Here is a 144179-nt window from a genome sequence, read left to right as displayed (position 1 = left end):
GCAGTACTCAGAAAGTCATAAATCACGTAGGTGATTGTAAATTTGTCATTCTAAATAGCACACTATACTCAAAGTAAAAGAATTGTTAACCTTTTACATACATAAAGAGTATGTCTATATTGCTTTTCCCTTGTGAAAGTAGCTTTCTTAGATTTCAAAGTATCTGATTATGCAAAAATTTCAAGAAAAACATTCATATTTACCTTCAACAACTATATCTTTGTAACAAGACTCATTCTTGGAGACTGAATAAGTTATTTGGATTGTGACTTGTGTTTGTTTGTTTGTTTGTTTTAAAGGGAAAACAAATTTACAGTCTTTATTTCTAGAGTCAAAGCTGGAAGCACCCTAAAAAGATCATCTAGAACAGCTCTATCTTCCAAAGTGGTGACAAGATGGTCTTCAGAACTGAACTGTGCCAATAGCATTAGACTATTTTCCCCAAAAACCTTTCAGTAAAAAACTACAAAGAATATTAGTATAAAGGAAAATACCTAATTTCTACTCTCTGACGTAATCTCAATCTTCACATAAAGAGCACAAAGATGACTCTTGGTATCACCTCAAGAGAGTTCTCATCTCATCTCTCATGGGAAGATAAATGTCAGTTGTACTCACCCCTGAATTATATTATTTTCGGCTCCCTTCATTAATCAACACTGAAATACTTATTGATGTGGTATTATAGAAGAAAATGGTTAAACTAGGGAAAATATTAGCAAATTGGAAGTTCCCAACATATTGCAATATGTTTAAATGCCTCACCAGAGACTTATCTGAAATTCACGTTATTATGACTTGCTTTTATGTTCTTGTTTTCTACTCCTTCCCACTGACCAATTGACATTTCTTAGTAGTTGAAAGGCCTTGCTCCTACTCACACTCAAAGCACAAGAAGAAAGCAAACAGCAATTCACCACTCTTTTTGCCTTTTCTACCAACATAAGCTACTCCCTTTTTTTTAGAGAACTGGTTTCATGGCTAACTTTCTACCTAAATGCCATGTGGTCTTTGATCTCTGGATTGCAAGGCTTATGTCAGGGTTTACATTCAGTAGGATAAAGAATTGAATGCTCACTATTGACTTCTAAGGACATGAACTCAGGAATACTATTGATGTTGTTAGATTTGCCGTATCACCAATTTCTTTGTCCCTTGTACAAGTCTTTGCCTATCTTCAATGACCTATAAAATCTGTTCTAATACTGCACTTTCATTACCTGTGTATTCTAATACATTTGATTGGTTTTATGGCTATTGAAATGCTGCATGTTGATAAATTCTATGACAGTCAAATGTGTGATTTTTCTTATCATCTAACATTAGTGAAACAAGTAACTATAAAATTTTAGTTGTTTATTGTTACAAATTGCACATTCTACATTCTACTTAGGCAGTTAACACTTGTCAAGAAATATTAAAGTTCCTATCATAATAAATTCTTAATTTTTAATATATATGAATAAAAAGAAACTATTCAGTGGAAACACAGACAAGAACAACTCTTGGCTATTTTTCTGCACTGTTCACATCTTCCTATAGCACCTAAGAAAGTGAGGTAATTTATCAGAACTTAGTTCCTCCTTGATAATGCATGGAGAAAAGTTCTGTATCAGTCTCAAAAAGATGAAACTAAGATTGAGAGAATATATATAAAAGTTTCTCCAATATCTAGAAGTAATTGAGCAAGATTTTCTTACTTTTATTCTTTAGTTCAGATTTGTTTGAAAGAGGAGTTGATCAAACTAGGAATTATATAGTGAAAAACAATTATGTGAAACATTTTCTTCCTTATGATGTTAGCTGCTGTTAATTCATCCTGTGTTACTTCTGGTATGTACGTATCATCATTGCACTGACATTCCCACCAGATGGCAATGTTAAGACTTATGCTGCTATTTGATCAATTATAGATATGCATATATACTGTAGAAATGATTCCTGAACAAACTTGAGATGTTTGTTAAAAATTCATTTATATCTCCTTTCTCTTTGTTGAATTCACACATGTTTATACCGTTTTTTAAATTAAGTTTGGCATTAACTTCAAAGCAAATGATGGTAGTCATACTAAGGAAATCATCTAATGTCATTGTTACTGGTGGTTAGGAAAGCCTCTTTTGAACTAACTCACTCTTGAAAGCATTACAAAGTGTTGAATATTGAAAAGATTTACCTACTGTCTTATAATACTTAATAAGATCAAAATACAGGACCTAATTAGAGATTGCTTATTAAAAATACCAGAAGCAGGGAAATATGAAAAAATTCTGGGTGAGATTTTTACTCACAAGGCTTGAATATTATCGAGGAAGTGGAATGTAACGAAAAAGAGTTATTTATATTACATAAAACAGACGTGAAGAAAAAACAAAAAGCAGAGCAGAGAGAATCAGCTGTTCAAGTTTTTGCACTGGCATGCCACCCAAAATCTGTTTCTCTGGCCAGCAGAAGAGATCTCCCCCCAAAATAAAGACATTTTTGTTTCTTTATTCTTTGAGTTTTTTTCTTGATATATTAGTAAGTGCTTGTTCTTTGGATAGGATTAAGGTCATCCCAGTCTTCTCCCATGTGGGTCTGCAGACTAGGGTTGGTCCTCAGACTATATGCTACTAGTCAGTGACCAGGTCAGTTAGAAATTCAGAGTATGCATTCATGGTAATTTGGCAAGGTAATTTTGTCTATTGAATTTCAGAGTAAAAGAAAATGATTGGGGCCAGCCTGGTGGTGTGGTGGTTAAGTTCACACACTCTGCTTCGGTGGCCTGGGGTTCATGGGTTAGGATCCTGGGTGCAGACCTAAACACCACTCATCAAGCCATGCTGTGGCAGCACTCCACATACAAAATAGAGGAAGATGGGTACAGATGTTAGCTCAGGGGCAGTTTTCCTTACACAGACAAAAACTAAGTAACCTAATCAGGGCACTTTTTGAAACGTTAATAGATTTCATAGAGGCAAAAAAAGAAAAATTCTGTATGAAAGATTCTGCATTTGTAAATGTTCCTTACTGCTACTGTGAGTGCAGAAGAACAGACAAGAACAAAACTGAGCATAAAGATAGAGTTCCATAGATGACATTTTGTTTACTGTGGTCTGTAATCTCTGGTACTTAATACCATACTCACAACCACCTCTGTGATCAGTTACTGTATGCACCAGTGCAGATCTCAATGTTCCCTGGTCTTTGTAACGCAAACCTTTAGCTTGTGACATAAAATAAGATCAGGCAATGATTCTCATTCTCCCTGAATAAAAAAGGGTAATGATGTTTTTTTCAAAAATAAAACTACTGATGTAAGTGATGACACAAGTAACCTAATCACTTGTTTCCTTCCAGTTAATTTAACCAAAGTGGAAACTATGAAAGGGAGCACGAAGAGTATTCATTATTTCCTGTTCAGCCTTTCCCCAGCCTTCTGCCTGTAAGTCAGCAAAGTTCTAAGCCTCTCTAAACTTTCATCTTTTTCCTCGCTTTGTAACTCGAGCTTGATTGCTCCCTCTCTACTGTGGAAGAAAACCAAATTCTGTCATCTTTAAAAGAGAAGTTATAGGAGTCTCATTTTATTTAAAAACGATTTGAGTTAAAAAAACATCACGAGGTCTAGTTTATTTCCATTTCTCCTTCCGTTTCATTTTCTCTCTGGTAGAAAGCCCGTCTTTGTACCTGGGTTTATTTCTCACAGGTAATCAGCCAGGCCTTGGTTCCATAGAAGAAAGTTTCCTTTAAACACCGTCAGGAGTTTCCCTGACAAATAGATGCTTGTAATTGGATCTCTCTGCTTTAGAAATAGTGATTCCAGATGGCTGCTTCTAGAGGAAGCAAGAATTTCCGGCTCCAAAATGATGCGGCCACAGCACCCTCCGCCAACTGCTCTTAAGTGGGAGAGCTGTATGCTTTGAACTTCCTGACTGATGAGGTATTAGGAGAGGACTTCTGGCGCTCAGCAGGTTCCTTGGCCGAAGGACTGTATTTGGGGCTCCTGCTGCTGCAGAGACCTCCCTGAGGAAAACACCAACTGTACTTTTCCCTCAGCACCATGGGGACGGTTAACTCTCAGTGTTTGTGCATCCATAGTTGAATGTAAATAACGCTCATGAAGTTTACGTCCTGAAGGTCAGCACATGGAACTCTGAAGAATGTTAGGTTATCAAATATAGAAACACATTAAGAGCAAAGAAGCGTGAGGTGGAGATCCAAGCTCTGGCATAAATTCGATACCAGTTCTTGTTATCTCCTAAACTATAGAAAACACTGTCCCCAAAAGAATCTGGTTTAAGGCTTGCAAAAATCTGTGAGGTTGGAAAAGCAGACATTTCACCTGTATTTTACAGATGAAGAAACTGAGATTCTGAGAACTTAGGTGACTGACTGGTGGTGGAGCCAGGGCATGAATGAACGTCTGCGTATGTCTTCTCTGAGGCTCTTTCCTGAATCCCAGGCTGCCTCACCACCTCAGAACCAGAGGAGGGATGAACAGGGAACTAAAGCCTGGTAAAACTATGGTGACAAAACAAAACCAATAGTAAAGCCACACATGGTTTTCTTTTTGTACTAAATTCATTGGTCTAAAACTTCCAATTCTCTTCTGAAGACCTATTCTAAAAACTTATCATCTTTTATTGTTTGTGACCACAATAATTTGGTTCCTGCAAAAGCAGACTCTTAGACAAGATTTTGAGTGCAAGTGGTTTATTTGAGAAAGAAATACAGTGAGAGGGTGCAGAAATGAGACAGAGAAGGGAAGAAGACCAATAAAGAGTGCATTCGTGAGTGGGGTTATCCCTTGTCCACATGGGGAATCCTCATGGGGGAACTCTCAGAAAGAGTATACAGAACAAAACAGAATTGTCTCACTAAGGGAAAGGAAGCTGGGATGGTACACGCCAGCTCTTGTCTGGTTGTCTGAGAGTTTCTCGTGAGGTGTTAACCCCATTGGCATTTCTGGATCTCTCCACTTGGTATGGACCAAGCAGGCTCAGGAGAGAGAGGAAGACCTTATACAGAGAGAGAGAGAGACATAGAAAGCCGTAGTAGATAGGAAAGCTCCAGAGAGATAAGGGACCATAGACAGGGTACCAACAGCATCTGTTAAAATGACCTGGAAGGGAGTCGACAAAAGGGTATTTTGATGACTGTAACATAGCACAATATTGAGGCAAAGATGCCCATTCCCTGAATATTGGTCATTAGAAGACATACGTATACAATGCATGTGTGTGTGTGTGTTTGTGTTTGTCTGGGTGTGTGTATTACTTCCTTCAGTGAGATTTCATCCTCCCATATCCTTTTGATGCAGAATTTATTCTCTTATGGCCCAATATTTGGTGTATGAGAGGTCAAATTTTATTTTGTGATCTAAAACTAAAAAATTCTTAAAAAATTATTGATGACTGCAGTAGAAAACTGGACAAATTGCATGAATAAACAATTCTCACACAAAGAAATATAAATGACTAATAAACACGAATAAAGATGAATTTCACCAAAAATCAAAAACATGAAATTTATCAAAAACTGACACTCTGTTGAAATAGGGAGTGATTAAAAATATATTCACAAGATGTTTTTGATGACATAGAGAAATTCCTATCGTCTAAAGCTGAATTTTTAAACAAGTTCAAAATTGTAGATGCAAAGTTACATATATATATGTATAGACAGACCAGATTGGCTTTGCACTACGTTTTATTTGGTAGTTACACTAAACTTTTTGGATATAATTAGCCTGGAAGTGATTACACCTGAGAGTAGGTTATTTTCTTTTCGTCTCTATTCATTTCCCATGTTTTCTACATCTCTTGTGGCAATATGTTATTTTTATACTTAGAAAAAGAAGTGTTTAAAAGCAAAATTAGTAATACACTATTAATATCTCAAAACTTCTGACATCATCTCCAACCATGTTACCTTCCGGAAATTACCAGAACCTTGCTTAGACTTACATACTTTTCTATCCTGTATCTCCTATTTCAGTAACATCATTTAAAGAAGTTCTACTGCTGGGATTTGACAAATAATTCTACATTCATTATGTTTGTCCTGCTCTATTCTTATGAATTTACTTTTTCAGGCAAAAACAAAAGTTTGTAGTGGTCAGTATTTCTCCTGTAGAAGCTTGTTTTCTTTGCTTTTGGACTTTTCTAAAACTTTTAAGTCTTTTTGCAGATTTATAAATATAAAATTGTAAGTATGGACTCGCTAAATCTTTATAAAATAATTGTTTTGTTTATATGTTCACTTGTTTATTGTTTCCCTCAAAGTAAGAGTGAACTAACCCCAACGTAACTTACTGTTATCTTTTCCACACACCACAAAAAGTTTTACTTATTAATTCCATCCTTAAATAAAATGGTAAATGCAATGTACTATGATGTCAAGTGCAATGAACTTGACAGTCGGGAACTCAGTTTCCAGTGACAGCTGCCTTAACTAAAATGAATGGGACCATAGATACCTCCCACATGCTTACCTCCCAGCGTAACTATGCGCAATGCACTCAAAGCAAGTGTTTTCCTAAGCGCTTCCAACTTCGAGGATATCTAGAAGATAAAGCAGAATCTTCCATAGATTATGTAGGTTACACAGCATGGTCATATCAACTTGTAAAGTGTTCAGAATTCATGAAATGTATAAATGCTGTTATATTACACAGGCCATGAGCAGGAATGCTCACACACCCTCAGATTCACTCTGGGAAATCATCTGCAGACCATTCTTCACACACAGATTCCCATGTCTTATACTAGGTGAACTGTCTCCACGGTCTCCACTCGGCAGAGTGGAGACCAGTGCCTGAGCTGTAGGCAGCTATTTTTAGGTGCTGGTGCAAGTCCTACCAAGACGACGATTCATTGATCAAAACATTTCTTCTCTTACAATTTTTGAATTATAGATACATACACAGGCACAGGTGGAGACTTATGGATATCACACTAACTGAAAAATACACAAGAAGATGCTATGAGGCAGTAAAAGCCATGATTAAACAGAAGCCACAAAATGGAAGGAAGATGGATACAGAGAGAGAAGCAGAGACACAGAAAAGCTAAGTGTCCAAAATGACAGGATTCTATAATGACCACTAAAGCTGGTGCAGTGTCCAGAACAAGATTCAAGTTTTCCCTGAGACCTGATGACTTAAGTGCTGAAATAAGTGTCCCGGAGTAATTGATAAATCAACCGAGATCACCACAGCTAAGCTGAGAGGGCAGCTGTTCGTGCCATCAAAGAGCAAACTAAGTTAACCATCAACTCATACAACTATGAAGGATAATAAAGGGACAGAAAACAAGCCACGGGAGTTTCATAATATGGGTGAAAGAACACATGCATTCATTGGATTTCATTTTATTTACTATGAAAACAAATCTATGCTAAAATTCAATGGAAATCCATTTCCCACTGATGTTTAAATGGAAGACCGCACTTATTTATGGACTTGCAGTTGGAAATTGGAGAAGCTTTAAGGTGGATTTGACTCTTGATTAAATTCTATTTGGCTATCAGAACAAACAGCTACAGAAGAAAGTATGCCACTACTCACAGCATTATAACTTAAATATATGCATTATGTTTTGAAAGTTTACAGGATCTAATTGTCTCTAGTTAGATACAAAGATCTATTCCCAAATGTTTTTCTAATGAATGTTCTTTTCTCAGCATACAGGCCCAGCTTCTGCGCTACTTTTGGTGTGTCTTCTGGTTTCCATACGCACCTCTCTTGAGGTTTGGTTTCTCTCTATATCTATGATCTTTCGTTCACATTAGAGCCATATCAAATTCTATATATCTCAATCTCTAGTTTAACTTATTCTTCATTCTTTCTTTTATTTCTCCTTTTCCTTTTTCTTTATCTCTTGAATGGCCTGTTTTTTACAGATAAAACACTGAGCATCATAGAGAGACACTAAACAGAATGTTATGTTTCATTCTTAACTTCGAAGTCCACATAGTAAAACATAATGGTATTGGTATTGACTTATACTGAGAGAGGTTTAGAACTCACTCTCATACGTACAGAATGGTGCACATATATAAAGTCAATCTGAGGCCTTAAAGCAAAGGGTAACACAAGATTTAATGTAACAATGATTTCTTTGCATTTGAAATGTGATACGCAGCAAAAAGAATGTAATGAAGGCCTTTTTTTATTTCCAGGACACTTTCGTACAGTAGAAATCATTTTATTTTTCCTTTTTCCTCTCACAAATGTTATGAAATACAGGATATCACTGGCTTAAAACTAGGAAATGAGTGCTGTGAGGTCACTATGAAAACCAAGTGGATGAGCTAGGAATCAAATTGCCTAATGCTTCTTATCTCTTTCCCTCCTTTCTTCCTTCCTTCCTTTATGCCTACTGATATAATTTTTTCTTTATTTCTAGAAGAACCACTGCTTTTGCTTCAAGAAAAATGAATCCATACAGAGAGATGATTGCTCTGATTGTAGCTCTTTACTATGTTATATAAAAAATAGCATTTTTCTTTGTGCAACTGGAATTAATCGATTACAGTGATAACACTATTTTGTGTGTATTAATCTGGAAAAGGTCTTTTGGTTGACCTCCAGGAAGTGTTGCTTCTAGCTTTGACTCATAATCGTCCATAGAAGAACCTGTGATCCAACCCACATTCTAACACAATCCTCTTTCAGAGACTAATACTGAGAAAAAAAGGAAAGAAACTAATATTTATTGAATTCCTAATACATGCCAGATATTTTTTCAAATTACTTTTTATTTAAACTGCTCATTCATGCTATGATAAATGTACTCTTTTCTCGTTCTCCAAGCTCACAAGTTGGAGATTAAGTGGGTCTCCCCAGTCTGTGGGATCAGCCTGGCCGCTGCCCACAGAAGTGTCAGCTACAATACAGTATCTTCCTACAGAAGACAGAATGTGTGAATGAATTCTAATTGATAAGTATTCCAGACCTGTTCTGTCAACTTACAATCATAAAAAGTGATTTAGAACTGAGGCTTCAACAGTTGCACTGTTTGGGACACAAAGGAGGCATGAATTAGAATATTTTTCATATTTTCCAAAACCATCTGAAGAACATTTAAAAGACATCTCAAAAAGAAAAGAGGTTTTTTGTTTGTTTGTTTGTTCTTGTAAATTAAAGCAATTTATTCCTTTTTTTTTCCTCTTTGACTACAATTTATTTATAAATTGTTTTAAATCACTGGCTAGGTAGTCTAAGCCTAGATGAACATCTCTGCCCCAGTCTATTAAACTTATGCCAATCCACTTGACATGGCTTCCCTTGCCATTCACTCAAGTCAGAGCTCGTGAATTGATAACATTTGTGGCATTTGATAGCAAATGTAAGAAAAAAGAGAATGGTCATAAATTTTATTTTAAATCGAAGTGGGTAGTTTTATGTTCTCAGACCAAAATAAATCTCACATGTTTTTGTAAGAACTTTGTAGAGTTTTAGTCAAATTTTTGTAAATTTTTTTCTTTAACCATCTTAGCTTGGATAACCAAGCACTACGCATCCAAATATTTACTTTTTATTTTCATTTATTTTTTGTTGCTTGTTATGATTTTACGCAACTATTTATAGAATAAGGAATAATCAAATCAAAGCCAGAGATGAAGCTTCATGTGTCTTTAATTTCCCCCTGCTTCCCAATCGAAACATGATGTTCTGAGGAAGTACCAAAATAGGCACATGTGCTTTTGAGTAGCTGACTTGGAAACTGGTTCTTTCAACCTTGAAACTGTTATTGAGCATCTCCTATGTGCTACGCACTGTCAAAAAGACGCTGGGATGCAAGGATGTCTTTGTCTGTTCAGGCTGCTACAACAAAATACCATAGTCTGGATGGAATATAAACAGCAGAAATTTATTTCTCACAGTTCTAAAGGCTGGAAAGTCCATGATTCTGGTGCTGGCAGATTCTCTGCCTAGTGAAGACCCTCCCAGGTTGCAGACTGCCGACTTCGCTCTGTGCCCTCTATGTGGAAGAGATGAGCTAGCCCTCTGGAGCCTTTTTTATAAGGGAATTAATTTCATTCCTGAGGGTTCTGCCCTCATGATCTAGTCACCTCTCAAAGGCCTCACCTCCTAATACTATCACGCTGGGTATTAGGATTTCAACATATGAATTTGGGTGGCACACAAACATTCAGACCATAGCAAAGGGTGAGTAAAAACAAAGAGTGTCTCTCTTTCACAGATGTTAAAACCTAGAAGAGATGGCAAACATAAAATAATCATACAAATAAATATAAAAATTCAAATGGAGCAAGTGAAACAGAGGAGGCGTGTGTGGTATTATGAATTTCTATAAGAAGATCAAGGAAGGCTACCATGAAGAAAGGGGTATTGTGTTGAAATTGAAGAAGGAGAAGAATTAAATAGATAAAGAAGAGAAATTCTTTCTACAGTGAAGGAAAAATATATCCCATGGTGAGAGAGAGCAAAATAAAGAAAAAGTACAGAAAGAAGGCCTACATGCCTGGAGAAGGAAGACTGAGAGTGTGGCGTGAGACGACACTAGAGAAGTGGACAGGCCAACACCACGCAGGGCCCTGTAGGCTCTGAGGACTAGTTTTGTCTTTATCCTCAGAGCATAAAAAGCTCTGTTTATTCAGAAATGTGACATGATTAAATATGCTGTAAAAAAAAAACAAAGGTCACTCTGATAAAATATTGAGACTAAATTAAAGAGCATCTAGAGTAGTAAAAGGTATACTAATTAAGAAGTGATTGTAATTGAGCAAGGAACTGGTTATGGTAGCTTGAGCTGTGGGAGGTGGTGGTAGAGATGGAGAGAATGTGTTGTAACAAGAAGCATGGTGAAGCCAATCACTGAGGGAAGTGACTCTGGAAGATAATGGCTAATAGAAGATGGTTAGTTCAGTTTGGGATACATTGAGTTTGGCATGCCTTAAAGAGACAGTCAAGAGAAGATTTCAATAGGCATTAGATATATGAATCTAGAGTTTAGAGGAGCAGCCTTTGATGGAAATATCAATTTATAAGTTGTCTGAATAGAGATGTTCATTGAACCTATAGGTGTGAGAGAAACTACTCAGTAAAGAGTGAGAAGAGCGAACATAGGCTTAGAAGGTAAACAGACATTCAAACTTACTATAGCACCTAAAATAGTGAGAACTTGGGCAAGTCTCTTTCTTTCTTTTCCTGTCCTTTTTTTCTTAGTTCTCTTCTCTTTTTTTAAGTTCCAAAGAAAGAACTGCCTTCATTTCTGGCCCATGGTAGCTCCTAGAAGATGTTTCTTTTTTTGCAGGTAAAGATGCACCCTGAGCTAACATCTGTTGCCAATCTCCCCTTTTTTATCCTTCTCCTCAAACCCCCAGTGCATGATTGTATATCATAGTTGTAAGTTCTTCTATTTCTTCTATGTGAGCCACCACCACAGCATAGCAACTGACACATGGGTAGCGTGGTTCCACGACCAGGAAACAAATCTTGGCTGCTGAAGCAGTGAGAGTGCTGAACTTTAATCACTAGACAATCAGGGCTGGCTTGGTACTCTCCTGTTTTTAAACTTATTTTCCTTACCTGCAAATGAATATAATAATATCTTCCTAGGGTTGTTGTTGGATTAAGTGAACAAGTGAAGTAACTCCACCATGCCTTGCAAATAGAAGTTTAATAAGTAGTAGAAATAGTGATGTTGATGATGATGGTTGGTGGTGGTGGTGCTGATGGTAGTAATTTTATTTTATAGATAGTTACACGTTAAAGCAATGAGAACTTTTGTTAAAATGTTAGTCCTTTGGACTAAAATCTTTCTGAAATCTTTTTAGACACTGCATCATTTTTATTAAACAAAGGAAACTGAAAATAATTTAACCTTTCTTTGATGACTCAGGATCATCATTTGAACACCAGCTATTTTTAAGGGGCTCTCATATTTTTAAAAGTTATTTAGGAGTATAAACTTTAATATTAATTAGAGTCACTTCCTATACTGGTTGACATGTTGCATCTGCTGGTTATAGTATCCTGTCATGACCACCCCTAAGATTTTGCTTTTAATCTGCTTCAAATCAGATAACCAAGTTTATTAGAATTGTGACTAAAATAAATGCAGATAAAGTACAACTTAACGGACTCTGAATAAAGTGCATGGATTTTATGACATTTATTGGGATAGATGAGGAATCCTAATTGTTTCCTTCCTAATTGTTTGCTATCTTTCAGATGGTTGAGATTGCCAGATGCTGTATATGTGAGTTGGCCTGTGTAGTAATTCACATAGATATATTGACCAATTCCTCTTAACCACAATTCTCTTTACCTGGAATTATGTATAGATACATACTTCTATATAGTCATACATTTACTTTAATTCACTTCTTTAGTTAAGTTTTCTTACCCATAAGAGAAATTCATATCAATTATCTGCATGTGTTATCTTAGTTACAAAATCAAGAAGACATGAAACATTTAATAGAGAGACACAACATGTCTATGTATGTCTATGCCTACTTTTCTCAACAAGGTTAAATAAAAATGCAAGCAGAGATGGAAATATGGAACGTGAAGGAGTATCCTTTCCACTATTAAAAGCAATTTTATGATACTCTTTTTCAAATGTTAAGATTATGTGAGGGAGGGGCATGAGTGTGTGTGTTTTAAGTGTGAAAGAGAAGCAAAAAAATATTCATCAAAATGCCAATGGTAGTTATCCCAGGGTGGCAGAATTTCAGATACTCTATTAGCTACAGTGTTTTTATATTTATTTAAATTATTTAAGATGGACATGTATTACCTATATCCTCGGAAACATTGAACAATAAAGCAAAACAAAATTTTAGAAATAAGTGGAAAATCCTGAAGTTTTTAGTGAGCCAGAGTTGATATTTAGAAATTAATAATAAAATACTCATTATTTCTAGTTTATTAAAGAATGTCACTCATATACTATGTATTTATTTTTATTATAATATCTTTTCAAAGTAAAACATACACAAGTTTTTTAATTAAATGATTCAGAAAGAAAATGAAAATCAACATTCCGTTGCTTCACGCTCTCACAGCAAGAGGCAACCACTTTCAGCTCTTTTATTGTTTCTACTGTTAACTACCTCCAGATCTCTAAATAATGTGTTTCTAATATATTGCTTTACTTATCATGTAGACTGCTTCCCACGATAGATGGGAATTTGATTCACTCAAAGTATCCCACGTTTTCTCTTTCATTTAGCCAATACAGTTATAGTAATAGTTTTATTTCACCATTTGTTCCCTCTGTAGATTAAAGTAATATACTTACACCCTTATTCCTTGTTGTATAAGGACTTCTCCCATAATAAGATGAAGCTATGAACACTCTTACCTACCTTTTCTCCTCTCTTTCCCACATCTACGTTCACATCCCAATTTCTTACTTTTACAATGTCAAGTTTGAGAAGATTTAAATATTGTTATATATCAACATCCATTCCTTTTTTTTTGTCTATAGGCTGATTCTTGAAGACAGAAATCAATGAAAAATGTTTATATTATTATGGCTATGGATTAGTTATCTATTGATTCATAATTACCACAAACTTAGTGGCTTAAAATAACACACATTGTTATCTCACAGTTTCTGGGGGTCAGGAGTCTGGGCACAGATGACCTGGGTTCTCTGCTCCAGAGCCTGTCACATGGCTGCAATCAAGGCATTGGCCAGGGCTGAAGTCTTCTCTCAAGACTCAGACGGAGAAGAATCAGTTTCCAAGCTCACATGGTTTTGGTAGAATTCAATTCCTTGCAGGTTGTAGGACTGAAAGTCTCAGTTTCTTGCTAGAGGTTGGCCAAAGACTGCCCTTAGTTCCATAATGCCCTTTCCATAGAGCAGCTCGCGTCATGGCAGCTTACTTCATCCAAGCCAGGAAAGGAGAGTCAGTTAGCATCACAGACATTGCAATTTTATGTAACGTAATCATGGAAATGGCACATTGTTATTTTTGTCATTTTTTATTGGTTAAAAGTATGTCTCACTTCACATGGACAGGATTACCCAAGACCATGAGTACCAAGATGCAAGAATACTTGTGGGCTCTCTTACAGTCTTTCCTCCACAAGCTATATAATGATTGTTCTTTGCAGAAGCGCTAATATGTTTTGATTCTGTCCCCTTTCTTTTGCAATTTTTCCAAAAGTTTCTAATTCTTTTCTATTTTCTTTCTTTTTTTTTGCACTATCTTTATTGTAGACTCATTCTTCCCCTGCCAATATGATATTCAATCAGATATGCATTGAATTTTGTTCTCCAGAGATCTTCTTCCTTGGCTCCTCTTCCTCCTGCTCATATTTGGACTTGTCAATCTCTAAATTTGCTACAACATATGAGGACTTAGGTTCTTTCTTTTCCCATGTTAGTTCCATCTTCAATTTTTGCTGCAGAACCTCTTCAATCTGGATACATTCAGTCAATAAGTATTTATTGGGTGGCTACCATGTGGCAGGCACTGTCCTAGGCTCTGGGTACCCAGTAATGGAAAGAAAAGTGAAATCTCTGTACTTGTGGAACTTACATTCTAGTAGAGGGAGATAGACAACATAAAAGGAAATGAGAAGATGATAGTTTTTCTGATGTTAATAGACATTTAGAAAGAAAATACAGAACTAGAAGAAGGAAAGAGGGATAGGAATTGCCTGCGCTTGGGGAAGTGTTAGAAAGGTAGACAGTTAAATTCTAAAGATGGCAGGCAGGAAAGATCTCACTGAGGAAAGGATATTTCAGCAAAGGCCTGAAGGAGGAGAGGGAGGAAGCCATGAGGATATCTTGGAAAAAGATCTCTAGGTAAAGTGAATCGCGATGCAAAGGGCTCTTTACATTAAGGTAAATGTGCTTTGTACTATGTCACGCTGCCATCTCAGCCCAAACTGATGGGCGATGGCATCAGGAATTATTGGACACTCAACTGACCAATGAGCGTCTTTGGAGGGAAACTGCAGAATGGAATGTTCTGTCCTGGGATGGGACTGACCCACCCAGTCAAAGCTTCTCCGGGGGAGTCTGACCATGGCACATGCCAGGAAGATTGAAGAGAGTAGGACAGCTGAGAGGGAGCCAGCAGAGGCCGTGGGGCAACAGCACTAATGACAAATCAGAAGCCAAGTGGTAGAGAGATGTAAAGTTGAAAAAAGACAGAACAGAAGGGAAGCAGAGGCAGCAGAAATTTGAAACCAGAAAATGCTGAACTTCGAAGTTACTGATGGTAGAGTGACTAGAGCGGCATGAACAGCGTCCACATCTCCCCAGCTTCAGATGGATGTGTTTCCTCTATTCCTTGTGGTTTTTTAATCATAAAATCTGATCCCTAAGGTAACTGAAGCTGTGTCTATGCCTTACAAACTAAAAGAACCACTAACAGTGAAGCAATCATTTCCATTTTCCTTAATTAGCTTGGTTCTTTATTGAATTATTACTTTTTCCTTAATACAACTTAAAGAAAAAACAAAAGATACGTTTGCAGTACGTGCGTTTTCAGCGGCATCTAAAGTCAGCCCACCTGCTAACCATCCTCTGGCTGTGTCCATATTGGGGATATCTAAGAGATGTTTCCCCTACCCCACCAAAGGATTTCAGGAATCCCTATGTCAAAGTGAATTCTAGAGTTTTCAGACTGATTGCTCAGGGTCTTGTCTACTCCTGCGCCTGGGCTTGTGATTGAGGTTGTAGACAGATGGTCTCTGTAGGTTTCTGCTAGACTATTAGCAAACATGGTCCCTACCCTCTTTTACGTAATGACTGCCTTGAATCTCAATCCCTTAGAGCAACCGTGGGAGGTAACAGCACCCTCACCTCCCGGAGATTGTCACCACATCCTCTCTCTCTCCAATAGAATCTCAAGGCATGTGGATTGTGAACTTCCTAGTCTAGGAAACTAATGTATTTATAATATCTTGCCATACAAATTAGACCGGTAAGCACATGACTGTTGCACTTTAAATAGTCCATTACTTAAAGACAGGAGCAATTACTGATAACTGGCTCTGAAGCAATGCTTTACATTCCTACATTTAAATTGCTCTCTGTTCCAGTGGGATAAGTAAAATAAAACATCATTTCTTTTTCTGTTTTCTTTCTGGGAAATTTCTACCTTTCACATTACAATAGTTGGGGAATAAGTGCCCCTAATAAAATGTGCATAAGTGTGGTAATTCTGCAGGAGCGTGCTCATTAGTCACTGGAGTCGACTTTTAGTAGTCCCCATTTTTCCTCTTGGAAAGAACAGAGTAAAATTATGATAACAGCATGTAACTCATACCACAATTATTTTGCTAAGCTCAGTCTCTGAAGTGCAAAAAAGTATATGGAATTTTTTAAATCCTGCTTAAGCATTTTTTGCACTCATAAATTCCTTGATCTGTTAGTATTGTATTGTTAAACTTTTACTGCTCCTACCTTAGTCTAAATAGCACAAGGGAGAAAAAATAGGCAATGAATTTTTAGTTATAATAAAATGACTTTACTATTTATTAATCTAACATATCAAATTCTCCAGAGTATTGCCTTAATTACCATTTCCATATTTGTAGAATTTCAATTGTTTTAGACAATGTCCTTGCCATCACATCAACTCACTATGAGAGCATTACTGCTTCACAAGGGAGAAATTCTGTGAAAGGCAAAGCCAAGATCCCAAGGGATGTCAACCCTGTTTTCACGTAAATATATTTATGAGAATAGGCAGAGGAAAAAGAGAATAGGAAAGAGATCTGTCTAAATGAGGCTTAGTGCCTCAGATTGATGGAGAGATTCATATGTGGAAATATCTGTGCTAGTTGAATCAGTCGATTAGGTCCCCAGGGTGACGCATCAAACGATTCTGTTTTGATATTTTGCATGGGTCACTAACTCGTGCATGATGGGTGAAGACCGATTCCAAGACACTTCTCCAACTTCAACAAACCATCTTGTAAGCACGAAAGCAGGAGGTGATGGGGCAAAAATGTTTGATGCCCTCACACAATCAGTTAATCCCAACCACTGAATGTGACAACCCAGAGTGCTGGTCCCAGTGAGAGTAGACAGTAGCCTTTTGTTGGTGTGGAAACACATAATATTGTTGGAATATCCAAGTTCTGCTGACTACTTACCCACAGGAGGCACTTAACCATTTGTTAAATAAGGAAATTCCTTATTTGTTAAATAAGGAATTTTCTGATTCTGGGGACTCATATGAAGCAGTCATTGTGTAATTACACAGATACCTGCAGAAATTGAGAAGGTCGGCATGAGGGACAGAAACAGAGAGGGGACTGGAGGTAGAAGGAGAAGTGTGAGAAGGCTTTCTAGAATTCTGCCAGATTAGCCTTCTGCTTGTTCTATATAAGCGATGTCAAGGGAGAAGTGAGACGAAGCATTCTGGACGGAGAGACAGGGTGAGCAAAGGCACAGGGTAAAAATTCCCTAATAGCCAGCACTGTAAAGTCTTGTTATTAAGGACGGTGAAAACTTCCCTCTTGATTGCACCGCCACGGGATCTTTAAGTAACTCAAATCATCACTAGGGAATCAGGAAACACAGAGAAAAATATATCTATTTGAAACTAAAATTACAGGCAGTTCTGCCTCAAAAAATCCTTTGATCCAAATCTGGAGAGAGATTTGTGGTCTGAAAAAGTGTACTTCTTGATCACTGCCCCCCTCACCACAACCAGGCGCACCCTCCGTGCATACACCCATCTTGTGGATCTACATTTGTGGTAACACGTTAAACGTTAGAGTCATTTTTCTCCTGAAGGGTTTACCAACCCTTGCCAACACTGATACACATTGAGGACAAGCATATCTTTCTAGATTTACTAGAGCTCATAAAAAGATCACTCCAGGGGCCAGCCTGGTGGCATAGTCGTCAAGTTTGAGTGCTCTGCTTCTGCAGCCGGGAGTTCACGGCTTCAGATCCCAGGCACAGACCTACACATTGCTCATCAAACCATGCTGTGGCTGCACCCCACAGACAAAATAGAGGCAGATTAGAACAGATATTATCTCAGGGTGAATGTTCCTCAAGCAAAAAAAGGAAGATTGGCAACAGATGTTAGGTCAGGGCCAATCTTTCTCACCAAAAAAAATAAGTAAATAAAAATAATCACTCCACCTAAGTGAATTCATGATTTGCAGGGAAAATGTCTGAGTAACTGGGCAAAATTTTAACAGTGCCTGGAGGAAATAGAACTTTGTTTTATTGAAATAAGAAAAAACAACAAAGAAATAGTAAGTAATTAGAACTGCTAAATGATTTGAAAGGTGCTTGGTAGTTAGCAAGGTAAGAATTTTGTTTTTCAGTGAGAAAATGGCTGGTTAAAAGAAAGGAGAAAAGAAAATCCTATATTTTATAATGTTAATACTTAGAATTTATATAATATCTCTGATTTTTACCACCATCTCCCTAGTCAACACAACTTCTAGAGATGTTATAAAGTAACATTGAATAATAATCAGTATTATCCTAACTTATAAGGTAAACATTTAGCAACACAAATTATGCAAGATCAATCCTAGTTGTGAGATGAAAATGGAAACCAGAACTGCATACTCAAATTTACTGTGGATTTTCTTATATTGACCTCTTTCCCAATACCTCCCTTTTAAATCAGCACCCACATAATAAATTAGAATGGTAGTTTGTTAAGAATGAGTGCATGAATGAATGAGTACATAATTATGAGTACATAATTAGAATGGTAGTTTGTTAAGAATGAGTGCATGAATGAATGAGTACATAATTATGAGTATATAATTAGAATGCTAGTTTGTTAAGAATGAGTACTGTTCCCCCTTCTTCAACTAATTATATTGGGTTTTTTTTTTCCAGTTTTGTTGAGATAAATTGACATATACTGTAGTAGTTATAAGTATACAATGGAATGATTTATTATACGTATAGGCAAATGATTACCACAATAAGGTAGATAATACATATCACCTGACATAGTTACAAATTTTGTGTGTGAATGAGAACTTTTAAGATTTACTCTCTTAGCAACTTTCAAATATAAATACAGTACTTTTAACTATCGTCACCATGCTGTACATTACATCCCCAGGAGTTACTTCTCTTATAACTGGAAGGTTGTAGCTTTTGACCCCCATACCGATTTTCCTCACCCCCCACCCCCACCTTTGGCAAACATCAATCAGTTTTCTGCTTCTATGAGTTCAGTATTTTTAGATTCCACACACAGGTGAGATCATACGGTATTTATGTTTCTGTCTCTGATTTATTTTGCTTAGCCTAATGCCCTCAAGTTCCATCTGTGTTGTTGCAAATGGTAGAATTTCCTTCTTTTTTATGGCTGAATAACATTTCACTGTATATAAATATCATATTTTCTCTTTTTTTTCTTGTGGTAACATTGGTTTATATTATATAACTTTCAGGTGTACATCATTATATTTTGATGTCTGTATAGATTACATCCTATTCACCACCCAAAGACTAATTAGAATCGTCAGCACACACATGTGCCTCATCACCCTTTCCACCATCCTCCTTCCCCCCTTCCCCTCTGGTAACCACTAATCCAATCTCTGCCTCTGTGTGATTGTTTGTGGTTCTTTTTATCTTCTATTTATGAGTGAGATCATACAGAATTTGACTTTCTCCCGCTGACTTATTTCACTTAGCATAATACCCTCAAGGTCCATTGGTGTTGTCACAAATAGCCAGATTTCATCATTTCTTATGGCTGAGTAGTATTCCATTGAGTATATATACCACATCTTCTTTAGCCATTCGTCCCTTGATGGGCACCCAGGTTGTTTCCAAGTCTTGGCTATTGTGAATAATGCCGTGATGAACAGAGGGGTGCATATATCTTTATGCATTCGTGTTTTCATGTTCTTTGGATAAATACCCAGCAGTGGAATAGCTGGATTGTATGTTAGTCCTAGTCTTAATTTTTTGAAGAATCTCCATACTGTTTTCCATAGTGGCTGCACTAGTTTGCACTCCCACCAGCAGTGTAGGAGTGTTCCCTTTTCTCTACCTCTTCTCCAACACTTATTATATCCTCGCTTGTTAATTATAGCCTTTCAGATGGGCGTGACACCTCATCGTGATTTTGATTTGCATTTCCCTGATAGTCAGTGATGTTGAACATCTTTTCATGTCCCTGTCAGCCATCTGTATATCTTCTGTGGAGAAATGTCTGTTCAGATCGTTTGCCCATTTTTTAATTGGGTTGTTAGTTTTTTTGTTGTTGAGATGTATGAGGTCTTTATGGGTTTTGGATATTAACCCTTTATCAGATATATGGTTTGCAAATATGTTCTCCTAATTGTTAGATTGTCTTTTTTTTTTTTTTTTTATTAATGTTATGATGGATTACAAGCTTGTGAAATTTCAGTTGTACATTTTTGTTAGTCATGTTGTGGGTACACCACTTCCCCCTCCGTGCCCTCCCCCCACCCCCCCTTTTCCCTGGTAACCACCGATCAGATCTCCTTCTCAATATACTAATTTCCACCTATGAGTGGAGTCATATAGAGTTCGTCTTTCTCTGACTGACTTATTTCGCTTAACATAATGCCCTCGAGGTCCATCCACATTGTTGTGAATGGGCCAATTTCGTCTTTTTTTATGGCTGAGTAGTATTCCATTGTGTATATATACCACATCTTCTTTATCCAATCATCAGTTTCTGGGCATGTAGGCTGGTTCCACGTCTTGGCTATTGTAAATAATGCTGCGATGAACATAGGGGTGCAACGGACTCTTGAGATATCTGATATCAGGTTCTTAGGATAGATACCCAGTAATGGGATGGCTGGGTCATAGGGTATTTCTATTTTTAACTTTTTGAGAAATCTCCATACTGTTTTCCATAGTGGCTGTACCAGTTTGCATTCCCACCAACAGTGTATGAGGGTTCCTCTTTCTCCACAACCTCTCCAACATTTGTCGTTCTTGGTTTTGGATGTTTTTGCCAATCTAACGGGGGTAAGGTGATATCTTAGTGTAGTTTTGATTTGCATTTCCCTGATGATTAGCGATGATGAACATCTTTTCATGTGTCTATTGGCCATATTCATATCTTCTTTTGAGAAATGTCTGTTCATGTCCTCTGCCCATTTTTTGATCGGGTTGTTTGTTTTTTTGTTGTTAAGCAGTGTGAGTTCTTTGTATATTATGGAGATTAACCCTTTGTCGGATAAGTGGCTTGTAAATATTTTTTCCCAATTAGTGAGCTGTTTTTTTGTTTCAATTCTGTTTTCCCTTGCCTTGAAGAAGCTCTTTAGTCTGATGAAGTCCCATTTGTTTATTCTTTCTATTGTTTCCCTCAACTGAGGAGTTACAGTGTCCGAAAAGATTCTTTTGAAACTGATGTCAAAGAGTGTACTGCCTATATTCTCTTCCAAAAGACTTATTGTCTCAGGCCTAATCTTTAGGTCTTTGATCCATTTTGAGTTTATTTTGGTGTGTGGTGAAAAAGAATGGTCGATTTTCAATCTTTTGCATGTGGCTGTCCAGTTTTCCCAGCACCATTTGTTGAAGAGACTTTCTTTTCTCCATTGTAGGCCCTCTGCTCCTTTGTCGAAGATTAGCTGTCCATAGATGTGTGGTTTTATCTCTGGGCTTTCAATTCTGTTCCATTGATCTGTGCACCTGTTTTTGTACCAGTACCATGCTGTTTTGATCACTGTAGCTTTGTAGTATGTTTTGAAATCAGGGATTGTGATTCCGCCGGCTTTGTTTTTCTTGCTCAAGATTGCTTTAGCAATTCGTGGTCTTTTGTTCCCCCATATGAATTTTAGGATTGTTTGTTGAATTTCTGTGAAGAATGTTCTTGGGATTCTGATTGGGATAGCATTGAATCTGTATATTGCTTTGGGTAGTATGGACATTTTAACTATGTTTATTCTTCCAATTCATGTGCAAGGAATGTCTTTCCATCTCTTTATGTCATCGTCAATTTCTTTCAAGAAAGTCTTGTAGTTTTCATTGTATAGATCCTTCACTTCCTTGGTTAAGTTTATCCCAAGGTATTTTATTCTTTTCGTTGCGATTGTGAATGGGATAGAGTTCTTGAGTTCTTTTTGTTAGATTGTCTTTTCATTTTCTTTATGGTTTCCTTTGCTGTGCAGAAGCTTTTTAGTTTGATGTAGTCCCATTTGCTTATTTTTTCTATTGTTTCCCTTGCCCAGTCAGTCAGACACAGTACTTGAAAATATGTGACTAAGACCAATGTCAAAGAGCATACTGCCTAAATTTTCTTCTAGAAGTTTCGTTGTTTCAGGTCTTACATTCAAGTCTATAATCCATTTTGAGTTGATTTTTTGTGTGGCGTAAGTTAATGGTCTACTTTCATTCTTTTGCATGTGGCTATCCAGTTTTCCCAACACCATTTATTGAAGAGACTTTCCTTTCTCCATTGTGTAGTCTTGACTCCTTTGTTGAAAATTAGCTGTCTGTAGGTCTGTGGGTTTATTTCTAGGTTCTCCATTCTGTTCCATTGATCCATGTGTCCGTTTTTGTGCCAGTACCATGCTGTTTTGCTTACTATAGCTCTGTAGTATACTTTGAAATCAGGGACTGTGATTTCTCCAGCTTTGTTTTTTTCTCAGGATTATTTTGGCTTTTCATGTTCTTTTGTTGTTCCATATAAATTTTAGCGTTCTTTGTTCTATTTCTGTGAAAGATGTCTGAACTTTGATAGGCATTGCATTGAATCTGTAGATTGGTTTAGGCAGTATGGACATGTTAACTGTGTTAATTCTTCCAATCCAAGAGCACAGAATAACTTTCCACTTCTTTGTGTCTTCTTCGATTTCTTTCAACAATGTTTTATAATTTTCAGTGTACAGATCTTTCACCTCTTTGTTTAAGTTTATTCCTAGGTATTTTCTTCTTTTTCTTGCAATTGTAAATGGGATTGTATTCTTAATTCCTCTTTCTGCTACTTCGTTGTTAGTGTATAGAAACACAACTGATTTTTGTATGTTGATTTTGTACCCTGCAATGTTACCATATTCACTTATTATTTCTAAAAGTTTTTTGGTGAATTCTCTAGGGTTTTCTATGTATAAAGTCATGTCATCTGCCAAACAGATCCACAGATCAGAATTGAAAGCCCAGAAATAAAACCACACATCTATGGACAGTTGATCTCTGACAAAGGAGGCAAGAACATACAATGGAGAAAGGAAAGTCTCTTCAATAAATGGTGTTGGGAAAACTGGACAGCCACACGCAAAAGAATGAAAGGAGATCATTATCTTGCACCATACACAAAAATTAACTCTAAATGGATTAAAGATTTGAATGTAAGAACTGAAACCATAAAAATCCTAGAAGAAAGTACAGGCAGTACACTCTTTAACATTGGTCTTAGCAACATCTTTTCAAATACCCTGTCTACTCAGCTTTCTTTATATTGGCATTTGTATGGAGTATCTTTTCCATCCCTTCACATTCAGTTTGTGAGCGTCTTTGAGTTTGAAGTGTGTCTCTTCTATGCAGCATATGCATGTGTCTTGTTTTTCATCTAGTCAGTCACCCTATGTCTTTTGATTGGAGCATTTAGTCAATTGACATTTAAAGTAGCTATTGATAAGAACATACTTACTGCATTTTGTTACTTTTTTATGGATGTTTTAGAAGTTCTTCTCTGTTCCTTTCTTCTTCTCTTGCTCTCTTCCCTTGTGGTTTGATGGCTTTCTTTAGTATTATGTTTAGGTTCCTTTCTCTTAATTATTTGTGTATTCATTATAGGTTTCTGGTTTGTGATTACCATGAGGTTCATACATAATCACCTACGTGTATAGCAATCTGTATTAAGTTGATGGCCTCTTTAGTTTGACCTCTTGCTAAAAGCTCCTCTTTTTCACTCCCCTCCTCCCACATTTTATGTTTTTGATATCATATATAACCACTATTTTTCTGTGTGTGTATCCATTACCTTCTTATCATGGAAATAGATAATTTTAGTACTTTTGTTTTTTGAACCTTCGTATTAGCTTCATAGGTGCTTGATCTGCTACCTTTACTCTATATTTGCCTTTACCAGTGATTTTATTGCTTTTTTGTTGATAATTTTTTTATTCCTATTTGTGGTCGTCTCTTTCCAACTTAAATAAGTCCCTGTAGCATTTCTTCTAAGTCTGGTTTCTAGGTGATAAACTTTTTTTAGTTTTTGCTTGTCTGGGAAACTCTTTATTTCTCCTTCCATTCTGAATGATAACCTTGCTGAGTAGAGTATTTTTGACTGTACATTTTCTCCTTTTGGCACTTTAAATATATCACGCCACTCCCTTCTAGCCTGTATGGTTTCTGCCAAATACACACATAATTTTAATTACTATAGCTTTGTAATATAGTTTGGAATCAGGAAGTGTGATGCTTCCAGCTTTGTTCTTCTTTCTCATAATTATATTGTTATATTGTGTAATTAATTATATAGTAGAATTAGTAAATTTCACTTTGTGACTTTTCCTTTTAATAGTACTTAGTATATGCTTCCTGAGATCATCAATTTTCCCTTCAGGAAGGAATAACCTGGTTGAAGCAGAGGCTCTTGGATTTGCCAGCACATCTTATGTAGCCAATTTAATGGAAAAGCAAATTAATACTTGGGATATTCTTGGGCAAATGACTGCTGTAGTCCTCTATCACAATGACTCTAATTTTTAATATTTGATTCTTGAGTTTGTCTATTTTAAAATATTATAATTTATATTAAATCATACTGCATTTTAGAAGATGAAAGGTCATATTCTTCTCATCTTTGAAACTGCCTGATAAATTTGATTTTATTATATATTGCACACATTATCGTATTTAATTACAATAATCCTAGGAGTTAAGACCTTACATTAGATTTCTTTTCTTTTTAAATCAGAAAGAGATTAAAAAACTTGTTAAAGGACACCCAACAGGCTAGTGATGTACCCAAGATTCACAACCAACTTTACTTGGAAAAAGATCCAATTCTTATTCACTACATTATAACATATATAAAGAAATGAAAAGTATGATATGTGTATATTTGGGAATCATACTATCTTAATGGGACTTTAAAGAATCTACTTAAAATTTTAGTCTTGGGAGACAAAAAGTTTTTCCTTACTCAGATTAACAAAAAAGAGTAGATGAAAAATAAAGCAAGAAAAGGAAAGTGCAGACAACCAAGAGACTAGAAGTTTCAATATTTCATAAAATCAATGTGTTTTGTGGCCTTCATCTTGCAGCAATTGCTCCTTGCCCTCAGCTCTCACATTGCAATAGTGAAAGACATTTTTTGTAGATATTGTCTTTGATTCTGCTATATCTTGTGTATTACTTATAAGTATATGTAGGTAGGGCAGGAAAAACTTTTCCTCTACTCTCTTGAGTTCTTTGATTGAAGACTGCAAATTAAACTGACAGAAGACAGATTAACAGGAGAAAAGAAATAAAAATTTTAGTTTTAATGTTTTGTGCTCAGGGGGTCCACAGAAAATATATGAAAGCCCAAAGAGGCAATCAGATTTGAGGGCTTATATACCATTTTAACAAAGGGTAATCGATTGTGGAGAAGTGACCACACAAAGGAAAAAGGATTTGGGGCTCCTAGGGGCAGTAAATTGTGGGCAGGTAAATATATGGGGGAAACTAATGGTAGATAAGGGTTATTCGGTAAAGTTTTTTTATGCACACTCATCTTGGTACCGTCTTCATCTCCAGTGATAAAGGTTGTCCTCTTTCTGGTACAGTTGAGAGGAGGGAAATGACATCTTTACAAGGGGAATTTATGCCCTGCTTTTAGGCAGATGGGGGAGGAAGGAGAGCTCTTCTGTTTTGTTTTCTTTGCCTTTAGCTCAAACTAATCTTTATGACAAAGTGGCGTACTTTAGGGTGGCATATTCTGATCTTTATACACAAGCTTCTACGTGAAGTTCAGAAACAGTAATACATCCTCATAATTGACTCAGTCTCCAAATATTAAACTCAGGTGACATTCTATTTCTAGCTTGATTCTGCAAGATTCACTTTCAGGAACTTTATCATGTTGTTTAGTTTAAAAGTCTTTTTAATCCTGGATAAAAGGGAAAGATTTGGATGTGATAACATATATATATATTCTAAAAGTAAAAGAATTATTCTAGAAGGCAAGATTCAGAAATTGTGTTTTAATCTGTGACCTGGTGCAATTTAGTTCTTGACTTTCTTATACGAAATCATTTGTTGGTGCTGCCACATTACATGTTCTCTCTGTGTCTGCTTTCCACTCTTTTTTCCATTTTCTTTTTCTGGTTTTTTTTCCCAAGGTCATCATTGATTTTCTGTAGAAATATCATCTCCCTTAGTAGACTAACTTTGTTTCACTGCTCTGTCATTCTTCTCTAGGTTGTTGATGTAGGGCCTGTAAGCTGAGAATGGTTAAAGATGAATGTTTGCAATCAGTTTGATGATAAGCAACACCAATTTGAACTCCAATTTCACAAGATGTTACCTCTTCATAAAAGAATTCAATTTTTCTCAATAATTGACCTGCATTACAGAAAGTTGTTCTCTTATTATTATTATATTTTAATTTGGCCAACAAAAATTGTGAAAATTGGTTTTCTCTCTTGTTATAAAGTACCTACATACTATCCTTGATTTTTGTTTCTTGGATTGCAAAGCCTGAACTATTTATATTCGCTCCTTTATATGAAAAGTTTGCCAATCCCTTGTCTAAAGTTTAGATTCACTCAATAGATGTCTTCTGTTTGAACTTCAGAATGTAATTCAGAACGTTTAAAAACAATAACCACAAAAACGTATATTAATCTCTCTCTTTCCTGAACTCAAGTAGCAATTTACAACTTGGCGTGCTTTTTAGCATTAGGATGTTTGTGTGTGGTACTGTGTGTGCATGTGTGTACATGTCTACAGAATTGGACCTCATCTCAGCTCTTCACCACATTTCAGGTTTAGAAAAGGCAGGGGATTTTTTCATAATCTTGTTTCGTTTACCGTGAAGGATAACAATGTGATATTAACCAAAATGTTTCCTAACGAACACTATATAAATAAATGGTTAAGTGAAACGGAGATTTTTGAGTCTCAACATCAAATCTTATGCAAACTACACATATTTAATGATCATACATAGGTTACTTTAAAATGCAGGTCCTCATCTTCAGCTCCCTAGAGACTCAGGAATTCTCAGTGAAATGAAAGAACTAAAAGTGAACAGAATAGAGCTACAGTTAACCCTTTGACAAGAACTAGGGAAAATCAGAAGGCAAAGAGACTATCAAAAGAAAGAAGCTGTCCTGACAGAGCTAGATGGGCACCCAGCAAAGATAATAGTATATCCAAGGTACTAGTTGGTTAATACGGAATGTTAATAACCAAGGTAAAGCAAAGAAATTTACCTTTGTTATTATGTTGCCTAAAACTGACCTTTCTTCCTGTCTTAGTCTGTTCAAGCTGCTATAAGAAAATACCATAGACCAGGCAACTTAGACAACAAGTATTGATTTCTCACAGTTCTGGAGGCTGAGAAGTCCAAGATCAAGGAGCTGGCAGCTGTGGTGTCTGGTGATGCTCTCTTTTTAGTTTGCAGGTGGCTGTCTTCGCATGATGTCCTCACACGCACTGGAGAGAGACAGAGAGACTTCCTGTCTCTTACTCTTTTTGTAAGGGCATTAATCCCATAATGAGGGCCCCACCTGCATGACTTAATCTAATCCTAATTATCTCCCTAAGGCCCCTCCTCCAAACACTATCACATTGGGCCTTAGGGCTTCAACATATGAATATTCTAGGGGCATAAACATCCAGTCCAAAGCATTTCAAATTATAATTTTACTAAAACATCTTTACCAAGAGTTCATTTATTCCATGCCCTTTGGAAAGAACACTCTACCTTAACAATCAAGAAGTTTAGGGCTGAACTAGAAACTGTGGCTTGAAATCCCATCAAAACATGGGGTTCGCTGACTGCCCCCAGGTCCTATCCTCAGTGACCGTCTTACTGCAAATGGCTATTAGTCTTTTTTTTCTTCTTTTTAGATGAAATCAAACTATGTAGTTTATATACTTGATGACATCCTACTATCTAGCTTCCTCCAAAATAAATCAAAGAATATATATATGTGTTTACATATATCTTTGAATTACATTTTTAAATTTCTCCCAGTTCATTTATCTCAGTTATCTCATGAAACTGAAATCATTTTGATTTAGTTTGTTTTGGGGTTCCCAATGAAGTGATACAAGCAAGTGTTTTTAGTGTGTGTAGGAGGAGGATAGAGATAGGAGATGGGAGGGAGGCCAGACCCAATGTGATGAATACTTTTAGCAATCCAACGAAACAGCTTGCAATGAGGCCTCTGTACCACAAAAATGCATATATGGATTTATTTTTATGTAAATGTAGCTGTCAGTTTACATACTATAACGTACTTGGCAAAAAAATAGGTCAATGAAAAAATATCCTCTTCTAAAATTTTACCTGGTAGGTCATCATGCAAACCAAGAAAAACTTTGTTTTTCTTAGAGCCTTTGGTTTAATGATACACAACCAGTTACAGTGATCTTGCTGTTTTTGTCCTCTCCACTGAGTGCAGTTTACTTGATGCCTCATCCAAGGCAGGGTTTGCCACGACAATTGAGTAAGCCTAGTGTAGAGAACTTTAATGTGGTTGGAACATATCCAGCACTGAACAGGGGTCTGTGTCAGTCTCTAAGACCAGCCATATTTTCTTTCTCAGATTTCTTTCTTCCCGGAGTCAGTGAATCTTTGCTTCCTTGAGTCCTCAGGTTGTCAAGAACGTTCAGAAAAGATAAATAGTTTCCCTGGTTAGGTAACTCACCTCGGTGCTAATAATCCTCAGCCCTTCTTAAATTCAAATGTGTCCTAGGGCAAGACTTTTCACTGGCGTACCTGCTTCTTCATTTGAAACTTGTGGGGTTTCTAATTCTGTGCCAGCTCACAAGTTTGGCTGATAATTGGTGAGATCAATTATCCTTGTGGAAAGGGAGCTGTACAAATGCCAAATTGTACTAAATTGTTGAATAATGTAAAATCGCTAAGTCAAGAGTTAAGAAAACAGTCAAACCTGCCTACTACATTTGTTACATATTTTCAGAGCCTGAATCAACTCATGGAACCAGAAGTCAGATAAATTACGTAATAGTAATAGTAATTGAATACTTATAATTTTCCAAACACTATGCTAAAGTGCTTTATACAGATTAGTTTACTAAACCTCACACCACCCTATGAGGTAAGGTATTACTATTATCTTCAGTTAACAAATGAGGTAATGCTCAAGGACATTGATTGATAAATGAAGGCACAAGAAATAGAACCCAGGACTGTTTCATTCTAAAACAATTACATTATATTGCTCATAATGTAGTCATTCTCTCTAACTTCCAATGATAACAGAATTTCTTGCCAAGATCATTTAGAGGCTCAGAGTGAGCTCTGAGGTAAAACTGCCTGGATAGCTCTGTGAACCACTAGCTGTGTCCCGCTGGGCAAGTTAGATCCCCTCGCATGCAAAATGGAGTCAAAAATGTCCCTTCCTGTGGGGTGGTTGTGAGGCAATGCGTGTGGAGTGTGTAAACCAGTGCTCAGTACTTAGTGAGCATTCAAAATATTTTAGGCATTATTATCACTTACTTAAGGACAGTATCATTTCTAATAATCACAACATTACCACTTTCAGCTAGAAAGCGTGTGTACCAATAAACACTAATTCACAGGTCTTGTTTAACGTATTGCTTCCCACTTGCTGATACAATCAAAATAAGACAGTAATAAGGCAGTATGGCCTCTTACACAGATAATTGTCTGGCTTGGTTGTAAGATTGAAACATCAGTTGCTATTTCTATCCCAAGCCATTTTGAATGAGCTAATAGTTTATTTGTGTGCATTTTAGGAGAAATTATAAAGTAGAGTGAAGGAATGGCTCCATCCCGCACATGAAGGATTTGGATTCTGCACCGTCAGCGGGTAGGAAAAACCTGGAGTTATTTCAAACCATCCTTGTAATTGTATATCACCGCCTTCTGTGTAAGCAGATAGCAACCACCGAAACCTCTAATTAACCAAAGAATAGACACAAGAAACCATGTGTTTTCACATTGTTTCCAAATAACCTATAGAAGCCACAGGCAGTTATGTAACCTTAGAGAGAAGACTGGAAATTTCCTGGGCTGGTGTGTTTAATGCTTAACTCCTATAAATTCAGGCCCTTTGGGGGTCCCAGGTTCAGATTAACTTTGAGTTTGAGTTCCAGCCCTGCCATTTTGACTAGATGGGTGACTCTGCCCAAGTCCCTCTACGCTTGGTTTCCTCATGCAAATGTGGAAATGATAGTTGTACTGACCTCTTGAGTGGTCAAGGTCTTTAAGGGAATCCATGTAATTAGATGAATCACGTACTAAGGCATACTATGTTCTCAATAAGTTCTAGCAATTGTGATTTTATGAGTATTCTTATTGCTTATTCCACTTGGAATTGAACGTGACTGTAATTTTAGCCTGTCTTCAGATTCTACATGGTTTAAAAAAGGTTAAAAGAGAAAATAAATCATGTTCTATGAAGTTTTAAAACACTTAAAGAGAGTAAGGAGCTATGCCTTTTATTTGCAAAATCCTATATCCCCCTAAATTCAAGGTAATGAAAGCCAACTATTTGTGCTAAGTTTTTTAATCATACAAAGTCATCAAACCATCAAGTACCCTTTATGAAGTGCCAGCGTGGGCACGGTCTCATGCTGGGTGCTATGATACAACAATTCATGATAATATAATGCATAAGCAGCATGTTTTAAGGTTTTAAATGTGTTTTTAAGGTTTTAAATGAACTGATTAGTCTCAATTGTTGAAACTTTTTATAAGAATAAGGGGTTGAGGTGGAGTTTAATGGATACGATTCAAATCACAAGCCAGAGGGCAGCTGAATTCTTCTGATAGTCAAGTCCAATTCCTGTCCGGACTTTAGTCCAAGTGAGGGAATATCAGGTATTTTGTGTGCCTCCTATTTAGGTTGATGAGTTTAGATGTTGAATAATAAAACCCACATGGAAGAGGCCTCCAAATCCAGCTCTTCTTCAAGTTTCTGGTAAATGTGCTTTCCTTCTGTGAAGACTATCCTTTGGCTTCATAGAAGAAAATTGCAGTCGCCCTCTCTTCCTTGACAATTACAAAGGAAAATTGCTTTGAAAATGTGAAACACTGTTATACCCTGCATATGTCGTAGTATCAACAATCCTCCCAATCTTCTATTTTCTCTTGATTTTTCTTTCTTTTTCTCTAGAAGAGTGCTGTCATTGTGAGACAAGGATAATGTTTCAAGACACACTGGCAAGGAGCAGCCAGCACAAACTCACAGGAAAGGCTGCAGGCCTGATCATCAGCAATGGGGAGATTGGGTTCGAATCCTAATCTTCGAGGTGGGTGACTGGAAATTAGACAGGCTCTTTGCCTTATCTCAATCCTCTATTCCTTGCCTATTATCTCTAAAACAGGGATGACGCTAATACCAGTGTCATAGGTTTCTTTTTTAAGGTTAATATATTAGCAAAACTTAAAAAAAAACTTTTTGTCAAATCTGCTTTCATCAGAAGAATCTGTACAGCCCCAGTGTATCCAGGAAGCTTTAGCAACAGACTGAGAGCCATACACAGCATATGTGATTCATCTTATACATCGTTTATAGACAGTATAACTATCTCTGAAACACGGGATTCTCAAACTAGACTACACATCAGAATCACCTGGAAGCTTTAAAAATACTGACTCCCAGACCCTGTCCATAAATAATCAAACCATGATCTCCAGGGATGGGAACCCTGGCAGTCATTGGCATTTTGTTAAAAGTAGAAAATCCATCTTTGGGTTGACCCAGTGACGTAGGTGGTTAAGTTTGCACACCCCACTTCTGTGGCCCGGGGTTTGCTAGTTTGGATCCCAGGCTCAAACCTACACACTGCTCATCAAGCCATGCTGTGGCAGAGTCCCACATACAAAATAGACAAAGATTGGCACAGATGTTAGCTCAGGGACAATCTTTCTCACCAAAAAAAGAGAAACTCCATCTTCCATGTTATCATCTCAATTCTATAGTCTTTTCTTCTCTTATTGATCACACCATTTTCAGGCTTAAGGTGTTGCTTTTATTTATTACATTACTAATAATAGTTTAAAAGCTGGATACATTTGCATACATTATAAAGAAATGTAAATTTCACTACATTTGCAGATATCAAGGAAATTCAAACATGACACTTAACAGGAAGTCTTCACAAAAATTCAAATTTGATCTCCACCAAAAACTCAAACTTTCCTCTAGAACATAAAAGACTATTTTTTCTCTTTTCTTTCAACCTTTGGATAAATAGTGATTTTATTTTATCCTTCCATTTGCAACCGAAATATTTCTCATTCCTACACTTTATTTTTCCTTCTGCAAAGTAGAATATTTTGCAATATCTGCAGAATTGCTTAAGTGCAGTTAAATATTACTGGGTTAATCTCAACAAACATATTAATTTTGTTTTGCACAGTGGTTTTTGATTACTTGAGATTTCCCACAGATATTTGTCCAGCTAAATTATCATTCATTCTTATGTCTGGATTTGTCTACCATTGTTCATGATAAAAGAGCCGAGATAGTTCACTGATACACCTCCAGACACAGGGGAATGAAACACCAACTATGGGGCTTAAATTCAGGGCAGGCAGATGCACACAGGCACTAAGACTCAGAAAAAATGAAGCTTCTTGTAACTATTCAGGATAAAAGAAGGAGAGATGATTAAGTCTTCCTGACCCCACCATATCCACAGGCAAGTGACTGCTCATTTAAGAGAGTTCACAATGACAGAATTCATTCTACTTGGAATAGTTGCCTTTACTTAAGGGAAAGAAGCAAAACCTACAGAAGTAAAAATGCCAGAGAGCTGTGTTGTGATTTTGTTATTTTTCTACAAAAGATACATAGAGGAGAAATACTAAGGGAAAGAGAAGCATGAATTTAAGGTAACTTCTGCTCATCAGAATACAGCCACATCCTAATTTAAGGGAATATGTGGTTTGCCTCCTAAATAACATGCCAAAGTTTCATAGTTTTGAGAGCTCTGGTCAGGTTGCATTATATCTGTCATCTGCAATCCATGTTTCTTAATAATGAAATTTACTCATTTTCTTTTTTTTATTTCTTTTTTTATTTATATTTATTTATTCATTTATTTTGAGGAGGATTAGCCCTTGGCTAACTACTGCCAGTCCTCCTATTTTTTGCTGAGGGAGCCTGGCCCTGAGCTAGCATCCGTATCCATCTTCCTCTACTTTATGCATGGGACGCCTACCCCAGCATGGCGTGCCAAGCAGTGCCATGTCTGCACCCGGCTCTGAACCAGCGAACCCTGAGCCGCCGATAAGTGGAACGTGCAAACTTAACCACTGCACCACCGGGCCAGCCCCTGAAATTTACTCATTTTCTTAAGTTAAATTGTTTTTTGGGGAAGTATTTAAGGAGCAGTACCTTCAACTGATAAGTACAAGTTTTAAGCCACCCAAACGAAAGATATAGCTGTTTTTTTGCTAAGTTAATTAGGAATATATAAGTATTTGACAAAACACAAATTCAATTACAGAAAAACAGCTTACACAAACCATACCTGAGACTGCAGGCACAAGGACTGGTGTTAAAAGTATTTGGGACATGATTATTTAAATGTCTCTAAGGTGCCTCAGTCTCAGTATGTACAAAACTGGACTTGAGCATCTCAAGTCCTTCCTCTCACTCTCAGCCCAGTTTGGTCTATTTTGAATAGATGGGGAGACAGAGAGTGAGAAACCTGAGTCACCCTATACAAGTCCTCCTCTTCGCCTCCCATCCTTCTGTATCTAACTCACTGCCAATGTCTGTTCCTAGATAACTGAGACACAATTCTCCAATCTGTCCTCTGTCTTTTCCTCCATCCTATATCACCCTAGTCAGGCTACAAAACCCCTAGCCTGGACTGCTACAAACACCTCTTATGGGATCAGCTGACATCCGTTCTTATCGTCTCTCATGCATTTTTCCCACTACATCTAGAGAGATCTAGCCAACCATTTTCAACACAAATCTGATTTTGTCACTCCTTCCTGAATTCCCGCTCCTCCCAGCCTTGAGACCTTTTCATATCCCACCTAACCTCTCATAATCACTCTTTCCCCCACCCCACCTTGCTTACTAGCCCCAGTTCACTGTGATACCCTCACACTACCACACCCCAAGCAGGATCAAAGAATAGAACCCCCTTTCCTCCTCCCAGTCTTAGTTTACTCTATGCCTCCTTCAGATTTCAGATTAATCATCACTCCCCTGGGGAAGCGTTTCCCAATCTTTCTGCACAGGTTGATTTCCCTTCCACTCCAGCTCAGAGCACCACATATCTTTGCACTTATCACAGATGTAATTTTACAATTACTACTGATTAGTTCATTACTATCTCCCCCCCTAGACTGCGTTTGTTCACCATTGTATCTTTAGTGCCTTGTATAAGTCTAGCTCTCGATAAAGCAGTCAATGAAGTAAATATTAATTGAATGAATTAAAGAATCAAAAGAATCAATTCCCATATATGTGAAACATTAAAAAGAAATTCCACAATTAGGGCATACCTAAGCCTTGTGTATTGCAGTAAATGCTAATGAAAAAATACTGACAGACAACAACTATATGGATTACTGTAATCTGCCACTTCCTGTCTAATAAGAAACTGTGGTTCTTAGGAAGAAAAAAACAATTATGAAACATGTATAATGCCAAATGGGTTACAATCCAAAAGGCTCTGGAGGTAATATAATACCTGAGTTCCAGGGCCAGCTAAACTAATTTCCAAGCATATGTCTTATATTTGAAACAAAATGCTTAGCACTTAACCCTAAATATGTGTGAAATTCTTCAGGAATCTCATGTAGCAAAGGTCAGTGACGTACTTTTCCAGCTAAATTTGTCTTTTATGGATGCCAAACTGCTATGGGAACATTAACATTGAAAACATTTTTAGAAATTGTTTTTTTTAATTTCAATTTTCTAGAGGTTTGAGGGGGTCTCCATTTCATTATCCATTTTCAGAACGTTTAGCACTCAACCCTATGCTAAATTCCTAAGAGTGGTACAGTGGAAACATCACAGATCCTGAGCTTTTATTTTAATTTCGAATCCTGGTACCTGTACTTATATTACATGCATAATTTGGGGAAAGTTATTTTCCTAGCTCCACACTTCAGATGCCTCACCAATAAAATGGAGTAGCATTAAATTCAATACTGTGTGCAAATACCTACCACAGTGTGAGAGGTGCACTGGGTTCCCAAAGAATGCTAGTTCTTGCTCTCTTATTTTTCTTTCTTATTTGTCTCATCACATTGACCCTTTAAGACCTTGGAAAAGTGTGAAATCCATATGCCAGTTTGTATATATTCAGTTTCAAATCACATTTCATTTCATCTTTCCAGGAGATGGATGTGAAAGATCTCTCAGTTGAGGAATGGAATGCCTTTTTCATTCTGATAAGTACATTTACCTATAGAAAGAAACCAATCAAGAGAGCACATAAAAGCTGAAAGACAAAAAGTCCTTTCAAAAAAGCAGAGGCAGAAGCACATGTAACTTGTGTCCTTTTCAGATTGAGGTTCTCTGACATGTGGTTTGCCTGAAGGAAATAATAAGTGATACCAAAGAATCGAACATAACCTTTTCTACATCTAAAGTCTTCTCTCGTGGACCACCTTGGTGTGGAAATCTGAGTCACACACCCTACTTCTCTGGAAAGAGTGATTTTGAAACCAACAGCTAACTTCCTTCCCCCGGTTAGGGGAGGTGCCCCTTTGGCCATGTAACGTACAATAGAAAGAGCAATTGTTGCCTCTTTATTTTTAGTAGCATAGTATTTTTCAAAACAGCTAAAAATTACTTGAAACTTCTCACTCAATAACTTCTCTTTTGCAAATTGGATTGAGAATTTGAGGATTTGCATCTATAAAGAAGGCTTTTTTTTTAATCTCAGCCTTCTAAATTGTTTCTATGTTTAGTCTTAGATAAGATTTTAACATTGAAGTGCCCACTATGTTGGTCCCTTTGTACAAAAAGCAGAAACAAACAAACAAAATCATTAAATAGCTTACGAGTCAAAGAAGTACAGCTTTGAAAACAAATCTAAAATAATGACTGAATGAAACCTCTGTTGGAATATAAATTGACTCACTGACATTTGGCAGAGGCAACCAGCTGACTCTTAGCCTGAAGTGATGAATAGTGTCTCTCAAAATGAAATTCTCTGGCTTAAGTCCCATTATAAATAAAGATACAACTCTGTATATAATGGCTTCATTCCATGGAAGTGATACTTGCACAAGGAAATGGTTTATTATTATCATGTATTACTCCAATATTACCCAGCAACATTGATTAGGAATTAAGAATATGGACTCTCAACGCAGTTTGCCCAAGTTGAAACCCTGGCTCCATCAATTACTAACTGTGCAATGCTGGACAAGTTATATAACCTCTCTCTGCTTCAGTTTTCTCATCTGCAAAATGGAGATAATAATATCTTGTAGGATTGATATAAATTGAAATGACAAAGCACATATATGTGTATTTGTAATAAGTGTCAGCTACAATTTGATCATAATGTCTAGAAATATACATAAATTTTTACCATACAGAACCCACTTATTAAGTGATCAATTAATGCCTGCACTTGACAAGCTAAGGGAAAGTCTCTCAGAGGGGCTCCCATAGGATGGGGTAGCACCCCATTACACTGAGTGGTGAGGGACTAATTGGATGATCACTTCCAAACCTGCTGTGGCCAATGTCGCCATGTGGAATGGATTACACATTTACCAGATTTGAACTCCCTCCATTACTTTTTTTGAATTTGTTAAAGGTACAGATTTGTTTAGGATAAATCTGAGAAACAAATCATCATGACAATGCATCATAGGTACGACAGTGGAAATGCTATGTGGAAGCAATGCCTTTGTTACAATTTCACGCAGCTTGTAGATCTACGCATTGTTAATGAGGAACAACCTATGGAACATACCAGGCAAAATCACTGACCATGTCATAAACAAATGTTATTACATAAATTTACTACCTGTTTCAAATTCTGGCTCCCCAGGCCTAATATAAATTGTAGGCATGTTAGTGCTAGTGGTAGTTTATTGAGCTTTTGCCCATCACCATCAAGCTCCTGGGGAATTTCCCTTGCCCACACATTGAGAGAAAGGCAGCTGTTGGGGAGAGGACACTTCCCCTGGGTGTCTTCATCCAGGGAAATTGGTGGCGTAGATAACAAACTACGGAAAAGGTACGAATGGAAAGTCCTTCCTTTCTAGGGGTTTAGGTGGAGGGCTCTTAGAGTCTTCTGTCATGATGTGAATGTGCTCACTTCCAAAGCCAGAACCTGTTGGGAAGACAGTAATATTGATGGTGAAGAGAAAGAGATTCATACCACAGGACACTGTCTTGAGAAGGTCAGACTCAGATCTTAGGATAATCTTGTCCAAAATAAAATTCCAGTAGAAGCAGAATTTGAATCCAGATCTATCTGCAAAAGTCTTTGCTCTTTCTGCCACAACTTTCTCCTTCCCGAGATATTTTGCAGCTTCCGTGATATACCAGGGATCATGATAAGTAGAGAGTTGACAGATTTAGCAAATAAAAACACAAGATGGACGGTTAAATTTGAATGTCAGATAAACAGTGAATAATTGTTTAGTATAAGTATGTCTAATGCAATATTTGGGACATATTTATATAAAATAAATTATTTGTTGTTTTTCATCATTAATCTGAAATTAAAATTTAATGAGGTATACTGTATTTCATCTGGCAACTCCATGCTCATATATATGTATAATCTGACAACTTTATGCTAGGAAATTGTATGTGTATAATCCTTTAGTCCAAACTTACAGAATTTAGGAGAATTTGTAATTTGTTCAAATTCAAGTAGCTAATAAGCCATCAACTTTGAATTCAAACACTGGGCTTATTTCACCTCAGAGTTTGCTCTCGTGGGTTGTTAGATTTAGACTGCCCAATAAGGTGGCTGAGGGGTACAGAAAGAGAAGGGGAGTCAGTTTCAGGACTAAATCCAGACTAATTAAGACTCTGGTCCTGAACTCCGAGCTTTCTCCTTCCTCAATGAATATCACTCTTTGCTCTGCCCATTCCAAAGTTTGGTTAAATGGAAAAGAATGAGCAAGCCCTCCTACTCTTGTGACCCCACAAACATCATGCCAATTTTCTTCAATCAAAATTGAAAAGAAAACTGAAAATAATCTGATAAGTGGGCAAAATATTGAAAAATGATGTTCAGGAAAATCTGAGGTCACCAAATGCATAACTCCAATTCCTTTGTGAGCACACAGTAAAGTATGTTCCTTCATTTGGTCATATGGTACTACTTTCCTTATATTAATACCACTTGCTCTCATTAATATAATTTCTCATTTATGTTTACTGGTTTGCATCTTCCATCTATCAGACAGGATCCCTATATTAGATTAAAAGCTCTCTAAAGAGAGCTTTACAAAATATGTCAGAATCCTTGATAATAATAAAATACTCTCAATTTTAATTCATTTCAAATGTATTTCTATTAGTTACCACAAACTAAATCAGATAATTGACAAAGAGCCCTGGAGTTAAGAGAACTCTAAACTGGAGCCTGTGTGATGGGCACTCTTTTTGTCAAACTAAAGTACACAGGCTTTGAGGGTTTTTGGGTTTTTGACTTTTGGTTTTTTCTAAGCGGAGAAAATCTTTTGCACATATCCGTCACTCTCTCCCCTGACACCTTTCATAACAAATGACCTACCTTTATCAGATGTTGAATCTGAGTTGCTCTAGGAAATATCACACTAACTGATGCAATCCAGCCTCAGTAAGAAATTTATATCTAATTATATAACTTAAATAGAATAGATACTGTTTCATCTAAAATGGATCCTGATTATCTATTTATTAGTAGATTAAACAACCAGTGTTCATTTCTGATATCCTTGTACTTATTGTTGATATGTAAAAGGAACTACTAAATAAGTTAGGGTTTTTGTTGTGTTTTTTTTGAAAGTACAGATCATGACTCATTAGCACGTTGAAAAAGCCATTTAGAATAGAAAATATCAGCATGGATTGCATATAAAATGTCTAAGTGTTATTTTATGCTCTTTAAACACATGAATCAGAATCAAAAATGTTTGAACCTCATTGAGGTTTTTTGCTCAGCAAAAGAAATGTTCTCTTGCATAAATGTTCTCTTACAATCTTATCTAAAGGGAAATTTTAGCCTTACTTATTAGAAAAATAATTATTGATATTTTTAACAATTAAACATCACTCTTACTGCCATTTTTATCATTTTCATGGAAGATAATTTTGGACAAGTATATCCCAACTGTGGCTGTCTCAATCTCAAAGACACTGAGATTTTTTCAAATATGAAATTCATCCCTCCTAATGCTAATATCCCATCCATTTCCGAAGCTGCAGAATTGCCAGATTTTGTCTCTCTTCAGTGTCTTTCATTAAGCTATCTTCCAGCCCAGGCCTCTCTGTAGTCTTTAAATAGAACCTCCTAATAAGAGGCAACTCTTTTCACTCTCTTTCAATCTCTCTTTCTCTCCATCAGTCCTTCTCTCTCTCCCTCTTCTCTCTCTCTCTCTCTCTCTCTCGTTCATACTTATTGCATATGAATGCCTAAAGTAGTACAGAGTGGCTTATGTCATTTGGATGTTCCAAAAGACCTCTAGAAGAAAATGGTGGAAAGACCACCAAGCGATCCCATTGAATGCCTACATCCTGGCACATACATGTACAGATGTTGTCAAATATAACCCCTACAATAAGTTGGTGAAGAAAGATATAATTGACTGCCTATCAAAAATTATCACACTGAGTCCCAGAGTGGCAAACTGGATTGGGGAGATATTTTTCTCTTCTCTTTACAGACAGAGACGCATAGAGACACATCGAACGAAGGACACTTGCACAAGTCACAAGAGAAAAGCAATGGAAGCAGGACCTGACTGCTAGCTCAGTGCTTGCTCCTCCCTCAGTGCCCCCGCTGTCAAAAGGCTTGTTCCTACACTGTTGGCACCTTTTTGGAGAAACAGCATGAGAGTTAGGCAGAATGACTACATTATGAGCATTTCCTTCTAATGCAGTGGTTTCCAATGGGGCTTTTACTGCATATTTCAAGTTTTAGCAGCTTAAAAAAATGAGTGGTATGTATTATTTTCTTAATCCAGCAACAACAGCAACAGTAATAATGGATTTTATGGGTTTGTTTCTTTTTTCCACTTTTGTTGTTGTTTCGTTTTGACTAATGCAGGAAGCTGGATAATAGACATCTGGGTATTTGAGCCACTTCTGTAACAACAGCAAAAATTGATTTGTCCCATCATTATCCCTAAAGCGCTAAGTTTTGAGATTATAAATTATTCCATTCTCAACAGTATTCAACTTCTAATCGAGTCTGAAGTGGATGAAATTTTCAGATTCTAAGGTTCAGATGAGGGATGTTATATGCTGCCCTGATAAGGAGAGTAAAAATGTGGTAAAATGAGTGATCTGCCTAAGGGATTCACGTTAGGATTGTTTACGGGTCTCTTGAAGGGCTTTCTACAAGCAGAAAAGTTTCAGCATTAAACCTCAATCTAGAACGTGATCTAAACATCTTTACATACAACGTTAACTTTAACATTGTAATATTACTTTAAAGACTTGTTTAGGAAGAGGACGCTAATGCCTGATGATTCTTCCTCATTTTATGTGACTTGCCTGCTGCATTTGACACTGTTGACATGTTGACAACCTATTCTTCAAGTTCTCTCTTTTCCAGGTTTCTGACATTTTATTTTTCTGGTGCATCTACTCGCCTTTTTGACAAGTTCCCTTTAACTGGATCTTCTCCCTTCTACCTCCTCTCTCTGGATTATAGGAGCCCCAATCCTTGCTCCTCTGCTCATTTTACCGTGTTTTACTTTATTTTCGTATTCTCAGAACTAATTATGGCAGTTTTCTTACCATTTTCCTCTGAATTACTCTTTTGAAATGTTATTTATTTTCTATTTCATAACACTTCATTGCAAGTGTACATAACAATTTAGGGGAGAGGAGAATTGCAAACATTTCCCCCATATCTTGAAATATGCTCCCCAGAACTGTCTCACTGTAGTCATGATTTTCTGCATCCCCTGACCTCCTGCCATGTATTCTTGCAGCAGAAGCACAATTGGAGAAGCTCTGCCTTAAACTGTCTTTATCTCCAGTCTTGACCTGCATCCCAAGTGCAGGAAAAACTTTGTCTGGTCAGGATTTTAGTTAGCAATCCTGACAAATACCTGAAACTCAACGTGTGTAAAGCCAACATATAACTCTACCTTCCAAACTGCCTTTCCTCTCTCTGGAAGTGGTGTCATGATGCTCTCAGTGACACAAGATTAAAATTTCAGTGTCATTTTCATTTCTTCCTTTAATTTGCCTATACAATAATTGATTATTATTTATTACATTCTACTTCTCTTCCTTAGTCCCTCATAGTCTTGCCTCTTCTGTAAACACACAAGGATCTATAACCTTTTTGGAAGTAATGGACTGCCTTGATAATTAGAAGCCCATGTACACCTCCCCAGAAGATCTATATTTTGCAGACTTTTTTTTTTTTTTTTTTTTTTGAGAAGGATTAGCCCTGAACTAACACCTGTGCCCATCTTCTCTATTTTATATGTGGGACGCCTGCCACAGCAAGGCTTGATAAGCAATGTGTAGGTTTGTGCCTGGGACCTGAACCGGCGAACTTTGGGCTGGCAAAGCGGGGCACGTGAGCCCAACTGCTACACCACCGGGGGACCTCTGCAGACATTTCTTAAAGGGATTCAAACTCCCCACCCCAATAAAACAGGTTACCAGCTGTCTTTCTTCCAAAACTTCCTGCAAATTGCTGTCAGATTTATCTTCCTCAAACACTGTCTTTATCAAGCTATTAGCCAACTCAAAATTTTTTATAGCGCTCAACTACATAGAGTATAAAATGAAAGAGTTGGATGGTGTTTTAATATGTATTAAGTGTTTATATGGCTCAGTCACTTTATACGTATCTTTATAGTTAAGACTCACAATAAACTTACATGATAATATTATCTTCTTTTTATAAGGAGGAAATAGAGACTCATATATATTTAGGAGAAGTGGGATTCAAATCCATGTGTCTCTTACTTCAAAGTTTACGATTTTTCTCTTATTCCATGTTGCCCTCATGATGTCATTTTATCTAAATTGCGGACACCTCACTAGCCTTGAATAAATGATTTTTCTCCAAAACTTTTTCCACCTTTTCTTCCATGCCTCCCTTTTTATACTCTCTGCTCCAACTGGAGTTATCTCGTTATTCTTCGCAAAACTTGCCAAGCATATGTGTTTTCATGTGTTTCCTCCTCACCTAAGAAAAGGAAAGAACAACTGGGGACATTTTCTGTTCCCAACCATCCCCTTGCTGTCTTTCAAGGCCCACTTTAATTCATGATCTCCTCCTCTGTATCTTTCCCTGTGAACATCCAATCGGTACTTTTAAACATACACTTTATCGTCATTTCCTTTTAGCATTTTTTATACAATCATTTTCTACTGTTATCAGCTTAGTGCTGTGTGTATCCTGTCAGCCCATTAAACTATAGGCAGTTGGAAGAGCCATATAATTCACTTTACAAACAGCCGGGGCCCTCTACATGTGTTGAATGAATGTGCATGCATGCATAAGTGACCCATTTTCCTGGCATACAACCCAGCCACAATTATTTCATCTTTATTTTCTCTAAGCTGACTCCTTTGTGAATTCTTTATGAAGTGGAAAAACAAAGAGTGTTGATTTTTCTTTTAAAATGTTATTAAACTATTCACTTTAACCTCACTGGAAACATATACTGACCCTAAAGGGAGCCCTTCATTTAAAATGGTGGGAAGGGAACTTTGCTGCAGCTCTGTGGTTCTCAAATAGGCCATTAGGCTTTCTATCTGTCAATACTTATGTTCTTCAATCAGAATAAGAGACTATTTCAGCTTGTCTTAAAAAACAATAGAAATAGAACGAGTTTGCTCTTTAAAATCCATTAACTCAGAAGTTTAGTGTTAACTGGTTTGGACGTTGACATGGAATGTTGAGAACTATGCTCAACATGCCCACAAGTTCACCATGTGCGTGATGCCAAATAGAATATTCCCGTTAGCTGATCTCTGTGTAACCGTAAGCCAGGGAACAGGCACAGTGCTCTTGTCAGAGAAGCACGAGAAAAAAAAATTTCCAGAAAACACATGGTAAGTCAAAGACAGGGCCTAATATGAAAAGATTACTTCTTTCCTCCTGGTTTAAATGCTATATAATTTGTTCTGCCTCATATGTAAAAGAACTAGGCACCCTAAAGAGATCTGAAAAATAAATGTTTATGTTTCTTTATTCAGTACTTTATTTATACCATCTTTTTCAATAGGAAGAATAAATAGGCAGTTCATTCATTCTTTTAACAGATATTTACTTAGTTACCACTCTGGGCTATAATCTCTGCTTTTTCTACCAATTCAGTATCTATCCTTGAGCAAGCCATTCCGCCTGTCTCCTCAAACACAGTCACATCTAGAAATGACTGACAGCTATAAGCTTAACTCCTTGTCATCAAGGCTAGAGTATACTTTTGTTTCAGACCCTCCCCAGTCTGCACATTTAAAAAAAAAATTTGAAATTGGAGTATAACGTATATAGAAAATGCACCCCTCTGTTGGTTTTCGTAGAGGAAACACACCATGGAATCCTCAACCACTTCAGGAAATTGAACAACACCAACACCTCGGAAACCATCCTTGTCACCCCACCTGGACTCCATTCTTCTGCAAAAGTGCCATCACTACCCTGACTTGCCCATTTTTTTAATTTCTCAAAATCAGGCTCTTGTGTTTACCTGAAACTCTCCACTTATTTATATTCTTAAGCCTATTGATCACAGTGATTTTAGGATCTCTGATTGATAACTGCAATATCTAGATCTTCTTTGGGTCTCTTTCCATTATTTGCTTGTTCTCTTTTCTTTTGGTCATTCGATCCTAGGACCTGATATAGTTGATAATTTTTTGTTATGAGTGTCAAATGTTATGTATGAAACATGGTGATGTTTGAAGCTTTGGAAAGTGCTGTTTTTCTCCAGATTCGATTTTCTCTTTCTTCTGGAATTGGAATTTAATTTGAAATTGAGTTTTGATTTTCCTGAGGGCTAGTTTAATCCTGATTTACTGAAATACATCCTTCTTCTTGAGGATGGGAATAAAGATTGTTTCTTTCTAAACAGTCAGGTACACTTCCTTTATTTGGTAATGAAAGTTGTATGGACTCAGTTTTCTGTTTGATGAATACCGGGCACCACATTTTTAAGTGCCATATTCTGCTGCAATCATTCCACCTCTCCTACCTTCCATTAGTATTTAACTGTTGCTTTTTTTTTATAAAAGTTTGTGGTCTTATTATGTTGTTACTTATATAAATGTCCTCAAATTGTTTGTGAAAGTGCATGGGGTAAAAATATCAATAAACAGAGCTTCAAGGTTGTACCACCAGGTGATTGTAATTTTGTTGGTGGTGGGGGTGTCCATTTGTTTGTTTTGTTTTCGTTTGGTTTGGTCCATATTTCTTTGTAGCAATTTTGTAATAAGATCTGCATTATTTGGAGAACTGCTCTCTTCCACTCAGGGGTTTGGGAGCTTAGATTAGTTTTCTAGGGCTGTTGTAACAAAGGAGCTACAAACCGGGTGGCTGAAGACAACAGAAGTGTTTTGTGTCACAGTTCAGGAAGCCGGAAGCCCCCAAATTAAGGAGCTGGCAGTGTTAGTTCCTTCAGGGAGAATCTTTTCCATGCTCTTCTCCTAGGATCTGGTGGTTGCTGAAATCCTTGGCTTGTAGATGCATCACTTTAATTTCTGTCTCCCTGGCAGAAACACAGTGTCCTCCTTGTGTGTCTTCACACTGTTTTCCCTTTGTGTATGTCTGTCTCTGTGTCTCTTCTCTCCTCATAAGGATACCAGTCTCGATGGATTAAGGGCCCACCCTACTCCAGTATGACCTCATCTTTACTAATTACATCGGCAATGACCCTATTTCCAAATAAAGTCACATTCTGAGGTTCCAGGAAAACACGAACTCTTGGGAGACACTATTCAACCCAGTATAGTGGGACATCCAACCACAGTATCCAGCCTTTTCTGGTTACAGCATTGGTCAATCAGACTTCCGTGGGATTTGATATATGAAAAGTAGTCAAGAGGGTTTCTCTCTTTCTTCTTGGATCACCACAGGGAGACAATGTAAGCCTGAAACCTTTTCCAGCAATATTTGTAAGAGAATGAGGCTAATATAAAGAGAAAAACAGAACTGAATGATGAAAGAAAGGGGGAGTGGTGGGGAGAGGAAGGGAGAGAGAAAGATCTGGAAATCCTGAAACTCAGAGCAGAAACAAATAAATCTCTTTGTTTATCTGTGAGATTGTTTTCTGCAACTGGAAATTGCTGTTTGTTTTAATAGAAAAGATTTTGAATAGAACCAAGTACACTCCAGTATATGGCAGTTTTGAATCTCAGGGAGAAGGGAAGTGAGAGAGAGGGAAACGTGTATGTATTGAATATTCAATTTACCTATTGTCTCATAATACAAACTTTATAAAGTTAAAATTGACAGAATTTTAATCACTGGGGCTGTTTCTAGTATTTTATTCTTCAATCAGCCTAAATGTGTACCAGTGATGAAATGGTTAAATAAATTAATGAAATTTGCATCTGAATATTGTGCTGCTATCAAAATTACGGGGCAAATCTATATGTAGTTATATGGAAATGGTTCTATTGTTGTGTCAGAAAATAAGTCATGGACAAGATGTATTTTGATACCACTTATGAAAATTGTGCATGCATGCACGTGTACCTATACACACACTTAGCAATGTGTTCTGGAAGGATAAATATATATAATTGTTAACAATAGTTACAGCTAGGAAACATGCGGATGGAGAATTTGGGGCAAAAATAAAAGAGGATTTCTAATTGTGTTGTTCTATGCATTTATTCTCTCCTCATATTTCTATATATTTTTCTTTATTCTGTGCTGACTATTAAAATCAAACAGGTCAACAACACAAAAGGAAATAATCTGTTTCTTGCCTTCATGGTTACACTGTGTTTTCCTTCATTCCCACGTGTTCCTACAGTTGTAGAGATGGTCGCCCTTTGAAAAGCATATATCTGTGTCACACACATGAGTACTTGCAGGGAACAAGAAGATATCAGCTGTGAATAGAGTGCTGAGCCGAGACAGACTGATGGGAGCAGGAGAATGTGTTCTCTATCTAAAGTGGTAGGTGTTCCTTAGCCTTAGGCTATTGCTGCCATGGGGCCTTTATGACCCAACACTATGAATCTTTTTGCATATTTATTATTGCATATTTGTCAGTCTGTCTGTAGGATAAATCACAGAAGTTGTACTGGTGGGTGAAAATAAATGCACATTTTAGATTCTGATTGATATGGCTAAACAGAAGAAGTCAATCATTATTACCGTCTCAGTATCACTAAATGCTAAAGCCATTCCTCTGATATTTAGGTGAAGTGTGGATCTGTTTAGATCTTGGTGAGGGCTCCCTAAATATAATGTGGCACTTTTATTTAATAATAAAATTTGCCTCAATTATGTTCTCCCTAAGTGCAAATTTAAACTGTTTAGTGTCAAAAAATAAAGAATGGCATCCGCTACTCCCTTCTGGTCCCCCACACACATCAAAGGTGGTACAGCTGTCTCTGAAAAGTAGACAAGACATCTTTCACTTATGATGAAGACAACAATAGAGACAGAACTGATCCTCATAGCAACAAATCAGATGCCTCAAGGCGAGTGGAGTAGAACAGAAGTGCGGCCTCGAGCCAAAAATCCTAAGAGGCAGGAAGTGCCCTGGGATATGCTCCAGCTGCAGCGGAAATGCAAGAAGTCTCAAATGGTTAAAAGGAAAGGGAGAGACTTGCGTGTTGCAGAGTATGTTGCTACAAAGAGTTTCTCTAGCTCTTTGTTGTTAAGTTATCTAATACTGTGCATGTAAATTTTCTTTTTACTGAATTGTACTGCATGAGATAGGGGAAAGGCTATGGCACACAGATATGGATTTTACCCGTTCTGCTGGGTGCTGTACTGTCTCATCTTGCCTGGAACATCCCCGTGAAAACACCATTGAAGGGTCAATGAGCTGTAAAATTGTTACTTTCATCCTCAAAAATAATATTTCACTAAACGTATATGCTTGGAAATTCATATAGTATTTCAAGAACATAGATTTATTGTGAAATGTAATCTTTGCTCTTGGGGAAGGCATATACTATTATTAAGAAAAATTTCATCCAAAGGGCAAATATATACAGAGATGAATGGATTCATCAGTTTAAAATCTGTATAATGAAAGAAGGGGAAAATATTACTCCCATTAAAGATTCCATATTGGAGGAAATGAGCAGCAGTATGCTGTGACCTTAACTGAATATAACCTGCGATGAAACCTAGACTATTCATAACAATAGCTTTTATTTGTGAAGTATCTGCAATTCACAAAGTACTTTCACATACTGTAACTTGCAATTTATGCAGATTAGCAACCTTGTGAGTCTTACAAAATAGGTGCTAAATGTGATTCACCTGTTACCTCAAGTTTCTTGTAAAAGGTTAGAGAATAAAATTCAATAAGCAATCCTGAGATTAGAAAACAGAGAGGTTAAGTTTACCACCCAAGGTCACGCTAGTTAGTAACAGAGCAAGGCCTACACCTCTGAGGAGCTGAGGGCAGAACTACTGCCGTCCTCCTGGCTTTTTCTTCTCTCTTCAGAGGATGCATCTTCTCTCTTTGAGGCTTTCTCCTGCTCACTCTGTCAATACTAAGCATTATGGGTTCAGAGCCACTCTCTATAATAAGGAAATTCTCCTCATACTGAACTACTTACCAGACTTGTTGCCTGTGCTGTTTTGGCTCCACTGAAGGAATACGATTTTTCAGTTGAAAAGGATAAAATATACATGAAAAGGTATAATAGAGTCAAAACACAGGTGAAGAGAGAATAAACAAATAGCTACCAGCTTTTAACAAGCTCACATCTCTAGGGCCAGGAAACTTCCGTGTGGGGAGAAGAGCACAGGTTGTGGTGTTCAACTTGGGTTTGAATTCTGGTTTTTCCATTTCTTGCTGTGTGAAATAATGATCAAAATACTTCTTAGCTACTTTGAGCCTTGGTGACTTCAGTGATAAAGTGAGAATGGTAATAGCTATGTGAGAAGGTATTTCTGAAGAGCTAAAATAACACATGCAAAATAATTGTACTTCGTGGGTGCTTGATAAATTATAGCCATAATTAAGAAAGTATGAAATCAACTTACTGAATTGACTTAGATACTATGTGATATCTAGAATGATTTCTAATTAATAAATGACTTATCAGAACTTTAAGGGGGGAGATAAATGTGTACTAAGTATTCACTGAAATCAAATCACAATATGTCAATCTTACCTCCCTTACAAAGAGTGATGCTAGATCAGGGGTCAGCAAACTAAAGCCTACAGGCCAGACGGGCCTGCAACCTGTTGTTGGAGGGCCTGAGAACCAAGACGGGTTTTACATGTTTAAATTGTTGAAAAAAAAATCAAAAAAAGATTTATATCAAGATTTATATGAAAATTTAAATTTCAGTGAATATAATATGTTTGAAATTTCAATGTCCGTAAATAAAGTTTTATTGGAACACAGCCGTACTCATTCATTTGCATTATGCCTAAGGCAGCTTTGGCATCAGAAGGACAGAGTTGGCTAGTTGCAACACAGAGTATATGATCTGCAGAACCTAAAATATTTACTATCAGGCTCTTTACAGAAAAAGTTTGCTAATACCCTGTACTAGAGTATTTGGTCAGAGAAGCACCCCAGACACGTTATAGCTGTGTTTCAGAAAGTGTTTGACAAGCCACCTGTGCAGAGACAGCTGACTCTAGAACAAACATAAGTGCTTTCCCTCCACGTTCTGGACAAATCCCTGGGAGGTACCTGCCCGCTAGGATCATATTTCCCAGGTTCCTTTCTTCTAGATGTGGCCATGTGGCAAGTTTTTGCCAATGAAATGTGAGTGAAAATAATGTGTATCAGTTCCAGGAGAGTTTTTAAGCAGCAGGAGTTCCTTCTCCTGTGGATTTTACCGAGCGGGCCCCTGGGGGATGGCAGGGCTACAAGAAGCAAGGAGCCCGGGGCCCTGAGTTGCATGTGGAAGGGAGCCACCTGCCACCAGAAACAACTGTGTTGGACTCTCATTTGAGTAAAAGATAAAGTTCTTTTGCATGATCACTGAAATTTGAAGAGTTTATTAGTGTTTCTGCTTTTGGTGTTCAATTATTTTATTGAAGTCATAATGGTTTACAACATTGTGTAATTTCAGGTGTACATTATTATTTATCAGTTTCTGTATAGACTGCATTGTGCTCACCATCAATAGTCTAATTTTTGTTCATCACCATATATATATGTGCCCCTTTACCCCTTTCTCCTACCCCCCAACCCCCTTCTCCTCTGGAAATCACTAATCTGTTCTCTTTATTCATGTGTTGTTTATCTTCCACATATGAGTGAAATCATGTGGGGTGTGTCTTTCTCTGTCTGGCTTATTTCACTTAGCATCATACCCTCAAGGTCCATCCATGTTGTAGCAAATGGGATGATATTGTCTTTTTTTGTGGCTGAGTAGTATTTCATTGTGTGTGTGTGTGTGTGTGTGTGTGTGTGTGTGTGTGTGTCTTCTTTATCCAATCATCAGGTGACGGGCACTTGGGTCGCTTCCACATCTTGGCTATTGTGACTAATGCTGCAATGAACATAGGAGTGCATAAATCTCTTTAAATTGTTGATTTCATGTTCTGTGTGTGATAGCTGGATTGTATGGTATTTCTATTTTTAATTTTTTGAGAAATCTCCATACTGTTTTCCATAGTGACTGCACTGGTTTGCATTCCTATCAGCAGTATATGAGGGTTCCAGATCCCAAATAGCCAAAAAATAACAAAGCTGGAAGCATCACCATCCCTGGCTTCAAAATATCCTATAGGGGCCGGCCTGGTGGCATAGTGGTTAAGGTCGCACACTTTGCTTTGGTGACCCGAGGTTCACAGGTTCAGATCCTGGGTGCAGACCTACACACCACTCATCAAGCCATGCTGTGGTGACATCCCACATACAAAATAGAGGAAGATTGACATGGATGTTAGCTCAGGGACAATCTTCCTCACAAAAAAATATATGTATACATACTACAAATCTGTAGTAATCAAAACAGCATGGTACTAGCACAAAAACAGATACACAGATCAGTGGAGCAGAATTGAAAGGCCAGAAATAAAACCACACTTCTATGGACGGCTAATCTTCAATGAAGGAACAAAGAACATATTAGAGTTTCTTTAACTAATTTACTCGAAGATGTTCTCCTGAAAAAGATAAGGCAGTTTGTATGAATAATAATACTTAAATGGATTTAGAGATGAGCAACTGTGTGCAAACAGGGTCGGTTAATCAATTGATGCCAACATGGATGCTAGAGGCATAACACCATAGAGTTCTTCCACCCTTGGTCATGGACTAATAACCAGTTCTGTGAGATACAATTAGTAATTTTAAATGTTTTACTGGTGCCTTTGGCAGAATTCTTTTGGATTTTTTTTTTCTGAGAATTCCCAGTGGATAGAACCTCTAGGACAAATAATAGTGAGATAGATTTCAGCTCAGATTAAAGAAGAATTAAAAATAAAATAGAGACAGCTACCCAACCAGAGTTACCTTGCAATGTGCTGTGCTCTCTACAAAGTGGTGAAGCAATAGATGGAGAGCCATTGTTAAATTTGGCAAAGAAGATTCTGTAATTATACAAGAGGTTGGATTAATAATTCCTTTAACTTTTGGTTCTTTAATTTCATCATTTAACGTTTTCTTGTTTTAATCATACACCTACTATTTAGTTTCAAGAAATTTAAAGTCAATGAAATGAAAAGACAATTCTACCACTTTGGTTTTCCATAAATTGACCATATGCACAGGTCTTAAATATACAGTTCCAGGACCCTTGATTGTTACTCATTTCGTCATTTGGTAGATAAGGCGCTATGGGGAGTAGGAAAATAAGTAGAGGGGATCAGGGCATTTGCTAGGGTGTATCCATCTGCAAGTAAGATAATACCAATGAACAGTGACTTAAATAACAGAGACGCTATAATCATTTCACATCAAAGTAGTTTGTACCTGGCTGAGACCATGGGAACTAAGAGATCCAAGTTGTCATCATGTAGAGTAATATCTATTAGTAATTGGGTAATAAGGCATATCGATGTCATGTACCGCCGATATGATACACTCAGACAGGCTCATCACCTCTGTTCTTCTGGCCAAAAAATGTATAGTCTAATCATGAGAAAATATCATATGAACTCAAATTGTGGGACATTCTACTAAATAGTTGATTAATACTCTTCCAAAGTGTGAAGGTTATAAAAAAACAAGGAAAGACTGAGAAATTGTCTCAGATTGCAGAAGACTAAAGAGACATAATAACTAAATTCAATGTGGTGACTTGCAATGGATCCTGGAATTGAAAAAAGATAGCAGAAAAACTAGAAAAATCTAAATATACTCTACAGTGTAGTTAATAGTATTATACTAATATTAATTCTTAGTTTTGATAATTATATTACGGGTACGAAACATGTTAACACTGGGAGGAGCTGGGTGAAGGGTGTACAGGAACACTGCTATTTTTGTAACTTTTATGTAAGTCTAAAATTATTTCAAAATTAAAAGTTAAAAAAAAAAGCAGTGGAGTTGGTAGTTCCAGACACAGGAACGTCATCAAGGACCTAAGATTTTTTTTCTACTCTTCCAGTCTGTCATCCTTCCATGTTCCCTTTTTGTCTCTAGGTTCATCTGCATACAGGATATTCGCCACTGCACCTCAGACAAAGCTCCATCCTGTTCTGTCCCTTGGCAGGCTGCCATCTATGGATGATATTTACTGGACTTGCCTGCCCTGTGGCTTCTGTTTGGGCAATGCCAGCAGGAGATCAGAGTGCAAGAAGAATGGGAGGCTAGGGTGTTTATTCCTCTAGATATTTCGATTTGGGGCTAAAGTTCTGAGAGCCTGAGTTCCTCTACATATATTCCTAGTGACAGCTCCTGTAGGACACCTCTCGCCTAAAGCTGTAGTTACAGCCCTCTCCCGTTCTGACAATCACTCCCTCCCCTTGCATCTTCCAGCCCACTGGTGGTAAAGGGTCCTGCAATTGCAAGCCTGAGGTGCGAACCATTCCTTACAGTTCCTTTTTATCTTGCCCAAGCTTTAAACTCTCAGTTCCCACATTTACGTGTGCCATCTCATTTTTGCCTAAACTCTGGCTGATACATCATCTCATAGTCACAAAATAGTCCACACGGCTCCAACCATCACATATTCTCTCACATAATTAGAGAGATGAGAGCAGATAGTGCCTATTGAATACCCAAAAAAGTGTCAATATACGGTTTCAGTTCTACCTCTGTCACTCACTGGCTTAAAAATATGCCTGGCACATAGTGAGTATTCAGTATTCTCCATCTCATTAAAGGAGCGTTAATCTAGCTGTTGCTAGGATAAATGCTCTAGAGTCATCCTTTACTCACTTTGTCTTGAAGCCTTCAGCAAATCCTATTAGCTCTGCCTCCAAAATATATCTAGAACCAATCAGTTCTCACCCTCTCCACCATCACACTCCTGGTTCACCATCTCTCCTTTGGATAATTACTGCTGTCTCCCTGCTGGAACCCTCCCCTTCTTGCACCCTTCTCTTGCACATCTCCACAGTGGCCAGAGACGGCTCTTCATGTGTGATTCAGATCATGGGACTGCTTTGCTAAGAGCTCCTCTCACTCAGAGGAAAAGCCAGTGTCTTGACAACAGCCTCCAACAGCTCTCCCGGATATGCCTCTTCCCACTCCTTTCCCCTCTTCCTTATCTGGATTCTTCCCTTCCTTCGGCACTGTCAGCCACACTGGGTTCCTTGCTGCTGCTGAAACATACCAATATGCTCCCACCTCAGGGTCTTTGCTCTTCTTTCCTCTACCTGGAACTTTCTTCCGCCAGACACCTTCCTGACTTGCTCTCTCACTTCCTTTAGCTCAAACGTCAGCGTTCTTTGACCACCCTAAATAGAATAAAATAGAACTCCTTCTCCATCATACCATCAACAGTCTTTACGTTGATTTTTTCTTTATTTTTCTCCATAGAATTTAACCACTGCTTATGTATATATGTGTTCTCATGTACATATACATACATACATGTGTATATAGACACACATACATTCTGTTTCTCCTATTAGAATATATTGTTCTTAATGCCATAGATTTTGTTCAGTATCATATTCTGAGTGCCTGGAATGGTACCTGGTAGATAGAAGGTACTCAATAAATATTTCTGAAATAAATGAACATATGAGTATCACTTGAACGTAAATCTAAATAAATGCTTTTTTAAAGGTTATTCTCCCTCTGGGATTTGGGGAGATTTCTTCATATGAAGGAAGCAGAGAGAATTTGAACAAAATGACTCCATTGCCAATTGAAGAAGCCACTCTGAAAAGGGAAGGGCTCTGCTCCTCAAGGATTCCTTCAACATTCCTCTCAGCTGAGAGCCAGCCTGCCCGGAGGCTTCCTTAGGCAGCCAGAGAAAAGTTTTATGGATACAGTAAATAAATGTTTATTGCTAAGTAAGCCAGAATGTAAGCAGGAATGCTTAATGGTGCTCTAGGTACACCAGGAGTGAAGCTTAGCCGGACTTCATACGTTGACATGTCAACTACAGCAATTCACTCTTGACTGAGGAGCTGTTAAAACAATTACCAGGTCATTAAAAGGGCTTCTAAGACCAGTTTTGAAACCACACGACCGAGAAAATTTGCTTTGATAGGCGTATTAGCCCAGAGGGTGTTCTGGATTTGGATGATTTCTAAGTTAAGGCCCTGTCTTCTGGCTTCTTATTTCTTTATTCCTCTGATTCCTGAGGACACTCGCAAAGCCAGACAGAGTGACTACTTCAAATTTCATTGAAATCCTATCCATTATGCCTGAAGAAGAAGACTACTGCTGGAATACCTTTGGTTCTGAGTATCACATTCTGACCATTCAAGGAGCTAACAGGGAAATGACAAACCAAAAAAAAGTATAATCGCTCTCTTGCACTCTTGAGTACCCAAAGACAAAATTCATCCAGAATTTCTGCCCCATCTTTTAAAACCTTTGACAGCCTTTACCACCGCCTGAATCTTAGGCACAGTTTTCAGGTTGGTGCAATTTACCTTTCCTTAACTGATCGACTTTGTTCTGCTAGCTCCTCTCGCAGCTCAGCGCCTTCTCTCCTCTCACCTCCAGAACTCAAATGTTCACCATCCATGTGTGGCCTATGGCTGTCATAAAGCTTCCACAGAGAGAGTGCACCCTCCCTTCTCCTCCAGCAGTGCCGCACAGTGCTTCCAAAGTACCCTCTCCCTTGGAGGCAAAATTCCTATCCTTTCTCTTCTAACTAGGTATGGAGAAGAACATACATTTATATCCTGGTTGTAATAATTTACACAGTTTATAAGTTACTAATAGGCCTATCCAGTGAAATATATTTTTGTGTTTTAAAGAGAAGCCTGACACAAATGAATTAAATGTTATTTAACTTGCTAGCTCTGAGGAAAATAGTACTGTTTGTATTTCACTGAGAGAGAAATTAAAGAACATGATGATACAGAGACCAGGGAGGAAGGTCTTCATTCTCTCTTAATTTATGATTAAATGAAAAGCTAAGCAACTGCCATTGTTACCAGATGTGCTTCTCCGTACCTCCTCTCCCCACCTAAGATGGGATTCTTTACAAACAGGCCCAACAGATAGAGATGTAGAGATGAATATGCATGCCAAAGAGATTGGCTACCACGGAGCTGAGATCAGACAGCTAGACCAAGTGGCCATCCCAAGTGGGTATTCTGACCCTTTAACATTTTCCACACGACACTCTGTGACTTTCTTATTCATTTGGGACACTGAGGAGGAGTGTCTTCTTACTCATTTATGGAAACATTAAATAATTGGCCGATGTGATTTCTAAACAAAGAAATTTTGAAAGCAGAGGATGTACAGATACTGCATATTCTCTCTTATTGCAGATAGCTAGACTGTCTCAGAAAGGGGACAGGAACTTTGTAGAACTGAACTTAATAAGTGATAGTCAAAGTTTGTTGCTGATGTGGAGACTCAGGCCCCATCTGGGGATTTTCCATAGACTCTTTCAGAACAGATAACAACTATATTTTTGATTAGGGAAGTCTCCCTCTTTTTCGGCATCAATTTTTCTGCCAGTACATCCCCTCCTACAGAAAATAACTGAGTAGAAATAAGATCTTGATATTCTACTCACAGAGTCCAGCTGCAATCAATTGCGACACTTATGGGAAGCAACGTTGCTGTCAGTTTTGTTTCATTCATTTCTTCGACTACCCAAGAGATCTATTTTGGTACTTTGAAAAAAACAGGGTGTTTAAAGTCTTAATACTGCTCAAAGCAAATTATTATTAATAGCAAAGTAACAATTGACCTGTTAATTTTGATAATTTTTATAGTAACTAAACAATGAAAAATCTATCATTTTTCAGATGAGAATATTGCAAAGTTTCAGAATCCACTGTTTTTTCCCCCGGACATAAACACAAGGTGACATCCTGAATTCCTACTGGTACATACATTTATTTGTTATTTTTCAAAACACATAATCATTTAACATGTTCTTTTTTTCTCATGTGATAAAATAGGCTGTATTAATTATCTGTTGCTGTGTGAAAAATGACCTCATAATTTAGTGGTTTAAAACAAGAATAAATATTTCTTCTCTCACAGTTTCTTTGGGTCAGGAATTTGGGAGCGGCTTAGATGAGTGATTCTGTCTTGGGGTCTCTCTTATAAGGTTGCAGTCAAGGTGTTGGTTGGGGCTACAGCCATGTGAAGACTAACTGGGCAATGGCGACTCACATAGCCGGCAAGTTGGTGCAGTCCGTTGGCGGGAAGACAGATCTTCGCTGCCCGGACCTCTCCCTTGGACCCCTTGAGCATCCTCCTTATAGAGTTGTTCCTTTTACCCAGAACAAATGGCCCAAGAGAGGGTAAGACAGAAGTGACAATGTGTTTCATTACCTAAGCTCAGAAGCCACACACTTTTGCTCTGCCATACTCTATCGGTCACATAAACGAACTCTGAGCCCACATGGCAAGGACCACACTAGGGCGTGAATAGTAGAGAAGCAAGGATCATTGGGAACCATCCTGGAGGCTGGCTGCCACATGGTGATAAGCTGGAGCAATGACTAGCACAGAGTAGACACCAAACAAATATTAACTGAATGAATTATTTTTTTAATAAAGTGAAAGAATGAGAAGCAGAAAGTGGGATGTCCAAAAGGACTGACACTGCTTAAGTGCCACTTGCCCTATTGTCTGTCGTGTTCCGTAAACAACAAAGAAAACTTTATTCTAAGTTACTCACGTAAGACTTTATTTTTATTTTTGCTTTATAGTAAATATTTTTAAAACAGTTGGGAAAGTAATAATAGTTTAAATAAGCTTCTTAAAATATTCAAATTATATATAACTTTGTAGTTTCCTCATCTGAAAATGTTTTACAAAATTGAAACAGGGGACTGCTAAAATTAGTATAGTTTTAAAATCGTTATTATAAATCCTCCACAAAATGATCTACAAATGGGTTCTACATTGTTTTAGTACCTTTCCCCAAGGAATGTAGTGAAAATAATGTGCATAAAATTAGCAATCCTGATTATCCCATTGTAGCATGTATACTTTCTCCTAATTTCATATTTTTAAAATAAACAATAAAAATGAATAATATTTTTGAAATCTTAAATGTATCTTACACCTTTATAAGCAAAGATCTGTATCTTCCTCCACTTAACCACTCCCTTCCCAAAAGATCACCGGGCTTCTCTACTAGAAGAGGGAAGATGATTTTTGAGACCAATGCGCTGCTTCATCATGTCCTCCTCAAGTCCTTGTATTCTTGGAATCAGTAGAAGGTAAAAGTTCTCGTTAGAAATCACCGGTTTAAATAAGTTCTCAGTAGAAATCACTGGTTCAAATTTGGTTTGGAATCCTTCAAAACTTTTAGAGGAGTATAAGGTTCTCAAGACACTAAGAGGCAACTTGGTTCCTTTGAAAATTAAGTATAATTACTTCACTTGGAGGATTGTCTCTCAATTCAGTAGATTCACTTCCAGGAAAATTGTCTTGATATTAAGCCCAGTTTGGGTTTTTTCTTCTTTATACCAGACTTACAATAGCTCTCCTTTATTTTGTGAGGCACCCTAAAGGGAATGAGAGTGCTTTGCAAATTAAACACTATTTGAATAAATTCAACGTGGAAGTGAAGGGCTTTATACCAGAAATTATGTTCAGCCTCTTAATTTCCTTTGTGTCAGCGGTGATGGTAAGTTTCAGCGTGGATACTCACATTCACTGTAAATTTGGTTCTAAGGAATCTCTAATATTCCGAGGGTTTTGTGAGAGTATTTCTGTACATGGTTAGTACTGTTCTGTTCAATTTCATGTTACTCTGGGTATTTTTTTTCTTTTCTTCTCTGTGTTTTGTCAGCATTCTGAGATAGTCATCTAATAACTAGACTCAACTCCGCTCATTTGGTTCCTTTGGTCTCTCCTCATAAATCATTCTCTTCAGCCCCTAAAAGACTCTTGTTTCCTGTCTGAACTCATTCCAGCTTTGTTTCTTTCTTTCCTTCTTTTAAATTTTTTTTTGTTTTACATAATGAAGAAGCAGCCTTGAGTGCACTATTTCAGAACTTCATTAAAAAGAAACCTTGTATATTTTTGTCTGATTACCTGGTAGATACAGATATAGGTATACAGGTCCTTATATAGATAGATATAGATATAGCTTTTCAAAGAGGAAGCAGTATAGAATAAAGTAGAAAGAGCAGAGGACTACAAATTAGGAAACCTTGTTCTAGGCCAAGCTGTTTACTGGCTTGCAAGGTGTAATTGAGGAGATCAGCTAATCAGTCTGGTCTCCTCTGTCTTCATTTGTTCATTCAGTCACTCAAGAAGCACATATTATGTCCTTGAGGGTACCGTCGTGTATAAAATAGGCTAGGTCTCTGCCCTCTTGGAACTTAAATTCTAGTGAGGATTGACAAATTATAAACAAGTAAACAAAAAAAATAGAATTTTTGGATGTAATCATTGTTTTTAATGAATCAATATGGTAATTTGTTAGAAAATGACAGGGTTAAGGAAAGAGACTGTATTTAAATAGATGGGCAGGAAATCTTTCTGAGAAGGCATTATTTGGCCTGAAACCTAATGGGTAAGAGGGATGTAGGCATGGAAAGAGGCAGGGGAAGAGCAGAAAAGACAGACAAAAAATTTAATTTTAGGAGCTTTTATTGTTTCAGGTTATAATTTTGCATATATAACTATATCTCTGCCAAAGTCATGGTTTAAAAAAACTTTGTAAGCAAATTTTCTAGTCATCTTTCTCCTATATCTCTGTGGGAAAGACATAGACACTATCCACATCCTTAGACCTAAAAAATGAACTCTGAAATGGTTAAAGGTCACGTTCTCCTAGCGTGAACTGCTTCACCAATATCAGCTAAGAAACACCAGATTCAACAAAACCATCATCCAGATTTCTTCTGAATTTCTGTATGCTTTCATTTTTCAACTTTCTGCTGTTTGAGGCTATTTTTTCCCTCTACATGTTATTTCATACTTTTCCAAGTTATGAGAAAACTTCATTAATTTTGACTTGTCAAGGGGAAAATATATGTTTAAGATTGAGAAAGAGTGCTGAAGTGGTTATTAGAAGTCTGAGATCTGGTTGTGACTCTGTGAGAACTTGGACAATTTATTTTAATTATTTGGGCCTCAGTTTCTTTCTCTATAGAATGGGCACACTGAACTGAGTCAGATCATCGTGAAAGGATTTTAATTCAATTGTCAAAGGAAATCCTTCAGGGAATCCCAATGCCTTCATCAGTTATTATACATTTTGTAAACGATAGAAACTAACTTAAGAAAAAGGGATTTATTATAAGGATGTAAGATGGTGATCAGAGTATTAGAAACATGATTGATTTTCATAGAGACTAGAAGTAAGTAAAATAAGCACTAGTCCCTCTATAAATCTACAGCAGTATAATTCTTATCCATTATGACTTGAGAAAGATGCTCTCATAATAAATTACCTAAGAAAATAATATATATGTAAAAGTTCAAGGGTCCACTTTCTTCCCCCTTTTCTTCCCTGGACAAGGACTAAGTAATTCTATTACTGCTCAAAGAGCAGCGCCTACAAGCTCTACCTGTCTAACCCCGCCCAAACTTATCAAATGGTTATGTTCTTCCCCCACTATCTCATCACAATTCAGTTAACAAAATATGCCAAAATTCCAGTGATTAGCATTGACTGAGGACCCATTAAGTGCTCAGTGTGGATACGTGTAAAGAGAAGCTGCAGGGTGGAAGAAGACCGAGTCCTCATTCCGAGAGAGAACTACTGAAGACGCGAGCAGAGTAGGCCTAAGAGACAAGAAGTGATACCAGCATTTCACTATTCTGATTAGAAAATACCCTAGAAGACTCCCAGAAATATTACACATTTATCATTCTTGAAGGTTAAATATTTTTTCAAACTACCTCCAAGTTTTTAGTCAATCTCTGCTGAAATAATATTTGCTTATCATTAGTGAGTCCAGAAGGATCTGTTCAAAATGCAGTTTTCTTCCCGAGGCCATTCTGTTCCATGCTTATTGTTATGTCTTATCATGTCTTCCAAAAGATAAAAATAGAAGCTGCTTACTGGCAGTCATGACAGATGAAACTCACCATTTCTTGCCAGTAATCATGAAATTCTTTGCACATATGATTTCTCCAAAGTGATATCTTTTTTTGCTATGGTGTTCAAATCTCTTTAAAATGTCTACTTTTTTCTTACAGAATGACTTTAGGCTAACAGGTTGCAAGTTTTGGCATATTGATTTTATGTATAAATAAGTGGACAAAGGTTAATTGATTTGTCCAGGGCCACACAGCACATATAGGTTGGGACTGAGATTAGAAACCTAGTTTTTTAGCTTCCAGTTTAAAGCATTGGATACTAGAATGGGTTACGCACGCGTGGTTTACAAGTGGTGTTTGGGTTGCAGGACGATCTCAAGCACTGGACTAGCTTCCTGCTATTTGTTTTCTCGCTTTAGCTCCTCAGAGTAGAAATTCTCACAAGTACTTCTTATCTGTAAAGTCTCAGGCTTTGTTCTCCCCATGAAAGTAATGCCTTATGGAGAAAATCTAAAAGGAAAATGCACGTTTTAAACACAAAGATGGAATAAAAAGATCACTGCTATTAACACACAATAATGATTTTAATAATGACCTTTGTTAAGAAGGATCCAAATATGTATGTGATTTGGATAATAAAGCCTTGAGATTATTCTGGATCTCAGTTCAGCATAATGACCCAACCCTTCACCCCAAAACAGATCCAAGAATCTGAGAGAGACACAGGATAAATCTACTTTCTTCAAGTCTTTCCAGTGGGGATACCTCCCGGCCTAATCAGACTTCTCAGACTTACCCTCTGTGTTCTGGCCCTTAACACAGTTGCAAACCACTAGCCTAGGGAGAGAACAAACTCGGACAGTCTCTGCCGGTGATTTCTACCCTTTCTTCCCTTCAGCCATGGTCTGGATATTCTAGGGCACTGATTCTGGTTAATCTGACTACAATGTGTTTTGAAGATGCTCAGTTTAATGACACACCTTCTGGGAAGTTGCTAAGATTGGCTCTTAGTTTTAACATCTTCAAAACGAGGATATTGAACCTAATAAAGTCTAGGATCCATTTGAGCTCTAAATTCTAAATTCTTAAATTCCTCCAGAACAGCATCTATAATGACAAAAATGTTAGAGGTTCAAAGCACCTTGGAGACTATCTGGTCCAGTAGTTTTCAACTTATGATCCGGAGAAATCCCTCAGAGGTCACAGTAATTAGAGTAGAAGTGAACGACTTAACAAATGGCATCGCGCCCCCCCCAGCCCGGGGGACCCTCCCAGTGATGAAACTCCTGATTTGTCAATTGTACACACCATGCTTCCGTCCCTTAAAATATAAGGGCTTGAACCAAGTAATCCACTGCAACACTCACTTTCAGATGAAAAACCTAAGTCTCATAAAATCTAAGTAGCTTGTCCAAGATGACACAACCTCTCGATGACAGAATATGAATGTTAGGGCAAAACTGACAGTTCTGTTTTCCTTAGAATTGTGTTTAAACCAATTTTAACCTCATTGAGTCAGCTTGCCCAACTCACAAGCTATTTCCTTCCCAGTGTGCCATTGTCTGGTGCTGGGAAATCTTGAGACAAAAAAGATGAGAAAGAGATCTGTGCATTTACGAGTGTGCACTGGCTACTGAGAGAGAAGAAGTGAAGAATTTGTTATTCTAAATTTTAAGAATTAATTTCAAAAAAGCTTCTCAACTGTTCCTTTCAGTCAACTGGATAATAAACAAGTAGTTAACATGTACTACCAGAGTCGTTCAGAGTTCATTTACCTCCTACTACAAATGTGTACTCTAAAGAAAAAACTGAGGGGCTGGCCCAGTAGTGCAGGCCTTAAGTTCCACACGTTCCGCTTTGGCAGCCCAGGGTTCACCGGTTCAGACCCCGGGTGTGGACCTATGTATCACTTGTCAAGCCATGCTGTGGCAGGCGTCCCACATAAAATAGAGGAGAATGGGCATAGATGTTAGCTCAGGGCCAGTCGTTCTCAGCAAAAAGAGGAATATTGGTGGCAGATGTTAGCTCAAGGCTAATCTTCCTCAAAAAAAAAAAAAAAAAGAAAAGAAAAAATTGGGAAAACAAACTAAAACATCACAAAGGAACAAAAAATACACTAAAGCCCTATAACATACACTAAATTGGTTACTCCTGTCGTTTCAGCTTAGGGGGACTTGTGAAGGTTGTACCTGACTTGAGGAATGAGAAATATTATACTCCAAACATTTTACCCCATGTATAAGGGTTGAGAGAAAAATCAAATCTCATTTGGTATTTTATTTGTGAGTAGAAAAATATATACTGGTTTTCCTCACAGAAAACTGTAATTTAAAGAGACAACTATTATTTCTACTTAATTTATGAATATTCTTAAAATTTCTTTCAAAATCTTCACGTACAACCACACAAAACAGGCTCTGAAATCTTTTGAAACCTCGGGCAGATGAAACTAATACTTTATACAAACACCAATTGCTTTCATTGATCTTTTCTTCTTTGTAATCTTTTTTCCTCCCACTTAAAATTTTAAGCAAATACTGGGATATCTGGGGCACTCATGTTTTTATTAGAGTTCTCACAGGGTACCAGGAAAAGTCTGAAAACTCGTAAAATGTCTCCAGAAAATACATAAAATATGTCACTGTTTGAAAGACAGATTTTTTCTTGCCATGCTAGAACTTACTTATTTTTAAATTGAAGCAGCCATGATAAAATCACTTGAATTCACAAATTTTTTCACACAAAAAAATATTTTTTAAGCTATTATTTTTAAAGAATTTGTGCTTACGATACCCAGTGCTGCCAAACCAGCTTTTGTCCTTCGCCTCAGCTTTGGCAAATTCTCTTGGAGCGCTCCCATTCCCTAGGCAACTAGCTAATGAAAATATATATATTCAGGTTCGTATGACACAGAAGAGGCCAGCCTGGGAAATGAATTTCCTTTTCTCACTTCTTTGGCAGTTATTCCCCTGGGATGGAAGCAGCTGGTCTCACTGATTAAAGCTGCTTCTACCTGCCTGGAGGCAGTTTATAATCCAATTTCGCATCTAAATCCGGGAATTTCACTGCTGTGGATAATCATAGACATCTCTGTGTGAAGAATCAGTTTGCCTCTACTTGAGAAAAGACTTGCTCTGTTTTATAAAATCCCACTGTTTGCCTCAGGCAGCTCGATAAGGCCCTTGTGCTCTGGGCCGGTGGTCGGGTAGGGACCTGGTGTCATGTGTTCAGGCCTGACGCTCAACCGAGTTTGCTGCACCAGCAGTTTAAGAAATATATTGCTACAGATCCAAAAGGATGTGTTCCTTAAAAGTCTCACACACACCGGGCAGCTGCTCCCGTTACATACACTAAATACGTAAAAAGTTATGTTTCTTGGCTTGATATCAGGTGCTGGGTTGAAAGCGGACAATCTTGTCTTAAATGAGCTGTGCGGAATGTCTGTGAGACTGGAGGCCCACCACAGGAGAAAATGGGCCTCCATTAGGGTCAGACTGGCTGCAGCAGGCACTTCCTAAGAATTCCTGGCTGTATGTGATGAAAATGAGGGGGGAAAGAGAAAAAAAAAAAACTTTCCAAGAAGCTGTGAGTAATTTTCTTAACATTTTAAGCTGATGAATATTTAAAGAACAAAACGTCTAGCTTGGGGCAGACTTGCAGATGAGAGGACAAAGGCCTGACATTTCCTGGAAATCTGGTCAATGAAAAAGAAAACCATAAGAAACAAAACCGAGATAGTTACACTCTCTCGCTTATATGAAAATCGCCATCATAATTTCATAGAAAATTTTAAGCAAGAAGTTTTAGTTCAAATGTGTGTTGAAAAGTATCCATAAAGAGAGGAATTGCCCTGTTATATCTGAATGCTAAACATGACCTTTAAATTATTTTTTTCAAAAAATTCTGCCTGAGTCATCAAAGTCTAGGAAGCAAATGAAAGACATTTCACTTTCTCAAATTTTAAAATGCTTTTTTCTGGTTCTTGTGTGACCAAAAGTATTTGGATTAAAATCTCAGAATTGGCTTCAATTCTCTGTCAAAGGAGAATATGAGTATCTCCGATTTGAGAGGAAAAATTCCCCACCTAAGGGAGAACGAGAAAGTTCTGGGAAATTCTCTCCCCTGTGCCCTTATTACGTCAGTCTTAATCCGTCTCATTGGACTCATCAAATTCTCGTTTTTCAGAAAATATCCTGGAAAGTGTTGATGTTAAGAAAAAGGAAAAGGTAAAATGAAGATATTCAAAATTCCTTGGAAAATCTTCTATTATCTTAGCCAAGATCCTTGCTCCTTCTAAAAACAGTTTCCTGTCTGACTTAATTTTTTTATCCTTTTCATTATTTAGGAGGCATAAACATTCCTTTTTAGTTGTTTCTCTATATGCCTCCATTAGAATATTTACTACAATCTGGAGCACTACACCCTGGGGTATCAGTGAATTGTGGTGGATGATGTGTGTTAAAATAGAAACAAATTAATATAACTTCCTTTGCTTTCATGTGACTTACAAAGTTGGAAGAAATTAAAGCTGAAGACAGCGAACTCTTGAAGGACTCAAAGGAAATCAGGATGAGATGCGTTGATAGCTTGAGTCAACAGCAGCTGAAGAGAAAATGTTGACAGATTCAAGATTTATACTGGAGGATTCTTAACAGGCCTCGGTGATTGAGAGAACATGGGGAAGAAAGAGGTCACAAAACCGGCATCCAGGTTTCTGGTGTGAACAAGTGGATAAATGCTAGAGCCATCTACTAAGGTGGGAATCAAAGCGGAAATGCGGAGACTATGGTTAGAAGATTGAATTAGAGTAGGTCTGTTGAGTTGATGTTGGCTACGTATGTTAGAGACTCAGAGGAGGGGTGTGGGTTGAAGACGTAAATTTATGATCATAAATGAAGTCGCAGCAGTGGCTGGAGATCATCCAGGAGGAAATGTAGAGAGATGACGCGGGTAGTGATACGGAGTTCTGAAGAAGTCAAGTATTCATCCATCAGGGTCAAAAGGAGGATCCCCCGAAAGAGCTGGAGAAGCAGCAGCCAAAGAGATGGAAGTAAAACAAATAAAGAGTGATTTCCAGAATCGAAAGGAAGAGAGTTTTAAAATGTCAAAATTGTGGCAAATGCTGAGAATTGACAAGTAAAAAAAGGAATGAAAATTAGGCGCGCAGGTAACCTTCCAAGGGCAGTTTTCATGGAGCAAGGGAGCCAACTAGAGCAGGGCAGGGTATAGAAGAGGCGAGAAGTGGAGACAGCAAGTATGGATAGCTCTTTGAGTGACTATTTGAACTGATACTTTTGATGTCCAAATCACAGTGGTATTTAAAGCTAAAGAAGTAATAGAAGATGCATTTTAGAGACAGTTTCAGGTTGTGCTACCGTTATAGAGGATTTTCGTATTTCTGAAGGACTCTATTCAAATATCCGTATTTGTCCATGGTTTTGAGGTCACTGACCCACTCCAAATAATATTTTTAAATACCTTGTTTATCATATTGGAAGCTCAAGGAAATGTGACACCAGTACATTTTGACTAGGGGAGAAAGTAGAAAAGCTTGGAATATCAGACAATGCCAAGAGTTAATTATAAGATTTCCTCAGGGACAGCCTGACAGACCCTATTACAAGAGAAGGGCTTTATAGTCACAGCCACTTAGGCATATTTATATATGCAATGTGCGTTGCATGCACTGCATTTACCCATTTCTAGATAGGTAAAAGGAAAGTATAAAGTCTAACTTAGCCAGGTCCACTACTCAATGGCTTAGTCTCCATACTCATTTTCCTGGAGTTTTGTGCTGTACATTACTGTACCAAAAACACCATTTCTAGTGGGAATACTGTTTATTTAACTAAGGACATAAAAATCTCAGGTTCAAACTATATTCAAAGATTCAATTAACATATTAATGAGTTATTTAGATTTAATTCTAATTTAACATTTAAGCTGCAGCTTTGATCCAAATAGAATAGTCAGTTTTACTCCCTGGGCTCCCCAAGGAGGCCAGACACTTTTCTATTTCCCTGTGAGTTTCCTTTCGTAGGATGGATTGTAACAAGCAAGGCTGTGTTCTCACCTATAGAAATGCTCCCTAACCCAACTCTCTCTTTCCTGGGCTCCTTCTCTTTGCCTGAACAAATCTCTTTCAGTAGCTCATTTTCAAGGATTTTCTGGCTCAACTGCTTCTGAGCAACCACTGTTTGTCTTTCAAGATACCCCAGCAGTCCTTCCATATTTATCTGCTCCATCTGTTTTCTAGTCCAGTTCCTCTAAGCTCCTTTTTACTTGTCAACCCTAATCGCTCCCCTGCCACTGTCCCCTCGCTAATCTCAGTTTATCTGGGCTTCCCAAGAGACAACAGCCATGTAAGTCATTTGGCAGGATTGTTCCTTTCTTTGTGAGACAGTCACAGCAGTATTTGTAAGCCTGGTTTACAATGGATGATTTTTATTTTTTGTATAAATTGAAAAAAATGTGACGCTGCGATCCAAAATGTGTAACTAAATAAAGCACTTTTCACCATAGTGGGCGACTGAATTTCCTAAGGTCACAGCCAACACAAACTAGAGATAGCTTACTTGTACTTTGGCTTCTTGCATTCTAATTACAAATTATGGGAGTAGAGAAATCATTTTCATATCTCATCAATCTCTTCTCAGAGAAAATGACAGATGCAGGGTATATTCAGAATTGAAATGTAATTATGTCACGGTTAAAACTATTTACCAGATGAGTAAAAAGAACACATTTTTATGTGGGGAACCACTTAACTAGAACTGTATAATTCTACATTATTTGCTCTTCTTTTCTTTTTTGAAAGAAGCCTAATGTCTCTAGAGCAAACATTTTTCCCTCTGTTGACTGGATTTGGAGTGCCAACAGAGTCTGGTTCTTTTCTTTAAAGTATATTTATTTTTAGACCTTTCAATCCACTATTGCAACCAGATGTGCTCTTTTTTTTTTCTTTCTGTGGAAGAAAATAAATAACCAAGGTTGTAATTCCCTTTAAATACTTAAAAAAAAAAAAAAAAAGAAGAAAAAACAATAGCAGTTTCATTGCAGAATTCTCTGTGCCAAGCGTACAATCTGTAAAACATTTCACCCTGTTGGTTTGGAGACGAGGAGAGAAGTCTGGGTGTGAGGCATCGATCTATTCTCTTGAAACACAATTCCAGTTCACAGAGCTTTGATCTGTTGAGTGATAAACGCAACTTTCTGAAGCTGCTTTTTAAGAGGCAGAAATACTGACAGTCTAAATCCTAACACCTTAAGACAAACTTTTATCCACACAAAAACTAATAGCTAATATTTATGGAGCCTCACAACGTTCCCAACTCTGAACAAGAAACTACTACATGGACGTTATCTCAGTTAATGTTTACTCTTGGAGATTGATGCCAATATTATCTGCTTTTGACAATGAGAAAGTGGAGGAACAAATGGTTCCATATTTTGTACAAATCACTTGGCTAGTTAGAGTTGCAACCAAGAATAAGATCCTGTCCTGCCTGTTAGTCCAGGCATCTTTCTTCTAAAATGAGCTACCTCCTTCAACTTAAGAACACATTGGATTAAAAATATACACCTAACTGTGAGTCCAGTTAGACGGCAGCAATAAACTTTCTTTGGGGTTAGCTGGGGAATCAGAGAGAGGAAAAAGGAGATTGGAATCCATCTACTGTATCTTCAGGGGTCCGGGTACTACCCTATGTACTCACCTAGAAAAAGCTTTTTTATTGAGCAGAAACAATGATAAAACAGACATCTCCTTGGCATCCATTCAATACTCATTTATTCTATAAAAAGAAAGGTCTTCTCATCATCTGAGTTCAACAGCATAAAATGATCTATAGTCCAACAATTCCTTTCTTCAGACTTCGCTTAGGGTTATAAAAGCCTGTTCTTTAATATTCAGGCAATAAGTATTGCCTCACATTCACCTCAGGACTCTCTCTCTAAGAGCTCTGAGCACTTTTAACTCATTATCTCATTTATCTTCTCAACAACTTTATGTATCAAGGAAATGAACTTCACCTTTTCAGGCCTCACTCAGTGTAAGTCAGTAGGTTTGCATTTTCACATTGCTGCTTAATTTTCCATGCAACTTCCTAAAAACTAAAATAAGAATTCCAGGATCCCAGTTCTGGCTTCCCCACTAACCTTGGTCACCCTGGGCAGCCCCTTAGCTGCCTTAGGCTGGAGTTTCCTCTGATAGGTAATGAGGGTATCAGGCTAGGAAAGAATGATGTTCCCTTCCAGCTCTGTCATTCTAGGATTCTAAACTAGTAGAATATTTGTATTTTGGTGGAAGAATTATCTTCCAGTCTAAAGAACTTTGGGGTTCTATTTGCTTCTTCAGTTATTACAATTGCTATTTGCATTTCTCTAGTAGCCAAGCTTTATCATACAGCAAAGTTTTCTGAGGGTATTGGCAGGACTGCAGCTTAGGTAGTAAAAACAGGAAAAGAGGAAAGGAAAAATGGGTGGAACTGAGAAAAGAAAGGAAGAGTTGTTAGGGAGAGAAGAAGGGGAAAGGAAGAGTAAGAAAGAGCAGAGTGGGAAGATGGGGTCACACCAGGAAAATCGTGGGAGGGAGGAAGCAAAAAGAGATGCAGGAAGGACAGGAAGTTAGGAAGGATAATGCCGCTAAAACTCTGTGTGTCTTTCCTCTGTCATTACCGTTATAATAATGCCATTGCTACATTGGAGAGGAGATGGCATTGGTTTAACAGAAAGAGCATGGATTTTGGAGTTAGGCTACACTTGAATTCAAAGCCTAACTCTTCCTCTGACAAGCATTATTATGTCCCTGGGCTAGTTCCTTAATCTCTCTCAAATTTAGTTTATTTTTAATGAAAGAACATAGATAACTTCTCCCTTCCAAAGTCTCTGTAATTTATAATATAAATTACCGAACACAGGGTAAGTACACAATATTATTTATAACGTAACTGATACGTGGCAATCACCTTTCATGCACCAGCATCCATGTTGCACCTAATAAAAAACACACAAGGTATGCTTTATGTGTCACGGAATGCCACTGATTAGTTTATCTCTATTGGCCTCATATACCAGCCATTCGTTTCTGCTGCAACATTTTTGAGTGCTAATGGCCATGGACCTGGCATTTTGGAGACATCTCTCCCTGTTCGCTGGTGTCGCTTCCTACCAGCAGATGAAGTAATATATGGAAACAAAGCAAGGACATCATGTAGCTTCTGCTGACTTTGTCCTTTCTGTTAGGATTTTCTATGTCTCTTCACATAAAATATTGGATGCTTTTTTAAAGGCCACAATCTTAAGATAATTTGAAAAAAATCTATGGCTTATGTATCTACTAACTTACTCCTCTGTGCACAAGCGCTTCCCACTTTAATTAACCCCCATGACTGTTCCGTGTGTTCTAAAAGAGGAAGATGTGAGTAAGAAAAATAAGCATTTCCAGCCTGGATCTCTAGAGAGGCAGTGAGACCTACGGGAAGATAAATTACACCGTAAGCCTACATCCTTAAACGAAGAATATAAATGACTGCTAAAAAAAGTGATAAACAAGCATCCTGTTCAGAATTAATATGTACAATCTCTGCGTATACCGAACCACGACTCTTGCAGGTTTTCTTTTTCCCGTATTTCCTTATAACTCATTCAACTGCCATAAATTATTGAGCTAGGTGAGAGACTAATCAGGTCACTAGAGAAAAGAAAGCTTACGACAATGCATGACCTTTGCCCTCAAGAAACTTGCAGTCTATTTAAAACCATTTAAGTGATTTAGTTCTTTCATCTGTTGTATAACAGTTGGCACCATTTAGTTTATAACCACCAGGTCAGCTCTAAGATTCCTTCTAGGCCCACTCAATTCACATCACTAAGGGAGACGGCGAGGAATAGCCTAACAGCACTGTCTGAAAGAAAGATAATAGAATAGGAGAAAAATCACATAAGCAATCTTTATATTTTCTAATAGCCTTTAAAAAAAAGGTAAGAAAAAGTAAAATTAATTTTAATATTATATTTTATTTAATCGAAAGTTTAATCAAATCTAAAATATGATTGTAACATGTAACCAACGTAAAATGTATTAATGAGCGTTTATATTTTGTTTTGCTCAGTCTTCAAAATCCGGTGTGTATTTTTTACACTTAGAACGCACCACAATTTGGAGTAGCCACATTTCAAGTCCTTACCAGCCACATGTGACTAGTGGCTCCTGTATTGACAACACAGTTCAAGTATTTCATCTGAGTTGCCAAGTAGTTTATTCACTTCAATCATGCATCGATATTCAACTCTTTCTGCGCTTACCCTTACACTCAAATCTCCTTTATTACATGAAACAGAGAAGTATGTGTCCACATCTCCTGATGCCAAAGACAAAGTAGGACTCAGTTTTCTTGAATTTAGTTTCAGTGTTTTAATTTGTAAGCCACCACGCTTTGATATGTATTCCTAACTGTATTTAGAAAAGTTTAACATTCAGAGTAAAAGAATCACGATGGTAGCACACAATTACAGTCCTGGACAGGAAATGTCAATGGTGCTGTAAGCCACTGAAAGAACACCCAGAGTTTAGGAAAGCAGAGGATATAATTGTGTCCATGGCAGAATTTAGCTGGGTAATGCTCCTCTCATTACATTTCAAGACCACCAACAGTGGCACCCTCACACTTGTGTATTGCTCTGACGATAATGTGAACTATGGGACCTTAAATAGACTACTATTATTGACTGGGAGGTAGACCACCCATGTAATTTTTAATCCTATTTCTTTGGCTAGTCATGGCCTCCCTTGGGATTCCTTATACGTCCAGTTTGAATCACTAAGGTAAATGTCATAGTTAGGAATGGTGGAAATGAGACATTTGAATGCTGGTAATGTGACCTTTTGTCAAGAACTGTGAAGGGTCTGAGATTTTCTCTGCTTCAAAGCTCTTAAGTTAGCTTGACCTAGTTTCGTAGGTGCTAGCAGATGACATGAGACTCCTGGGTCAGAGACAAAGGACTTTGCCACATTTATTAAATGTTCTCATCAGTTCTCCTTGCCCCCTAATTCTGTAGGGTGATGCCCAAGTGGATACTGTGCACACAGTGAGTACACTTTATATCTTTTTCTTTTTTTTTTTTTAAAGATCGGCACCTGAGCTAACAACCGTTGCCAATGTTCTTCTTTTTTTTTTTTTTTTCTGCTTTACCTCCCCAAACCCCCTGGTACATAGTTGTATATCTTAGTTGCAGGGCCTTCTAGTTGTGGGATGTGGGACGCTACCTCAATGTGGCCTGACGAGCGGTGCCATGTCTGTGCCCAGGATCCAAACCCTGGGCTGCTGCAGCAGAGCGCGCAAACTTAACCACTCGGCCACGGAGCTGGCCTCTACACTTCGTATCTTAAGAACCTCAAGTTAAGGAAGTCAGAATCTTCCAAAACATCTTTTAGTAAACCTGCTCAATCTTTACCCTGGAGAGAGACATTATCTTAGTATCCTAGGCAGCAAACAAATCTTTCTTCTGCCTGGAAGCAGATACATTCTCCATCTTCCAAGGGTGTTTGCCATACAAACAGCCTTAAAAATATAGTTAGGAACAAAAGCTATCAATGTCTCTACCCAGAAAATGTGCAGAAGTGAGAGTGAGCCATGGAGAAATGTCTCACACACCATTATGTTAAAACCCCTCACTGCACTGGCCCTTTATTATCTACTAGACAAACTCCCCTTTTTCTCACTTATTAATCAATATTTATTTGTTGCTTTTTATGTGCTATTAGATTTGAATGATTATCAGATGTTTACAAGAGTAAGAAGTAATAGATATAAAAGATTCAAAAAGTACTGAAGGTAAAAATTAAGTGGAGAATTCTGGTCATTCTCACAATTAAGGACTTTGAAGAATTAATAGATCTTGTTATGAGATCTTAGTTTCCCCAAGTCTCTGACAACCATAAAATCTTGATCTTTTGAGAGTTCAAGTTTTACTTATTATTGTATTTTCTTACTATGTTCCCAGATTTGGGGTTCAGAAAATATGGCTATTAGAAAAATATTTAATCTTTTGCTTTCACGTGACGTTTTTTCACATTCTTCTTTTTTTTTCTTTCTGTCAGCAAATGATAACAGAAGCCCTAATCTAAAGTGGCTTTTTTATCAAATATATTTCATAAAACATATCTAGGTTGTACAAACTCATATTGAAATTTTCATATGTATATAGGTTATATTTAAACATAAAGCAGCTGTTTAGGAACCACTAGTAGTCTTATAACTAACTTTTTAAACAGCTGTGCAGAAGAGCTACATAATTCAGGATAGCAAAAGATGTTGGAAACCACATCCAATTTAAGCTTTCAGGAGAATATAGGTCAACTAGGGGTCATTCTCCAGAATGGAATTAGAAAGCAGTCCCGGAATTATTATGCAGCTAGGCCCTACTTTGGGAGACGAGTCAGCTTGTGCTGTATCTGTGATGTGGGGGGACCTCAGAGGGGCCCAGGTTTGGCTCACTTTTCAGCTGACCATAAAGCTGACTTGGGAGTAGATGGTCACAAGGAAGAGCACTACCCACTGCATGAATCACAGCCCATTTCCTGCAGCCCCTGGTGTTTTTGAATGACTTAGTCATCAAAATGCTGACTCTTACGGGAATCGGTTCCCAAAAGTCTCATAGACTGCCCTTCTACGGTAGATGGATAGTTTTCTGCTCTAATCCAGAATAATAAACCAGCATTTTAAAAGTCATTATAGGTGACCATATGGGGTGTATAAAAGAATATCGGATGAAAGTCAGTTGTCTAGGTTCAAGTCTGCATTTTGCCCTTCCGTAGTTAGCTTGGGCAAGTCGCTAAAGCTGTGTGGTTTCCTCACCTAGAGAAGGGCAGGAGGAGGAAGGGGGCAATGACTCAGTGACCTCTGAAGTTCTTTTCAGTCTTACCTTTGTGTGATTCTATCTCACTGAAGATCTCCATCTGGCAGCCTTGTCAGTTGTGTACTGGAAAGAACATATCTAGATGCCTTTCAGCTTCTGCTGCTATTGTTATTTTATGAAATAAGTTGTTTGGCATCCCATTCAGAAAGCATCATGTGCAGAGCCAAAGAAATGTGTGTGGCCATTTGTCAGTATTGGTATCTCCTCAGTGACACTTGGATCACAACTAGTTTTCCTTTTTTTGGGTGACTCAAGCTCTTAGGGTCATCCTCTTGGGTGACATGTCATATGGTAATATAAAGTATGAGGCAGATATTGTCAGTTTAACCAGAAGGTAAAGGAAAAATACAATCATCTTCCACTCCACTCATTCTGAATTTTCTCATAGCATCAAAGGGAAGCACAGAGATAGATTTCTTTCAATTTTCCCCCTTGACAGTGTGGGATACCTCAGTCAGATGAATAATACATGCACTTGCAAGCAACACAATTTTAAAAGAATCTGGTACTTACAAAGCAGCTTTACTGGTGGAAATAGTAAAGGCTTTGAATATTCTGTCAGTTTGAAAAGAGGTTGTGTGTCACCCTATCAGGTCACACAAACCATTTGATCAGCTGCCATTTGATGAAAGCATTTATTAAAGTCAAAATAGGAAAATATCAGTTTGAGGAATGAAAGAAGGCCAGAGGATTTATTCTTAAACCTCTGGGAATAGAAAGGGGTGAGAAGATTTCTGTTTCTAGAATGAAATACAATACGAAATTTGGTTTCAATTGAATAGGAGAAAAATAAGTCCCAAAACAATGAGGATTTTTTTTAAGTCTTAAGTCTTCCACTTCCAGGAAAATGGAGTAGATGTACTTTTCCCTATTCCTCCAAGTAAGTGCAACTAAAAACTCTGGGCATCATATGTAAAAACAAATATAAGAAGACACTGAAAAGCAGAGAAAAAAAGGGGACCAGCTGACCTCAGGACTCAAGGAATGACAGAGTGGTGAGTTCCTTGGGTCTTCTGCTTTTACCTATATATTCCAGACTTGGAGTTAAAGAAGCTGATAACCCAGAAATACCAATGGGTACTGACAAAAAAGGCCCAACAAAAGTCTACTCTCTCTAGCCAAAAGACCAGGATTATGGCAGACTAGCAAAATGGAAAACTCTTCCACAGTAACTGCTTTATTCTAGCCAGACAACACAGAAAAAACCATGGCCCCACTCCTACCTACGTCAGCAAAGCCTGAGTGAGGAACCTAGACTCCAGCTTTTCCTGAGGCACATAATAGAATGAGGTATCCCCACACCCTCGCCAGGTCATGTCACAGAAGGTCAAGTAGGGACCTGGAACTTTCATGTCCCTCACCAGTGGCAGTGAGGCCAGTCCCCATGTGAGGGTCAGTGAAGACCAGATAGTGAGCCCACGTTTCCCCCAAGCAAATAGCAATGAGGTGCCCTTCCCATTCCTCACTGAGGTGGAGTCAGAGGAAGCCCACCGAAGAGTCAGGACTTTCACTATCATCCAGCACTCACGTGGTCACTCACACTGCATTATCAATGAAAAGTGTGAGGGCACTGAAACACCCACACCTATCTAGCAACAATGCAAGTTCCCTTGTCTCAGGTGGCAACGGAGACCACGTGGAGAACTTGGACTTCTACTTCTACCTAGCAGTAAAGAGGTCAACACTGGATCAGTGTTAGAGAAATCCAGCTAAAATAGAAGGTTCAAAATAAGATCCAGGAGCCAGCCCGGTGGCACAGCAGTTAAGTTCACACATCCTGCTTAGGCGGCCCAGGGTTCACCCATTCAGATCCCAGGTGTAGACATGGCACCTCTTGGCAAGCCATGCTGTGGCAGGCATCCCACATATAAAGTAGAGGAAGATGGGCACAGATGTTGGCTCAGGGCCAGTCTTCCTCAGCAAAAAGAGGAGGATTGGCAGCAGATGTTAGCTCAGGGCTAATCTTCCTCAAAAAAAAAAAACAAAAAAACAAAAATAAGATCCAGAGTCTTATAACATAAAATTACTAACATCCAAAGTTTTATAACATAAATTATAAGACAGAGTCTTATTAAAGTCATAAAGAGAGAGGAGAAAAGAGGTGGGGCTGAAAAAGTACTCAAAGAAATAATGACTCAAAATTTATCAAATTTGACAAGAGACAGAAACCCACAGATTCAAAAAGCTCAGTAAACACCAAAGAGGATAATCTCAAAGATTTCCATACCAAGATTATCATAATTAACCTTCTCAAAACTAAGGACAAAGTAAAAATTGTGTAAGCAGCCAGAGACAACACCACACCTAAAAGAGAAGATCAATTTCAATGACCTCAGATTTCTCTTCAGATACCATGGAGCCCAGAGGGCAGTGTTGCAATATTATTCATGTGCTAAAAGAAAAGAAATATTGTCTCATAATCCTATATCAAGTGAAAATATCCGTCTGGAAAAAAAAGGGTGATCTCTCAGATGAAGGAAAATTGAGGGAATTTGTCACCAACAGACTTACATTAAAAGAACGGCTAAAGGAAGTTTTCTAAACAGAATGGAAACAATAGAAGAAGGAACTTTCAAACATTAAAAAAAAAAGAAAGAACACAGTAAGCAAAAATATGAGTAATTACAAGAGCCTGTCCTTCTCCCCTTGAGGTTTCTAAATTATAATTGATGATTGAAGCAAAATTATAACACTGTCTAATATGGTTCTAAATGTACATAGAGGAAATATTTAAGAGAAGCATAGCATAAATGAGGGAGAGCAAAAACAAATGGAAGAAGGGAAGGTTTCTATACTTCACTAGCAATGGCAAAAGTGACAACACCAGTACGCTAGGGTAAGTTATATATAAAATGTAATATCTAACACATACACTGAAAAATCTATACAGTTACTCTGAGAAACATTATTGACAAGTCAAAGTGGAATTCTGAAGTATATCCAGCTAACCCACAGGAAGTTAGATAAAAGGAAACAGAGAAACAAAAAATAGAGAACAAACAGAAAATACGAAATGTATAATAGACTTAAGCCCTATGTCAATAACTACATAGAATATAAATTAAGAGGTAAAGATTGGCAAAGTGAATTTAAAAAATGACCCAATTTTATACTTTCTACAAGAAACCCATTTCAAATATAAGAATATAGGCGGGTCAAAAGTAAATGGATGATAAATTAATCAAAAAGGAAACCATATTATTATCAAATAAAGTAGACTTCAGAGTAAAGAAAATTATGAGAGGCAGAGCAGGATGCTATCTAATGATAAAAGAACACAAAGCAATCCTAAATATGGCTGCACCAAACAAAACAGCTACAAATATACGAAGCAAGACTGTTAGAAATGAAAGAAGGAATAACAAATCCACAATTATAATTAGAGACTTTAACACCTCTATCTCAACAATTGATGCAGCAACTCAAGAGAAAATCAACAATGATATAGTACTCAACAATACCATGAAACAACAGAATCTAATTGACATTTATGGAGCACTCCATCCAAAAACATTACAATGCATATTATTTTCAAGTGCTCATGGAACATATACCAAGATAACCCTTATCCTGGCCCATAAAAGGAACCTCAAAAAATGTAAAAAATTTGAAATCATACAGAATCAAGCTGGCACTCAATAACAGAAAGATAAGAGGAAAATTTTCAAACACCTGAATACTAAATACTGAACTTCAAAATAACCCATGCATCAACGAAGAAATCTTAAGGAAAATCAAAATAATATATTGAACTGAATAAAAATGAAAACGTAATATGCAAAATTTATAGGACAACTAAAAGAGTGCTAAGAGGGAAATTCATAGTACGCAATATATACATCAGAAAGAGGAAAAACTTCAAACCAATAATCTAAGATCCTAACTCAAGATCCTAAAAAAGAAGAGCAAAATAAACTCAAAACAAGCAGAACAAGGAAATAATAAAAATAAAAGCAGAAATAAATGAAATTAAAAACAGTGGAAAAAAATCAATAAGCAATGAGTCGGTTCTTTGAAACGATCGAAAAAGAAAATAACAAACTTCTAGCAAGACTAATAAAGAAAAAGAGAGAAGACAGAAATTGCCAATATCAGGAATGAAACAGGGGATGTTAATACGGGCCCCTTAGACATCAAAAAAAAAAAAATAAGGGAATACTACAAAAACTCTCTCTATATAAATTTGGCAACCTAGATGAAGTAAATTTCACAAAAAAGACAAACTACTACAACTCATTCAGTATGATATAGATCATTTCAATAGGTCTTCAAAAGAGCTGGGCATTACCTTATTTTTAGTATATGATTACTCAAGTAAATGGCATAGATTTTGGAAGGACTGGGGAACTCACTACTATATATTTGGGCCATGTCGTTGTAAGGCCCTTCCTCATGGGAAACTGGTACCTCTTTCAGTCAATGGATTTTTGAGTCTAAGCCCTGAATCAGATCTGGAAAATGAGTAAGGGATTGTGACTGCTCATCTGATCTTAACATCTTTTGATTATATATTAAGCAACACCCTTTTGGCTGTGCATCTGCCTTGCTCCTATAACAGTATGTTGTATCAGCCGTTTTTAAGAGATTTTCGCAAGTCAGGTCCTCCTGGCTGTCGTGATGACCAAGCTGCCCATTACAGTAATTATGCTTGTTTGACTTTTGATAGTTAAATGCTATTTCCTGGTCTCTGCTGCACCAGGATTCTACCATTCTCATTGCTGCTAAGAAACTCAGATCTGTAATAGCGTGCGTTCCTGGAAGTTTCAACCTATGAAGGAGAGCCACCACTGACCTCAGTGATGCTCATTCTCCCCTGTACACACACACACACACACACACACACACACACACACATACACACACACACAGTGTATTTCCTGTTATATCATTAAATACAGTGTCTTATGACCCTCCAAACAAAAGTTATCAAGAGAAACTGGTGAGGAAGCAAAGAAAGCAGGGTAGGGCAGGGGAAGAAGCTAAATAAATATATGATTTAGTTCCTGACTCCATGGGGAGCTCTGGAGCATGAATGACATCCACAAAGATGTTTCATTTTGGTGCACAAGAGCTGAGCATTTTTGTATCCTTGTATCAGTCAGCTGTGGCTGTAAATTTCTTCAGGGAAGGGTGCCATAACCTCCCAGGCATCCCAGGGTAAGATGGCTCCTTTCAGCCAAATAGAACCTTCCAGAGAAGGCTGAAGATGTCAGTCATTGCCGGCCAACATCAGAGTAGCTGGAATATGGGTGCACCAACCCAGTAGTTCTAGTCAGGGCACCAGCTGTGTTTAATACAATTCAGAGAAGGGAAAAAAATCCAAGAGGGCTACATTGGTAAGACAAACCTGAGGAATGTCATGGAATTGAGCTTGGACATCCCAAATTGTTAGAGTTATTTAGGAGCTGGAATGGAAAGGTAATATGTTAAACGAAGGCAGGATTGATTATAGTATAGAATTTTGGGGAAGAACAGAACTTCAAAATCAAGATATGATATATTCAAATGCTATTACCTTTTTATTATTTACATTTTATTTTTCTTTTGAATAGATAATATACATTCACAAAAATTCAAAATTTAAAATGTACAAAAGGGTATGCAATAAAAGACCACCTTCCCAAACTTATGCATCTGTCATCCAGTTTTCCTAAACAGAGAGTCAAGTTGCTGTCACTTTTCAGAGATAGTCTTTGTATAAACACATAATAATTTTCTTTTTGTCTCCTTATTGACAAGATTGGAAATACATATGTGAGATCAGTGCATATTAATACATAAAAGCTTCTTTATTGTTTTTTTGTTTTTTGCAGCTTCATAGTATTTTCATATGATTGCATTATACTTTATTTGGCCAGTTCTTTATTGATGAACATTTAGGTTGTTTATAACCATTTCTTATTACACATAATAACAGCAACAGACACCTATCTATCTATTTATGTATCGATCATTTTCTATGTTCATGATTACAACTACAGGATAAATTCCAAGAAGTAGAACCACTGAGTAAAATGCTACGTCAGTCAGCTCAGACTGAATTACACCCTAATAACAAAAGATGCCAAATTCTTAGTAACTTACAACAATAAAGCTTTATCTCTCACTCATGTTACATCTCCATTGCAGGATGCTTTGGCTCTTTTCTACCTTCTAGGACTTAGGACCCAGGCTGAAGGAGCAATGTCTTTCCAGGACATACTGGGTTTTCGGTAGAAGGAAAAGAGAACATGGTGAAACATGTGATGGCTCTTAAAGCTTCTGCTTGGAAATAATGCTTCTACTCATAGTTCACTGTGAAAGTCACATGGTCAAGCATGACATCAGTGGGTGTGGACTTATAATTCTCTCTCCAAAGGGAAAAGAAGCAATTTTAGAATACCAGCACACACCACAATGGGTAGCTGTATTTATAAATTTGGTAGATATCAAATTGTTCTCTCCAGAAGCATTACAAATTTAAACTTATTAAAAATATATGAGTGTTTCTCCCATTCCCTCATGATAAATTATGATATCATACTCTTTGATCTTGGCCATCTGAAAGGTGAAATATTATATTGATGTAAACTTAATTTGAATTTCTCTTATCATGAATGAAGTTCAGACTATACTGATATTTGTATTCAAATATGTCTTAGCATTGACATATTTGGGTGTCTTCTTTCATTAACAGTCTTATGGTTTCTTTTATTAGACACTATATTTCTATTAATTCAGCCCATGAGTATTAATTTTCTATTGTTACCAAGTCAGCTTGTGCATCTAAAAGATCTCACTTTTTCCCCACATACTAACAGCTGATAAGTCTGTCCCTTACAGCTGACAAGCTATGTTGCCATTACTTTGTATTTTTGTAACAGTTGTTTTTATTGAGTTCATAATAGTAACAGTTTTTTTTAAATAAAACGCAAATGCAGTACTTTCTATGTCTTTCTTTCAGATATTGTTTTTTTGTGCTTAGCCCAATATTCAAATCTGTTCTTATCCTTTCTGCATCTTTTAAAAAATCTTTTCCTATTAAAAAAATACATCTAGAAAATATTAAAAATCCACGCAAGGAAATAAGAATAACCTCCATACCTATATATTCAAAGACAACCATTTATTTTGAATATTGATACTGTCATTTTTCATGTTAGATCACCTCTGAGTTATCTGAGAATTTGAAAAATAAGCTTTATGAGACTTTATTCATACCATCAAAAAAATTAATAGTATCAGGTGGGTTTCCAGCTTTTCCTCTCAGCTTCTCAATTGGCAATTAATGAGCAAATGGATAGCAATTAAAATCCAACATGTGGTTCCTACAAACTTTTTATTCTATGGTAGAATGTCTCTTTCCTTGGGGTTTTGGGGAGTGATTAAGAACTACAGGTCCGGGCTTGAAGTGGCCCAAAAGAGGTGAGGAAGATTGAGTTATCTGGGCTGGCTCTGGGGCAGGTTTTTCTCCAGAGGCAAAAGAGAAAGCCAAACAACAATCCACGGTGTAAAGTCAAGTCTTCAGCGAGAAAAGATCATCTAGCAATACAAAGCCTAGAAGGTCCGGAGATGAGAATCAAGGTTGGCCGTGAAGAATGCTTGAGTTTAGAACCTTGTCAAGGAAAGACCAAACCAACTATCGTTTAGGGGCAAGGAGATTTCAAACTTTAGTCAATTGCCTTGAATATTTAACTTGCTTTGTGAGGATGTTTCTGGGGTATACGGGACATCTGGACGATTCTAAGAGTTCATTGTATCGGAGTTATCTTAAGCCCTCCTGTGTCTTCTATTCCTTAGAGCTAATAGGTGCTTCATAAGGAGGTTTACACTTATGGTTCTAAACAAAAAATTGAAAAGTAAGTGTGTGGTGATCCGGAATAGGACCTGAAAAACGTGTTGATTGCCCATGAATTCATATCTAATAATATTTACTAACATCTGTGCCAATCTTCCTATACTTTCTATGTGTGCCACCGCCACAGTATGGCTTGATGAGTGCTGTAGATCTGTGCCCAGAATTCCCACCCATGAACCTGGGCTGCCAAAGCAGAGCACCCTGAACTTTAACCACTGGGCCATGGGGCGCCCCAAATATTTACTAATTTTTGTGAAGTTCAAGAAATCTCAGTAGCAGAAACTTCACAAGTGATATCCTGGTGACTGCACATCAATGTCTTACATTCAGAATTCAACCAGAAGACTTTTACATAGCGAAATTCGTGTAAAGTCTAAACCCAGAGAGACAAGATTGAAGGATTCCTTCTGATCCCTGAAGCTAGTCATTTTTTGCCTGCCATTTGATCTTGCTCTCTTTTTCAATTGCTCAGTTGCAAATTTTACGAGTAAGTGGTTTGGGTTAAATGCAACCTAGCCATGCAATTTGTTTTCTGTCATGACCTATGACATTGAAAACTATTTTCTTTGCATTTATTTCTAAGCTGGTTGTCTTGTAATTTTGACAAATGCCCTATGCCTGTCCTTGTAAGGAAAAAGACCATGTGGCAGTTTTTCTAATGAGAGTCCCTATTTGTATTATCTTCACAGTTCAGAGGATTATGGCGACAGGTGATTGACAGAAGAGAAATAGAGTATATAAAATGTTTATTCCACAAAATATAACCATTGATGAGGTCCTGAACTAGGCTGTGAATGGGGGATAGAAAAGAAGACATTTGGGACTTCAAGAAAAGAAAAACTAACAAAATTTGCGAATTGATTGGCTTTGGGGGGGGGGGGAAGATTCAAGGAGAGGGAGGAGTCAGAGATGGTTAAGGTTTTGAGTAAAGTGAAAGAATTGAAATGATAATTGCTTCTTTGTTTGTTTTCTTCTGAAACCAGTGAGAACTTTGAAAGATGAGCAAAATAAACATGATTGTCATAATATGGAAACCATGATACCTGAGCAAACTAGATTTCAGATTGACCCTGCTAATCTTATTGAAAATAGTGTGGGGGCTGGCCCAGTGGCAGAGTGGTTAAATTCATGTGTGCCACTACAGCAGCCTGGGGTTCACAGGTTTGGATCCTGGATGCAGGCCTACACACTGCTCATCAAGCCATGCTGTGTTGACATCCCACACACAAAATAGAGGAAGATTGGCACAGATATTGGCTTAGATATTTACTTAGAGACAGTCTTCCTCAAGCAAAAAGAGGAAGATTGTCAACAGATGTTATCTCTGGGCCGATTTTCCTCACCAAAAAAAAAAAAAAGGGAAGAAAGGAAATAGTGTGAAAAGAAATCCTACTGTAATTTCTAATAAAAACATCTTATAATTGCTATATAGCTATGCTGACAACTAGAAGAAGTTGCTCATCTGATTTTCTAGTTATGCTTTTAAGAAAGAACCATATCTTAACAAAGGGGTGGCAAACTACAGTCTGTTTACCAAATCTGGCCCACCTCCTGCGTTTGAAGAGGTCGTGAGCTAAAAATCATTTTTGAATTTTTAAATGATTGAAAAAATCAAAAGAAGAATAGTATTTTGTGACACGTGAAAATTATATAAGCTTCACATTTTAGAGTTTATGATTAAAGTTTTGTTGGAACCAGCCATGCACATTTGCTTATGTCCTATCCAGGGCTGCTTTTGTTTACAATGGCAGAGTTTAGTAGCTTCAGCAAAGACCATATGGCCTACAAAGTCTAAAATATTTACTATCTGACCCTTTACAGACAATATTTGCCTACCCTGGCCTTCATATAAACTACGAATCTGAAGATAAGTTAGGAAAGAATGATAATGTAAATTGAAAGCATAACGAGAAAAAACAGTGGTTTAATTTAGCAATATTTTTAGCTCATCCATTCACTCAGTAAATATTTGTGGAGAGTCTACTCTCTGATAATCACTATTTGAGATGCTACAGACACACACATTTGTTAAAACAAACTTAGACATTAGTCCACTTCTTACCGAAGCACTCTGAAAATGAGTCCTCCTTTTGCTTACTCCAGGCAAGAGGGTGACAAGAAAGCAGGCCGAAGTTAGTATGGAGGGCTGCTTCTTAAGATTCAACCCATCTTGCCAGCATCAGAGTCTTGGCAAAACAGGAGGGAACACATACGGTGAATCTAACTTCTCTCAAATTTATATGTGGTTTTGAATTTGTACTTATTAAAACAGGTAGAAGTTTCAAGGAATGTACTATGCTCCTAGTATTTCTCTAATATTATTTTGTTTTTATTTCTAATCTTTTAAACTGTTCAACAGAGTAGGTATCATCCTCATTTTACATGTGAGGAATCTGAGATTGGGAGTAAATTGACAAATTTTTCAAAATAGTGCATGAAATAATTGGTATGTTCTAATGTGGAATGTGATCTCGTTATTTTATTAAAAATATTAAATCTAACCTTTAAGAATTTACGGATAATGTAAATTTTGTTGGAAGACTGGGAAGCATGTTACATCACGCAAACTTCTTAAATATTTCTTTTAAACTTCTGTCTTTTCCTTAAAGATCCACATAAATTCTCACTTTTTAAAAAAATTTTGCCAATACATAGAAAGCTACTGATGGGCCTGTTTATCAATTCTTTTTTACAGAATATCTTATATACCAATGATAGATATATGTGTTTGTGTAACACAGAAATGTTACAACAAATTAATTTTATTCAGGTTACAATATTTGAAAAACTTGAGAAAAATTGCTTCAGAGATTCACTTCCCTCATATGTAAAATAAAGGTGATATCTATGCTGCTGAATAGTTGTAAAAATTATAAATAACAATTTTAAATTAATTCTGACAATTTTTATCTATTTTGTAGTTCAGTAAAACAAAGGGGTTTGAGGATTGACTCCATTTCAAAGGCAGGAAAAAGCTGGTGAAAGGAATTACAAATGGCTACACAACTAACTCATTTTCTATCATTTTAGAAAATGACCAATAACCTGGAGAGATTAAAATCCAGAAGTGCATGATTCCAAAGCTCATTTCCTTTTATTTATTTTTTTTTCCCCATTTCCTTTTGAAGGAGCCAACAGTTTTGCACTTTGTTCTATGGAAACTCAGAGTTCAACAGTGGTGATTTAAGAAGTTTCACAAATATTAATCTATCTGCATAATTGTATAGTTATATTGAAATAAAAGTATAATGCTCAAACTTCCAGTTAAACAAGATGGATTGTCCATATTCACTTAGTTCTGTTCCTTCACAAAATAGAAAATAACGGTAAAAGGATTTTAAAACATAAGCTCAAAAAGTTATAAAGCACAAAACAAAAGCAGATTAGGAATCGCTTTTCGGAATGTGGAATGTACAGGAATAAATAGTAAGTTACTTAGAAGGTCCAAATATGCTGAAACCTCATCAAGTAGCTATGAAAGCCAAGAAGCAATGTCATTGTCCGTCAGATTCCCTGAACAGTTAACAAATGACAGCAGCATGAGTATCGGAAGGTGAGGGTAGAGGTAGGGCTGAAACAAATGGGGATTTGATATGAGTCTGTGTGGGAAGCAGTTAGAAGTCCAGATCCCTCAGCAGAAGATGAAGGCTTATTCTCCAGAGAGAGTGAAGCGGAAAGTCCCTCCTGTCTTATGAGGCAAAGTAGTGGGAGGGGTCCTGCTCCCCAGCAGGGGATCCCAAGAGTATACATGCTACATTGACACTGACCTTGTATCTGTCCCCATTCAGTGTCCAGAAGGCTGGCTGCCAGACTTGTAGCTTTAGGCAAAACTCTGCTCCTCTAGGTAATCTGACCAGAGCTAAAGAAAAGATAACAACAACAAAAGATTAGAACCAAATCGCTACAGTGAAGTCTAAATTCAACAAACCTGTAGCTTCTAAACAATTGTTTGTGTCCCACTTACTACATGAACAGACAACACAGGATCAGTAGACACTGCATTCAAGCCTGTAACATGAATGATAAAACCAAAGCATAAAAATACACAAACAAGGAGATGCACTGGAAGGAAACATTACGGAAGAAGAGGAAAACTTCAAATATGTGTGTATTTATCATCCCAGAAAAATAAAAGGAGACATTGCATTCATGAAACAAGAATGGAAATGCACATAATGTGTTTGCTCAGAGAATATGAAATTACTTAAAAATTAAAAACGTGAGATCAAAAAGGAAAATTTCAGTGCAACTGTTGGAAGATAAAATCAAAGAAATCCTCCAGAAAAGTGGAGCAAAGCGACCAAAAGATGAGAATTGACAGTGGATGGGGAGGTATGAAAACGGAGGAATCAGTCCAAAAGGAACAATATTTGAATGATAGGATCTCTGTGAAGACAGAACAGAGGAAACGGAGCTCAGGGAACCATTAAATACGCAATCAAGAAAATTCCTCTGAACTGAAAGACGCAAATTCCAAGACTGAAAATGACAGTGAAGTGTCCACTAAGTGGATGTGATAGATCCACTCCGGAGCACTTCAGAGTCGAAATTCAGAAGTGCAGGTTCAGCAGAAGATTCTAAAGTTCCAGAAAAGTAAAATAGGCCACATAGAAAGGATCAGAAAACAGGGTGGCTTTGGACTTCTCAAGAGCAGGGCTGGAAGCTGAAAGACAGTGAAAGCACAGCTGGAACTTGGAAGTAAAAAGATTTTGACTGGAGTTATCTCTTCCTAGACAAACCAACAAATCATGGGTAAAAATAGACATTTTCAGACATTCAAGGGCTTCAAATAATTTACCTCCCATGCATCCTTTCTTGTGAAACTTCTGAAGGAATGCTGTACTAAAATGAGGGAATAATCAAGAAAAAGGATGACATGGAATCCAAAAAATGGGATTTTCTTTCCTTTAAGAAAGAGGCAAAGAATATTTCCAAGATGAAGATGATGGAATGTACCAGGAATGTAGAAATCTCTGGACAGCAAGAGCAAGAATAGAGCAGCTCAGAAGATTCCAGGAAGACTATCTCTAAGAAAATAAAAATAATAGAAAATCTGATGTAACGGGGAGAGTTTGGGCGTTTTTCAGTGATTAGTACATAGAAAATAAAGCCAACAACAAAGTAAGACTATTATTTGCTACAGAGAAAACAAAAAAGTTGCTTAAAGAAGGAAAAGTAGTCATGGTTTATACATAGCTTCTGTGTGAATAGTGCTTACACAAACGTAATAATGTATCCTAAAGAATTTCAGTCAAAATTATGAAATAATTTTAGTGAGGAGACAGAGGTGATGGGAAGTATGTCTGTTTATCTCTGGGGTCTTTTGAATGAAAGAGAGAGAAATCCTCATTTTCCATTGTGTAAAGTCAGTAGACGCTATCTAAAAAGGAAAGATCGAGAAATAGCAGTATTGTTATTCTACTTACACCAGTGGAGGAAAAGTATCCAAAGTAACAGCTACAAAGCTCGAGCAGTTGAAAGAAGGTTGTTTCTAAGAAAATGAAAACCGGAGGAAGGACCCAGGCATTGCTATTTTCCTTAAGAATTGCAGAACCACTTGGCTCTTTCAGGCATGTACAAAAATAACTTCCACAGCCATACAAATCAAATTTAAGAGAATGTGTACTCTGAAATGTGTTAATTTTTAACAATTAGAACAGATTCATTGGCTTGTGCAGACAGGTTAATTGATTTTTATAGAAATCGCATATTACAGCTTCTCTTAAATATTTATTCATATTATACAACTTCTTGTAGCTGTACAATTAATTCAAAAATTGTAGCTTGGTGCTGTTATTATGATCATTATTATTAAATTCAGGATTGTAATTTCCTTTCACCTAAAATTGTGTGATTACTTATTAATCACTTAAGGCATGTGAAATAGGCTTTTTTCCCCTCACAGAGCTAATATGAAACTAACATAAAATTGACAAAAAATCTGAGTGCAGAGTGATAAAAGGATGCCACTGTCATCTATAATGTGCAATTACAGATGTTCGTATTTATTGAAATAACCTTCTTTTTGAAATTATAGAATTATAGAATCATAAAACGCTAGAACTCATTTGAAAATATGGACCTTGAGGGCCAAAAGGAAAAATAGCCTGTCTGCACCCTTACAGCTAGAGCACACTCAGGAACAAGAAAGCCACAGCTTGCCTCTCACGGGTGCTAATATGTGATGACTGAGCTCTGCTGGACTAGGTATCACTGTAGTCTGCACGATAGCTCAGTTCCAAGAATGGTGCAACTTCGGTGGGAGTAGGTACGTTCATTTTCTACCCTGGGTAGAACACAAATCACCACTAATGAGAATCTCAATAAATGAATGAGATGTGGTATCATTAAAAAGGTAGAGCAAACTTGGGCCCAGCCTAAGAAAAAAGTCATCTACTTCCAATCCTATTCTTTCTGTCCATCAAAAAGATTGCATTGCTACCTTCTCCTTCTAAAGATTAATATCAGCATAACTTTTTTTTTTTTTTTGCAGGGCACACAGAGAGTAGTTTCGACAACAGGAAATAGTACATGGCAACTTTTTCCTTAGCCTTCTTGCAAAGTGTTCTTGGTATCACTTAGGAGTTTTGACTGTAAATAACAGAAACTGATGCTGGCTGACCTAAGCAAATAAGATTTACTGGAAAGATAATAAGGATGCAGAGTGGAGATGGGCAGGCTGCACAACTAGATGGACTGGAAGAGCTGAGAAAGCTTCAGAGGACCAAGAAACGAACTGCAGGGCTGGTCACGGGAACGGTCTGATCAGGCCACCGCAGCAATAAAGAGGAAATTTCAACCAGCTCTTCTCTCTTCCCAAAACTTGCTGAAGGTTCAGAGTGTGTCTCAATAGAGTTCAGTTGGCTGAGCTTCAGACACTTGCTTTCCCCTTGGCTGACTAAGGTGGTGAGAGCAAGGAACTGGCACTTCTGCTTCTCCAGTGGAGGACCTGCAGGCTGACTTCTCTGCCACTAGACTGTACACTGGGGAAAAGCCAGTAGGAGATGAGGACGCTATTAGAAATGCCAAAAAGTAGCAAATACCTATTACGTCCTTCTTGTTAAACGTGTGTGAACCACTGAGTTTACTCAACGGTTTACTGAAAATGCATTCTTGCTTGTCTAAAGAGCAACATGTTGAGTGTTATGTTTTGGGCAAACTGATAGTGAAAATCTTGTTATCAGCATGACATATGTCCTGGCAAGACCTAGTTGCTTTCTTTTCCTATGTTGGAATTCAAATGTAACATAAGTAGAACTTCTGGCCACCATCAAATGTAGTAAATCTACATAGAGTGGCCAAGAGAAAAATGGGCATTTACCCAGAGGTCTGTGTGGTGATGCTTAAGGACAAGGCTTTGTGAATGGCTCTTTGTACGTGTGCATAAAGTGCTGCCAGGGCCAGAATGGCTTGGAAATTCTTTAAGTATATTGACATAAAGATAATAAGCTTGACCTCTTTTAAAAGGCTGTTGTTTCCTGTTGTTCTCTTAATTCATTGACCTTCTACAGTGTTTGCTTTATTATTTTCTCCTTTCGTGGAAAATAGAAGCAGTAAGTCATCTCCTTAATCAGAAAAAAAAAGATGATTAGTAGAATTTAATGAGTTGCGAAGCCCGGGTAAGACCAGGAAATATGTGCTAGAGAGGGGGAGGAAGGGGAAACAATGAGGAGAGCAGGCAAGGCTTTTGCTTCAACTTATCGACGCCAATAACTTTACAACATTATCTTTTAACAGTTCTGTCATTTTTTCTGTACTCTAAATTCCAGTAAGGAATTTACTGAAACAGCAAATTATTTCTCCTACAAACTAAGTGTCAAACAGCTCAGTGAAGTGTTTAGAAATAATAAAGCAAGTGAGGAAAAAAAACCTGATAATGAGGTGAGAAGAAAAGAAAATGTTTTCCAATGAGATTTAAAATCAAGAGAGGAAAACGTTAAGCAGCTCTTCAACTAAACAAGGAGCAGTCGAAGTCCTTTAGGAAAACTGAAGGTAAAGAGTTTATATACTTATTAGAAGTGAGTAAAATGCCGGTGAGTCTCCTCAAGTTTGGTAAATATTGTTTAAAGTCAAATTTTTTGGCGAGGTGGGAAAATATAATCCCATAGTCACTTGCTGCTCGTTTGTCTGTCCTGCACATGAAGAGTGGCCCCTTTCTCTGTAGCATCCAGCATCAGCACATCCTGAGGTCACTCACAAAGTCACGGATGCCTCAGATTTATCTTTGCTGGCCTGTGCTATGATGAGAGTTTAGAGAGGTAAAAGTTCTATAAAATGCAGTGCAATCCTATGCCAGCTAGACCGTAAACAATTTTGACCATATATTTTATGAAGAGTAAATCATCTAATTATAAGTAAAAGAAGACATTCCTCAAATGTATGTGGCAAATATCGAGATTAATTTACTTTTAGTGTTTGCAATAATATGACAGAATGTAACTCAAGTGAACTCAAGTGAAATACTGTAATAAAACACAACCGGCATTAGCTGTTCCTAAGTTTGTAATTAAGTTTTTACGTTTGACAAAAATATATATACACATGGTTTAATGAGTCAAACATTTCCGTAAGAATTACGAAGCGGGAGGCAGTGCCCTGTCCTCCTGACTCTTACGTTTCCCACACCCTGGAGTTCACTCGTTTCTGTTTATTTACTTCCAGATTGTCAAATAACGTTGTTATGCTTGTGCTTTTTTAAAAAAATTAAACATCAATTTAGAGAGTAGAATTTTTTTCCACTCTCTAACCCTCACTACTGCACAAATTTCCCCATACTTGAGAGTTATAACATAATTCTGGTTAGATCAATATCCAGGGTTCACATTATTATATTTTTGTAAGTGTTGACTGGGCTGTATTTTATACTAGGATTGTTTTCCCTTTCTTGAACAACTTTCTGTACACCTTGTTGGTACTAAAGGTGCTGATTTTTTATTGACTTGGTTTTTTATGTCTTAGCTCTCCCTGAGTTGTTCCAAAGTCGTTAGGATTGTATCAAGTTCTTCTTGGAGACAAGTCTTCAGAGGCTTCTGACGGACTCCGACTGGGTTGGATGTGCCCTATGCCTTGGAAACGCCACGGTGCTGAGATCTACCTTCATGTTCAACCTAAAGATGCCTCTTTCTCTCCTTCCTGAGCTGGAGCTCCCATTCCCGTATCTCATGCTTTCCATCTCTCTTGGTTTACTCTCTCATTAGAGTGAAGTAATTTTTCCAGGGGTTTTGTGAGAAAGACAGCTGGGGAGATGAACTGTTTGAGGGGTTACATATCTGAAAATATCGAGTCTACCCTCATCCCTGCCCCATAGTTTCATGGTGTTATTGATTGAAAATAATTTTCTGCCAAATTGTGAAGGCATTTTGCCATTATCCTCTATCTTTAATGTAACTTTGAGAGATAGAAACCCATGCTAATTCCCAATTATGGAAGCTTTTACAAGCTTCTCCCTAGCCGTAAAGTCCCAAAATTGTACAATTAAATGCCCTGGTGTCGGTTGCTTTTCAGCTTTTGTGCTGGGCATAATTGAGGAACTCATACCCTTCATTTCTGGGAAATTTTCTTGAATTATTCATGATTTTCTATTCCCTAGTTTTTTCGTTCTTTCTTTCCGGATTTCCTATTAGTCAGATACTGAATCTCCTGTACTAGTCCTCTAATTTTCTTATATTTCCTTTTTGAAAATTTCTGTCAGCGTTTTTAAAATAATGTGTTATGTTTTGCTCTACTTTCTATGAGAATTTCATTTAATCTCTCAAAACTTTTTCTGAAGTTTCTATTTCTGCTGTTTTTAATTTTTAAGAACAATTATTCTCTGTTATGTTTATATAACATTTCATTATTTTTTCATGGATGCAATATTTTTTTTAACTCTGAGTTTAGAATAATACTTATTTAAAAGTTTCCTTCAGGGGCCACCCCATGGCCAAGCGGTTCAATTTGCACGCTCTGCTTCATCAGCACGGTGTTCACCGGTTCGGATCCTGAACATGGACCTACACAATGCCTACCAAGCCGTGCTGTGGCAGCATCCCACATAGAAGAACTAGAATGACCTACAGCTAGGATATACAACTATGTACTGTGGCTTTGAGGAGAAAAAAAAGAGGAAGTTGGCAACAGATGTTAGCTCAGGGCCAATCTTCCTCACAAAAAAATAAAAAGCACAAAATGTTTCCTTCAATCTGTATAATATCTGCTTCCTCCACATTGCTTGTTCATTTTATTCTCTATCTGATCATATTATAAGCGGTAGGTTAAAATCTTTTTTGGAAACAAACAGGGATAGTTTTTCTATTGCAGATTTCATAGTAGAAAGATCTGGCTGAACTGATTTATTGGGAGACTCTGAATTTTAGTGTTCTAGATCTTTCACTTTGCCTGGTGAAATTTCTCAGAAAAGAACATCCAGATATATGTCTGCTGCTAGCATTCTGGAAATCGAATCGGGGAAGAGGGCTAAGGGGTTCTCAACATTTATTACGTAAACGTCAATTCCTCCTAACCCACAACCAGCCTCAACCATCTCTGCTCATCTCCAATCCAAAGACCCTCCATTTCACACTTCCCAGTTAGTTCTGTCTCAGTTAGTGTATTAGTCTGCTCACACTGCCACAGTAAAATACCACACACCAGGTGGCTTAAACAACAGAAATGTATTTTCTTACAGTTCTGGAGGTGGGAAGTCCAGGATCCAGATGCCTATAAGGCTGGTTTCTCCTGCAGCCTCTCTCTCTGACTTGCTGATAGCCAGCTTCTCGCTCTGTCCTTATATGGCCTTTCCCTTGTGCACACACTCCTGGTGTCTCTTCCTTTTTTTATAAGGACACCAGTCCTATTGGATTAGGGTCCCACCCTTATGACCTCATTTTACCTTAATTACTTCCTTATAGCTCCTGTTTCCCAGTGTAGTCATGGTGGGAGTTAGGACTTCAGTGTATGAATATGGGGGAACACAGTTCAGTCCACGACACTTGGGGAGAGGCAATTGTTCAGCTGTACAGAGTGTGTTGGGGATCTGTGGGTCTCACCGTTTCTTGAGCACCGTCTACAGACCCTCTCGTCTTTATCCCACAGGCACCCCCACCCTAGAGGTAGCAGGTGATGCCAGTTCCTGAAACTGTTCGAGGTTCTGTGACATAAATCATGTTGCTTCCTTCCCTTCCTCACTGCCAGCTTAGAACTGGGCTTTTCCAGAGCTACTCAATCAGTTAGAACTCTTCTTTCAGCTTTCCACTTCCAAAATTTTGTTGCTACCACAGGAATCATATACAAATATTTAATAATTGGTATATTAGAGGAGCAAACCAATCAGAAAGGAGGGCTGAGTGGTCAGCAAGGGCTCAGCCAGCAAGCCACACGGGTACCTAGCAGCTGACCGCTGGTGCTCTGCTTCCCTCTTCTTTTACTCTTGGTCGGTATATGTAATTTAAAGTAAAATCCCTTTCCCTGTCATTTTATTATGGTTTCTAGAGGAAGCACAGTTAAATGTGTATTTACTCTATTATCTTTTCCAGAAAAGCATTTTTTTTCCAAATTGAAAAATTAAACATGAAATATTGCTATATTTCTGCTTATTCCTGGCTAAATGTGACCTCTGGCATGTTTAAATATTGTCAGTAGAGCAGTCTCATTACATAGCTTTCAGGAAAGAGTTTAAGAAAAGATTAAATAGAGCATATAGGCTGTTCCAGGTGTTTTGTCATTTTGCTGATCCTCCAAATAATGAAATAAAAGGTTTCAAAAAATCTTTTACTGTCATATTTTTAATAGTTTTATGAATGCTTGAGTCCTTTTTAAAAAAAATTCCACCTTCTCTGATGATCTTCCCTGAAGTCCAGTACAATATTGATAATTTTTCCCACCTTTTGATTTCGTATAGACTTCTATCACATTACTTTTCAATATATCACATATTGTTACTTTCCTACTCAATATTATTCCTAATCCTTCCTTGCTAAGAGAACTTGGATTTGATGTGATAAATATTTGCTTTGCCAGGGTTACTTGCAGCTAGATATGGCCATGTGACACAGTTCCAGCCAATGAGATACAACCAGAAATCTGTCAGGATTCTCATAGACACTCAATGTTTCTGGAATAAGTGAATAAATACATAATTAAATACATAATTAACCCTAAGAAATGGTCAGATTCTATTGAAAATATCTTGAATTAGAGGCTTATACTTTTAACTCATTAAATGACATTATTTTTGTAGAACTGAAGATTCTGAATCTTACAGCTCTAGCCCCACCTTTTGTGTGTGTGTGAGGAAGATTTGCCCTGAGCTAACATCTGTGCCAATCTTCCTCTACCTTGTATATGTGGTGCCTCCACAGCATGATGAGTGAAGTAGGTCCGTACCTGGGATCTGAACCCATGAACACCAGTCTGCCAAAGTGGAGTGAGCAGAACTTTAAACATTTGGCCACAGGGCAGGCCCTAGCTCTACCATTTTACATACATGTAATTAGATCCCTAAGTCAAGGGTTCACAAATTACACCCCAGAACTGTTTTTACAAATAAAATTTTATTGGAACATAGCTATACCTATTTATTTGTGTATTGTCTCTTGCTACTTTCATACAAGAATGAGAGTTGAGGATTGCAACTGAGACCGTGTGGTTCAAAAGTCTAAAATATGGGATATCTGACCCTTTACAGAAAAAGTTTGTGGACCTCTGTTTCTAAGTCATTTAGCCTCTCTGAGCCTCCTTTTCTTGACCTTAAAATATTATATAACTTCTGAGCACTTAAAAAATAGTTTCTGATATGTCTTTTTGCAACTAGAAGCTATTAGAAAATAGTGAATAATCAACAAACTTATCTTTTCCCTCTGTATCTCTCCAAATATTTGAAGTCAGCAAAGCATGATCTTCCTAAATTAGCTTTTCTTTAGGCTAAATCATGGCAATTCATTTAGCTGTTTCTCATATGATAAAGGTCGCTTTATTTTGTAAAGTATTTTATTTCATCTTTCAATGTTACCACTAAAATGTAGAGCCCAGAAGAGAATACAATTTCATAGTATGATATGACAAGCACAGAGAATGACTTCCCAAATGGGCAACTACCTGTAAACTAAATTCTGATGAATTCATTTGAAGATTATGTTTAATTCCTAACCACTACACCTCAATATTGAGTTTTGGGGAATTAAAACTCTTAGATCTTTATGACTGCCCCATTAATTATTCAAATTGACATACAGACCTTTCCATTTCTTCTTGTCAAAACATATCACAGTGATTTTAACCCATCTTTTAAATCTAGTGAACTAATTTCAAATATTGACTCTGCTATTCACTGTTGTAGCTATTTCTCTAAACATTAATATTTTTTAAAAAAGTTTAATACAGGGGCTGGCCCCGCGGCCGAGTGGTTAAGTTCGTGCGCTCTGCTGCAGGCAGCCCAGGGTTTTGTTGGTTCAAATCCTGGGCACGGACATGGCACTGCTCATCAAACCACACTGAGGCAGCATCCCACATGCCACAACTAGAAGGACCCACAATGAAGAATATACAACTATGTACTGGGGGGCTTTGGGGAGAAAAAGGAAAAAATAAAATCTTTAAAAAAAAAAAAGTTTAATACAAATGAATGACAACTTGTTGAAAAAAGATCTTGCCATAGGGCAGTTGTGTCATCATTATCACCAGATTAATTTAATTATATATACCAGCTATACATAGTTAATACATGTTAGGTACATATAAGTATATATGAATATACATATAATCAGGTTTGCTGATTTTTTGCTATGTATCAGATCTGTTTTAAAGCTTTTTATGCATCATCTTATTATATCTTCATGAAAATAATATTCTCATTTTACACATAAAGAATCTGAGGCCCAAAAAAACTGAATTAAAACTCAGATAGTCTTACTCCTTAATTGGAACTCTTCTGCTAAGATGAATTGCTTCTTCCTAAGAGAATGTTAAAAATATTTATTTCCAAAGGAAGATCTATTTTTCATTTCATCTCAAGAGAGGGGATTAGGGACACGAAGAGAAGAGGTGCACTAAAAAAAGTATGAGATTCTGGGGCTGGTCCCGTGGCCTCAAGGTTAAGTTCAGAGCGCTCTGCCTTGGCTGCCTGGGTTTGGTTCCCAAGTGCAGACCTATACCACTTGCCAGCAGCCGTGCTGTGGCAGCAACCCACCTACAAAAATAGAGGAAGATTGGCACAGATGTTAGCTCAGGGTGAATCTTCTTCAGGAAAAAAAAACAAAAAAACCCCCAAAAACGTATGAGATTCTGACTTGACATTAAGTTTTAAAGCAGTTCTTCACATTTGCAAGGACTTGATGAAGTCTCGTATTCAGGAGCAGCTCCATGCTTTGCCAGTGTGTAGGTGGCACAAACAGCATTAGATGTCCTCTCAGAGTTCTCATGGGTTGTTAGCTTCGAGTATTGATACTCTCCTGCATTATTTGTATTTCTTTAAAGCCTCTCCCTTGTCCTTACTGCCTTTGCTCTTCTGTTTCTTGTCTTGTTTTTTGTATAAGGTCCAACTCCATAAAATTGAGAATTATTTGTACTCATTGTTAGTGACTGTGATCTTAAATCTAAGGTGTTTGCACTATGAAAAAACTAAAGGAACTCAGGAGACAGCTATAGATTAAAGTAAATGAGGATGGAAAACAGCTTAACCACTGAAGTCATTTTGTCCAGTTTGCCAGCATTTAGTGCTTTAGTGTTGTAGGGAGGAAGAGGTGTTTTCCTTCTATCCATCTTCGGTTCATTGGCCGGGGCCCTGTAAATAAGACTAACAAAAGACAGATTAAAAAGAGAAAAATAAACAGAAGTTTATTGACATGCACTTCAGGCATACACATGGGAACGCTCAGAGATGAGTAACTCAAAGGGGTGGTTAGAACTTGGGTTTAGACAGCATCTTGACAAAAGAACAATAAATTTGTAGAGAAGCGACAAGACAAAGGAAAAGAGCTTTGAGATTTTAGTGACTGGCAAATTGTGGGAAGGCAAATTTTTGGGAAAATAAATGGTAGATAAGGGCTAGTTTTAACAAGGTTTCTTGTGTATATTTCTACGGTGCCCTTTCTGGGCTGATAAGGGTCTAGAGTTGTGTCTCTCGAGTAACTTCTGTTTTTCCTCTTAGAGAGGGGAGGAGGGGCACATTTACAAATGTATGCCATGCTTTTAGGCAATTAGCGGGAGGGCAGAGAGCTTTTTTTGTATCTGCTTCTTCTCAATTGCCTTGAGCTCAAAATAACCCTATGCCAAAGTGGCATGGTTTGGGGTGGCATATTCTGCTGCCCTTCATTATAAATGGATGTTAGGTCCAGGTCTCAGGAAAGCATAAGAACGCTTTCTTTTGACTTTAATATTATTTACCTTTGAAGCTTCTAAAATTTTGTGTGTGAAGGAGCTGGTCAGATAAAACACTGAAAATATACAGAGGCTAGTAGGAAGAGGGGAGCTTAATGGCAAGAGCTTTTAGAGAAGGATACTTACCAAAATTCAGCCACTGCCGCTTCTTTGCTTGCCCCCCAAGGCATCTAAATTAGTGGTTCTCAAAAGGGCCTCTAGAGATAAGTGGGGAGATGGGGAGCCCTCTTGTCTTTTGCAGTCTCCCTCACTGGGGAAAGTTACTGGCAATTAATGTGGGAGCCACACATTGGGCAATGAACAAGGATGGTCCTGTCTACAACTCTCCTATCTAACAGTGTTTCCTTTAACTTTAGTGCCTCTGGCAAACCATCTCTTAATGAGTAGGTTTAGTTTTAAGGCTATAATCCTACACTTTGTGAAAGGCAAGAAGCCAACAATAATTTGCTTTAATGAGATTTATTTCCTTTTCTACCATCATGATTGAAGCAATGGGGGAAATTGCCTGAACTCTAAAATGAGAACTAAGAACTCTGGCTTTTGCTCCTAATTATCCACCAATATACAGTACAACCTCGGGCTAGTTATTTACTCTGTTTGTGCATATGTAAAAATGAGGATGATGCTAAAGTCATTGGAAGAACATCTGAATTCATTAACAATGGTGAAGTGTATTTGAAAATGAAATGTCATTTCAATGTTTAACTTTATATTAAACAAGCCTTGTGCCACCCAGTTGCACCAATGCTCAGCAGTCATTATGGTTGCCTAAGAATTAATAAGCCCAGTTATGTATTAAACATCATGGACTCTCCTAACTTATGAGAATTTTTCTGATTTATAAGCATGAGAGTTATGCCTACACAGCAAGTCAATAAATTAAGAATAAATGATGTAATTGCCTGATATGTGTTCCACAGTCCTCCTTTCTAGCCTACGGGAGGAATGAGCTTTTAAACTTTTCCCTAACAATGGTCTTTTTCACAGAGTTAATAATCTACAGATATATTTGGCAATAAAAACAAGACCAATTGATTTCAAAACAACTCCAGCTTCAATTAACAGGATGCTGGCTCCCCTGAGGCTTTGTCAAGGTCTCCATTTTATTAAAGCATACCAGGACTTTCAAAATTCAGGGAACAAATGCTCAAATTGAGACAAATGTGTATATTTGATAATGATTCACACAAAAGACCACCATCCTGTAAGTCAGGGTCTTGGGCTCTTGTCCTAAATTTATCTCCAATTAGTTTTGTGATTCGTAGTAGGTGCTTTAACATTGCTGAATCTCAGTTTCCACAAATGTGTAATTAAAAGTCAAAAAGCTTTGAGTAAGTAGTACAATAATAGGACGTTGCTAGTTACATCTATCATGATCTAAGTATCTGCAGGCATGAGGCTAAGTGGTCTTCTTGTTACATTGTGTCATTTACTTCTCTCAACAACTGTATGAGGTGGGAATTATTTTTCTGGTTTTTTTTTTTTTTTTTGGTGTAGTAAATGGTTGAGTAAATCCTAGAGCCAGTGCTCTAATCATAACACTAATCATTCTAGGATGTAACTACTTGGCCTACACAGAACAAATTTAGTCTCAAATAGGAACTTGCTTTAAGTGTAGAAAGATTTCTACAAACGCAAGTTAGTTTTTGAGGTTCTAAGGCAGCAGTCTGCTAAATAGAAACTGCTAGTCCGAAAGGATTAATGCATTTTATTTGTCCAAAGAAGTTGCTAGGTAAAGATTATGAATTATACAATAGTTATTCATTCAATGATAGAGAGATGAGATAGGAACAAATGAAGAGGACAGCTAGAGAATTGCCAATGAGTGAATAGAAAGGCCTTTCCTTCAGCTGCAGCGTCAAGTCTTTCTAAGATGTAGAAAGCCAGGTGACTTGACTTTCTCTATGGGCTCCTACAAGCATTTCATCCATTCGTGATCTGAATTTCTGTTAACATCCTTACCACATCTGTAAACATAGGCCCTCTGGTATGCCACACCCCTGGGGATACACCCATCATGAAGAGTACCCTTGAGCAGAAGGCCAAAGATGGGAGAAGGTAGACCCAAGGCCAGAAGTTTGGCACAGACAGTCACTGCCCCAAAACACTTCTATAGGCTATCAATTCCTAAACCAAGGTACTTTTTTTTGAGTTCAGATTTAAGTATAAATTAAAACACACAGATTTCCAACTATAAAGTAAAAATTTGTACATGCAATTTCTTATGCCAAGAACTTTCTGACCCTCCAATTTTTGTAAACTGAAAATATGCCTGAAGAATCAAAGCCCCCAAGTTCATGATAGGGTTTTGGAGCCTGTCTTCCCAAGGCTTTTTTTCATGGGTGAGCAGTCCTTACACACCGTCAAACATAAAAGATTTCATGGTCTTCCTTCCTTGAGAGCCCAATAAACCATTCAAGCTCCGTCTCCCACCACACCCAGAGTCGTATCCTTCCCAGTTACTGCCAGACCAGATCTCAGCTCCGACTCAGCTGAAGCTCTGTGTGCAGTACTGCAGTCCTGGCCTCACGCTCACATCACAGGGCAGTAATTCTTAATTTATTCCTAGTCATGGACGCTTTTGAAAATCTACTGGAAATTCTGAACTGTACCCCGACATGCACATGCACGTATACACAGCATAGTCTTTCAGTTCAGCCTATCTGGCGACTCACTGAAGCTCATCGACAGACCTAAGTCAAGAAAACATATCTTAGAAGCTTTCAGTTCTCTCATATCCTAATGCTCAGCTGAGTACTTAGAGCCCATTTAGGACATAAGGCATATTCCCAAAAAAACAGTAACTAAATGTCTCTAATATCCCCCACTCCTCAAGGATACACAGCTTATTCTCATTATTCATCATTGTTATGTTCTACAGAGTCACTGTGAACACTGAATTAGCAAATTCTGAACCATTGCTCATAGGGGAAATCCAAGGTTATGTTCCTGTGAGCCACTGGTCACAGCATTTTCATCAACCAACCAATACTTAACCTCATTTCATGTGTATTTTTGTTTAAAGATAACTTATTTAATATATACTGTTTATTCATTAACATTGAAATTGAGCTCAGTCAACGGTGCTCCAACTCATGCCTGAGCAAAGCTCGTCTGTTCCATGCATTTTCTCCATAAGACATATTGCAGCCTTCTTGCACTTAAGAACACTAGACAGCACTTCAGCATGACACGTGGGGGCATTTTAAAGAGTGCAATCACCAAAAAAAAGCAGGAAAATGGGTGCTAAATAGACCATGAAAAGGACATTTCACAGTATGAGAGCTGAAGCAGGAAGGCAGAGCATCACCTTGTGATCCCAACTGGGAGCATGAGTGACGGGCTGCCCAAATTTTCCCCAGCTCTGCACACGAACGCAAACGACTGTGAAAGCGCCCCGAGGAGTGATTTTGAAGTTGCAAACAAATTGTAGCCAAGTAGGTGAATTCACATATATGGAATCAACAATTAATGAGGATGGACTTATACTCTCCCCACCGGCTTCTTACTACCCATTTCCTAATGGCCTTTAAACATCCCACCTCTTAAGGTTAATATCTTTAATTTCTAAGTTTTGAACCCTCCAGTACACTTTTTTCACAAATTCTGATCTTTATTTTACAAATAGTCATGCATTAGGCCACCAAATCTGGCCCAACTGACTTCTACCTTGGTAAGCCCTATAATCAAGAGGACTCCAGGCCTGTTCCCTCCAATTCCTGCTACTCTGCACCAGCAAGCCTATTGCTTTGTTAGTGTGCAAATCAGACTTAATTTCTCCAGTCCTAAAGCCTCCCTACACTTTCACAGAAAAATGAGAATATCCGCCGCACAGAAACTCTCCAAAGGAATTTGAAAAATGCCAAGAGTCAAACTAAGGGGAAGGCTAGTGTCGAGGCCATAAGATGCAGCCTTCGTTGTTCAGTTTTAGCTGTGTCGCCTCATTTATTGACAGTGTGATTAATACTTAATGCGGTTAACAGTCTGTCATGATGGCAGGTGAAGGATCTAGGCTGTTCAGGGGAGAAGTAAAATGCATCTTTTTACAGATTCTACAGTGGGGTGATGGTGATGATCCTGGGGCCAGTGTGCAGTTCCCAGTGAATAGAAGGAAGCTTTCAAATACAGTTATGTTTTGCTTGTTTTCCTTTTTCAAAATTATTCCTTGTTTTTCCACGCTAATATAGGAAAATCTGTGGTCATAATAGAAGCCAACGTTCTTCATTTCTTTTGAGCTGCCTAAAAAAATTTGTAAGATGTCTTGCAACAGACCCTTTGTACTAAAATGCTATTAGGAATTCATAGACAATGAAGGATCTGAGCCTTAGGAGAGATGGGAAAACTCACCCTTGTAACATGCGTAGCGACAGTGTGGCAAAATAACTCAGAATTCCTGGCCGCAAATAGAGAATCCATAGAAGTTGATTCTGCCTCTCCTTTTGGCCTCATGCCCTGAAACGTTGAAGGTAAACCACAGCCTACAACTCTCAGGGGGGAAACCTTGTGGCCTTGATCAACTTTGCAGTGAGTTAAAAATACCTTATCCTATAGCAATGGATATAATGACTGGAATATATTGTATTTTCCTAAGCAATCAAGGAAAGAACAATTTAAATTTACAGTGTCTTTTTCTTGGTGGCTACACACTTATTTCTGTTTTTATGTTTACAAATCTTTTCAAGGTTAATTAACCAGCTTTTGAGTGTCTATTATGAGCTCCACCTTGTGCTGGACTTAGCGGGAGGTGAAGTCATTTACACAGGCCCTGCCTTCAAAGTGTGTACATACAGAGCTGTGCTGTCTAACACAGTAGCTGATACCCACACGTGGCTACTTAAGTTTAAATCTAATAAGATTAAAAATTCAGCTCCTTAGTTGAACTAACCACATTTCAAGTGCTCAGTGGGCACATGTGGCTAGTTGCTACTGTATTGGACAGTGCGGATTTCCATCGTCACAGATATTTCTATTGGACTATGCTGATCTAGGGTAATACTCATTCAAAACCAATAAAAGAGAAATGGTAAATTTTAATTTCTTTCTTTTAAAGAAGTTATGCTTGGTAATTCCTAAAATATGACAATATTTTTCTCTACAGCTTGTGATGGAATGTGTGAAAGGAAGGCAAGACTTTTAGCCAAACCAGATCTTCCTTCCTTATTCAGTTTCCAGAGAGTATGCGGGGTCATTTACATATCTGTGTGGGGAAGGGAAGGAGAGTTTGGAGTCTCTCTGTTGGGAGGAAATGAAGCAGCAATGGGGACGCTCTGATTCTAAACACTTTCTGTTCCTCATACGAGGAACATACAAGGTGACTTTGGATTCACCTACTTTTATGTACTGCCTGAGTGATCCCTCTATTTACCAAACCTGATGAAATTGGCCTTTTTGGTGTTTGAAATGACTTTCCACAAGGAAAACATATACTTTCCATTTGCTAATTATTCCATTTCTTTCCTTATAACCTGTTTTCTCATACCAGCCTTCAGCCTGTATCTGTGCCACACATCAGGCTTCCTCACATGTATTAAGCTATACGCTGTGCACTATGTTCAGCAAAATATTTGCCACAACACCAAGCACAGTATTCAACACACAATAGGTTGCTAGTAAATACTGCTGACGGTCTGGAAGTGCTAAATATCCTTACAAACTGGTATGGTAACTGCCCTACGTCAAAGTGTGATTAAAATGTTCAACAGTACAAAGGTCTATTGAGAATACAAAATGCAACCTAATTCCCTATTATTAAAAGGTAGCCTTTCTAAATCATTTTTCAAACCTCATGGTGAGTTTTATGCTGTAATTCCTGACCATGCAAAACTGCCTTTAAAAAATATGACATGCAAGGAGCACTCATTTTCTGCTCGATAATTATCAAATCTTTCTTTACAATCTCTTTCTTTATACTCATGCCCATTTTGGATCATTGACAGGATAAGTCTCCTTGTGTGTATGATGATCACTCTAGGATATTAAAACTAAACTCTTTGGTTTAACAAAGAATTCAAAGTTATGCCAAATCATATGTATATTGTATTAAATGCTTGTATTTGCTACAGTTTTGTTCTCTCTAATATCTATAAAATTTTTTTAATTTTGATGAGAAAGATTGGCCCTGAGCTAGCATCTGTTGCCAATTTTCCTCTTTTTGCTTCAGGAAGATTGTTGCTGAGTTAACATCTGCATCAATCTTCCTCTACTTTGTATGTGGGACGCCACCACAGCATGGCTTGATGAGCAGTGTGTAGGTCCCTGCCCAGGATCCGAACCTGTAAGCAGTGTTAAATTTGCTTTGACTTCTAAGTCATTAACAAATATCTTGAATAATATTAATCTTAGTAAAAAAATTTTTTATCATTTTCTCCACAATTCATACAAAAGTACTACTTCACTGAGTGTAACTAACTGCCCCTTCATTTGGTATAGACATCCTCCAGATTCAGGGACTGTTATCCACAGTTCTAGACATTGGCTGTGCTGAGAATTGTCAAACGTATGATCTTGTTCTATTGCTCGCTGTTACTCCAGCAGTTACTACCATCTGTAGTTTATTCTGCCTTCCTTGGTAGAAGTAAGTTTATAAAGCATTAAAAAAGGCTTTAAAGACAGATAAGCACCCAATGGAGTCTTTCAGGAAATAAAAGAAAATTTTCAAAATAGAGACACTTACATACACTGTTGGTGGGAATGTAACTTGCTACATTTTTTTCCAAATGCGTTTTGACAGTGCACATCAAGAGGCCCCTTTTAAATAGCATTTGTGGTTTTGTTTTTATTTGTTTTTCTTTTTCTTAACGAAAGAATAGATACTTGAATAGCTAACTAAGAAATACAACATAGAATCAATAAATCGAGGATTTTCCTACTCGATAGGATTTGTAGATGCTAATACAGGTCTACGAAGCTGCATCTATTGGACCATTCAGTCCTTCCTTTCTTGTGTCCCCAGTAGAGGATTTGTTTATATTTAATATCTATCACCACAGAATTTATCCCTCTAGAAAACGCACTTTCCACTGTTGAGAATGGCGGCATAAGTGAGGAAACACAAATTTATTTGGAAAAGTCTGTACAAATATCTATTGACTATAGTTAGCATTCCTTTGCACATCTGGCTCAGTTACCCACTGTTTGAACCTGGCGACTGAAATTGTGACAATTCAGGTCAGCTACACCTGAGAAGCTTACTAGCATTATAGGTCAAGGTTAACCACCTAATTTTTCGAATTCCAGACTGCTCTTACAGGATTCTAGAAGCAGTCCTTCACAGTGATCAAAACTTGAATAAAGCATTCAGGGAGATCTCCTATTCATCAATCTGTTCAAGAACCACTGACAATGACAGGCTCCGATCATTGATCGTGTGTTCACTTTTACCATCCCTACAAGCATAGTGCTTTTAACATGGCTTCACATGTAACTTTCTTTGTTAAAGAAGTTCTTTTTACTTTTTAATCTCCCAAGTGACAGTAAAGTCATGTGTTAAAACATTTGCCCAATAATTGTTTCTCGTTTCATTAAGTGCCAAAAGGGATTTATCAGACCAATCTTTTACACATAAATTAAATAGGCTTTAGGCTTAGCTATTCCACTGTATATTAAGAAATGGCAGTAAAATTTAACCACAGTGAAATGATTGTCTCAAGGTTATATTGACCTTCTCTCAGTCTTTAGATGTTAACTGGTATTGGTTAGCAAAGTTACATGAACTCAACATAGACCACTAATCATTACTGCTACTTAATCAGTGGCGTCATGCTAATCAGCTGATAATTTCCAGGGGTGTTAGTTCTGCACCAGCATCCCTTCACCTACCTTTTAATTTTCTTCCTTAATTGTTTGATATACCTTTAAAATGAGATGAATCCACATCTTCCTGCCACAAAGAAAGACTGATATTCTGTTATACCCAGATGTTATATTTTCATCATTCAACTTACTATGAATATTATTTTGGTTGCTAAAAGAGAGAGAGAAGGTAGGCCTGGTCTTAGCATTTAATGGGCTGTGCTCCTAATTATGGTTTCAAATTAATTATATGAAATTAAATGTATTGTTTTTGGTAAACAGCTCTCAAATGTAACTTTTTTAAACAATAGTTCCCTTGTATCTCAGAAAAAGTAGTGTATGTTTTGTCATAAGTTTATTTAATGTAGTTGAGTGCATTGTTTGCTTATAAGCCGTTGGAAACTTCTAACTATCTTCTTTTAAATTATTGAATCTTTTTGTATTTTATGACTCAATGTAAGCTGCCTTAAATTATTATTTGAACAAAACAAGATATTAGGAATAAATATAATTTCATTTTCATTTTCGTATGCTTATAAAGTATCTTCTCTAGCCAGGAGTAGAGAAAAGGAAAATAGTAAAACTTTTGATTTCAAGAAGATTATAAGCATCAATATTGTACTCAAATATTTATATTAAAATTTAATGTTCCAGTACAATAGCAAAAGTGATCATTTATACATCTGTCAAGTAAAAACAACTGCTAAAAGTTACAAACCAAGAATGCCACAAGGGCTTTTAGCCCCAAGTTGCATAGAAAATTGTAAATAGTAAAATCTTAGAGACAATTATGACATCTTTTATTTTAAGCTTATCTCCATGTGACAATATGTGCAAAAGTTCTTTTTCGTTATATTTAACAATGGAGCACAGTCAACTTTGGGCTTATCTTACTGCCTCAGCAGAAGCCACGTGTTGGGAATATAAGGAGTCTAGAGCAGAGAAGATGCACCGCCTTGGACATGTTACAGCTCTTCAGATAATTGCCCCCATGTGTGAGCTTTTGGACTACACATTGGCATAAAACCAATAATTGAAATACTTCCAGCTTTCTGCAAGGTAAAGAGTAATTGATCCAGACAGCTGTGTGCTTACAATGTCAATATCAATACAAGCTCACTGTGTATATAAAGAAAGAAAGGGAGTCTGTGTGTATGTGCACTTGTGTGAGCTTATATGTGTGTGCAGTGTGTGGGTTTTGGAGAAGCAGACTGTTAACACAGAGAAAGCGCTGGTCAAGGAGCCTGTGTTTTTTTCACGTGTTCTATTTTTGAGTCTCATTAACTGGATATGTGACCATCGGTAAATGATTCAATAACCCTTTCTGAGCCATAATTTCTTTCTCTATCAAGCCTTGCCCAATTTAAGGGATGTTTCGTGAGTTTGAAATAATGTGTGGAAAGATTTATACAAAGAGGAGCTTTTTTAATCACTTCTCTTCATTTCATGATTAAAAATGGAAATAAGAATGTTAGAGTTAGGCAAAGTTTGGAAATTACTTATCCAACGTGATTTTACAGTTGAGAGGAGAGCCCCAGAGAAGATAAATGACCTGACCAAGATAGTAATATTCAATTCTAGGTCTCATGGTTTCCAATCCAGAGCTGTTTCAGAATCACAAATTTACATTTCTTCCAGTTGTGTGGATCTTTCTTTCAGACAAAAAAACTAATTATTTTCATCTATGACTTATAGATCTGTACTAGAAAGAATAGAAACAAATTAAATCCCTGCTTATTATGATATTTGACATTTTTATTCTTTTATTTATTAAATATTTCATGAAAACTTCTGCAAAGAAAAAGAAATATCTGATTTGTTTCAGGTAATTATTTAGTGGTAGAAAACAGAGTACCTAAAAGAAGTAAAGAAATGAAAGGAGCTTAGATAATCTATAGAGTAAACACTGAAAGCTCAGTTAATCAAGATTTAATTTGTCATGCTCTCTCTTCAAATACTTTAGGAGATTGGAGATGGAGCATAGAATGTGAGGTTGTTCTCCCCTTCAGGAAAATTTTTCTTATCTTTGTCAATCTTTCTTATCAATAATAATTAGCTATGTCCCTTGTTTTAGGCTTTAATGACATTTTTAAAGTAATTATCTGATTTAGATGATAACACAATCCCTTTTAAAATAAATCAGAAGACTCTAAACTGCAGCCTAGACCGTATCCATCCGTTCATTGACATAGCCACACTCACTTGGGCATCCACTGTGTTACATACTGTAACGTATTCGGTTACATGGTTTTATAGATACAAAGGTGAACCAGAGAGGTAGCCTGTCCTCAGGGAACTCATAGCTTATTGTGAGAGGAAAGAAAGAATGCAAGGAGGCTTCACATAATGTGAACAGTATTAAATACTTAAGAAAGCATTGAACACATTCTCAAGGCCCAGATTAGATTCATGCATGCTGTTGGTGGCATGAGAAAGGTACAGCGGCGGGAGAGCAAGGAAGTTTGGATGGAAGACAGGATATGTAAAAGTCACCTGGTAAGGGATAACTATTTTCCAATTGCTTCTTCAGGCCTGACCCCCACACCTATCTTGTTTGAAAGTTGCAATCCAGTTTCATTCTTTATCCTGAGAGCAGCACAGATGGTTAAATTGGCAAGTTAAGAAATTCGTTATCGTTTGATTATACACCAAAAGATCCAATATCATTTGATTATATACCCCAAAAGCACAGAAAATCCTTTTGAAATTCATTAAAATGTGTATTTTAAAACACAGCAGCCAATATGTGTAAAGTATTTGATTGCTTTGCTTTAAGCGAAAAAAGCAATTTTACCTCCCATGGCCGAAACATGAAAACCTCAAAGAATAAAGTGAGCTTTCTGCAAAAACATGCAGTTTTAATCTTACCTCCTCTATCAGCAGCTAGCACCTCACTGTAGAGATTAAATAGGTGGGGAAAAGAAGAGATAAAAAGTGGCTACACAAATTGCTAGAGCTGAACAAGGAAACATCAGAAATGCTGCAATACCGTAAATATTTTTTATTGACTTTTCTATCATTATTGTTTTGCATCTAGCAAGAGTCTATAATATCCAAACCCAGCTGTTGTATAGTCTTCTTGTTTCTGGAAACAAGGCCATTTTGCACGACAATTAGCGCTGATGCTAGTCTAAGACACATGAAGGAAAGAGAGAACTGTTCACAGTACTATGTTTCAAACTCTTTCATGTCTGGTGTTTGTGCTGGGAAACCTGGCAGGCTACATCTGTTTACCTTTTGTAGTGGAAGAACACATTTTTCTGCATTTTAAAGAACAAAAATTGCCTATCAGTTTTTGACTTAAATAAAATTTCTTGTCTGGCTAGATTAAAACACTTGGAGAGCGAACACCAAAGTGGGTAACTTCACACATCCCCCATGAAGATGCCTATGTAGTCAGTGCTCAGTGTTGTTGAAGACCAGCCTCTACACAAAGGCAGACACCACTGGAAGTGTGAGTGTGCGCTTAAACACACAATGCACTCTGACCAAATTTGGTAAGGGAGGCACCAACATTGGTCAATAGTGTTGTAGAGATCGCTATATTCAGGTACCTCTACATAGGAATGAATAACTAAAGTGTTTTTCCTCATGACTCCATGTTTTATGAAGATGATACAAGCGTTGACTGAGAACGATCATTAACAAGCTATAAAGGGTGCAGTACGTTCTGATATCAGTCTGCAGTTCCCCTTCACAAAGCTCCTTGAGGGCAGAGACTCCACCTTGTTCAGAATTATGTTCCTAAGACTCATCACTGTACCTGGAACACAGTTAATCACTCAGATATTTGTTGAATGAATACACGAATCAATGAACAAATGAATAGAATGAATGAAAGTAAGAATATGCAATAATCTATAAATAATGAAGCCATATAATAGTTCTGTCTAGTGTCCGTTTCTCTGCCATGTGTCTCATGTTTTGGTCTATTATTGATATGCCCAGTCCCCCTTTTTGGTCTTATTACCAATCAGAGCATATTTTTACCTATCTTTTAAACCTGAGAATGGCAACATAATGATGCTCTTCTTTCTCTCATTCCTATTCTTGGAGCTCTGAGAAATTCTCAGGGAGGACAGGTCTTTAACCTCCCTATGATGCCCCGGTTTGTAGGAGTGGGTCAGTATTCTTTAGCTCCAGCAGGTGCATTTTCCCCTGCAGTCCAAGAAAATTGGGAGGACAGAGGTGCTGAAGAGAGATGCAGAAGGCAGAAAGTTTTGTAGAAAGAACAGTCTCTGTTTGGAGACTTTACTGAAAGTTAATCTACTATTTATTACATCACAAAACTTTCTATGTGGTCAAGAACCAAGGACATCCACTCAAATACTCGATAACAGTTTAATAAAAGACCATCAACAAAGGCAGGATTTAAGGAAACCAACAAGAGATAGAGCAGTACTCAGGGATGAGTAACAATACAGAGTCGTTACCACCTAGGACTAGACAGGCATCCCCCCCAGGCCAGCAGCGAGGGCCTGTAGCCTGATGGGAACTGGGACCAGCGGTAGAGGTCACACTCAGGCAACACACAGCAATCTGAAAGGGAGGGAGCTGGCAAAATAAATATCACTCTCTCCTCCACCTGCTGATCTTCCATCAGCATCAACAAGAAGCCAGGGTATCAGGAAGCCTTTGGTAAGTCCATGGGGCCAGCCTCGCTATGCAGATCAAGATGTGGAAGTATAGATCGTGGATTGGGAAGGGCAAAAGTTAGCTGTTTCATCAAACACTGCTTTCCACCAATCTACCTCGACTCCCAAACTAGGCCTCCAGCACCAGCTAAAAGGGGTCTTCAGAGAAAAGCTGCTCTTTCATAATGTGGGTAATTCCCCTGATTTAAGAAAATGTGATCTACCAAATTCTGATTTCCAGAACTGGGCAATGAAGAGGTGATTACTCACATTGTGAAAGAATTTACACAGAAAAATTTATAAAAAGGTTTATGAAAAGCTCCCTTAATGAAGTTATGAAACTGATTTATACAAATGGCTTTAGGTATATATCAGTTACAATGTACCGATAGGCAGAAATCTACTGCTCATGCATGACTGTGTCATTATTACCTATTTTAGATGCTTTGATCTCAAAAAAGTATAGTCTTTCTGCTTATTTTGTTTGTACTAGCACTAACCAAGTGCCTTGTTTATGGAAGTAAGGGTCTAATGATCATTCATATTTTTTTCGTTTTGTGCTGAATCAGATTGAGATGAAAAACGGAGCTGTCATGACTTCAGAAATAAGAGATTTGAATACTCGTCTTCTATGGTTTCTTGATGGTTCAGTTGTAGGCTGACTCTTCATGGTCTTCTCTATAATGTTAAAAAGAAGAGGAACTAATTTGAAAACTGAAGGGAATGTGACTAATGTGAGCCACCTCTAGGGGTTTAGAGATATTCCTTTGCCAAGAAAAGAGAAATAGAGGGTCAGCTCAGTGGTGTAGTGGTTAAGTTCGTGACCTCCACTTCACAGGCTTAGAGTTTGCGGGTTTGGATCCTGGGCATGGACCTAGCACCACTTATCAAGCCACACTGTGGCGGCATCCCACATAAAACAGAGGAAGACTGGCACAGATGTTAGCTCAGCGACAATCTTCCTCAAGCAAAAAGAGGAAGATTGGCAACAGATGTTAGCTCGGGGCTAATCTTCCTCACCAAAAAAAAAAAAAAAAGAGAGAGAGAGAGAGAAATGGAATAAAGGCCCAAGATGAGAAATATGAACTTCTTATGAATTGCAACACTGGAGGTTTATAGATTTTTAATGGTCAAAATCTATTTTTCCCTGGTCTTTTGTCATGCCTCCCCTTTCACTAATCCCATTTTGCTCTTAATAATGCACATAAGTTTTGACCACTATGCAATTCCTCTCTTGATTCCTTTAGAAAATAAGAGATTTCTTCTTAAAAGACAAGCAGACAGAAAGACGCTAAAAATGAGAATGAGAGATAGATGTCAAAAGAATTAGTACTCAGAAATTCCTAATGATGCTGTAATTTCCCGAGGGAAATATTTATTTACATAAGGACATTCAGTTAATTATTTATAGAAGTATAACTCAGGAAAATTCCGCTCTCACTGTTTTGATCTACATACATGTCCCTGGAGGCCTTGTCTCCTGCCATATGGGTTTCCATTCTCGGAGTCAGAAAGTCCCTGTTTGCTCCTGACCTTGACATCACCTTTTTAAAAAATGAAATTTGTAATAGTCCTAATGACACTGATTTTCTGTGTTTATAAGGCCCACTATTTTAAAGTCTGATTGTCCTTTAAAAAAATTTTTTTTTCATATATACAGGAAAGATGTAAATTTGGAATGTCCTAATGGAATTCAAAAGCCAGGATCAACTATATGCACTTGCTCGACCAGCATCATCAACTGGGATGACACTATCCAGTATCTAAGTCTTAACGACCCTGCTGTACATGTTTGATTATGCCAGGCACAACTTATGCTCCAGAAGAAACCAAAGACAGGCCCAAGTAATATCAAGCTTGACAAATGAGAGGTAGGGGAGGATGCAGGTGAAAGCAATCATTTATTTAAAACATATGAAGCTTGGAATTTTCTTTTTGCAATAAAAGAAGAGAGAGGAGGTGTGAAAATGTAGCAGATTTTTGATGGTGAAAGTATTCTAAAAATATCAAGTGTTTTATGGCAATATTTCCCAGAAAATTGTAGAGCTCTCCAGGCAAGAAAAGCACTTCCTGCATGAGTAGCTTCCACCCTTGTACACTTCATTTCTTTTTTCTCTGATCTTTTAAAGCTCCATTTGAAAAATTATAATTTTATAATAGCCACTCAAGTGAAAAGTATTAAGGAATCATCTAATGCTAATGACAATAATAGTCAAAGGTACAGATCACTCCCACTCATTCTCGCATTTTAATGCAGGGGCTTTTAGGAATGATACCGAAAACTTGTCATAAAAGAGTGTGATTGGTAGTCATTACCTATTCAAAAGAAAATGTAGAAACATAATGATCCAAATACTTTATTAAAAATATTTAGGCTCGTATCAGAAACTCACAACATTATTGTGCCCTTCATATAACCAATAATCCCTAGTTCGATCAGCTGAAATAATATTTTATTAAAATGATTTAGGCTTATATCAGACACACACTTTGTAGTGTCCTTCATAATACCAAGAATCCCGAGTTCAATCAACTTGCTTAAAGAATTTTCACTTTGGGGAAAATAGCAAAACAATTTTTCTTCTTTCTGATGCCAAATAAGCAGAATTACCATCCTTCACTGCCTACGTCTTTCTAGCCTGGTGGAGGTTGCATGCAAAACTCAAATAAGAACAGGATTGTGATTCAAAAATCTTGAAGCACGTTGGACAGGGTCCTATACTGACGATGATCATTTTCATATTTTCTGGAACAACTCAAAGATTGCACAATTCTGAGGAAAAATGTTAGGGAAAGCAAGCCAAAATTGTGGGCTGAATATGGCTTTTTGTCGTTCAAAACACAGCTTTCTCTGTGCTGCAATTGAGTGCCTGAAGATGTCAAAAGGGAAGAGGAAGATGCTTGCCCAAGTTGTGAAACTGGTGGCTTGGGAGAGAATGACATGAGGTGTTATCCTCATACTAACTAACATTCTTGGAAGAATGACTTACGGCTATATTCTCCAAAGCTTCGCCAATTTTAACATCAACTATGCTTCCTTCTTTTGAAACTCTACCAACACACAGTACTAAACTCTAAAATGGTCAGCAGTTAGATGGATTTGTAACTAAATTCAAAAGTGGTCTGTTAAAGAGCTGATTTCTTCTGCTGTAAATAGAATATGGGAATATCAGAAAGATGACGGCGGTTGCCATTGAAAGGAGTTGAGTTCACTCTCTGCTGATTTAGAAAGGAATTTTGTAGACAAAAATATTGCAGGTGCAAACTTGGCATAGACAGTCAGCAGAAATAGGTGCCCTTTGGCAAGGGAAGGGATGACAATCTAAGAAAACAATGCTTTGAGGCCAGTGCCAAAAGAGGAAAGAACTGAATTCAACCGAGGTGAATTCAAAAGAAAATTCCTGGATTTAGCATGTGCAGTAAAATTCTAGGGAATGCTGAGCGAGTAAACAAAGAAGGAAAGGTATAACAAGGCTCACTAAATTGCAAGAGGAATGGTATAAATTATTGGTTGCAGTAAAGTTTATTGAGTTTTATAAGAATTTTGAGTCTATGTTTAGAGGGTGCTGTTAATTTTTTATAATTTAGATAGTGTTTTCGTTTAATTAAATATTTTAGTTGTGTGGCTATTAGTAGATATTCCCAAGAACAGGGAATGAGAGAATGGAGCAAATATGCTATCCAGCAATATCCATAAAATTAATTATCTGGGAGAAGTTAAGAAAAGGTGTGAATATGAATATACTACATATTGTAAACAGGCATGTGAACTGAAGATTGATGGCTTCCAGTACTTTCATGTTTATCATCCTCACAAACCAAGGCCCCAAGAATATAAGTCCTTTAACTAAGATCACACACACTCTAAGTGACCCCAGTCAAATTTAAACTCCTGTATTAAAATTCAAGGTCTGGAAGCTTCAAACAACTTATGCTGAATTATATTCCAGAATATGGAAAGGAATTTGCCATGAATGATAGTTTGATGGAAGTTATATTTTTTAAATTTATTTTGGTGGCCTTGAGAAAAGATAAAACATTCATTTTCTTCATGATAAACTTGAATTCTAGCTAAAGATTCTAAAAATATAACATACATACCTGAAAATATTTAGAGTAGAATTCTAAATACATGGTTGTTAATATTTAATGAAGGAAGCAGGTACTCACTAGGAAGCAGAATGGGTTCACTAAAGATATGACAGTCTTTTCAACAACATTTGGAGAATTTTCCCCTAAAGATAAGGTAGAAAAACATATGCAGTTACATACAATTGCATACAGTTGAATAATCTAGTGTAAAACTGATTAACAACAACCTATAGGCCATTATCTAAAGGGAGAGCAAAAGATTCACTAAGTCACCCTGTTTTATTCCCACATAAATGCATAGATGATATGGAATCATCCAGAATCACAAGAATCAAGATGAAAATAAACTAAAAAGGTAAAATTTAATACGGATAAATCTAACATTCTGCCATACTCTTCAAGTAAGTCAATTAAACAGTTCACTTGGGAAAAGAAATTAGCACCTTAGTTAACTGAAACTCAATATAAGCCAACACGTGTGATGAGTTTGCCAAAAACACTCATGAAATCCTAATCTATATTAAGAAAGAAGAAAGACCATACTTAGACCACTGTGCTGTCTTGGTCAGATCACACGTACTGTTTTATATTCAGATCTCATTACCATGTTTTAAAATGCATTGTGGTAAAGCTGTAGAAAGTTTTGAGAGTGGTCGCTAGAATATAGAATGGACCTTGACATATTATATAAGAAATCTCTAAAGGAACCAGGTTGTTAATCCTGGAATTGAAAATACTTCATAGGGATATGAGAGCCATCCTAATATATGAGAAGAAAGTTCTTGTAAAAGTAATAACAGAAGTGCTTTATAATTAGTAACCTTAAAACATATACCAGTGTCTGGAAGTAGAAGGAAACTTCATTTCGATACCAGGGAGGACATTCTTAGATTTAGTAATTATTCAAAATCAAGATTTGTTTCCTTTCAAGTCCATAAGATCTCCATCAGTGGATGATCATGTGTCAGGTGTCCCATTAGAGAGAAGCTGAAACAGAATCTGTCAGGTCACTTCCAAAGCTAAAAATCTGTGATAAACACTTACATTAAGAAAAAAGAAAGATCTTAAACAAATGACCTAACTAGACAGAACGCAAGAAAAGAAAATCACAGGCAATGTCTTTGATGAACATAGACACTAGAAGGGCGGTTACCAGGAGCTGGCAGCAGGGGAAATGGGGAGATGTTGGTCAGAGTACAAACCTCTAGCTATAAGATAAACAAGTTCTGGGATCTAATGTAGTATAGCATTGTGATTGCAGTTAATAATGCTGTTTCACATACTTGAAAGTTGCTAAAGGAGTACATCTTAAATTTTCTCACCACAAAAAAGAAATGATAATTATGTGAACTGATGGAGGTGTTAGCTGATGTTCTGGTGTAATCATTTTACAATATGTAAATCTATCAAATCAACATGTTGTGCACTTTAAACTTACACAGTATTATACATCAATTATACCTCAAAGCTTGGGGAAAAAAACTAAAAGTATGTTTTATATGCATTTTGATTCTGCCTTTTTGAGTGAAGAAGTTGTTCTAGAAAGTCTGTTTTTCTATTGTTTCCACACGCGAGCAGGGCTGTGTCTGGCACCCAGCAGGAACAGAGGACTCTTTATTGATGCCAGGGAAGTCACTCAGAGACCTAATGATCTGAGGATTCCCGACAGTTGAAGGCAAGTCTTTGAAGATGCTCTCTGTGGCAAGCCTCAGATCTGATTTGACTGGTTTGCTACAACCCTGATTAGATGAGATTCCTTGAAGTAAGAGGTCTGCAACTTAACTCTTCCTGGTGACTTTTCCCTCTGACAACTGCCTATTTTATCACTTTGTGACAATAAAGATAAGACACAGTGCCATTGGTTTTAAAAAGCATCTTGCTCCCAACCCTCCCCACCTCACCTTCTCATACAGTCAATCTACACAGCCTTTCCAAATGATCCATACCTGCGCAACTTGAGACAAAACTTTCGTCTTTCCATCTAATCCTTTGTTCTTGTGTAATAAGTAAATCTTATAGTAAGATAATGAAACCTTCAAATGTTGATGAGCTGGTGACATTCCTCTTTTAGGCCCCATTCGAATTTTAATGATCAGCAGACTGGCTTCGCTCGCAACGCTTTGTATTCCCATATTCAGAGAATATCATAATGGAAATTGATTTATTTAAAACAATCCCAAGAAAACAGCATCTGATACTAATTACCATAAATGTTAACTTGGTAAGAGGTGGAAGATATTAGTAGAGATGGGCGGGGGGGGGGGGGGGTTGCCAACAGTCTTTGGGGAAAAAAAATTCCCTAAAACTTCAGGGTAGATACATTAAAATTCAAAATTATAAATTCCCATGCAGGTTAGTGAGAAAGCATCTAAGAATAATATTCAAATATTTGTCTCTTTTTAAAGAACTGTTCAAAGTGAGGCCTAGTATATGATTATACTGTTGTGCCTTTGGGAGATTCCTATGTAGGGAAATCATTGCTGGTCTAACATTGTCAGAGTGGCCTCTCCAAAACAATGAAAACAGCCCTTTACATCCTCAGCCTCTTTATCCTTCAGGTGGGAGCGAAGGGCTTCCAAAGACGGTATGTTTGAGGAGCTTTATCAGTATATTATGTAGAATGGATGACTGTCTCCCCTTAGCCTATGATACTATAAGCTGAGTTCCTCTGAGATGATCTGGGGGCAATATTAACAGAGAAGCAAGCACCAAGGGCCAAGCAGGTGCGGCTCTGTTAATCCCTGACAAACTTTAGACCTGTTGAAGTATTAAACGTCCACTTCTAAAGGTAAAGGATAGGTCAAAACACTTGTAACAATAAATCCTTCAATACACCAGATCTAAAGTTAAAAAACCAATTCTGCCCTCAAAGTGATCATGTTAACTGCTTATTTCAATCTAATTCAGTAGATGTTTCATAATTTTCCAGTGCGTGTTGTGTGTGGTTTGGTCGGGTTTTGCCTGGGGCTGCGCTGTTTCTCGGAGCCCTCCCCTTAGTGTTGTAACAGCGCCTCTGACCCTCGGGCATCCCCCTCCTCATGCCTTCCAGGCTCACAATCCAAAGTGCATCTTGCTCCCCTCTGCTCTCAACAGTGCTCACTACCCTACCTGGCTCTCCTCGTTCCTTGGGTTAGAGCTACTGCCACAAAGTGAGCAGATAACTTTTTTTTTCCTTTCAGCCCTTCCAACTCTTTAGGTTTCCAATTTGCAGTCTGAAGTTTCAGTTTTATGGACTTGCTTATTAAGTAATAAAAGGAGTTCTCTAGAAATAAGTTCAAAGAGAATTAAAGGCTACACCCCAAAGCTGCATATTTTCCTTATTGATCACAAGGCTAGTGTCTCAGGCCAAAAACAGCCTAAAAAAATCCCCACACCGCTCCCAACCTCAGGACATGCTTTTACATAACCTCCTCACAGTCATTTCTTCTGTCTCTGATGTCCTGAGGGGCCTGATTATTTGGCACCAAATCTCCTTTCCTTGTTCCCAGGAAACCAAGGAGGTACTCATGAAAATACGCTCCAGAAAACCTGTTAGCACCTCAGAATTCGTAAGTGTGCGTATCATACAACCCATAAGGCCTCCATTTCAGTCTCCAGAACTCTCTCGTAATCCTAACTATGATGACCTAAATAGAGAAATAAAGAACCAAGGAGCAGCTCTCCTCTCCGATTTCACATACGTTGCTTTTTGTTTGAACCACAATCCTAATATTACATGCTCTTTTAATCAAAATTGATGATCACTTTTTATTCATATGATATGTTTTCACAAATACAACTCCATATTTCAGATTCTCCTTTTCATCTTTTCCCTGATTTTGCTTACTTCAGATTACGCACAAACAACAGAGGGATTCTATGAAACTCTAAAATTATCTCTTGATTCCCCAGACTTAAAATCTAAAGCTGAAAATAACCGACAATCTGACATGACTTTGATAATATGTGATGTTAAATTCATGATGCAAGGAGGCCATTAGACTGAGGTGGCTCTAATGCCGTGAAGGCCTTAAGCAAATCAAAATCTGAGCCCGAAAATGCCTCAAGGTTAAAAAATTGCAATCTAAGGACAACCAATCACAAATAGCCACCAGGTTTTAGCTACAGCCAATTAATAATTTTTTTACATTCCTTCTGCCTTTTGTCTATATAAGTTTCTCCCCAGCTCGTGTAGGTGGAGCTCTCCCAACCACTCCTGGCTTGGTGCTGCCAAATTCAAATAGATTTTTGTTCACACAAACTCTTAAAATTTTTAATATGGCTCAGTTTATCTTTTAACAGTGGAAACTCAATTAGTGTTGTTTGCCAGCGTAAATACCAAAGTTAATTAGCTTTTATTCCACTAAACTAGTATTGTCAGGCCATTAAGTACTTATCACCCAAACCTCCCTCCCGCCCTCACCTCAAGCTCCTAGAATACCTCATTGGGTCACTTGTCATGGAGTCAATTTATTTTAATTGAAATAAGCAGTTATTTCTGAAAATAAAATGGAAACACAAACTTCACGTGGAAAATGCACAGTGATGTAAATACCATGTCATATCTATAGGATGTTTAAAGGTCATAAAACATATTGCAAATGGTTGTTCGTTAATTGCTAATTCTCAAGATGGAAACCTTTTGAAATAATAGAGTTGAATAATTAAAAGTGGAAAAAAAAAGAAGATCCAATAAAAACCTGCACTGGAGAAACATTGTATTTAGTCATCGTCTTAGAGTAAATAGAACTGTACATGTATCTTGAGTGTTAGAAACTGGCTGCATTTAAAACTAGAGGAGAAAGAGGAAGTTGGGTGTAATTAAAAGAGAAATCTACCCTGAGGATAAAGACTACAACCCTTTAGTTGTCTAAAATGCTTCTGATTCTCAGATATGCAGAATCCATAAAGAAAAACCTGGGATGTCAAGGTTCCCAAAACTACTGCCCAAGGGCGGCCAAAAACACAATTAAAAGATAGTGATCTGTTCTCTATTGACGTCTTTTTCTAGTAGCACTTTTCCCAAACTGGAAGCATCATTTCCAAAATTCAGAAATATTTTGTAAAAACTCCAGTTTTTTTTCATCTTAGACCAACTCTACAGTATCACCATATATCACCAAATGATAATCTCATTTTTAGCTAATATTAAATGAAATCAAGTTGCATTAATATTCTCTTAAGTCATGAATTTCTTTTTATTTCCACTTTATCCAAAAGTTTACTAATTTGTCAAATATTACCATTAGTTTGAATATATAGCAGTATAATAATTTACATTTGTATTGATCTCACATTTTCTAATATGCTTGTATGGACAAATAAGAATTACTATTCCTAATTTTTTTTATAATTAATAAACTTCATTTCTTAGAGCAATTTTAGCTTCACAGCAAAATTGAGCAGAAAGTGCAGAGCAGAGGGTTCGCATATACCCCCTCCCCCACACAGGCACAGCCTCCAGCATTATCAGCATTCCCCACCAGATGTTACATTTGTTACAATAGACAAACCTATATTGACACATCATTATCACCCAAAGTCCATAGTGTTCACTAGAGTTCACTTGTGTTGTACACCCTATGGGTTTTGACAAATGTTTAAAGATGTGTATCCATCATTATAGTATTAAACAGAGTATTTTCATGGCTCTAAAAATCTTCTAATCACAGAATTCTTTTAGGACAACGAAACTTCAATTCACTAACCCTAACCCCTAGCAAATGCTGAAAATTTTACTTTCTCCATAGTTTTTGTCTTATTCCAGAATGTCACATAGTTGGAATCATACAGTATGTAGCCTTTTCAGATTGACTTCTTTCACTTGGTAATAGGCATTTAGGTTTCCTCCATGTCTTTTCATGGCTTTCCATCTTTACTTACATTCTCCGTGCAGTTCTTCCATGTTGTTTAGCATATTAATGATAGTTTTTCTTTAATCCCTACTCTGATAATTCCAATATTCCCACCATATCTGACTCTGGTTCTGATCCTTGCTCAGTTTCTTCTTTAGGATGTCTTGTAATTTTTTTGTTGAAAGGAAGACGTGATGTACTGGGTAAAAAGAACTGAGGTCCATAGGCCTCGTGTAAGGTGTGGGGAGGGAAAGCCTTCGGTAGTCCTGTGATTGAGTTATAATCCTTGTGAGTCTGTGCCCCTGGACTGTGAACGTTGCCAGTGCTTTTCAGGTCTTTCCCCCTTTAGTTAGGACACAATGGAAAGAGGATGGAGGACTTATGTGTTTTTCTTCCCCCATGTGGAAGCCTAGATGGAAGTGGAGTTGAACATTTCCCTTCCTGAGCTCGGTGATGCTCTGGTAAAACCCCAGCAGAGTCTCCCGAAGTTCTCCCGAAGACAGGCCTTGTCAAGAACAGAATGTTCTGGTGCATTTCAAAATTATTCCTTTTCCTCTTCTCCTGCCGGAAGCTTGAGGAGATTTTTCTCTGACATTTACCATATGGTCCTCGTCGAGCTCTTGAAGGTAAAACTCACAAAAGTGTGCCCCTCCCTGCCCCACTACCATCACCAAAATGATGAGATCCTCTGGAGTTTTGAACTCTCAGAGTGGTCCACACTGAGCTTCCAACACTTCATCAATTATAGTTCAGGTTTTCCTACCACAGCGCTGGCTTCCATGGGGTTTGTGGGTGTCTGCTCTGGTGAGCCGTGATACTCCATATCCTGCTGTATGATGCTCCAACTTTGGGAGCAGCAGGGGGCCTGTAACATCACTTTTCTGAGGAATGTAAGAAGAGTTGTTGATTTTTCAACTTCTTTAGTTTTCACTTGTTATTATGATAGGATGATGACTTCTAAACTCCTGACATGTGGGACCAGAAATCAGAAGTCACTCTTCCATTTTAAGATGAACAAACCAAGATCTATAGCAGGGAAGTCCCTTGCCAAAGATCCTGCAGGTGTTGGAGAGAGAATTGAGACCTGGCCAGTCACCCCGAGTCTGAGTTATTAACCTGTTTTGTAACTGTGTAGAGGGAGGCTTAGGTTCTTATCCATTCCAGAAAGAAGGTGACTAAATTGGGATATTCATTCAATTTTTTGCATTCAGGAAAGAAGGTCGTTAAGAGAACATTCTATTCCTAAGAATTTATCTTACTTTAATTATGAAAATGTATATGCACAAATATGTTTATTACAGTGTAATTTATAACAAAAAACCTGTAAATAGCTGGAATGATTATGATAATTATGCACATGCTTGCAATGGGATACTCCAAAAAGCATGTAACAGCAGAGTAAAATGTTTATGATATTGTATTAAGTGAAGAAAGCTGACTTTAAAACTGCCTCTACTTAAAATCGACAATTTAGGAAAATAGGAAAAAGTACTAGTTATAAGTATTGAGCTTTTTAAAAAATTGTATCACATTGTGATAAGCCTGTAACATCAGTAACTTAAAAATAAGTATCAATGACACTTTTATGTGCAAGTTGGAGACACTGTACTAGTCTTGGGAAAAGGACAGCTTCTCTCTTAAAAGCTTGGTTTACATTTTAGAATCATAAATAGCAGTTTTTGAGAGGAATATGTCATTGTTTACATGGAGGAGAATGCTAGCATAATGGGTGCCAGGCTGTTCCCCTGCTATAACAGAGGCTTACTAAAATGGCACCATGTGTTAGTTTAAACTAGGTATTTATGGTACAACAATGTAGAAAATAAAAGGAATGGAACGCTGGGAAATTTCTATAGAAAACGGATTTTAGTAATGTGGTTGGGTACAAGGCACCATCAACACAGGCCTGTATTCCACCTCATTCTTCCAGGCACAGTAAAGGCGCATGGGCTGAAATCCAGGAGAGTAGATAAGTCTGACTTGAAATTGTTTCTCTCTTTGGTATAATGCTTTTTTTAGTTCTTTTTCAATAATTCCTTTGAGCTCCAGCTCACACACAATGAATTGTTGGCTTCTTTATTGAAGGGGCGGGGGAAGAGGGGAACATCACTTTTTAAAGCCAATACCAAAGAAAATAACTCCTTTTGTGTAAAGACGGATCGATAGTGGTTTCTGTGTTCTTTCTATTTCTTGTTTGTATTTTCTATTGATGTGTACAAAACCTAGACATTTGGCTTTAAGTGTCATTTAGAGAAATTTTTGCACAAAGAATAGAGAGAAGAAAACAGAGTAATTTTAACCATCATTGACCTACTTTTTAAAAATTCCATTTTGTTCTTAATACACATTCCCCAACAAAAGAAAAAATCTTGATGTATGTCCACATTCCAAAACATTTCCTTACTTAAATTTCACTATTTTCTCCAGGGCACTGAATGCACTTATGAATGAGATCTAATTGGAATTATTTCAACATCAGGAATTTTCAACCATGATAATTATTTAGCTATAGCCATCTCTGCCTTCAATTGTTATGGGAAGATGATTGTCTCACTCTGAACAAGTGGCTGAGCAGAATGGAGAGAGGAGCATTTCCCTTCTAGGTGATGTTTCTGTTCCATACTTTGGCCTTGATTGCTTCTAATCCAAACTGGAATAGAAATGCCCAAATCTGTTGGAATGTTTAGTCTTTTCAAGAGTAATATGTACCAAAAGGCCATTTTCTGGGGCAGGCTGGTGGCATAGTGGTTAAGTTCTCATGCTCTGCTTCGGTGGCCCAGGGTTCACAGGTTTCGATCCTGGGTTTGAAATTACACACCACTCATCAAGCCATGCTTTGGTGGCATCCCACATACAAAACGGAAGATTGGCACAGATGTTAGCTCAGTGACAATCTTCCTCAAACAAAAAGAGGAAGATTGGCTATAGTTTTTAGCTCAGGGCCAATCTTCCTCACCAAAAAAGAAACAAACATGCCATTTTTCTTGAGAAATTTGTAAACTAAACAGGCAAAGAGAAAATAATAAATTGCTACATACATAGACTGAAGGGTTTAATGACTTTGAGAATCACATTCAGTAATGTCTATCTGGGTTTAACTTAACCATGGGCCAATTACAGATAAAATACATCAAGAAACAGCTTGCATGAGGAAAGCAACCTAGATATTTCTTATTGGAAACTTGATCTATTCTTTCATTTATTCAACAAATATTATTCAGTGCGTAGTAGGTGTCAGGCACCATACTAAGGACTATGGATAAAGGATGTGGAAGAAAGGCTTTATTCCTGCTTTCTCAGAACTTAAAACTGAAAGATAATTATAATATAGAGGGTTATGCTCTATAGAGAGATGGAGAGGGAGCTAAGGGCACAAATTCATAGATGAAGCTACCCTAGAAATAATGGGTGTATTAGTCAGGGTTGTCCAGAGTAACAGAACCAATGAGAGATAGATCGATAGACAGATAGATAGATAGTTATAGATAAATAGATATATGTATATAGCTACTGAGAATGAGAAACAGAGAGATTGATTGATTATAAAGAATTGGCTCACATAGTTATGGAGGTTGAGCAGTGCCCAGATCTGCAGTTGGCAAGGAGAGTCAATGGCGAGTTCCAGTCCAAAGGCAGAAGAAGACCAATGTTTCAGCTTAATCAGTCTGGCCAAAGAAGTTCTTTCTTATTCAGCCTTTTTGTTCTATTCAAGTCTTCAACTGATTGGGTGAGGCCCACTTACATTCTGGATGGCAATCTGCTTGAGTCTGCTCTACCCATTCAAACGTTAATCTCATCCAGAAACATCCTGAAAGACACACCCAGAATAATGTTTGACCACAAGTCTGGGCACACCAAGGCCCATTACAGTGGGTGAGGTCAAGAAAGACTTCTGGAGGAAGAGAAACCTAGCCTGAACACTGAAAGACAGATTATCATAGATAGAATACTAAATTACTACTTCCTCATAAATAAGTTGTACCACTAAAGTATATAACATACATGTGTCTTCAGAAATGCCACGTTTTCTTCCATTTTTAAGGAAAACTATTGGGTGTTCATTATATTAGGCTAAAAGAGAAGCTCATATTAGAATCGAATTTATAAAATGAAGGTCTCATAGGGCATATCTCTATTATATCAATACAATATATAATGATTTTATTTCTACAAGACCATACAATTTACAAAATGTTCTCGCCTACCTTATCTTATTTTAGGCTACCAGTTATTGATGAGATGCTTCATTATTGAGAAACAGTTACATTAAAAAAATCTTTTATTGGAAATAAACTTTTCAGCTAGCCGCAAAGATCATGGGAATACAGAGCTCTTGATTTGGTATTTATGGGTGGTGTTTGGGTGCTCTTTCTAATAGTTTAAATGTAGAGATCTAAATTGTAGATCTAGAAATACAGAGAGATCCTAATTGGGGTAGCCCCTAGGAAGTCAAAGTTTTATTTGAGCGATTACAGCTGAAAAGACAAAAATTCTAAGACATTTTCCTTTTAAAAAGTCAGTTAGAAAACATTAGTTTATTAGTTCCAATACTTGATATAGGGAAGTAAATCCATGTCTTCGAAATTACCCAGTTGCTTGCAAGATGCATTGTTCCTCCATCCTCACCCCCCCATGTCTTCCACGCGTAGCTTTCTCCACTGCAGAGTTCTTGATGCTAAAAGTGCACTGTTTCTCATGGAAACACAATAACCTCTACTGTGATTGAAAAGAAGCCAGTGGTAGCTATTCTCCTTGCTGACTCACGTGCCATTGCTTTCCTCACTTTCCCCTTTGTCACCTTTTGTTAGAAATAAACTGTACAAATGTTTTAAAATTTTATTAAGACTGTTTTATAGTCCAGAATGTGATCTATCCTGCTAAAAGTATCATTGCACTTAAAAAGAATGTGTATTCTGCACTTCTTTGATAGAGCAATCTATTAAACATCAATTAAGTCAAGGTGGTTGATAGTACTGTTCAGATCTTCTATGTCTGTATGATTTTTTTTGTCTGGTTTTATCAAATGATGAGAGAGGGGTATTAAAATCTTCAATGGTGATTGTGCAATTATTTATTAATTACGTAAACTTTTGCCTCCTGTAATTTGAAACTCTGTTTACAGCTACTATATCTTCTCGACAAATTGACCATTTTATCTTCATGAAAGATTTTTCTTTATCTCTGGTAATACTTTTTGTTTGGAAGCTATTTTATCTGATATTATTATAGCCACTCCAGCCTTCTTATTCTTAATGTTTTCATGGCACATCTTTTTCGTTCCTTTACTTTCAAAATATCTGTGTTTTCATATTTCAAGTGTGTCTCATGGAGTCAATATGTACTTGGTTCTTGTTTTATATTTATTCAGAAATCTTCGTATTTTAATTGGGGTGTTTTGGTCATTCATGATTAGTGTAGTGTAGTATTGAAATGGTTGATGTGGTAGCAGAAAGATGGTCCCCAAAGATATCTACTCCCTAATCCTCAGAACCTGTGAATATATTACCTTTTATGGCAAAAGAGACTTTGAAGTTGTGATTAAGATTAAAGACATTGAAACTGGAAGATTATCCTGGATTATTTGGGTGGGCCCATTCAAAGCTCATAAATTCTTTAAAGCAGAGCATCTTTTTCAAATGTGATCAGGGAAGGGATGTAACTACACTGGATGAAGATTCAGAGAGATGTGACATGAGAAAGACTTAACTGACTTGAGTTTGAAGATGAATAAAAGGAGCCAAAAGCTGGTAGCACCTGGTTCTGGAAACAGTCCTCAGTTTACAACCAGAAGGGAAACAAGAAGTTCAATTTTACAAACTTAAAGAACTGATTTCTTCCACCAACTCAAATATTCAGGAAACAGATTCTCTTCCAGAGAACTCAGAAAGGAAATCAGCCTGTTGACACCTTGATTTTAGTTCATGGAGCCCCTTGCCAAATTTCTGATCTACAGAACTCTAAGATAATAAATTTGTGTTGTTTTAAGCATCAAATTTTTTTTTGTTAGGACTGCAATAGAAAATTAATACAGATTTTGGTACCACAAAGTAGGACGCTGTTGTAATGAATATTAAAAATGTGCAAGTGGAATTGACTTTGAAATTGGTCAGTGAGTGGAGTCTGGAGAATTTGGAGGAGCATGTTAGGAAAGCCTAAATTCAGTGTATGTGCTCAAATGAAAGAAACAAAAGACAGCATTGCATGACCTTGTGTTCTTTGCCAATGATCATTAGTCTCTTGGAGTCTGCTTCAGAAAACTGAGCACAGATATTTTCAGTATGTATCATACAGTGGAACAAAGAAAAAGAGAAATGTCAGTTTCCTGTTTTAAAATTCTGATAAATTGAGATTTGTAATCTGACGTAGCTAGATCACCTTTGAGTATAAAAACTACTTTTGTTTGTATTTAGGTGAAATTCATGTTTGACAAATATAATAGACTATATGTATACCATTTAAAAAAAAAGAAAAAGGGCCGGCCCTGTGGCAGAGTGGTTAAGTTTGCGCACTGTGCTTTGATGGCCCAGGGTTTGGATCCTGGGCACGGACATGGCACTGCTCATTAGGCCATGTTGAGGCGGCATCCCACATACCACATCTAGAGGGATCCACAACTAGAATATACAACTATGTACTGGGGGGATTTGGGGAGGAAAAAAAAAAGAAGAAGATTGGCAACAGTTGTTAGCTCAGGTGCCAATCTTTAAAAAACAGTTTTAAAAAAATTTAAAAAAACAAATAAATTAAATAAATAAATAAAAAGTATAGACTATCTTGAAAAGACTGTTGGCAGAAATATGGATTTTAAAGGTACTGGCATTGAAGGCTCAGAAGAAAATGAGAAACATATTGTGTGAACCAGAAGAAAAGATCTTTATTATATTGTGATAGAAAACTTTGTATGATTGTGTCCTAGGGTTATGTGGAAGGCAGAGCTTATAAAAAATGAAATTGGAATTTAGCTGAGGAAATTTTCAAGAGAAATGTTGGATGTGTGGTCTAGTCTCTTCTTGCTGCTTAGAGTAGAATGTGAAAGGAGAAAGACCAAGGGAAGAACTGTTAAAATGGAACTATGACTTGATGATTTTGGAAGTTCTCAGCCTATCTAGATTGCAAAAAATGCCAAAATTAAGAGATTCATTGTCAGAGAAGCATTCTCTAGTGAAAAAGCTGAGGCTATGGCTGTCCACCTGTGGGCTAATAACTCAGAAAGATCAAAAGTTCAGAGCATTCAATCATTCAAAAGTTTCTCTGAAGACATTAAGGATGTAACTCACAAATTCCCTCAAGAAATTGTTCTAGAAGCTTAAGGGTTTTGTCTCCCCCACCATTTTAGCAAAAGCCAAAACAGAGATAGGATTGTGTAGGAAAATCTGTGGACAAGCCTCTTTTCTAATGGATTGAACCCCTGTGACATACACAGAAGATCCATAAGGTTTTTGAGAATTTTATACCAGCAGAAATACTGCAAGATTGAACTGAGAGGGAGAGAACATACAAAGTGAAAGAAGCCTTTCTGACCTGAAATTCCATAGACTGGTAAAACTATTCAGCTACAAACATGTGTTACTTTGCTTGAAAATGGAAGAATGGCTCTGAGGATAGAGCCTCAAATCCAGAGGAGGAAGCCTAGTGCCAGAGAGGATTATTCCCAGGCATTCAAATCAAATGGAGTTTGCCTTGTTGGCTTTATACACTTCTTAGTACAATTAACTCCTTCTTCCTTCCAATTCCAAGACCCTTTTGAATTGGAATTCTAGAGCTCTTATCCTATGCCTGTCATACCACCATTTTTGGGGAGCAGATAAATGTTCTTTAGCTTCAAAGATCCAAAGAGAGAAAGGAATTTTGTCCTAGTGTGAGTTATACCCAGAACCTCTCTCATGTGTAATTTAGATGATTTAGGTGATGATATTTGGGGTTTTTAATCTGATGTGACTTAACTGAGATATTAGACTTTGAGTTGATGCTGTAATGGGTTCAGACTTTGAGGGATGTTGGTATGAGACGAAATGTATTTTGCATGCACATCAGGTGGACGTGAATATTTCAAGGCTAGAGGTGAAATAGTGGCCACCAAAGATCCGCATGTTCTAATCCTCGACACCTGTGAATATGTTATTTTGTACTGCAAAAGAGGCTTTCCTGATGCGATTAAGGCTAAGGACCATGAGACCAGGAGATTATCCTGGATTACTTGGGTGGGCCAAATCTAATCACACTTGTCCTTAAAAGGGAGAAACTTTCCCAGCTGCAATAAGAGAGATGAGATGGTAGATGAAAGAGGAGAAAACTTATCTCCTTTGTTTTTTGTCTCTTTGTTCCTTTTGTTTTTACTTCTAAAAATATTTGAATAATTTTTAAAATCTCCTGTTAATTTTCTTGTTGTTTTTTCAGTTATACTTTTTTGCATTTTTTTTGGTAGTTACTCTAAGTATTACAATATACATCCTTAACTTTTCTGAGTTCATGTTCAGTGCCACAAAGTACTATTTTATATAAAACATGTAAATCTAAAAACTGTCTAGGTCTATATTCTCCCTGTCCTTTGTGTTATAATTGTTATATGCACTACATCCTCACACATTATAAACCCTACAATGTTATAATGTCTTCAAACAAGAATGTAGGTTATAAAGAAATATAGGAAGATGGCAAAAAAGAGACAAAAAGATAGATGCATATTGATCCAGTATACCCAGATATATACCATTTCCGATCATCATTCTTTTCTGAAGTTCCAAATGTTCCATCTGATGGCTTTTCACTACATCTTGAAGAACTCCCGCTTCTTTTACTATTTCTTGTACAACAGATTTGTTATCTCTAGTTTTCTTTTATCTGAAGATGTCTTTATTTAACCCTCATTTTTCAATGATAATTGGATAAAGAATTCTGCACTGACTGTTTTCTTTCTTTCAGCATTTTAAAGATATTGTTCTGCTCTCTTCTGGTCTCCATGGTTTCTGATGAAAAATTAAATATTTGTTGGTTCCTATGTAATATATCATTTTCTCTTGTACTTGTTAGATTTTCTCTTGATTTTGGCTTCCAACAGTTTGACTAAAATGTGTCTTAGCTAGGCTTCTTTGTGCTTATCCAGTTTAGTTTTCAACGATAATAAGTACATTCACCCTTTTGTGTAACCATTACTGCCATCTATTTCCAGAACTCTTTTCACCTTGAAAAACCGAGACTCCGTATCTACTAAACAATAACTCTCTATTCCCCCTTTCCCTAGCCCCTAGCAACCCCATTCTATTTTTCTGTCTCTATAAATTTCACCACTTAAGGTATCTCATATAAGTGGAATCATACAGTATTTGTCTTTTCGTTTAGTATAATGTTCTCAAGTTTCTTCTATGTTGTAATATGTATCAGAATTTCCTTCCTTTTTAAGGCTGAATAATATTCCATTATAGGTATACATCACATTTTGTTTATCTGTTCATCCTTTGAAGAATACTTGGGTTCCGTCCACCTTTTAGCTACTGTGAATAATGCTGCTATGAACATGAGTGTTTTTTTTAAAATAACACTTTAAAAATGTAAAAACTGTTAGTTTGCAGGCTGACTTGCCCATAGGCCATAGTTTGCTGACTTCTGAAACAGATCCTTGAGACTCTACTCATTTTTGCCTCTATTTTTCACCTTGGGCGCTTTCTATTGTTGCTTTTTCAAGTTCCCTTTCTCCTTCATCCAGCATGTCTATTTGCTTGTTATTTCCATCCAGAGATTTTTTTTTTTTTCAGAAAATACACTCTTTAGTTCTAAAATTTCCATTTCAGGTATTTTCATTCATTATAAACATATTTAGGTTTTACTTTACTGATGATAGTTATAACAGCCATTTTAAAATTTTTATCTGTTAGTTACATCATCTGTTTAATTTTGAGGTTCGGCTTGGACCGTTTCTTCTTCTTGAGGCTGTGATTTTTTTGCATTTGCTTATGTTGGATAATTTTGTGTGTTGGACATTGTCAATGGTAAATTATAGAGATTCTGCATTCTATTATTTTTCATTGGCAAGTTTTGTTTCCTTTGTTTTAGTAGGTAAATATTCTCAACTTGGCTTGAACTGCCAACTCTATTTCTTGGGCAGTAACTCCCTTCTGTTCAGATATTTTTTGTTAAGTACATCTGCTTAGCATCTGTCCCAAACATGCATAGCTCAGGGTCAAAGAAACGGGGTAAGCAGAGCATAGGAATTTATTCTTTGACTCATTTTCTTCTGGGATTCCCCTACTCGCTTCAACATTCGCAGCTTCCAAGCTTCAGATTTGTGATTCCTCACCCAGAAGATTGTCAGTTTTCCCATGTGTGTCCAGCCACAGCTCTGCTCATTGCATGGATTGGACTTAGCACAGACCAGGTGCCGTGGGGAGAGAAATTCATTCTAGACTTCCCTCAGCATGATGTGTTTACTTCCGCTCACTCGCCTGCGGATATTTACACCTTCAGAGTGTGGCTTTTTGTATTGTCTGGTTTCACAGTTTTCTACAGGGCTGTCATCTGGTAGGGTCTCAGTCTGTGTGTGTTTGAACAGATTTAATCAAAGATTAATCAATCTCGGTCATTGTCACAGCTGGGAGGCAAATTTTTTCCATATTTGGTGCAGAAAAGCTATAGAACTAATTGCCCACCCCACTCTGACCCTTATGGATTGTTGATGGAGTGTCTTATTTTGATGACATAATGCTCAATAGGCGTTCTTGTGAACTAGACAGGCAAAAGCGCAATAACAAGGCAATGCCGTGAAGAAGGACCTACACATAGGAAAAGTATTGTCCGCCATGATTCATGGAAGATTTTAAATTTCATACTCCTAGAAATGTTTCTATTTACAAACCTAAGGATTAGCAATTTAACATAAAATGTGGCCAATACTGTATTCACATAAGACCCTCAATGTGGTAATTCTTCACATACTTGGTTTAGAGAATAGTATGATTCTATTATAAGATAATTTGCGTTTACATTATTCCCACACCTCACTTCTTAAATTAGAGAGAAAGTGATAACGCGTGAGTGAAGAAATAATCCACTGCTACATTGAAACAGCTACTGCAATATTCAACATTTTTATATTAAACAATGTTTTTTATCTTTATATAGAGAAAGAAATAAAGCGGTTTCAGTATATTGTTAAAAAATGTGGTACTCCTGAGTCTAGCAAATCTAAGGGAAAAATGACAATAATGTATGTAAGAATTCAAAGCAATTTAAAATTATTTATCCCATATTAATTCTCAAATTGTTTATGTCTTATTTACATTTTATTTTTGTCACCAAGTCATTTCCACCATGGGGAAACATCCACTTTAGAGACTTCAAATAAAGTGAAATTCTTTTTTTCTTTAACGAATAAAAGACTGTAAGTATAAACCTCAGAGAAGTTTTACAATGTGAATATACCTATTTAACCAGACCTCAAATCAAAAACAGACTATTACCAGAGCCCCAGATGATGCTCTTTTCCTGCCCTGCCAGCCACTGTCTTGCCCCAGAGGTAAGCACTATTCTGATTTCTGACCGCATAAATCTGTTTAGGATGTTTTTGAAATTTGTATAAATGAAATCATAGAAACGGTATTCTTTTCTGACATTTTGCCTCAACATTATTTTTGCAAATGTTGCTAATGTTGTGTGTAGCAATAATGTATTCATTCTTATTGATGTGTTCTATTGTATTAATTGGCACTTTTTTAAAACCTATTCTGCTTAAATTAAACATCTATTTTATTTCTAGTTTGGGGCTCTTACAGAAATATTGTGGTGAAAATTCTTGCACTTGTCTTTTGGTGCACATTTGTACATATTTTGGTTGGGTATGTACCTATACCTGGAGTTGCTAGATCATAGGGTAAGTATATGTTCAACTTACTAGATACTGACATTTTCTAAAATAATTCTATCAATTTACACTTTCAAAAGCAGTGTTTGAGAGTTGCCATTATTCCAGATCTTTGCCAACACTCAGTATTGTCATTTTTTTCACTTTATCCATTCTAGTTGGATGCGTAATGACAAATTTGGATTTCAGTTTGCATTTCCTTAATAACTGAGGTTGACTACCTTTTTATAGATTTACTGGACATTTTGGGGAAATGTCTGCTTATGTCTTTTGCCCATTTCATTGAGTTTTCTTCCTTTTTATTATTGGTAGACTTATTTATATGTTTTGGATATGAGTCCTTTGTAGACTGTATGTATTTTATATTGCAAATATCTTTTTCCACTCTGTGGTTTGCCTTTTACTCTTTTGATGAATATAGTCTCAATTTGAGTGCAACCCAATTCATTATACTTTATCTTTATAGGTAATACTTTGTACTATTTTAAAGAAATCTTTGACTACTCAAAGTTCTTGAAGATATTTTCCTGCATTATCTTTCAGAAAGTTTTTCTTTACCTTTCATGTTTGATCTTTTTGTATTATATAATGGTAGGGATCGACATTCATTTCTTTTCTTATGATTATCTAATGGACCTGGTATCATTTTTTAAAAGACCATTACTTCCTCCACTACACCATAGTATCTCATTTGTGATAGTCATGTAACAATATGTATGGGTCTATTTTTATAATCTCTGATCTGTTTTATCTCTGTGCTGGTATATTTGTGTCACTTTGTGCCAAAAACATAATGTCTTAATTATGATTGCTTTATAATAAATCTTGACATCTGATAGTATAAATCTTTATTCAAAATTGTATTGAATAATGTTAGAATCAACTTATCAATGTTTTTAAAAGTGTTGGGATTTTTATTGCAGTTGTATTGAATTCATAAATCAACCCAGGGAAAATTGACGTCTTTTCAATAGCTTCTTCAAACTATGAACATGCTATTTTCCTTCATTTATTTGTGTCTTTAATTTCTGTCAATAAAGTTTGATTATTTTTAGTGTAAGAGTCATATGTAGATTTTATTATAGGTTTTTTGAGATTTTATGTTGTTTGATGCTGTTGTAAGTAGTAACATTTTATTTTATTTTATTTTTGAGGAAGATTAGCCCTAAGCTAATATCTGCTGCCAACTCTCCTCTTTTTGCTGAGCAAGACTGGCCCTGAGCTAACATCCATGCCCATCTTCCTCTACTTTATATGTGGGAGGCCTACCACAGCATGGCTTGCCAAGCAGTGCCATGTCCTCACCTGGGATCCCCACCAACGAACTCCGGGCCGCTGAAGAGAAACGTGTGAACTTACCTGCTGAGCCACCAGGCCAGCCCCAGTAGTAACATTTTAAAATTTCATTTCCCAATTGTTCATTGATGGTATATAGAAATAAAATAGCTGAATATTGAAATTCAATCCTCTGTCTCTTACACCTGGCAACCTCTAAAGTAACTGATTTATTGGTTTACATCCTCATTTCTCACCCCTCTCTCTGCTTCCGTGCATAATACCTTAAACCATGTATTATAATCTCCCCTGGTATATTGCCCTAGTATTTTACCCTAACTAGTCTCAAAACTATTACCCCAGTCTCCAGATTAATGTACCTCTAATCCATCTTTGTAAAATCCCAAACTGATCATGTCAATCTTCCAGTTTAAAAACGTTCCATAATCTATAGATAAACCTCCTTAATGTGCAAGGTCATTGATGATTCGACCTCCTAACTTAGCTACATAAACCATTACTAAGTTACTAACAGCTATTAAAATGAACGATACTTTTTTAAGCTATGTGTTTTTCCGCATGCTCTTTCTTCTATTTATAATGCCCTTTTTTCTCTTCTCTACCTGGTGAACTCTACTCAGCCTTCAAGATTTCACTCAAATGGCTGTGCCTCTAAGTAGTCATTCCTGACCTCACCAAGCAGATATAATCGCTCTCTCCCCAACATTTTGTTTACACAGCTTTAAAAAACTACGTATCTACTATTTGATAACATATATCAGTTAACATTATTTTGATTTACATATATAGGACAACTTAAAAATGTGGGATTAAACAAAACAAAGTTTCTCAGGATAAAAGTTTACGGTTATGTGTTGGCTTCAAAGTCTCCAGTAAATCATCCTGCTTTCATCTTTCTATTCTAACTTCCTCAGTGTAGCTTCCCTCCCCAAGGCCACCTGTTGGTCCAGGAAGCCAGCTAGAGCTCTGTTTGTTATGTCTGATTTTCACATTGCAGGACGACAGATAATGATCATGGTAAAGGACACATCTCCCAGTTCTCTTTACAGAGCAGTCCAGATAATCCCACAAAATGTTTTTGTATGAATGTTCTTGGCCAAAACATAATCACATGACCACACTTAGCTAGGAGAAAGACTGGAGAACATAGTCTTTTTGCTAGGTAATGTATTGTCCACATGATTGTTCAATTGCTATCAAATAAAGGTGAAATGGATATCGAGTTGGCATCCAGTAGTCTATGCCATATCGCTTACTGTGTTAAAAGCTTATGAAGGATTGTTTCCTATTAATCTCTTTATTCCATGTGAACAACACAAGATTTGGCATAGTAGTTACTTATTAAAAGTTTATTGAAGAATGCATTTGAGATAGTTGAGAGATCTGTGAACATAGATTGGAGCAATGCCTACTTCAAGAGATTTCTAGCAACCAGCACTTGAAAAGAAAATGTCTCAGATGTTAACCAAAGCAGCCCAGTTTTGCCTCATTTTTGAAGATTTTGTAAAATTACGGCCCTGAAATGTTGAGTATTCTTAGCTAATATTGACTTTACTGATTTGAAGAATATTTAGGCATATTCAGCCACTGATAGGATTAGAAAAAAATATTATGAGAAAGAAAAAAAGAAATGAGGAACTTTGGTTATGAAGTACATAGTCAGTTAACTCATTCCCATAGAATTTAGAAACTTTCCCATTTGGAAAGAACATGTACTCACACTTCAAAATATTTCAATGATAAAACACTGTGTAACAGAATAAAACAAAGTATAAATGGATGAAATGGAAAGTTGACAAAATGTTAATGTGGTCTGTGGTCCCTATCTAGCAGGAAAGGATAGATTAAGGTCACAAGAAATTATTACTAAACTTCACAGTTCTGAAGCTAATTATGTGGCCAATTTTTATAAAACTAATATTTAGTATCATTGTTTTCCAAAGGCAACTATTTATTTTTAAACTTTTCAATTAATCTAGATTATATTCCTTAAGTTGCACATTAGTTATCAGTGGATTTGAAGAGAGTTGGTTTATCCATTACATCACGTAAAAGGGGAAGGGGTACAATTGAATATATAGTGGCAATGAAAAATATATGGTGATGCATAGTACTGAAAAGAGCCACTGAGAACTGTTCAGAGTATTTTACTTACTGGAAGACAAGTTCAACCGACTCATTTCCCACAGTGGGTGAATAAGCTTGACTCACACATTGAACATTCTTGATCATGCGTTGCATTTCCTACACTGTGCCAGTGAGTGAAGGAGTCGTGCTCCTACTTATATAGAGCTTAGAATCTGGTGGAAGAGACGGATTTTAATCAAATAATCACAGTACTGAATGTATAACTATGAAAAGAAAAGTGAATTGAGTAAAATGAACATGATACTATGATAGCCCGTAAAAAAGGGTCCTGGCCCAAAATGAAGAGGGAGGAACTTCCCCAAAAGACTTTCTGCAGAACAGGACTTTAACACTGTTGTTGAGAAATATAAAGCTTTGACTACTTTTTAGGAGGCTTTGATGAGCCAGTTGTACTATTTTAATTCATACAGTAGAAAGTTAAATGAACAGGATACCTTTAAAAGCTCTATTCCCAAAGCACATTAATAATTGCAAGGACTTGACATTATTTTTCAGCAATGTTTGATAGAGAAAATGTCCACCAAAGCGTTTTATTTTATTTTAAGGGTTAGGTTTATAAGCCTTATCACAATCATTTTTTCCCACCTATATCAGGGATTTTTCGCATCATTCCATTGTAGTTTGGTATACGCTGTATGCTAGAAATAGCAGGAGAGAGGCTCTCTTCAGAGTTTTCTTGGAATGGGTAACTTTAGGCTGTGTTTCTTAGGTTGCAAAAGCATTATTTGTCCAGTTTAGAGCTGTGTAGTTTAATATGTCACCACTAGCTACATGTGGCTATTTACATTTGGATTAAAATTTTCAGAACCTCTTGAAAGAGTCAATAGCCACATGTAACCAGTGACTTCTGTATTGAACAGCACAGAACGTATCCATCACCAACAAAATTTCTACTGTACAGCTCTGGTCTAAGTACATAAAATGAAGTGGCTTCTGTGACTCAAAGAAAATGAAACTTTCAATCATCAAATGGCTATATCAAAATCTATGCTGGTTTGGTTGCAGGGAGTAGAGAAACCCCAGTGACCAGCTTTATGTTGATCCATTTCATGTAAGACTCTTACTTCCATTTTTGTTAAAATGATAATAATAATAATAAAATGTAACTGCAGGTGAAAAATCAAAAAATGTCCGCTAGTGAAAGAAGCAGAAAAAAGATACCATTTTGCAGCTCATTAAGCATTGATTGAACACCATTTTTCTTAAGCAAATAATCAAGAATGCAGCGTCCCCTGGAACAGAATATAATATCTTCTTTATTTCACTTTGGAAGTTTCTTATTGATTTCCCTCTGCTCTCCATAGAATATATTCACAGATATTAACTATTTGTCTTTGCTCCAGGTTTCCAGAAAATAGAACCTGAGACAAGGACTAAAGAGATTACACTTTATTAGTAGCTGAAAGTCTAGGGCAATGAAGACAAAGAAATTAAGAGAGTTGAGGCAAGGAAAAATGCAAATGATATAATGAGAAGCAGGATAAGAAGTATGCTTTATAAAGAGAGAAGACAGGTCACTCAGGAGGTGTTTTCACTAAGTATGTGGGGCTTCTCTGGAAAGTTTTCAAGGGGAAAACATAAATTGGAGTGGTCCATGAAAGGGAGAGAGAAAGGGATATTTATGTGCCTTCTTCTCTCTCATCTCCTTTTCCCATTGGTCAAGGTTCTTATCATGGGAAGCAGACACCCAGAGTTCCAATATCTGCTGTCAAACATAGTAGCAACCCATCCAATTCTGGAAGTGGAGGTGGTAAGGTATACGGAGTATACAGTGTCTACAGTTTGTGGAGTACACAGGCCCTGAGGTTCAGCTTGCCTTCAGTCATACTGGGGAGCTTGCAAGGACACCAGCAAAGGAAACAGAAGTGTGGTCCAGGAGTAACGTTGGAGTGAGAGCAATTGAGACTGCAATTCAGGTAGTTAAATCTTCAAGGACTGAGGATGACTACAATAGGAGGAATGATATTGCTTAATATCATATCAAAGATGCTGGGGATTTTCAGAAAGAATGGAGAGAGAATGTTCTGGAAAGGTCACGAAGGAGAAGAAAGAAAAAGATGGGAGAAAAAACAACCACCACTTGAAAGATCTAAGGAAAAACACTGTCCCCAGGGTTGAGCCATTTTTGTGCTAAGGTAAATAAGGGAATAAAGACTTTTTACAAGATGGTAAACACAAAGAGTAAGTTGATGATGACTGACTCAAGTTTCAGGGAACAAAGTAGAAGGGTTTGACAGGTTGTAAGATGAGGTTAGAGGGGAAGATACACAGTACTTCATGGGAACGAGTGTTCAGACACCAGTCAAGGGGATTTGGAAGTGAGGAATGGGATGGGTCTTCAGTACCATGCAGAGCGCTGTGTGTCCACTCCTCCGCCATGTCCGCAGCCCGGCCTGTGTGGGAAGGCAGAGGGAAGTCAACAGTGGGAACACAAGAAGCTCCAAGGACACTCTGTCTTCAACACGATGCTTTTTACCTAGTGTTATGGGCGGACGGACGGTGGGATGAATGAGGATACACCACACGTTCACGTTTCTTTTTGTCAACATTAACATTTGTGTGTGCCACAGTTGAAAAATATTTACCACTGGCTTAAATATTGCTATCTTGCAGAAAATAGCAATAGTTTAGAAAAAACAAAGAACTGTAAGTCCTACCTTCAGACTGATCAGCCAAATCGTGTCGCCAAGAATTCTAGTAGTTTCTCTAGTCACTTCTGCATGAATGAGAGTATGGAAGTTATAGGCTTTATGTTTGTTTGTGGGCAAAAGAAATTATATGGAAATCCCCAAATGATATGATCCCAGGAGCAGAGTTTTTAAATAGAAAGATGTCTTTATTTTTCTGGAATTAATTCTGTTTTTAAAATAACTCTATTGCTTTAGGCATTTCTTACATTACCATAAACAGACAAAAAATGACAAAAATCTTGCGCGTTCATTAGAATATCTCTAAATATCATGTCAAAATTTGGCATACCAAAATATTCAGATCAAATCTAGTTACTAGAAAACATTCTTTCTAATATTTGTCACTTTTTTTACTTTTTGGAAGAATGTTTATAAAGTAAATTGCATTCTTTAGAGAAAGTCATTACATAATGCAGAGGATGTTATTATTACATAAATCTTGAGTGTCCCCATTTGTGCTAAACCAAATGCATAGGTATATGAGTTACTACAATCCTCAAAAAACCACTAAGAGCTTACAACATGTATAGATATTAATACTCTTTATAGACTTAGAAGAAAGTTATTTTTAGCCCAGATAACTTCACATCCCTTCCTAGTTGCAGTGACTCTTTTCAGAACTGAATACGAATTATCCTTAGAACAAGTACTTTCACATCCCTTTCTGAATGTGTGGCTCTTTTCTTTATCTATGTACTACACTCAGTTTCTGCTTAGGCCACCGAAACACCTATTGTCTGAGAATTAAAGGAAACATAAAGTCACCTTGCCATTGTACTGCCATCCCCCTTGTTAATATAAAATTTCTTATCATAGTCCTGAAAGGAAATATTCTCATGTAGCATACAAGCTTAAAGGCTGCTTTAGCAATCTAGAAAACAGAGAAGGAAGGTAGAGAGAGCATGTAACGAGTGTTCACTGCAAATCACTGGCTCCAAAGAGGTAGAGGGGAGGGCTGGGGTTGCGATCAAGTGAGGCACAGTCAAGGTTGGGGCAAAAATCCAGGAATGTTTAGGGAAAATTCCTCTTCCTTGAAATGGGAGGAACAAAGAAAAAATAATTTTCCTCTACTAAATGAAAGATACTGCTCAAGGAAGGCACGAGATACAACTGAAAAGTGCTCTGGCTGACTGCAAGCACCATCTCGCAAACGTGCCGGTGGGTGTGGTTTACTATTTCACTTCTTGGAAAAATATTAAAAGCCAGAACAGTTAAGAAAATAACACATACATGCATGCATCCACTACCCAGGAGGACGAATATTAAGGATGTGTGGTATCATTTGCAACTTGTTTTTCATTTTCTTTCAATATTATATTTTCAAGGTCTATTCATGTTGACATGTCACTTGTAAGAATATACCTCATTTTATTTATCCAGTTCCCTTTTGATATTGATATATTAGTTTCTGATATTTAACTATTACAAATTACTCTACAGTAAACGTCCTTAGTTGTATCCTCATGAAATGTGCAGGTGTTCTCTGGTTTATACATGTATGAGGAGAATTGCTGAGACAGGTAGAAGCACCTTCAACTTGACGGTATCTTGCCTGCCAGTCTGTAAATAGGCCCTTAGACAATACACTTTCACCAGTATATGACATTTTGACTTACTCACCTTCTAAATTATATAAAGGGTCAAACTTTAAAAAATTTTTCCATTCCTTATTGATGTTAAAGAAAACATCATTTTAGTCTGTTTTATTTTCTTGATTAATTATGAGATTGAGCATTACTTCAAACTTTTTTTGACATGTCAGTTTGCCCATCCCTCAATTGCTTTCCACGTCCACTGTTTGCTTGTTTACTAGATTAGTTATTCTTTTTTTCGTATTCACTTTTATGAATCTTTTCAAAATTATAATTACCTGATCTTAGATAAGTAAAAAAATTCATATCTTTAAGTGTTATGTGTCAAGTTTATATTTCTTTCATAGCTTTGTCTTATCTAAGAAATTCTTCCCTTCCATATTATAAGAAAAATAATCACATATATTCTAAAAGTTTCAAACTTTTGATTTTCGTCTTTAGATCTTGGATCCAATGAGATTATCTTGGTGGGCACAGTCTGTGATAGGCAATTTCATCGTGTTCTTACCGTGTGCAAAGCCAGCTGACCCAGCACCAATTACTGTTCATCTTTTCACAATTAATTTGTATCACCATCTTTATCACATGTTGTGTTCCCATATGAGTCTCATTCTAGGCTCTTTTTACCGACTTTTTCCCAATTAAATATTATCTAATACTGTGGCTTTAAAATATGATAGTGAATGGATCAGATCCTTTTCTTTCCATTTTTCAAAACTGACAAGAATAACTTTTGTCAGGATCCAAGACTTTGCCAGATTAATTTGTTGGAGAAATTATTCAGGATATTAAGTTTTCCTATTCATTAACATGATACATAGTGCCATTTATTCACTCATCTTTTATATTCTTTTTTACTTTTTATTTTCTTTATGACATATATATCTTTTACTGTATTTATTGTTCTGAATCATGCATGTTTATTGTTAGTGAGATATTTTATTATATTTTCTAATTGGTGTAGCTGGTACATAGAAATAATGTGAATTTTCATATCAAGAAGTTTTTATTCAATTAGCTTAATAAAATACTTTAATTCATTTTTAAGAGTTTTTCTGTGGAGTCCTCTGAATTTTCTGTGAATCTAATGATATTATCTGCAATTAAAAAGAAATTTCTAAATATTAAAAAATAAATAGTATGCTTGCAAAAGATTATTTGCAGTTATTTGCCATAGAAGGAAAATCTATCCAAATTTGTTAAGATTTTAAAATCTAGAACCAGCGTTAAATTTTACCAACTTTTTTTGCATGTACCAAAATAATCATATGATATTTATTCTCTGATAGCTTATATTGATACATTGTTCTGAAACGATCCTAATTTATCAGGACATAACAATATTTTTTGTGCTTAGCTGGGGTTTATTTGTTAGTATTTTCATAGGCAAGAGTGGTGAGGAATTTTGTCTTCTTGTACTTTCATATCTGATTTTTTGATTAAGATTATGTTGGCCTTACAAAATGATTTAGGTATTTTTCCTTTTCATAACTTTTGAAAGCAGTTTCATTAGGTAGAAGTTGTGTGTTTACTGGCTGTTTGACAGAACTATTAACCCATTTAACCTTCTGGGCGTGGGTTCTTTTCTTTTTCCTGTGGATGAGCAGGGAAGATGGAGAAGACAAATTAATTTTGTAATGATATTGTCCTCTTCAGGTCTTCTATTTCTCCTTAATTCACTTTTGTAATGTAAATATTTTCAATGTCTCCTTTTGGTATTATTAGTTTTTCCTTTTGATTGTTAAACTACTACTACAACTCTAAAAATAGTCTCCTTTTGTCATTGCCTAATACTGATTATTTGGGCTTCTCTGTCTTCTCTTAAACAGCCTTGATGGAAAATTTTCTTTTAAAAAAAAATAGCTTTTGTTTTCTAGATCCTCTTTGTTATTTGCTGCCTTATTATTTCTTGTTCTTACCTTTATAATTTGTTTTCTCCTATTTATCGATATACTTCCTTTATTTTTACTTTCACCTACCTTCTTAAGATTACCATGTAGCTCACTTCTTTTAAATTTTTCTTTTTTTCTAACACGTGAATGTATGCCAATAAATGGTCCGCTAATTACCACTCCAACTATATCCCACACATTTTGATATGGAATTTTTTTGATGCTGTTGACTCTTACATACTTTGGGATTTTCACTGTGATTTTTCCTTTGAACTAAGAGTTATTTACACTGTGGGGGGGGGCCTATTTCCATATATATGACTGTTTGTGTGTTTGTTTACTATCTTTTGTTATTGATTTCTTAGAATTGCTTTGTGGTCAGATAACACAAATCGATTTTTTTGGAATTGAGACTACACCTTGTGCTGATCAATCTTTTTATAGGTTCGATGTGTGCTGGAAAGAATGTATAATATCTGTAATATCTATTTCTTACAAGTAGAGTTTGATAGGTAGATAGGTATGTAGGTAGAGACAGACAGAAAACAGTGCTGTTGACTAGATTGCTTATATTTTATATAGCCTTGATAATATTTTTGCTCAATAAGCTTCTTGGAGAATATTTTAAAAGTTCCCCGCTATGATTATAGATTTGTTCATTTCTTCTTTTAATCCTATCAATTTTAACTTCATGTGCATTAATTCTATCATGTTAGGATATCACAATTTATATTTACGTGCATGGTGAATACTTTTATTATTATAGAGAATCTCCTCCTTGTTAGGGCTTTTGTTTTAAGTTCTAGTCAATAATTCCATTATTTAGTAATGCTACATCAGCTTTCTTTTTATTAGTATAATTAATATATAAGTAGACAATTTTTATTGCTATTTCACTTTATGTCTTTTTATTTCAAACTTTCTGTATTATGTGGTCTTATTTATGTCTCTTAAGAATGGCATGCAATATGGATATTTTAAAGCACGTTCTGACAGAATATGTATTTTAATAGATGAGTTGATTATTGACGGTGACTTGTATCTGGCCTGTTATGTTTCCTTTTCTATTTGATTTTCATAGATTCTTTCCCTTCTTCTCTGACCTTTCTGCTGCAATGATCAAGTTTTTTAAAATCTTTTTTGTATGTTTTGCTCATATGGATTTATCAATTGCATTTGTCTTATTTCAGTGATTATATATTTTTAGATACATAATTACCATGTAATGATTCCTGATTTCTCTGGGTTTATTTTTTCCTTTACTATTATCAACATCTATTTTTCATTATTTGGTTTTTGTAGGAAAACTCAGAGAACTTGAATTGGCCTGTGTCACTTAGCAGCAGCCAAGTCCACTTTCAGCAAGTGAATTACATGAAATTGAGCCTGTACAGTCTAAACTTTAGATTTTTCTAACAAATTTAAAGCAATTTAGTACCTCTTTCCTCCTCTCAAACAAGACCTCATCTATGTTATTTCTATCTAGAATTTCAGTTTCAGCTTTTTAAAAAAGAAACAAAAAATTCAACAAAAATTACTTCTTTTTAATCAAATGTACAAACACATACTATATTTCTCCCCTACACAATTTACTCTTGCATCCCACTCCTTCTATCCAGGTAAGCCTTTCTTTTTGCTAAAGTAAATTCTTCAGAATTTCTTCAGCCAAGGCCTATGGGTGAAACATTGCATGACTTGCCTCTATGTTAAACATGTTTTCCTGGAGGCCGGCCCAGTGGTGTAGTGGTTAAGTTCGCGCACTGTGCTTCCACAGCCTAGGGTCCACGGATTCAAAACCCCGGCTGGGACCTACACACCACTCATCAAACCATGCTGTGGTGGTGCCCCACATACAAAATGGAGGGAAATTGGCACAGATGTTAGCTCAGGGCCAATACAAAAGAGGTTTTCCTGGCATCCTTACTCTTGAATGATAGGTTAAGGTGTACAGAATTCTAGTTTGATGTCTTTTTCCCCAGGACTCTGAAGCTATTGCTCCATTGTCTTCTGGCCTCTATTGCTTCTCAAGAAGCACCTGTTCTCATCTAATTATCAGACAATTTGCTTTCCTTTCAGGGAAGTTTTAAGCTTTTCTTTTAGCCATAATATTTTTAAAGTGTCACCATGTTTGTCAAGGTGCAGAACTGTTTATCTTGCTTAGCTCTCCATCTGCATTTTCTAAGTGGGAATTCAGTCCTTCAGTCTGGAAATTTCTGAGTTATTTTCTCTTTAAATCTTGACATCTTCTCTTCCTCTGAAAACTTTATGGGAAAAACATTTTTAAGTCAGACCATTCTCTAAGTCTGCTATAACTTGAACATCATAGTTTTCCTTCCTCTGTCTCTTTTTTGTATGTTTCTAGGTCAAATCCTCCGTGCTCTTTCTAATTCACAAATCTTCTCTTCAGTTCTTCCGACCTGACATTCATCCAGCTTACTGAGGTTTTTTGGTTAGTGTCATTGTCTAATTTCAAGGGCTACATTTTTCATTTTTAAGGTTTCTCTTCAGTACTTTTTGGTAGCCACGTGTTTTTGATTCTTAACCATCTTTTTTTGTATAGTCATTTTGTTCTTTCCTTCATTTGTGCATTTTAATCTTAAACATACATATGGAAGTCTTTTTCAAATTACACGTAACCATGTCATGAGATTAACATCTGTTTGATGGCTGTCTTTCACAGTTAATTCTTTCTCTTTTTCTGCTTTGAAATTTTAGCATATTTTCTTCCATGAGCCTTTCTTGGCTCGTTTGCTTGTTTTGTTTAATCGCTCCTTTCTCACCTCTCCACAGATGACAGTTTTACCGTTGTCCCTACCTGCGTGTTTCATTGGCAGTCAGAGTCCTCATCACATAAGGATATTATGGATGTGTTACTAAGCCAGTTGGGGCTTAGCCCAGCTTTGGTGGAGCAACTATTTGTGCTTCCTCCCAACCCTCTAGGCAATAACTTAACTACTTGCCTCTAACCATGGACACCCTGGCCCGACTTCCCATTTCACACACTGAAGCTGGCTCTGTTCTCCTGCACATTCTGATCCTCAGGAGCTGAATGCGTGGCCGCTTCTGCTTGTTTCTCATCCCAGACTCAGGAGAGCTGTGAACGAAGCCACACTTACTATTAGATGTTTTAACTCTGCTTCTGGTCTTCAGAGTTGTTTGTCTTGACTTTTGGTTAAAGTCATTTCTTTTAAAAACATATGTGATATATCATCTATCTTTGTTGAGATTTCTGGAGGAGGGGCAGAGGAAATAGTCTACATAAACCGCCAGTGCCAACCTGAGCTGCAGTCTCTTTGCAGGTGACTTTATATGAACAAAGGCCACCAGAAGTAGTTACAAACCTAAATACAATCCTTACATGAAAGCAGTAAAGCATCAGTCCTTTGGTCACACTTACAGTTCCAGGTCCCACTTATTTAGGTGGTGAGGATGGCTCATGTAACGGGATTTCAGATATCCATGAGTTCCTTTAAACTGCTTGCGCTCTGATGTCTGAAGTTTCTGGAAGAGTTTCAAGCATTTGACATAAAATTACGAATAGTCTTTTCCCTGGTAAACTATAAACGTCCTTGTGCTAGACACAAATTCAAGCCTAATGAGTCCTTTACGTCCTACCGCCTTTCTAAGAATCAGTTTGTCAAATTCTTTCCTGAGATCAAGTTTGGATTAGGACAAGAAGAATATGAAGACCCCTTCTGTCTTGCATGTAGATTTGGGTGATAAACTGTGTCGTTTTTGAAAGAATGCTGGTCTTGGAGTTAGTAATTAGGAGGTGCTATCACTACCACTGTGTCATCTCGGACATATTTTTTTAGGTCTTATGAAGTTTGGTTTCCTCAGTTTCTAAAATCCAATCTTTATGAAGATGACACGAGATGGTATATATGTAGCACTGAGTATATAGTAGGTACCAATAAGTGTTAGTTGAAAGAAAGAAACAGAAAGGTGAGCCCTGGAGCTCCGAAGAGGTTTCCAAAGTCATCTACTTAGTTTTGCCCTCATGAGTCACAAATTCCACAGCTAATCTGTGTGAGTAATTTAGGTCCTATTACTGCAAAGTTAGACATCTGGTTATTAATTTTAAGGATGTACTTTAGGTGTGAAGATCTTATAATCATGGCTTCAAAGGAAAACATTTAAATATAATCGGCTTGGATCAATTACTGAAGTCAAAGATTCTGAATAAATTCATTGTCATTGCACATTCATTATTTTCATTGACAATTAATTTTCAGTGGAGACTCTGTAACCTAACACATTTGCACAGAGCAAAACCAATCACGTTGCAGAATGGCTA

At 37.1% G+C, this 144179-nt stretch overlaps 1 long non-coding RNA gene across 1 annotated transcript; it reads right to left on the bottom strand.

The window, feature by feature from the left end:
- Nucleotides 1-27434: 27434 nt before the first annotated feature.
- LOC139045398 (uncharacterized) lies at nucleotides 27435-85641 on the bottom strand. The gene is made up of 3 exons (XR_011503725.1): nucleotides 85504-85641; nucleotides 84473-84564; nucleotides 27435-27548 (listed from the first exon to the last, which is right to left on the bottom strand). It is a non-coding gene; the product is annotated as an uncharacterized lncRNA (long non-coding RNA).
- Between the last annotated feature and the right edge of the window lie 58538 nt (nucleotides 85642-144179).

The sequence above is a fragment of the Equus asinus genome, chromosome 5, assembly GCF_041296235.1.
Source record: "Equus asinus isolate D_3611 breed Donkey chromosome 5, EquAss-T2T_v2, whole genome shotgun sequence".
In the NCBI taxonomy this organism is placed as follows: domain Eukaryota; kingdom Metazoa; phylum Chordata; class Mammalia; order Perissodactyla; family Equidae; genus Equus; species Equus asinus.
Note: the sequence above shows the minus strand (reverse complement) of the source record. Positions and strands in the feature narration are given on the sequence as shown.